This window comes from Ursus americanus, chromosome 3, assembly GCF_024610735.1.
Source record: "Ursus americanus isolate L20-20 chromosome 3, mUrsAme1.1.p, whole genome shotgun sequence".
NCBI classification, from domain to species: domain Eukaryota; kingdom Metazoa; phylum Chordata; class Mammalia; order Carnivora; family Ursidae; genus Ursus; species Ursus americanus.
This window is the reverse complement of record NC_142129.1, coordinates 17,169,448-17,313,626: the sequence shown is the minus strand read 5'-3', so window position 1 is coordinate 17,313,626 and position 144,179 is coordinate 17,169,448. Positions and strand designations below refer to the sequence as shown.

The window sequence follows — 144,179 nt, the reverse complement described above, 5'->3', positions numbered from 1 at the left end:
CGGTGAGAGGAGGGCTGTCCTGCTCGGCGTGGGGGCTCCGAGGCCTAGCGCAGCACCTGGCTTCCCGGACACGTGTTGTAAATAATGACCGAGTAAATCTGCAATACCGTCTTTCCGTCTGGGGGCCAGATCCGCTTGCTGGATGCCTGTGCCCGGGTGTGAGTGACTATGAGAACGCATAAGACAACAAGAATACCTGTTGTATTTCTGGAAACTATGTATTGCGTTCAGATGATTTTTCAGTCCCTCTGCGTTTCCATTAATGAGCTTTGGTTCTAAGGTAGAAGAATCTGGAAGTTGTTTGCATTTCAGGCCCTTAAATGAGGCACAGAAGGAGGTTCTTCTAGGGACAGAGAAAGGAAGGGGACTTTATGTGGCGTCTGGAGAGCAGGCCGATCTCAGACACCATCCTTCCAGGCCCTGTGGCTGTCCCGTTTGAAGAAGAGCTGGCAGACTGAGTGGCTTCTAGTGAATTCTGGAGACCCCGAGTTAAGCAGATGGGCAGCCGGCTGGGCTCCTCACAGAGGTAAACCAGTGGCTCCAGGTTGTGGGGAAGGTGTGAGGCCCACAGAAGTCTGTCGTGTGGCTCCCGCCCCCACCTGACTCACTATTAGTCCTCCTGTGTCAGACGTGAGTCACAGCCAATCTCCCCAACCTCCCAGAGTCCCAGCCCCAAGCAGCACTCGGTCATTAGCAGCTGCAGGCTCCTTACTGGCTCCGAGCATCCCAGGGTCACTGTTTTTAGGTCAGTCATGCCAAGGAGTATGCTAGCACATGGTCTGGGGTGGTTGCTGAAGGCTGATCTAAAGCTGATGTAAGCTTAAATTTGGGTCCTGTAAAATGAACCTTCCCTCTCATCCTTTAAAAAGAAAACAGGCAAATCACCTGTAGAGCATGGCTGTCCTCCTGCTAGATTGCAGGGATTGCCGGGGGTTTCGATGCCCATGCTGGTAAGTGATGGGCCCACTCTGTGTCTTTTTGTTTTGTTTTTACAACGTGGCTTTCTTTGTGCCAAAGCAGTGTCACACTGTACATTTTAGTAACAAGGAGCTGATGAAGCTTTGGAGCCACTGGCGGTGATGGGCGATGAGACAAAATGATTCGGGATGTTTCCTCACGGCAGGGCTGAATGGGGCACTTCCAGAGGGTCTCTGCTTCCTATGAATGTCTGAGGAATGGAGTCAGGCTGTGCTGTGCTCTGGGGGGGGGGGTGGATGGCAGAAGCAAGAGGGAGAAAGGGGAGCCTGTGTTCCCGAGGCCCTGCGAAGGGCCAGATGTGGTTTAGGGCAACTTATGAAGATGGGCCTCATTTAGTCCGTGATGGTCCCTGATCCTTTTGGGAGCCTTGACTCCATCTGCCCGGCAAGGGGAGCGGGAGGCAGAGTCTGGCCAGAAAATTGAGTTTGAAGACATTCGGAGCCCCGGTGAGTGGGGAAACAACATGTTCGTCTCCGAGGTGACTTAGGAAGTCCGAATTCAGCGTGGGGACTCGGGCCTGACCTGCCCCTGTGGCGTAAACTCTCCCTGGCTTTGGTCACGGACTTTGCAACCTGGTCGTAAGCGCCATCCTGGGTAAAGAGACGGCCTGGTTTCTCCGTGCCCAGAGCCAGGGTTCTCTAGCTTGGGAGGGTCAGAACCGCAGAGGCTGGCTCCCCCACCCTGATTTTCTGATTTCCTGGGGCTGGGGCGTGGGTGGGGGCTGAGAATTTGCATTTCTCACAAGCCGCCAGTTGGTGCTGATGCTGGTCCGGGGACCTCACGCTGAGGACCCCTGTTCTAGAGCACCTGAGAGAGGGCCAGCTCCATGCAGGTACCCCCGCTTTCTGAAAGTCTGTGTTACCCCATTTCGCTTCTACAAAAGACCTACTTTAGTACCTGGTCTCACCTCAAGAAATCTGAAGAAGATTTTCGCTTTTAGGGAAAAAAGCGAAAATAGCCTTTAGTGTTGGTTTTGCACTTGGCTTCATACGGGCAGTAGCACCTCAAGCCGTGACAATGGTGCCCCCAAGCCCCCTCCTCATGAACCACACGAAGCATCTCTCCCGTCAAGCTGCCAGCTTTGAACTGTCTGTGAGCATCTGTGGTTTATCTCGATTTATTTTGTGCATCTGTTAGCAAGATGTGCCCTAAGGTACTAGAAAAGCCTAAGAGAGGTGATTATTATTATTATTATTATTATTTTGGTTTGGGAATGCTTAAAATTTTTTCCATATAAATGAATGGTACTGGAGTTGCTTTTTTGTCCTATGCCATTTTGGCTAAGGGAAGGATTCCTAGGAATGCCCTCCTTTCGGATAGCGGGGAACACCTGCACTTGGAAAGGGCCAGGTTTTTCTGGGGAGGGTTGCTTCTTGCCAGAGCTGGACCATGGACTCCTCCAGGCCAACCGTCCTCTGTCCCTCCTTGCTGACCAGGCTGCCGAGGATAGGGACAACAGTGGATACTCTTCTTTCTCTGATGCTTTATAATTCAATCATCTCAGTACTTTGCCAAGCTTTTTAATCTCCCTCTTACTAAAATAAAAAGGAGGAGGATCCTGCGTCCTTGAAGACTGATGCCTTTTTAGCTTTGCTTTGCGGTGACGGGGGGGCTCTTGGCTGCCTACAAAATGAGTGTCTTGGGGGAGCCGGTGAACGGACAGTCGCTGTTCTCCTAGGTCAGGCCGAGACCCCGGAGTCCAGCAGCCCTGGACCTTCTGGTCATTACTGTTGTGATGCCAAATGTTTTAGAGCAGTACCCAGGGAGATGAGAATGAAGGTGGGTGAGAGACACGCAGGATCTTGGCAGGTGTTTGGTATATGGGGTAAGAGAGGCAGCGGAAAATCTCATTAGAGGAAGGGGGGGGCTTCTATTTTCACATCTGGGAGGAAACGGTCTTCCATAGCAACAAACTTTTTTCCAGGTCCTGGTTTTATAAATTGACCCTACTGGATGGAAGGATAAAGGGCATTGTCAAGGGCATGGGCTCAGCCCTTCCATGTCCCCTTTATAGAAAGGGCCTAAAGAGAATCTCTCCTTGGAAGGGAGAGGACCCTTTGAATGTTTAGCGCCTGGCCTGTGGCCAGCGCTCCGGAACTCGTGGCTGCTCCTCTCGTGGATTGATGGATCCAAACAGGCGTTTACCATTTGGGGCATCCGAGCGTTGTCGACGTGCCTGGGAGAACGGGGTCTTCCTCTTCTCTCTGAACGGGACCGAGGCAGACACAGGCAGGCAGCAGCGTCTGGCTATTAACTGGAACCTGAGCAGCCACACTGGGTGACAGAGACGCTAAGGGAGGCTTTTAGTCCAAAGTCCCTGCGTGAGGTGTTGGCTGCTAGGGAACACCGGGCCCTTGCCTCCACAGAATTCAGAAGCAGCAGGAATTCTTCCCTCCCTGTCTTGTCGCCGGCTGTGCACGATGCCTTTGGGGCCAGCTTTCCTGGCTGCTTTGCTGCTGGTTTAGTGGCAAGTGGGAGGAAGGACACTTGAGGCCACGATGGGCCATCTGCAGCCACCTGCACCATCTGCTTCTACGTCCTTCTCTCAGCACCCACCGAAGCACTGATGGGTCCTGAAGGTCGCAGAGGCTGTGGACATAGACCACTTTCTGCTCCTGGAATTCAGTGTCCTCAGGAGGCAAGAGGGCTCTGTCCAGGCTTCTGGGTGAAGCTGCATTTCCCTCTGGCCAGAGACAGCGTCGGTCTCTTACCTGCTCTGATTAAGGTGGGGAGCGGGCCGGTTGCCTCACCTTCACCCTCCCTGCTGTGCGAACACAGGCCAAGCCCCAAGGCCACTGCCACCCGGGTCTTAGGAGCACCAACGATGTGCCTGGGTGGGCTTGACACTTGGGGTTTGGCTTAGCTCATCACACAGGCTCGGCCAGTCGAACAGAAGCCTCCAGGACCAGACCTGGGGACTGAGACACGAGAGGCCCACTTTGAAGGGAAATCCACGAGGATGGATGGACAAGAGGCTTCAGAGCATAGAGCCGTGGGGCTGAGGAGGGGGCTTCCTGTCATTGGAATGCCCAGATGAAGCATTATTTCCGGGTGTGCCTGTGAGGGAGGGTGTGTCCAGATGAGATGAGCGTTTGAGTCCACGGACTCAGTAAATACCTCGTCCTCCTCAATATGGTGGGCGTCATCCAATCTACTGTGGGAAAACAGAAGGGGGAGTAAGGAGGAATTCACACCTTTTCTCCTGCTGCCTTGTGCTGGGACATCTCCTCTCCTCTTCTCTCCTGCCCTTAATTGGAATTTACACTATTGGCTCCCCTTGTTCTCAATCCTTTGGACTCCGTAACTTATACCACCATCTTTCTTGGGTTTCCAGCTTACATATGTCAGGCAGATCGTGGGACTTCTCAGCCTCCATAATTGTGAGCGTGTGTGTGTGTAGCTCCTATTGGTTCTAGTTCTTTGGAGAATCCTGACTAACACACTCAAGGTTGGCAAACCTCTACAAATTGGATTGGGAATTCCAGGTTCTGGGCTAAGTTTTAGGGGACTCAGAACACAGACTTCTTATAGAAGTATGAGAAGGCCGGGTTCTCCACGTTCTACTGGGCTCCACTTTGAGAATTGTCCAAGACAGTCTTACTTCTTTCCTTGATGGAGCCTTGGGGCACCCTGCCAGGATAATCAATAACTTACCTTGGGAAAAACAGGATTTTGCGCCAACCACTTTCTCCAATCTTAGGCGGCTTTATCTTACAACCCTGATATTGGCCATACATAGGATATATACTGAAAAAAAGCTAGTAAAGGGTAGAAAAATGAGCTCCCCTAGCCAATGAGTACTTTGTTTTTATTCATTTGATGCATTTATCCAACACCAACTCGTAAGTTCTTTGGAGAGATGGAAATAGCTTATATATCCCTTGGGCAGGAACACTATTTCAGGACATAAGACGCAGGACCAAGACGGACAAAACTTTGGTTTAGACTTAGCAGATCTGGGTCCACAGCAGTGCCTCACAGCTTACTAGCTGTGCAACCTCGGGTAAACCATGGAGATTCGCTGAGTGTCAGGTTCCTCGCTGATTCATTCATTAAATATGGTTTTGAGCCACTGCTATGTGCTAGACACTGATAGAAGCTAGAGCTAGATCTTTGAACGTGATCTGCACATACCCTGCCCTCAAAAAGTTATAAATCTACAAATATTTGTAAGCTAAGGTTATGGTGAAAGATGTTCAGGGGGCCGTGGAAGCACCTCGGAGAGGTTTAGCTCTAGTTACCTCTGGTTGACTGAGTATGCCTTGCTCTTTACCAGCTCAGAGCCATCTACGGTGTGGTTCCTGGGTCTGGAATATTTTTCAAACCCGGTCACTCTACTTGATTTCTATTTATCCTTCAGATCCTGTGAAGATTTCTGACCACAGCTCTGGTAGCTCTGGTCACAGTTTGTAGTTACATATAATACTTTGAGACGAGGGAATAACCGATGATAAGCCAAGCCTGTGGGATGAGTGTGGTCTGGTAAAGGAGAGCTGGGGCTGGGATGACGCTCCAGGAGGAGGAAACGCATGGTGGGAAGGGAGAGCATGGTTTTTCTGAGAAAGTAGAAGTAAGAATGAATGGAGACTTCTTGGCAGGGGGTATTAAGAAATTAACAGGTTGGGGGGGGTACCTAGGTGGCTCAGTCAGTTCAGCAGCTGATTCTTGATCTCCGCTCAGGTCTTGATCTCTTGGGATTGTGAGTTCAAGCCCTGTGTTGGGCTCCATCCTGGGTGTGGAGGTTACTTAAAAAAAAAAAAAAAAAAGAAAGAAAAAAAAAAAGAAAAAGAAATTAACAGGAACCAGATCGTAAAGCTCTGTAACGGAGTTGGAATTTATCTTGAGAACAGCGGAAAGCCATTGTAGGGGAGTAGCATTACCTGACGGGTCTCCGACTAGCACACAGCAAACAGGCTGGAGACGGTAGACGGAGGACCAGAGGGAGGGAGACCAGCTAAGAGACTCATTGTGATCTGGGCCCTCCTTAGGCTGCCCGACATGACTTTTCTCAGGTCTGCTTGGATCTCAGGAGAGTGGACACATGCCAGGTGCCCTGTGTTCACCTTACCTTTCAGGCAGACCTGAATTTCTGCCTGGGTGTTCTCTTTGGTTCAGTAAGTTATTCCAGTGGAGCCAAGTGTTCTGGGGAGGAAATCAGCCTGTATGAATGTATTTATGGAGCTTCTACCAGGTGCTCAGCATCGAGTGAAAATCCAGAAAACAGGCAGGTGGAGAAAATGTCTACGCTTCTAGGGACCTTATCTATCCGACCCTGCATTCAGTGGCCGCTTGAGAAAGGCAGAGAGTTGATAAAGGTTGGAGTTTGTACGGGGATTTACAGGCCTGCTGGCACTTCTTGTCTTGGTTGTCATCCTCTCCACCATTTCTCCACATGCATGGAAACCTGGGCTTTTTTCTTCCTGGGTGAGTGACAGGCATGTCTTGGCAAGGGCAGCTTGGACAGTCCTGACTTTATTTTACTCCGGAGGCTGCAGTTCCTACAGCGGCCACGGTGGGGCGCCTTTGGGACAATGCAGGCTGTCAGGCAGGCTGCCGCGGCCTCGAAGGACGCGATGGGCCGCGAGTCTCTGGCAGAGCCCGGGCCTCCTTTGGCCAGGCTGACTGTGGGGATGGGTCAGGCGTGCAGGGGCCAGGGCATCTGGTGGGCTGGTGAGCTGGCAGGTGCCAGGCGGCCCCATGAGTGGAGGGCTGGAGTTCCAGGCAGCCAGGGCAGTGGAGGTGGTGGTGTGGGAGGCACTAGGGAGACTCGTGGGAACAGTTATTTACAAAAGGATGTCCTTTGTCCTTCTCTTATTGAGGCCTTCCATTTCCAAGCTGTTTCTGAATAGATTCCTTAACTAGTCCTCCAAATGCATGCACCAGGGGGCATCTTCCTTCCTGTTCCTGAATCCTTAGAGATTTCCTAATTGTGGAAAATACAAGGAAAAGGAACCGAACTGGTGTCTTCAATTCACACATTTGGGGAAGAAAATGTTATTAAACCAATTAACTATAATCTATTTAATTAGACCTCCAATCCTTATGGGACCGGGCCACCTAGGAGTCTTATATGTTCCAAGTCCCCAAAGCCTGACATCCCCCTCCTTTCCTTCCCTGGCCTCCTACCCTGGGCACGGCAGTCCTTTCCCTTACCTCCCCCACCTCCTGCCCCAACAAACCTCTCCAGTCTCCAGGGACCAGCTGCATCTGTCCTGGCCTCACCTGCAGGAGTCATTCCAACCGGGTGCTCCCTGAATGGAGAGCTCTGTCCATTTCCAGTCTAGTTTGATGTGACTGAGTCCTAACCCCTCGTCTCCGATGGGGAGCAGTAACGATGGTGTTGGGCAATAGGCCGATGTTTCACTCGTGCCTTTGACTGGCGCAGATACAGATGGCCAGATGGGCCACATTTGTCATGTGTCTCGCCATTCCTATCTTCAATACCAGAAGAGCTGGCCAGCGCTCTTGTTGGAGAACCACGCTAACAAGGTCAAGGTCATGGAGTTTTTATCATGGCCAGTTCTAATTAGTTTCAATTAGAAGAAAACCCTCCATCTTGTGGACACAGATTTCCATGTAACATTACAAATGTTCCCCAGTCTCAGAAGAGTTGAGACTAGAGAGTGGGACAGCCTGGCTGGTGGAATCTATCTTGATTCCTAGAAAAACATCCCTGGAGAGGGCATTCTTTGGGGGATCATTTTCCATAGTCTGGATGCCATTGCACAGTAGAGCGCACATGCGTGCTGCTAGAAAGGAGGAGACAAAATATTTTGACAGTGTTTATTCTGATCTCCTGCTTTTCCTTTCCTTTTTTTTTTTTTTTTTTTCCCCTAGTCCAGGGATGGCAAGCTGGAGGCTAGGATGCCGAACCTGGTCTTCACGTGTGTTTTGTTTGACCAGCACATTTTTTAGACTTGCATTTGCAGGTCTTCGGGTGACATGTGTCTCTAGTTAGGCCATGACTCATGTAATGTTACCTTCCTGGCTCTCGTCGCTTGACTTTGTCAGTCCTGGGAGCTTTGTGTCAGGTGGGGGAATGTCTGCACCATGAAACCTGGTCATGGCTGATCCTCACGAGCCCTTTCAGGGCAATTTTGAGATCCTGGAAGCTTTGAGATACTGGTTATCAGCCCGAGAGTGATCTTCCCTGACATGGCAGGCTTCTGTGGGGTGGCCCAACCCCAGGGCACGGTAGAGCATGGTGTGCAGGGAGCCCCTGGGGCGGGCAAGGCAACCGTGGCCGTCTGTGAGGATGCTTTTAACCCTCTTCTGTTGATCAAACCCTTATCACTCGGCTCCGGTTATGCCAAATCTTCTTCCCTCTCAGAAGAGCGGGCAACCAAAATCGAGACTATAATCTGAACAGATGAACATGGAACTGCTCATCTAGGTGTCCTCTTCTGGGACTCGAGTGGTGGGACCGCAAGTAGCAGACAGAGGCCTCCTGCTCGAGGAGGTGGTGCCCAAGGGGCCGACACTGGGGAAGGTGCATGAAGGGCCAGGAGACCTGCATCTGTGAGACCAGAGCCCCTAAGCCAGAGGCCTGCATAGGTCACTCTTGTCCGTTCATTTTGTCTTTTTCTAGAATCTTCTGTGCGAGTAGGGAGATGCTACCTTAACTTCTCACAGGCCTCTGCGCCTCAATTTTCCTCAGGAAAAAAGGGGTGAGGGGAGGCTTAGCCAGGAAAGCAATGCCTCTCAAAATCTCCAAGTAAGCTGTGTTTACCTCTGTAACCTCTAGACTATTTTAATCTTATAAACGGTAATGAGGTATGTGGGGAACAATTCCGTTGTTGACTGAAGCAGTCGAGTGATAATTGCAGAGAAAGAAAGCGGAAGGCTCTTCCCACATACGGTATTTCTTGCTGTCGCTCCCTATGCTAATGTGGGCCCCTGTGCTGTGTCTTGTGAGTCAAGATGACAAAGCAGGAAAGGGAGCACAGCAGGGTCCTGGGGGAGGAGTTGGGGAGCCCCAGGCCCGGCCCCTCCCACCGAGGAAGGGAGCTAGGGTTGGACAGTCACAGGGTTGGCTGACTCCCCGGGGATGCCGGCAGGGTGGTAATGGGGGAAGAGGGTGGTTCTGCAAATAGCTCTCTGCCCACAAGATGGGGTGACAGTTCTGCAGGCAGCCTTCCGAAACGAAGCCACTATGGAAAGTTCCTTCTGGTGTCAGATCAAAATGTATTCTGCTGCGACAGAAGAAGGATGAAGAGAGACCAAATGGAACAAGGAGAAAATTATTTAACCTTTTTAGCTTAATGTGTCCATCTCTGTGGGGCCGCAGTTCATTAAAGATTCATTGTTCTTGAAATATCGACACACGTTTCTCTGTCATAACGTATAGCCCTTAGATGAGCTGCTCGTCACTGCCTGATGGAGGATTTATTAAATGTTTAAGGGAGGTAAGAGCCTGGGCATTGGGCTGGGAAGTCAGGGTGCCATTTGCAGCCTTGTTGGCTTGAGGGCAGCACCTAGCCCATCATAGCAGGATGCTTTCCATGTGATAGAACACACATGGAAAAGTTATAGATGACGGCTGGACAAGGCTACAAAGCAGGCAAGGATGTGAGGAAGGGGGGTTGGTGGGGGTCCACAGAGGAGAGGCTTCCAGAGCTGTGTGGGATGTGGGCTAAAGGTTTGGTTTGCTCACAGCAGGCTTATACAAGATGGGGCTCATGGAGATTTTCCATTAGAATCACCCAGTTTAGGCGATGAGTGGAGGGGCAGCCATCTCCAATTGTGGGCTAGGACTTTTCCTTTTTAACAATCTTCCAGGTATTCTTATGGCCCTGGAGTTGGAGAGCCCCTGAGCTGTGGGGTGCTTGGCGTGGTGCAGCGGGAGTGGCTGTCCGTGGGTGCGTGGACGACGAGCATGCCATCAGCCACCGAGGCAGCAGGGGCTGCTTGTGGCCTCTAGAAGCTCTGTCCAGTTAAAAAGCTCCCACGCCCTGACTGGGGTTACAGGGTCTGTTCCATTCTCCCTAGAAGAGAAGATGTTATGGGCAGGCCAGGTATCAGGGCCTCAGTGCTTAGGGGGGAAGCCAGGTATGTGGCAAGGATTGGGAGAAGCATATGACCTGGTGGGTGTGAGAGGGGGTCAGTCCTCCCTGGGGCGGGCACAAGGTTCCAGGTTCCAGCTTCTATGGGCCTGCGGCTCAGCATGTCTTTCCTGCCGTGGTCAGGACTGGCTCCCGACTGGGTGAGGCCAAGCCTGTGGGGGAAGGGTTCCAGCAGGTAGGACTGAGCGGTGGGGGTGGGGGTAGCCCGCTATCAGCAGGATGAGGTGACCTTGGAATTGAAGACCAGAGATTTTAAGGAAAAGCTTTGCAGTGGAGCACTTTTCAGGTTCCTGCACAAACCCATAGAAAATACAGGAAGAGCTGTAAATATTGGGACTAGAATAATATTGTTGCAGGATGGAATGTTCTTCCTTGGGCTTGCTTGAGTGGAAAAAGGAGTCCGTAAGCACAGACTCTCTGAGCAGGCCTGATGATACGCAGGAGAACCTTGACTCGGGAAGAGTTGTCAACAGGAACAGGGTCACATCAGACAAATGGGAGGCCCAGTGGGCTGCCTCTTCTGATCCTGGCAGGGAGGGCACCTCTCAGTTCTTAGTTCATTCCTCACCTGCGATCAGGACTGGCTTTAAAGTTTGTTTATTTTTAGTCATCTCTCCGCCCAATGTGAAGCTCGAACTCACGACCCTGAGATCAAGAGTCGCACGCTTTTCCCACTGAGCCAGCCAGGCTGGCTTTAAGGAAGAAAGCTCCATTTCAGAGCAGCTCATCTGGACCACTATCATTTTATATCAAAACCCAAGGCTTTTTCTTGTTTTCACTTCTTTTGGTTCAACTTTGCCCTTTGGCTAATCCCCCAGTGAAATTCCTACAGCAAGTCTGTCCGGCTGTAGAGTATTGGACTCTCAGGATTCTGGTGTCAGAGACACATCCCCTCTCATCTGAAAGGCAGGGCTCTGTTACCCTCAGCCTCTCGTTTGTCTTTTCAAGCAATTCCTGTGACTCAGAATAAAGGGTGGCTTTTCTGGGACAAAACAGAAGATGCCAGAGAAAAGTTCCCTTCTTTTGTATCGCTTGCAAAGCATCCCAGACCCTGCCCCGTGGGTTAATTGTCCCCAGCACAGCTTAGCCAAGGCAAACTGAGGCTCCAGCTCGCACCCCCTTGTATGTCAGCAGCAAGCCCTCCGTTCTCTGAAGCAGGAGCGCGGGGAACCAGCAAGACTTGGTTATTGGCTCCTTCTTGGGCTTAAAGTCTGACTCCTGGAAACCCAGTGTCTTGGGTGCTAAGTCTCTGAACTTGATTGTTAGTGGATTTTGGGGAAAACTTCCCCCCAACTCTCACTCTTGTGTAACCTGGAGATCTTGACCACCAGTGTCTTCTGCTTCTGGGACATTTGATGTGGGGGAGGTGGGGGAGGCCGGCAGGTCCCAGGAACCTGTAACTCCGGCTTTCTGCCTCTCCTGCTCCCATCCTGTTTCTCAAATCTGCAAGAGCCTCAGTTTCTCTTGAGTGCTGAGCAGAAAAAAAAAAAAAGTGTGCTGCTAGGTAGCAGTCCTTGGCACTATTTCTTTGAGCCCTCAGTTCAATCAGTTTGAAACAACCTAAGGGTCACACACACACACACACACACACACACGTGTGTCATTTTTCACAAGCAGGGAAGGAAGGCTGAGGAGGCAAGGGGGCTGGTTCTGAGGTTTGGGAGAAGGGGATAATACCTGGAGGGTAGGACCCCGCTGACCCAATGGCCGACTGGAAGAGCAGCGGGGCTCTGTGAAGGGCAAGGAAAACCCTGCCCATCAGATAGGAGCTTTTGGTTCCCAGGCACCCTGGGAAGACCCAGAAGATGATGATACCCGAATTCCTCCACCTAGCCTTCCTTCCAGCAAACCCCTTGAATTACCACGACCTTCGCGGTGTTCTTTACAATAAGATGAGCACCTCTCCCCTCTTAATCTTTTATTCTTCTGCAAGTAGTATCTGAATATAGTCTCACTGTATAAAGTTCAGAGAACACAAAAATCTATTGTCTTAGTTCAGACTCTCTAGAAAAATGAGCTAGAGGCCAAGCTCCCTGGGCTAATACTTGGGGGGTTGGGGCCAGAATCCCAGGGAAGTGAGATTTGAGGGAAACGGGGACAGGAGCCAGGAAGGAGGAAGGTAACACAAGGCAGGCGTCACTAAGTTGGTCAAGAAAATGAGGCAATTCAGATGGTTTTGGTCACGTGGGACACCATCAAGGAAACCGTTACATGCGAAGGGAACCTCATCCACTCTGGTCTGTTATTGGTTGAAGTTTACACCCAGATTATATCACCAGATTCCTCGGGCAGCTGCTGGGGACCCCAGAACTTCTGTGGGCTCAGCCAAACCCCATACTTTCTGCCTCGGCAGGAGCCAAAGGCTGACTCTTGTTTGTATGGGCAACTGAGCTACACCTTGTCCCATTTACCTCCCCTCCCCCAGAAGGAACTACTCTTAAGAGCTTGGTGTGCATTATTCCAGGTCCGTTCTATGCAGTTGTACACATATCTACGTGGGTTTTAAAAAACATGAACTAGATAATTTGGTAGGTATTGTTTTGCAATTCCCTTCTTTTCTCTTAATATACCTTGTGGATTTCCCATGTTTGTACCTTCTTTGAAATCCCTGTGTAGCATTATTTAGTACGGATGTCCTATAATTTATGGTCCTTTAGATTTTTCCAACTTTGACTCTTTAGAGTCAATATTGCAATGAACACGATTCCTTGTGTTTGTGCCGGACTTTCTCTATAATACCTTGAGGTTGTACTTTTGGGTCAAAGGAAGCATTTCCCCACATTTTATCCCATTTTATACTAAAAAACCCTGAGGGGAAAATGGTAGTGGAGAAGGGTCTTTGGATGGAAGGGGGAAATCCATCCACTATATAATATGCTAGCTGAGTTATAACGGTTTTCTGTGTTCTTCAGATGAGGAAACTAAAGTTACGTAGCTGCTTCGTAACCGAGTGGGGACTTCAATGCAAGTCTCTTGATCCAATACCACACGCTCTTTCCTCCATATTGGTGTTGCCTCAATGTCTTGCTCATTTGCTCATTAAATCGAGTTTATGGAGCTTCTGATTGGGCCTCTGTGCCAAAGTTTGACAGCTAGTTTTAAATGACCACCCACAAAAATCAAATAATTCTCACCTTGTCAGAATCCTTGGGTAATGATCTTATGACTTCATGGATTTAGATCCTAGAAGAATTTAAAAATTGAGGCCACTTAATTCAATTGGTTATAGCATGAAGCTAATGAGGCCAGGAGATCTTGAACTAGATCCTCAACAAACAGTTGTAAGGACAATTACATTCCATGGTGACAGACTATACCCTGAACTTTGGCTACTTGCTCCTCAAACATTTATCATTGGTCATGAAGAGGAGAAAGCGAGAGTGTGCACAACTCTGCAGGGTGGTTCTCAAAAGTATGGTCCATAGCCCAGCATCTCCAGAAAACATGTTGGAAATGGAAAAATCTCAGGTCCCACTGCAGTCTACTGGATCGGGAGCTCTGGGGGTGCGTGCAGGAAATCTGTGCTTTGACAAGTCCTTCAGTGGTTCCAGTGTATACTAAATCTTCAAAGTTTATCTCTATTACAAGAAGAAAACAAAAAGGAAGACTGAGCTAATGTTGGGTGAGGAGAAGCAGAAGCATGTCAGGGCATACCTTTTCCTTGACTATTTGTCCCCTAGGATCTTCGAACCTGGGTCACGGTCTCTCCTACAACGTGCATACCTCTGCCATGGGACCGAGTCACCAGAGGAATACAGCAGGTTAGGGTGTGTCTTGACAATAATCTCACCATCACGATGTCACTCTTTGGCTGCCTTAACCTCTGAGGACTCTGCTCTTGACCCTGGAAATTCTGTCTCCTTAAATATGAGTTAGAGCCCATGGTTGGCCGTCCATTTGCTGGTGTTGGCTACAGTCCATTGGTGTTATAGAATCTTGTCTGTTTCCTCTCCTGCTGGATCTGCTGGTATCTCTGACAGTTCTTTCTTTCTTTCTTTTTTTAATTTAAATTCAATCAGCCAACAAATCTCACTTCCCATAGTTTCAGATGTAGTGTTCAAAAATTGATCAGTTGTGTGTAACACCCAGTGCTCATCATATCATGTGCCCTCCGTAATGCCCATCACCCAATTACTCCATCCCCCCCACCTCGCCTCCGGCAACCCTCAGTTTGTTTCCGCTAATTAAGTGTCTCTCATGGTTTTTCTCCCTCCTTGATGACCTCCCATTCAGTTTTTCCTCCCTTCCCCTATGATCTCCTGTGCTGTGTCTTATATTCCACATGAGTGAAACCATATGATAATTGTCTTTCTCTGATTGACTTATTCACTCAGCATAATACCTTCCAGTTCCATTCATGTCGATGTAAATGGTAAGATTTCATCCTCTTTGATGGCTGAGTAATATTCCATCATATATCTATATCTATCTATCTATCTATCTATCTATCTATCTATCTATCTATCACATCTTCTTTATCCATTTATCTGTTGATGGACATCTCAGCTCTTTCCATAGTTTAGCTATTGTGGACAGCGGCCATTGCTGCTATGAACATTGGGGTGCAGGTGTCCCTTCGGATCACTACATTTTTGTATCTTTGGAATAAATGCGCAGTAGTGCAATTGCTGGGTCGTAGGTCAGTTCTATTCTCAACTTTTTGAGGAACCTCCATACTGTTTTCCAAAGTGGCTGTACCAACTTGCATTCCCACCAACAGTGTAAGAAGGTTCCCCTTTCTCCACATCCTCACCAACATCTGTCATTTCCTGAGTTGTTAATTTTAGCCATTCTGACTGGTGTGAGGTGGTGTCTCATTGTGGTTTTGATTTGTATTTCCCTGATGCCAAGGGATGTGGAGCATTTTTTCATGTGTCTGTTAGCCGTTTGCATGTTTTTTTTGGAGAAATATCTGTTCATGTCTTCTGCCCATTTCTTGACTGGATTATTTGTTTTTTGGGGAGTTGAATTTGATAAATTCTCTATATATCTTGGATATATCTGATATGTCATTTGCAAATATCTTCTCCCATTCTGTGGGTTGCCTTTTAGTTTTGTTGGCTGTTTCCTTTGCTGTGCAGAAGCTTTTTATCTTGAAGAAATCCCAATAGTTCATTTTTGCTTTTGTTTCCTTTGCCTCTGGAGACGTGTCTAGCAAGAAGTTGCTGCAGCTGAGGTTGAAGAGGTTGCCTGTGTTCTCCTCTAGGATTTTGATGGATTCCTGTCTCACATTGAGGTCTTTCACCCATTTGGAGTTTATCTTTGTGTATGGTGTACGAAAATGGTCCAGTTTCATTCTTCTGTATGTAGCTGTCCAATTTTCCCAGCACCATTTATTGAAGAGACTGTCTTTTTTTCTATTGGATATTCTTTCCTGCTTTGTTGAAGATTGTTGACCATAAAGTTGAGGGTCCATTTCTGGGTTCTCTATTCTGTTTCATTGATCTCTGTGTTTGTATTTGTACCAGTACCATGCTGTCTTGATGTTTACAGCTTTGTAATAGAGCTTGAAGTCTGGCATTGTGATGCCACCAGTTTTGGTTTTCTTTTTCAACATTTCTCTCACTATTCAGGGTCTTTTCTGGTTTCATATAAATTTTAGGATTATTTGTTCCAGCTCTGTGAGAAATGTTGATGGTATATTGATAGGGATTGCATTGAATGTGTAGATTGCTCTGGGTAGAATAGACATTTTAACAATATTTATTCCTGCAATCCACAAGCATGGACTGTTTTTCCATGTCTTCCTCAATTTCTTTCATAAGTGTTCTGTAGTTTTTAGAGTACAGATTGTTTAGGTTTATTCCTAGGTATCTTATGATTTTTGGTGCAGTTGTAAATGGCAGCAACTCCTTAATTTCTCTTTCTTCCGTCTCATTCTTAGTGTGTAGAAATGTAACTGATTTCTGTGCATTGATTTTATATCCTTCCACGTTGCTGAATTGCTGTATGTGTTCTAGCAATTTTGGGAAGGAGTCTTTTGGGTTTTCCACAAAGTATCATGTCATCTATGAAGAGTGAGACTTCGACTTCTGACAGTTATTTCTATATACAAAGGATGACATTTGCTTTTTAGTTTTACACCATGGACTATAAATCCCGACTCAGCAAACTGATACATTTAAACCAACTGTCATTGCTGCGATGTAAGAAAAACTGAATGTAAAAACGTATTTTGGCCAGCATTCCCTGCCAAGGAAAGTCCTCGTTCATCCCACAATTAACTGCATCTGTCTCCAGTAAACTGTGACCATCATCAAGCTCAGAAGACATGAGTGGAGATCTCACCCAGCTGACTTCAGGTGTTTATAGTGTGAGGAAGAAAAACTGATCTTAGAAACTTTTTTTTGCCTTTGATATGTCGTATGGATTGACTTTGTATCCCCCCGCCTCCAAATTCACATGTTAGGTCCTAAACCCTAGTACCATGTGGCTGTTTGCAGATACGGTTTTTATAGAAGCAGTGAAGTTACAATGAGGTCATTAGGGTTGGCCCTAGTGCGAGGACTACTGTCCTTATAAAGGGGAGAGATTTGGCCACAGACACATACTCAGGGAGAAAGCCATGTGAGCATGAAGGCAGGGATCAGGGCAACGCTGCCATAAGCCAGGGAACCCCAAAGATTGCCAGCAAACCATCAGGCTGGGGAGAGATTGTCCCTCACAGCCCAGAAGACACCAGTCCTGCACACCCCTTGCTCTCAGACTCATAGCCTCCAGAGCTGAGAGACTGTGAACCTTGACTGTTTGTGTCCTCCAGTTTCTGGTGCTCTTATAGCAGCCCCGGCCAACAAATACACACGTCTGTCATCTTCATTGCCTCTCATCGTCCTCATACCTCTCCAGTCTCCTCAGGTCGCATATGGGTTCCTGCGGACAGCTGGTCTCCCTGACTCCAGGGTCCCTCCTCTCTAGCCTGTTAGGCAAATCTGCAGGCAGAGCAAGTGTTGCTGAGTGGTTTTCATGTCTGCCAGCCCCCCATTTCTCACTATCTCAAGGATGCATTCCATGACCCTAACTTGCTCCCAAAAATGCCCCTGTCCCGACTCCCCACCAGACAAGACCTCCACTCTCTTTGGACAGACCTTCTCACTACCGCACGGACACGTCACTCAAGGCGTTCTCCAACTTTGCTGGGTATTAGAATCACTTGGGGATTTTTAAACTCTCCCCGGTGCACAGGCTGTCCTCCATAGGAGTTACAGAAGAGTCTCAGGCATGGGTTGCGTGCATCAGAATTGTTTAAAGCACCCAGCGAATCAGTGCAGAGCCAAACTTGGCAGTGACCTCATCTTCTGTGCTAGGCTCGTGCTTGTCAAACTTGAAATGCACGCAAGTCAGCGAGGCATCTGCGAGGCCCAAGGTTCTGCATTTCCAGTAAGCTCCCAGGTGGTGCTAATCATGCTGGTCCGGGCACCGCGCTGTGAAGAGCGAAGTACTACACAGCTTCTGTCGGAGTATTTAGACTCCCCTTGGCCCAGACGAGATTTAAGATGGTTTATGGGAAAAACATAGACAAAAATGAGAGTTACTTTTTTTAAAAATTCAATTTTTAAAAGAGATTTTATTTATTAGAGCATGCATGCTCACAGGTTGGGGAAGGAACAGAGGGAGAGGGAGAAGCAGACTCCTGGCTGAGCAGGGAGCCTGATGTGGGGCTTGATCCCAGGACTCTGGGGACACACCCTGAGCCAAAGGCAGACGCTTAACTGAGTGAGCCACCCAGACGCCCCGATGAGCAGTTACTTTTATCTCCCTCATCAGACATGCTTTCAAGGGGATTTGGAAACATCTGAAAGAAAGCAGCAGAGACATGCCAGGCAGCGACAACCGTGAGGCGGGAAAACTGGGGGTAAGGACAGTGCGGCATGTGGGGCCACTGTGAACGCGGCACTCCCACTCCCAGGAGTAGCCAACTCTGGGGCCTGGGCCACGAGGGCCCCTTTGGTCCTGTGAGGTCCTCAGGTGTGGGGTGCCTGAGAGAACGCTTGGGCTTGTAGGTGTAGGGCAATTTGGGCTTTAGGACCATTGCTGTGGTCTCTCGTTCTCTTGCGTTGTTTGGTCTGGGGCGTGCTTTGGGCGTGGGAAAAGTCTGTAATTCTAGAGGCAGTGGAGAGAAGATTCAACGCACACGGGCGACCTGGGCCGGTGCTGTGCTATCACATAACCCCTGGGGCCGTCATTAACGGGCACTTTTCATGTGGATGGCACCCCCCACCCCCAGCTGGCGTGGTCAAGGCATCACCTGTGGCCAGGACTTGTTACTTAGGCTCTTTGAGCTGTGGCTTCTTGATCTACACAACGTTGGGAATGTTACTTGCCTTCCAGGGCTGCAGTGGTGATGGAATGAGATCGGGCTCGGAAAGCCCGTAGCGCTGAATCGGAGGCACACGGCAGTGCTCGTTTAAATGGGCGTCACTAGTATACCATCCTCTTTGCAATCCCTGTTTCGCTTCTAGGTTTAGGGCAGGCCCAGATGCCTGTGAGCAGAACGGCTACTTAGGACTAGCTCTGGGGCTCTGGAGAGAGAAGCAGAGAGGGTTTGCAGGTTTCTGGCTCGGCCGGCAGGTGCAAGGGCACAATAGGAGTCGGGCATTTTGTGTAGCTGCTTGTTTGGTTTCCCTTCTGCTCAGGGCTGCGTGATGACTTCCACGGGCCTCTGAAACTGTTTGGCTTGGCATGGGCCTCCTTCTGCCTTAAAAAGTATTGAAATTGATATTTTATGATTGCATTGCTATAAAGGTGAATGCAATCCAGATTGGATTACACTCAGCTTTTAACTTCTAATTTTAAAAGAAATTAAAACATGTCCACGGGTCCCTGACTGATCAAGTATAGCTGGGGACAGGGGACAGGAGGGCCAGGAGCCCCAGCATAAGGTATCACTTTGCGTGCAAAGATCTTTCTTCCTTAACTAGGCCACAACTGCCTCTAGATTAGGGATTTCCCTTTTGTAATTTCCTCGTTGCGCGGAGCGCAGGGTTGAACGCCAGGGCCAGTTGGCTTATTTTAATACATTGCAACACGAATACATTTTATGGTTGGCAGTCCTTGGGAGACTCCCTCCCCAGCTTTGGGCACCTGTTTCTCTCTGGCTTCCACAGTCACTATCAGACTCACACAGGCCTCTCAATGCCTCTCTGTGGCACAGCCTTGAGAAATTGGGCACGATGGGCTCTTAACACCAAGAGAATCCCATGTCACTGAGCCCAGATGAGTGAAGTGATGTTGGGGTGCTTGGCTGTGTGTTCTCAAAGCTGCAGTTAGGGTCACATCACGTAGGTTCCTGCAGCTCCCTGCTGAGGGGGGCAAGCTTCCCCCCAGTGTGTTCCCGGTGAGCACCGGCTGTCACTAACCTGCAGATGGATTCCCTGCTCACTCCCCCAGGAGATGGCCTGGTGCGGACGTGGTCTGGGTGCTGTCACGTGCTGCCACCCTCCTACGCCTGCACAGTTGGGGAAAGCAGCACATGCCACAGGCAAGAACCAATGGTCCTTGATGGATCCCAGGGTCACTTGGTCCACTCTGACCATCATATTTAGGGTCAGGTAAGAGGAATGTGATGTGTCTTCAGCTGGCCTGATGGGGCAGCTGGGTAGCCTGACAGCTGTGGGTCCGTCTTCCTTTGGAGAGAGGCCCAGCCGAGAGTTCATTCCCACAGCACGTCAAGCTGAAGCCCAGGAGCCGACAGGAGAGTGACAGATCGCAGAGGCTGAACAGTGACACATCTGAGCAGATAGCACTTTGCTATTCCTTCTGCATGCTGTTTTTAATATGGGACTTCTTAATCTGCATTTTATTTATAACACATTGCTTTCTCATTAGTTCTTGATAATCGATTATGTTCTCTCTGAATTTCTTTTATACGATTTAATTCGAGAGCCACCAAAATGCTTGGTCGCTGTTACCAAGTGTTCAGTAACAGCAACACGTCAATCTTGGACTAGATTCTTAGCTGGAAGATGTGAATTCTAGTTACTAATTAACCCAGACCCTCACAGAAGTTGTTAGGATGTCTCTTGCGGTGCAGAACAGAGGGAGGGATATAAAAACTAGGATTAGGGTCCCGGAAGTAAGACAGATAGGACATAAAAACCCCACAGTTGATTTCAAAGAGGTGTTTTGAGCTGCATTTGAAGCAAAGATCATTTGGGGACTTGCAACCGAATAAAGAGTATTCGGGCCTATTTTCTAAGGAGGTTCAAAGTCTCATGGACCCAGACCAAAGACATAATGACTCAAGAACAGGGGGATGGAAATTGCCTGTTGATTTCACAAATATGGTCTGAATCCTGACACCGAGAGGTGGAGGCAAGAGTGTTTCTGACGTAGGAAGAAGCACCCCTGTAGCCCCAGAGGTGAAGGGAGAGCTTGGTTTAGGTGGTTGGGTGATGAACAGCCAGTTTACAAAGGCTCTTGAAAAGTAGGGGGAGGAATTGTGTCTTAGGCTGAGGGCAATGGGAAGACACTGAGCGTCTCAAGCAGCAAAGCAAGGAGCAGGGCGGGTGGTCCGGAGCCTGTTTGACGGCATTGCAGCAATCCAGAATAATTCCACTGAAGAAGTGGAGCTGCAAGGACACCCGGCTCAGCTGTGTCCAACGGTGGCGGTTGTTGAGGGCGTGGCCTGGGGGTGGTCGAAGGGCTGACTTTGGGTGGAAGGGCTGATGTCCCTGTGGGACGTCTCAGTGGCCACGTGCACGTGGGGTAGAGGTAGGAGCTGGGGAGTCGTGAGTACATAGATGGTAACTGATGAGGTGTGCAAAGGCATGCTGAGGTCACCTTGCTGGATGACAAGGAAGTGGGAGAGAAGGTGCCCCAGGATGGAACTCCCTGAGGGAGCAGTATTGGGGATGGGCCGAGGCAGAGGAGCTCTTGAAGGAAAGCAGACAGAAGAGTCCAAGAGACGAGGGTCAATGAGGGCAGCACAGGGTCACGGAAGCCAAGGGAAGCGATGACTTAGAGAACCGGTCATCAGGAATGTCCAATGTTGGAGAGAATTCATACACGAACTTTTAAAGTACCTACTGGATTTAGCAACAAAGACAGCTTTGGTGTCCACTTTTGGGAATTTATTATTTTTTTTCAGTCAACAAATATTCCCTGAACATCTTCTTACTCACACAAGGCCCTGCTCTTGGCCCGAGACTTGCAGTCCAGTAGGAGAGACAAACAACAGACAAATAAACCAACAGCTGGACGAGGCTTTTTCAGTGGTAAGAGCTATTAAAAAACAAAACAGAGGGACGTGACAGTGGGCATTTGGTGATGGGTGGGAGGTTATTCGGAATGGACGGACAGGAAGGGCCTTTCTGAGGAGGTGACATTTGACTGGAGTCCTGAATGAGAAGAAACATTTGCATAAAATCCAGAGGGCAGAAGGCCCTAAGTCAGGGATTCTCACTTGGGGGTTACCGCTCTCCAAAGGACACTTTTCAGTGTCTGGAGACATTTCTGGCTGTCACAAATCAGGAGGGATGGGAAGGGCTACAGTCATCTAGGGAGTAGAGGCCAGGAATGCTGGTAAACACCCTGCCATGCACAGGACAGTCCCCACAACAAAGAATTATCTGGTTCCAAATGTCACCAGTGCTGAGAGTAAGAAACCCTGCCTCAAATCAGGAACAAGCCTGGTCCATTTAAAGAGCAGAAAGTGATGGGGGCCAGTGCCTGACTCTTGTCAGTTAAGGGTCTGACTCTTGATCTCAGGTTTTGATCTCCGGATCATGAGTTCAAGCCCTGTGCTGGGCTCCACGCTGGGTGTGGAGCCCACTTTAAAAAAAGAAAAAGAAAAGAGCAGAAAGGTCAGTGTCTGGAGGTAGGTGGTGGGACCTGAGTCAGAGATGCAGCCTCGCAGGGGCAGATGACAGAGGCCTTCCAGGGCTTGGCAAGGGGTTTATATTTTACTTTCCAACGTAATGCGAAACCATTAGAGGGATGTAAGCAGGGAAGTGACTTGATCTGATTTATGTTCTAAAATGACTCTGTGGTTGCTGTACAGAGACTGGATTGCAATGGGCAGGAGTGAGAACAGGGGGGCTGTCACAGTCATCCAGGTGAGAAGGAGAACGGGGGATAGGTGGACAATGAGATAGAGCTGGTGGGATTTTTCTGATGGATTGGGTTTGAAGGTTGAGAGAAAGTGAGGAAACAGTCACTTGTAAGATTTTGGTTTGAGCAATAGGATGGGTGGAGGTGCAGTTCACTGCAAGACAAAGGCAGGGAGGGGCTTCTTTAGAGGAGATCTAAAGAGTTTGCAGTGCATACTAAGGAGACCGTTAGATGATGGATAACGGCTTAGCATCCATCATGTTTATCACACAGCTGTTTTAAATAATTGCAAGCACCCTAATTATCCAATTAAATAAGCTTAAATAAGTTACGGAACCAGTATAGAATAATATTACAGAATAAATCTATGAACATGGAAATATGATCAGAATGCAATAAGTGAAAAAATGATGTCAAAATATGAAGAATATGATACTACTGGATTCCGATTTCACTGTTTATACCAAAACATATACTCTATGAAGTAACCTCTTAAGTTTAGAAGTGAAATTCTAGAAATACTAGAAGAAAAACATGGGTGACTATTCTTGGAACTGTAGAGTAGCAAGACCTTGCGTAACATGATGTTAAAACCAGAAACCATGAGGAAAAAATGGATATATTCGACCGTAGGAAAAGTTACACTTCTTGTAGGGGGGAACCCACAGACAAAGGCAAAGAGGAGAATTGGGAAGAATTGTTTGCAATCAGCACGATAGAATTAATATCTCTATTAGCTGAAGAAATTTTATAAATTGCTAGAAAAGACAGCCCAGCTGAAAGATGGGCAAAGACAAGAACTCGCAATTCCTGGAAGAAGTAAGACAGCCAATCAAGGATGAGAAGTATATTCTCCCTGACTATGAAAAAGATGCTAATGGAAACAATGTGTTCCTTTATACCTATCAGATTGGCAAAAAGAAAGATCAATAATACCCATTTTTGAAGAAGGCAAAGTAGAGTAAACTGGTGCAATCTTTCTAGAGTATAATTTGGTACCATCGGAATTTGAATGTGCTTATTTTTGACCACGCAAGCTCACCTTTGCCTACTTAGCCTACGTGAATGATTAGACAACTGTTTGGAGATGAAGGTACAAGCTGTGCAGAGCTGCACTATCGGGGATAATAAATTCTTTGAAATAGATGTTTCTGAACAATAAATCGTGGGCCATAACCTGCAACAAAGCAATATGCAACTGTTAAAAGGCATGAAGTCAGTCTGTTTGTCTTTATTTGAAAAACCTTTCATGGCATTGTTAACTAAACTAAGTTGTAGACCAGTCTGCATGATCTCTCATTTTGTAAAAATAATAAAATGGGTGATGGTGGGGCACCTCGGTGCCTCAGTCAGTTGAGTGTCTGACTCTTGATTTCAGCTCAGGTTATGATCTCAGGGTTGTGACATCAAGCCCCACATGGGGCTCCATGCTCAGCGTAGAGTCTGCTTGAGAGTCTCTCTCTCCCTCTTCCTCTGCCTGCCCCCCACTCACTTTCATGTGTGTGTGTGCGCGCTCTCTTTCTCTAAAAAAAAGAAACAAAAAAAAAATGGGATTTACAGCTATATTTGTTTAGGAAAAGGTCTGAAAGTCTCACACAATATCCTTCAGTGTTGTCTTTTCGAGGGAATGAGATTTTTAGATGCAATTTTTAAATCTTGTTTATTTTTAACAGTGGTATGTGTATATAAATACATAAATGTTTGGTAGTATAAATTATATATTGGCATGTTGGCATGTTGGCAGAAGTGGACTTAACATGATTATAAGTGTAAAGGCTATTTCCAATGTCAGAATCGTCTGCCCGTGGGCGCCTTGGTGACTTAGTTGTTAAGTGTCTGCTTTCGGCTCAGGTCATGATCCCAGGGTCCTGGGATCGAGCCCCACATCAGGCTCCTCTGCTGGGAGCCTGCTTCTTCCTCTTCCACTTTCCCTGCTTGTGTTCCCTCTCTCTCTGGCTGTCTCTCTCTCTGTCAAATAAATAAAATCTTAAAAAAAAAAAAAAAGTATCATCTGCCCGTGAAGCACCTGGTGGGTTCAGTCAGTAGAGCATGCGACTCTTTATCTTGGGATCATGAGTTTGAGCCCCACATTGGGGGACAGAGTGTACTTAAAAAAATAAAATAGAAGTACAGCTTTAAAAAAAATCATCCACCCAGAATTTTCGCCATTGTGTTTTTCTATCTTAACATCACAATGGATATAACTGAAAAATAAATGAAACGATGTCTTACTATTGGATAAAGTGTTAAAAACACATCCTTTACTCCCACTGTTTTCTAACATGTAAATGGATGTAACAACTTGTCCCAGGGTCCTTGCTTTAATAAAAGCCAATGTCTTCATAAGTCTTTGGAAAACACAGAAGCAGCAGAAAGAATAAAACAGTTGTGATTTACATAAGATATGCAAAGATAAAACAGCAAAAGACTGAGTGAAGACAACCAGCTGTAGACTGCACTATTTTGCAAGCTCACTATGTAAAAAGACAGTTCTGGGTAAGGAATGTGCCTGTGTAAATTATTTGCATCTCCCAGAATCCTGTTTTTGTTTGTGAGGCTTCTATTCGGAACCTGCTAAATACTTACAAAAATACATATCAAATTTGTACATGTGCGTATATATGTATTTTAAGTAGTACACGTGTCTATATGTGCATTCAAGCTCATTTAAATCAGCATTGCTATAATGAAACACTTGAAACAACTCAGATGGGGTGTGTGTGTGTCTGTCTGTCTGTATCTACACGTTTTATATGCACAGAATAGTCTAGGATCTGCATCAACCCGCTGACAGTGGTTGACCTGGTGTGGATGGGTTTGTGGATTTTATTTACTTAAAAAAATTTTTGGTAAGATTTTGAGAGAAAGAGCACTCCTGCATGAGTGAGCACGAGCAGGGGAGGGGCAGAGAGAGACAGGGAGAAGCAGGCTCCCCGTGGAGCCCAATGTGGGGCCTGACTCGGGGCTCGATCCCAGGACCCTGAGGTCATGACCTGAGCTGAAGGCAGATGGTTAACTGACTGAGCCACCCAGGTGCCCCAGATTTTATTTTTTAATGCTCATTTTAGGTACTTAAAGTTTCTGATTTTTCTGTAATATGCATATTTGCTTTTACAATAAGAAAAAGGTATTTTGAGAAAATAAGAAAAAATAAAAAGATACCAATCGTGACCTTATCCAAGAGATGTTTCCAAGCAGTAATGAAAGGGCAGAAGCAGAACGGCTGTGGATGTGATGAAATAGAGGCAGGGGGAGCGCAACTTCCTGGAATAACCTCGGGGGAGGGGGAGGGAAAAGATGGGGCAAAGCTAGAAGTTGATGTAGAGTCAAGGGGAGGTTTGCACTTTCTCTCCTAAGGTGTCTGTCTGTATGTTGGAACATCAGCACATAGGCTGAGTTTTCCTGAAAGTCTTATTTTTGTCTTCCATTGTCCTTTTTTTTTTTTTTTAAGTGGGCTCCATGCCCACTGTGGAGCCCAACATGGGGCTTGAACTCGTGACCCTGAGATTGACACCGGAGTTGGTGGCTTAACCAACTGAACCACTGAGGCGCCCCTTCCACTGTCCCTTTAAATCTCTTTCAGGCACTGGTCATTTCCCTGGTTCCTCTTACATAGAAGAAGTTTCTGAATCATGTTAATTTAGAATGTCTGCTCCAAGCTAGTAGCCAACTGCTAATGAGGGAGTCAGGGCCAGAGCCAGGAGGACAAGAGGTGATGGCTTTGCCCTCTCTGGGTCAGCAGGTGTATCGTAGACACTGGGCATTTCCATGGGTTCCTTGAAATCTCACCTGGTGGGGCCTTCCAGTGGCAATGATTTTGCTGGCTTTGTCCACCTGGTTCACCCTCAAACCCCACCTACCCACCCCACTACTGCTCTGCCTCTTACTTCCAGGGCCCTCTTTTCCTGGCAGCCTTTTCCTGAGCTGGATTCTTCCGTTTGGTCTCCAGGAGTGAACTTACTCCTTAGATCTGGGCTTCTGCCTGTAGCCACAGGCTGGTCTGACTTTCTCGGGCATGAGCTAGGTCCCAGTGCCTCCAGCCCCCCAACTCCGGGGGACATACGTTAATTTCTCCAAGTGGCTTTAATAGAGCTCTCTCCCTGGGCTTGAGGAGAAGGCAGACATCCCTTCATCCTTCTCTCCTCGGGGGAGGACGCCCATAGCTTTCTCCTGGCTCTGCCCCACAATCCTTGCAATCCCCCCTCCTCTGACTTTCATCCTCCATGTGAGTGAGGGGATTTAAAAGTCAAAATACCGCTTCTTGGTTATCCCGCTTTGAGATTTCACATACGGTCTAGCGAAGCCTTTGCAATATAATCTTTATTCTAGCTCGGTGCTTCAGCCGCAACGTCTAATTTAACACGTCGTCATAGACAAATGGTGACGAGCCAGCGCTAAAACAGAGGGAGAAGCTGAAGATGCGGAGGGAGGCTGGTGGAGTTGGGGTCAGAAGCCTTGGTGGGCAAAGGGTCTAGGGGGAAAGGAGGGGACAGGAGGGACAGGAGAGGGCAGTTCTTAGATGAGAGGAGACAGGCAAGGAATTAATGGAGCTTCCGTTCAATGATTTCTAGCTTCTCCATGAAACAGGAGTCCAGAGTTTACTGAAGGACAGAGAAGAGGAAAAATCATGATTGAATTGGTCTGAATCATTTGTGTGATTCCCTCAGGACTTCTGAGGGAATTTCCAGTGTAGCTTAAAGTCATCATCCCTCCTGCCCTGGCTCCGGCTGCTGACAGGGCGGCTGAGCCCCTCTTGCCTATGGATAAGTGGAGGTTAATACTCCCCTGGCTGGCGCTGTTGGGAGAGGAGACATGAGAGGGTACATATACCAAAGAGAGTACGGATCACAGGATAAAGGAGCACCGGAAAAGCCCAAAGATAGCCAGCCTCTCTGGTTTAGAGAGGAAACTTTTTATCTTTGCAAATAGACTCAAAGTTCAGAATTGACTGTCCTGAGTCACAGAAGCCCCAACTATGCACTAGCCAGCACCCCGCTGAATCCTACAGAAAGAGCAAGATGATAGGAAACACCCGTCCTAATGCGGTCGGCAATTACTGACGGGTTTTGGGAACTGGTGGGAGGGAAGAATGAAGTTCTTTGGGCTTATTCAGACTCAGAATCCACAGGCTCAAATCCCCTGATAAAACTCTCTCGATTTTGTTTCAGAGGACTGTGTTGATGTCCAGGCTCGGCAATGAAACTTTCTGATGTCTCACCTTTCTCTCTGCTGAACGGTAAGGATGATCGGCACTTTAAGTCGGTATCATGTGTGATATGCAGAGCCACAGCTCCTTTCACTGTAGGAGGTACAATGATAAGAACCGAAACTAATATTTTGGTGGCAATTCAAGGGCGGGGAAGAGAGAAAAGAAATAGAAAATGAAGCGTAAGAAATTCTCTCAAAGCTCAGTGGCTACTGGTGGTCAAGGGGAATTATTGAGAAATTGACGAGCTGCACTTGTAAGCAGGCGCTCCTGCTTGGCATTTCCTAAAAACAAAACAAAACACCCAGGGACAAACTACTATGTCTACATGACAAGTTGGTCTTATTAATACTGGTTCTTAAAATGGTGCCTCAACTAAGGATGGTCACTTGAAATTGTCCCCAGTGCTTTTCACGAGGCTATGTTGGACTAGAGGGCCCCTGGGAAGCCATCTGGAATGTGTGGAAAACAAAAATTAATTTCTATTAAGAGAAACTTTGCTGTTTCTTTCGACCTCCCTGTCCTTAACTTGTCGCGTTGGAGACACAGGTGGGATGTGTCCTTGGCATATGGTGGCCCCGAATGTGTGTATGTGGTCTGCACACAATTTTCTCTTAACGGGATCAAAATCTTCAGTCTGAACAAAGTGAAATGTGTCCTCGGGATTTTTCAAAGCGTCACCACCCACAAGGGCAACACCTGACAGGTAGTGGAAATAAGGCAAGGACACAGATTTTCTCAGTAAGGCTCTAAGCTTTTGATTGCAATCCAGTGAAAATCTCCAGCGCTAATCGTTGCCTGGATTTTTCCAGCCGCGAAGCTTCTGACGTCTGCTGGCTTGAGAGTGAGGTACCCCATTTTAATGTGGCAAAACCTCTTAAATACTCACAAAGGCAACTGTTTATCTCAATCTTCACTTAAAACACCTGCTTACTGATACTTGATTATGTGTTTTGAGGCTTGTGATTGAGCGTCTAACACCTGGCTGATTAGGCTGATGTTTGATCATGTTTTGAAAGACAATTTTACTATTTAGCGTGCACGTCCGTACTGCAAAGCGTTACGTGGATTGGTTGTCCTAAAGCTCTTATTGTTGTTTTTAAAAAAATAACCATTACAGAATAATAGCTTGTTTTCATTGAAAGGGAAATGAACTTGACAGTTCTTCCTCGGTGATGCAGCATTGTTCGTTAAGACCGTGGGCTTCCAAGTGTGCTACAAGGAGAACCTATCTCGCACTCCTACCCTAGGCCCCCTGAATCAGAGTCTCCAGGGGTGGGGTCTGTGGATTGACATTTTGAACTAAGAAATACTACTTTGAGAGAAGGCCACTTTCCACTGGATCCTGAAGAACAATGGGTAGCTTTTCTAGGTAGAAACTTCCGGTTCCTGTCTGCGAAGGAGTCTGAATGGAGAGTCCAGAGGTTTCGGGTATTCTGTGGGAGAGCATGGAACATGAGTGAGTGCTCACATCGCGCCTGCTGGGCCGTGAGACCCTGTGCGTGGGGCTGAGAGGTCAGGGAGGTGCGCAGCCAAGGCCACGGTGGGGGCCTGCTTTCCCCCTCAAATGAGACAAGTGAGACCCTGGAAGGTGACTAAAGGTCATCCTGGACCAAAGGTCATGAAAGATTTGAAGCTATGGGTGCCTGGGTGGCTCAGTCTGTTAAGCGTCTGCCTTCAGCTCAGGTCACCATCAGGGTCCTGGGATTGGGCTGCAATGAGCTCCCTGCTCAGCGGAGAGTCTGCTTCTCTCTCTCCTGCTGCCCCTCCCTCTGCTCTCTCTCCCTCGTGCTCTCTCTCTCTCAAATAAAATCTTAAAAAAAAATTTAAAACTAGAACCTATGTTTTCCCAGGTCACCAAAGTGAGAACTCTTGGAGAGGCCAGTTCCCTCCAGGCCTCCTCTCCAGCCTCCCTACTGCACAGGGCCCGGGAAGCTGACCTGCTTGGGCTGCAGCCAATGGCTCCCTGCCCCCTAGCTGGACTCGGTCACTGGGAAGCACTGGTGGGAGACAGGGAGAAGGAGCCTGTTGGGGTGGACACCATGGTCGCCTCACCAGAGGGACCACAGAGGTGCAGGAGGGGAGCAGAGTGACCAATCACCCTAGTTTCCCAGGTGCTGCAGGTTTCCCAGGACATGGGACTTCCTGGGCTAGGACCGGGAGGGACCCCTTTAGAATGTGACCTTAAAAACTCAAGGGAGCTCAGGACAGTGGTTAAGACCCCCTGAAGTGTAGCTGCTATCGCTGTTTTAAAAATAGCCACACATTTTATTATTTATTTGATTAGCAAAATGAGAGGGTGGGGGATGGGTGAAATAGGTGAAGGGGATTAAGAGTACCCTTATCACGATGAGCCCCAAGTGGTATATAGAACTATTGAATCACTGTTGTACACCTGCAACTAATGCTATGTTAATTATATTGGAAGTAAAATTAAAAAAAATAATTTTAAAAAATGACATCATTCATGATATAAAATTAAAAGATATTGTAGAGTAAGTCTTTCCCTACTCTTGACCTCTCAGTTCTCTTCTTCAGAGGCAAACTGTGCCCAGTTTCTTTGTGTATCCTTCCAAAGATATTTTAGGCTCATTTAAATATATAAACACATTATTTAAAACATCCAAATGGTAGCATCCAGTGCTCCTCCCTTTTTTTTTTTCAGTTAATAGCATATTTCAGATCGTTCAACAGGTAATAAGCTGCCGTATTCTTTTTAGTGGTTGTATAGTATTCCCGTACCTGGCTTTGTTGTCATTTATCCATTTAGCAAGCCACCTGCTAAGAGACTTTGAGTTTGTTTCCAATTCAGGGTCATTGTTCATTCAACCAGTGTTGCAATGCACATCCTCGAGCATCCGGGTCAAAGAGAATGTGCACTTAAAACCCTGCGAGTCACCATCAAACAGGCTTCTGTAGAGGCTGTACGGGATTTATGCTTCTATCAGCAGGACAGAAAAGTGCCAGGGTCCCCCCAGCACCGCCAAAAGCACACCCTCCATTTCAGCTATGGTCAAGGCTTGGTTAAGCAAATCCTAATTTTTGTTGGTAAAGCAGATCCTCTCCCCTTTTACTTCCTAACTGGTCCCTTCCCGGGGATCTCGGGGATCTCGGCAAAACTCTCCTCTAGCCAGAGCCATTTCCTGCCGCCTTTGCTGCTTTTGCTGGGTCAGCTCGTTAGCTTTAATTGTCTTCAAAATCATCTCCAGCTGTGGCATTCTTCTGGACCTGCAGAGTTACGGGAAACGCTGTCAAAACCAAGGGTGTGTCTGCAGGGATAGAGCAAGGTCTGTGCAGCCAGTCGCCAAAACTGGCAACTGGAGAATAAATCAGCTTTTTTTCTTTTTGGTCTGAAAATAGGTTAAATCCACAAAGGCATTGAGGAGCTGGAGGCTTCATGCCAGGGCAGTCATACCAGATTTCAGACTCCACCCTTTGAACATCCAGAATTTCTTCCAAATGCGAAGGACATCTCTGTGGGCAGTTCGATTTCCTGATCCCCATATTCCCCTTCCCTACCTCCCATCTCTAAATATTTTGTATATGTGAAATAGACGTAGAAATAGATCTCTCCAGGTCTCCCCTCCAGCGAGGGGTGTATTGGAGTCGGCTTGGACCAGCCTTTGAAAGCCGGTTAGGTTTTTAGGAATTTAGTGAGCTGGTTGTTAAATACAGCCATTATTGAGAATTGCATAAATTTAAAAATCATATCTTTACTAAAAGCAAAGGTAATAAATATTCAAAACACATCACTGCCTAATTATTATAGTACTTTTTTTTATGCCTTTGAGCTGTTTACATCAGTCATATCTATATCGTGGAAATACTACGTAATGCGAGCTCCTGGCCATCTCTTCTCAACTCAGTGGTTCGAGACAGTGCATTGGTTGCTTGACATTGGCCATGATGGAAGTATTTACACCAAGGAAATTGGCAAATGCTATAAATCTCTGCTTGATTTATTATATTTTAGACTTAAAGTAAAGGAGAAAATATTAACAATGCAGGTTAGACTTAAAAATCTGTCATGACCAGAGCTGGAGAGAAGAGAGAAATTAGTTCAATGAACATAATTTGTACAAAAGTGAGTATTGGTGGATCTCATCTTATTTAATAACAATACATTTATTGGGAGGAGAGTTAGCAGAGTGATGTGCAACTCTATTTGTCAAATCATGGTGGAATTAGGACCATAGTTTGACCACGAATACAAGGGTTCAGCAAAAATGAGCTGTGGAGACTGCAGTAAGGACTATTATTTTATTATGATCTATACATCGTATATTGTAAATGCGTGTTGTATCAGCAAAATCTACTGTATCCTTATACATGCATTCGCCCATTTGTCCTTTTTTTTTTTTTTTTCCCTTTTGGAGAGGTTGTTGTTAAGTATTTACCTGTACACACCATCTCCAGCTTCAGAATTCTGTGATTATACTAGATTTTATGTTGTTATCTCGAAAGAAATCATGCCATTTTCCTCGGTCCACCTTCGTACGGAGGGGCTAAGAGATGGTGGAGACGCCATTTGCCTCCTTTCTTGAGGAGCAGAGCTGGGGCCTGGGGAGTCTGTACGTACCTGGATTTCACTGGGTCACCGATGACTAAGTCGAGCAGGCCTAGCGCTGAGGAGGCGGCTGGCTCGGAGCCAGGTCTTTTCTGCTGAACCTTCTTTCCGTGCAATGGCCAGAAGATTTTGGCATTTTCCTAACTCAGGAATTGGCAACCCTCCTGAATTCACAAGCCAAGTCCTCATTTATTCACTCTAAGGTAGCCAGTGCCAGGAATACATTCTAACTTCTAGAAGTTCTCTTAATCCGGGTTCTGGCCAAAGTCACTACAGAGAAGAATTCTTTTATTAAGATAAAACCCACTGAAATGTAAGATCAAAAATATGAAATTTCTTTAAACTTTTGACATGAACTAAATATTTGTGATTTTGTTCCTCATCTGAGGGAGGTTTTCATCTTGCCCCATGTGGCTTGAGCAGTGGGGCACATTCCTTGCACCAGTGCCCTCGGGTCATCGTTTCAGGGCCCCTGAGAAGCTGTGGGTTGCTGGGGGGTGTTTCTGAACGTGGGTCAGGGATTGGTGGGTGTTGGCCTGTGATATGTCTTTGACTTGGTGTATCACCCAGAGTTCATCAAGGCAAACAAGAGATAGTACTTCTGCTTACATGATATTAAGAGATTTATTGACCAGTGTTGACATAGGCCAAAGAACCTTTAGAGAAAGTTCTAGAACTAAGTTTGGAAGCAAGCATGAGCAAGAGATGAGGCATCAACAAGGACCACAACCCTAATCACATTGCAAACTACAACTGGGGAGAAGTTGCTATGAAGAAGCATCACCCAAGATCCTGCTTTCGCCATCCCTGAGCACCAGGCATGTCCACTTATGTCACCTCTGCTGCTGGCCCAGGGCACCGGACGTTCCTGCCCCTGGAAATGCCAAGCTGCTGTCGTGGCCGCTGCCACCCTGCTGGAAGGATGCTGTGCCTCTTCTGCGTGTTGTACCAAGACCTGACTCAAAGTCCAGGCTTTTGCCTTTGCTGAGCTGCAAGGGAGCCTGGGAAAAAGACTATTCGGCTTTTTTCAGGCTCTCTAGTGGGAAGAAGGCTCTGCTTTCTACAGAGAAGCACAGGGGGATGTTCTATAAACAAAGGGAGGATACTCATTACTGAGTAACCAAAAAAGAAAAATGTCCATGATACTTGGACACACGCTCCGCCGATGTGTGTGCTCTCACACGTCACCTGGGATGTGCCCAGGTGCATGGGAACTTTCTGGTCAGCTTTGGCTCCACAGGACCACTACTCGTTGTACCTCGTCTTCTCTAAGCGAGATGCCCTTGGACCTCCTTCTCTATTGCGGGCTTCGGGATGAGCCTGGAAGAGATGCTGCTTCGGTCTTGTTTCCGTTGCATGCTCTCTTGGCTGTCCTCAGGAGAGCACCCCAGGCAGGATTCTCTAGGGTACTCCGGGTCAGGATGCTTCTCCTGCCTCATGGCTCAGATCTCTCCCTACTCAGCCTGTAGTTGGTCTGTAGTCCCATGAAGCAAAAGGGTATAAGACACAAGGAGCTGGAGCCTTACTCATGCTTCCTGGGGTCCCCACTGCCCCAGCACGAGTCCTCTCAAAACTTTGGCCCGTGTTGCCTCGTGTATCACAAGGGCGCCTTCCCTTGTTTTGGTTTTCATTTTGAAAAGTGCTTGGTCATTGCTTTTGGTTAGATAACTATCAAAATAACATATTATATTTGTTCGGCCCTAGAGAGTTTTCAAACATTTCCACAATGAGGAACTCATTTTATTGTGTTGGCCTCCCTCTGAAAGAGCCCAGGCCATTTTATCCCCACCGTGGAGTGAAGCCACTGAGGCCCAAAGGGCCCGAGGTCACACAGCTGCTATGGGGCAGGGTTGGCCGTGGCCCTAGCTTCCCTTACCCCTCACTTGATGCTCCCCGGACTGTTGTGAAGCTTCCTGACACGTGTTGGTATGAAGAAGAATTCACCCAAGATCCAGCATCATCGCAGACAGCTGTGCCTCCGGTGGTGTCGGCAGACCTGTGTCTGAGCGCTGTCCAGGCCTCCAGGCCAGGCCGTGCGAGCCAGGCTCCCTCTAAGGAGGGGAGATGCTCTCACCCAGCATGGTCTTTGCCTGCAGCTCTTACTCCCTGCTGCTCAGGAATTTTTTGTGCTTGCTAGCCCTGGATCTCTCAGAGGCAAGGCCAAGGCAGCTGCTGAAGTGGTCGCAGTCCCCTAAGAGGAGGCCAACGGGTGGAATTCACAGCAAGCCCAGCTCTGAGGTTTGGAAGACAAGCGACTTCTGTTTCAGACGAATGGGAGTGTCAAGTTATTCCAGCCTGATGAGATTACAGCTCAGAGGATCACGAGGAATCAATTCCTCCAGAAGAGGAAAAAAACAGCTGGCACAGGAGCTCTGCAGGGCCTTCTGCTAAGGGTAATGTGGGGTCACAGGCTGAAAGTTTCCAGGTGATGACGGGGTTGGGGTGAGAGGGAACTGGCATGTGAACGAGCCCAAATTATAGTCAGCAATGAGCCCAGGGAGCATCAGGAAGGTCACAGACGAAAACATGACATTGATGATCCAGAGGCACCAGCTTCTGGGGCCCTTCTCTTCTCTAGACACAAGAGAGAGAGGTTAGTGTCTAAACGGAAATGCAGAGGTCTTAGGATGTCAAGGGAAAGCGATGGAAAGATATGGGGCCTAGGGAGAGGCAGGTGAGCAGAGGGAGGCACGTCCCTGGGTCACAAAATTTAATGAGGAGCCCCAGATCTCAGAAATCAAGGTCATGTTTCAAGGCAATATTTGCAAAAATCACAATTCAAAAATAATCCGTAGTGGACAGGATACCGACATTTTAAAGGAAGACTGGATTAGTCACGGTGCCATATGGAAGCCATAATGCAGCCTCAGGCAAAAGGAAAAAATCGGTAGTATTGATCCCATCTTTATTTAAAATGTTTGCATTTTGTTCATCATGAAGCTTTTTCCTTTTTTTTAACCCTTTTTTATTGTGGTGAAGTATGTATAACACAAAAGTTATCGTTTTAACCATTTTCAAGTGCACAGTTGAGGGGCATTAAGTGCGTTCACACTGTCAGGCATCCATCACCCCATCCATTTCCAGAAGTCCTTTCCTTTTCCCCAACTGGAAGTCCATCCCCATGAAACACTAACTCTCCATCCACCCCTCCCCCAGCCCCTGGCAACTGCATTCTACTGTGTGTTTCTATGAATATGACCGCTCTTGGCTTCTCCTGTAACTGGAATCATCCAGTATTTGTCTTTTTGCGACTGGCCTATTAGCAGAATGTCCTCAAGGTCCATCCGTGGTTGTTGGTTTGTTTGTTTGTTTTTGTTGTTTTTTAGAGAAAGAGAGCGTGTGGGTGGGGGCGGGAGAGGGGCAGAGGAAGAGGGAGAGAAAGAATCTTAAGCAGGCTCCATGCTGAGCACGGAGCCCGACTCAGGGCTCAATCTCACAACCCTGAGATCGTGACCTGAGCCAAAACTAAGAGTAGGATGCTTAACCGACTGAGTCACCCAGGCGCCCCCAGGTCCAATCATGTTGTAGCCTATGTCAGAAGTTCCTTGTGTTTAGAGGCTGAATAATAATCCATTGTAGGTATACAATGCATCTATCTTACTTATTCATCCATCCATCGAGTGATATTTGGGTTGTTTCTACTTCTTGGCTAGTGTGAATAAGGCTGTGATGGATATGCAGATACAAATAACTCTTCAAGTCTCTGTTTCAATTCTTTCTGGGTACATACCCAGAAGTGGAGTTGCTGGATCATGTGGTAATGCTGTATTTAATTTTTTGAGGAAGATTCCAACTGTTTTCTACAGCAGCTTTTGCATTAATTGTAATTTTTTAAGAATACTGCGTTTGAATACTATTTACCTTGAGTCCTGAACTTTTCAGGTCTTGTTCAACCTCATCCCAGCCCTGGAACACAATCACTGATGCCCAGTGCTTCATACATGGCACCAAATGGAGCCACAAAGCTCTTTGCCAGAACCATGGAAGGTCCCCTTAGCTGGCCTGTTATTTATGTTTCGCCCTTATTTGGGAATGTGATGCTTTGGGTTGTTGGGTTGTTTTCCAGTGTGAGGCCAGGTAACACAGACCTACCTGCTGCCTTGTGATGCTAGTGTGGGTCTGTGACTGAGCCGTCAGGGTTGGGGCGCCATCTGTGGCCTAGATAACTGCTCTGATGGGAGGCTCATGGTTCTGAGCAGAAAGTGTATCTGCTGGCACTCTCGATCCTAAATTTCATTAGCAGCACTTCCTTCTACATCGTCCCCTTGGTTTTCTGACTCTTCTGGTGAGTTTTTCTTTCATCAAAGGAGCCAACAAGATTTTGATCACTTTCTGCCACCTTTATGTTCCATTTTGTGTTTGTACTTGGTAAAAAGAAGAGCAGCGTCTGCTCCGGAATCCAGCATGGCCCGCATTCTGACACCACACCCTTGGGCAGTCGGAGCACATTCTGAAATTACAGAGACAAGCTCATCTGAGAAACAAATCAGGAAGTGCAGGTGCTCACTGATGCCCTCAGTGGTCACCCTCTGGGAGCAGAAGGTGCCTTCGAAGACTGACACATGTGGCAGACCCCAGACAGGTGCTCACCATTCACTTCCTGGGATTTCTCCCCAGCAGCGCAATTCACTCTTTGGCTTTTTAGGTTAAATATGGGGTTCCCGAGTAGTGATTTCCACCCCCATTTTGGAAGGTCTCTCTTCTCACCCTGAAGCTCTGTGCTCTGTGAAGGTTGGTGAATGGCCTCCTTTGTTCTTATGCTCGTCCTCAGGCATGGGAGCTGTGTACTCCTCCTCTCACACCCAGAGACTTTCTGTTCTTTTCTTACTTGGAGACTGGGTAGGGAATGGATATGGGAACATAGAATGATGTTATACCATCGACTTGAGGGTGGATGAGCCACTTAATATCTTTGTGCCTCAGTTTCCTCGATGGTTCAACATTCACATGTGACTTCTCGCTGCCTCCGTCTCTGTCAGGAAGAGCACCTTTGATATGAGGAGATGTTGATTAAATAGAAGGGTGTATGGCTGGCTGGCTGCGTGCATTAATTCCACAAATAATTATGGGAGTCCCACGAAAGCACGTGGTGCCGTTCTGGAAACACAAAAGGAATAGGAGATTGCCAAACAAACACCTGGAACAGGTGAAAGGATTTGATAGGGGTGTATGTTTAGCGCAGGGCCTGCTATAGCTCAACGAGTGGTAGACCTTGCTTCTGCGAGCACGGTGCTGGTCTCGGCAAGCAACGATGAGGCAGCTGTAACTCTCTCGTGCTATAGGCACGTGCGAGTTAGAAGCTAGCGTACTCCTCTGCCTCAGTTACCCCTCACGAAATCCTTCCACAGGTTAGGAAACGAAGGCTCAGGCAGTCCTATGCTTTCTTTCAGACAGGCAAATAGGAAAAGGAAAAAAAAAAGCCAAAATGCAAACCCAGGGCATGCCATGCCAAAGCCTGAGCTGTTTTGTCTTAAGGAGATGTTGGTCAGTGTTTGTCAAATGAATATCCATTTGTGGGATGCGCCTGAAAATGCCCAGACAGACAGTGCTGGAGACGCAAGGGGCGCTGAAAAGATTTTAAAAGAATACCTGCCTTTCCCCCCGCCACATGTACGTGTAAAGGAAAAAGAGAGGAAAGAGCAACCTAAGTCCATCCTCTGTGAATCAGTAGCAGAAAAAGATGCAGACTCCGTCAAAGACTCCGGATTTCGCAGAGCATGAAATTACCAGAAGATGATCTCAGAATTGACAGCTGAAAACCGTTTCCTTCTGTTGGGATGATTTGGCTCTACTGTCCTTGCATTCGCCCTATATCCTACAGGCTAATAACCTTCTCTGGTTTGTTCTCGAATCAGGGAACAGAGTTGGGTGAGTGACAGGGAAGCGGAAGTGGCAGACAGCTGGGAGGAAGAGGGAGCTGGTGGTCACTTTGCTTTCTTAGGAATATTTGATGAAAGCTTTGCACCCTCTGGCTGTCAGGTCTGTCCAGAGTTTCATAAAATATGCTAGCATAGTCTGAAGTGAGTTTTTCTTTCCCAAACAGAAAATTGCATTAAAAAAAAAATGCATGTAAGACCTAGTCATTGAGGCACATCAAGAAGTACAGAAGGTAGTGCCCGTCACTTGTTTCTCTGTCACCACATCATGTACACATGCACATACCCACACATATTCTATTACAAAAAGGGGACCCTACTGGTGATAGACACCTCTTGGGTACCTGCACAGTCATTTATCTTACTCTGGGAACATCCTAATAATCAGGGTTTCCATTATTTGGTCAACCAAAGCTGCTTGGCTTTGGTGTAGACATTGGATCCAATCTAGACTAATCTAGACCAACTCAAAACATGTTCTTCGGATTTTTTTTTTTCTACTGAGATCCCTGAAACTATGCTGGTTTTGGCCCTTTCCTCATTCTTAGTTGTTTTGTTCTTTAATCCCATGAAATTTTCCACCAGCATCTTTCCAGTGAAGCCATGCCTTTCTCTCCTTCCCTTTCTTTCTCCTTCTGTCTCTCCTGTTCTAGCCAGAATCAATTCCTCTTTACAACCTGAAGAAACCTAGTGAATACAGTAGTTACTGCTTACTAACCTTGTCTACTTAATGATATGTTTTGGGCATTTTCCCAGGTCAATAAATAGGGAGTCATAGATGCATGTGTAATAGCTGCATAATATTCCAGTGAATGGACATACCACAACTTATACAACTAAAGGGAAACCATTTTCTGCTGTCAATTTTGAATCTGGTGTCTGGGAATGAAAAGTTACTTTTTTATTTTTATTTTTATTTTTTTTGCTTTTGTGGAGAATCCTGCAGCAAACATTCTATATGTATCTGTCTTTGTTGTATTTCTTCTACTTCTTAAAATCTTATTCTGGCATTCTCTTTCTAGTTCCTTGAGTTGAATTTTTTTCTTTCAATCTTTTTCTTTGTTTTTAATTTTGAAGACTTTGTTTAAAGCTCTAAATTGCTAATGACGATCTAAACTGCACCCAGAAATTTAAATATGCATTAGTTTCATTGTAGTTCGGTTCAAAATATTTTGCAGTTTCATTGATGATTATCTCTTTAAGCATGATTTAAGAGTACATTTGAAGTTTCAAACATATGAGCCGTTGGTTGTTCAAACTTTATCATGGGCCTTAAAAGAAATCTCAGCACATTTAAGAATAGTGAGATCATACAGAATGTGCTTTCTAGTCTAGCGTAATTAAGCTAAAAATCAACACCACCACCAACAAAAGACTCAAAATCTTTTATATTTGGAAATTTAGAAATACTCTCGTAAATAACTTGCACATCAAAGAAAAAATCACAATAAAAATGTTAAAATATTTTGAACTGAATCATAATGAAAATATGACAGATGAAAACTTGTGGATGCAGTTTTGGCCTTGCTTAAAGGGAAACTTGCAGCACATAGTTACATGCACATATTTAAAAGGAAGGCTGAAACAATAAGCTAAGTATCCATTTCAAGAAGGTAAAAGCAGCAGTGGTGGCAAGAAATCAAATATAATTATTCAATAAAGACGCCCGTAGGGTAACCTTCAATGGAGATGTGTATCTCTTTTCTCTGTCTTCGTATCTAGAGTTTTATGATTTTTGGAGATGCTTCCATTTGGCCTCTCAGCCTCTTCGTCCAGGATTAAGTCTCGTGACGGTATTTTGGGGCTCCGACTCCATGGAAATGCTGGGAAGATACAGACCAGGAGCTCAACTCCTGACTAGGAGGCTCCTCCCAGGTCCACAGCCTGCTCATCGGCAGCTGTTTTCCATGAGGCAGGAACCGCTCCCCATCCCTGTTCCCCTGTCGCCTCCCAACGGCGGCCTCCAACAGCAATCTGAGGCTAATTCCCTTGTTAGGGACTGAATGTTGGTGCTCCTTTCCAAATTCCTATGTTGAAGTTTAACCCCCAGCATGGCTGTATTTGGAGATGGGGCCTCTAAGGAAATAGGTCAAATGAGGTGGTGAAGGTGGGGCCCTTAGAAGAAGGGATGGGGGAGAACTCCCTTCCTTCCTCCCTCCCTACCCCGTTCTGCGTGTGTGCATTCGTGCTTGCGTGGGAAGGAAGGGCCATGTGAGGACACGGTGAGAACGTGAGCACTCCTATGTCAGGAAGAGACTTCTCTCCAGAAACTGAACCCGTTGGGCCTTGATGTGGGATCTCTAGACTCCAGAACTGTAGGAAAATAAGTGTCTGTTGTTTAGGCCACCTGGTCTCTGGTATTGTGTTATGGAAGCCTGAGGAGACCAGCGCACCTTCCTTCAGGGTGACCCAACCTTTGTTGCCCCCGCTGCTCTGGGGCTCAGTAGCCTGGATCCCGTCTCCAGTCCTGATCCCTTTGCTTTGAAGCTGCTCCACAGGGATGTTTATTTTTTGAGTCCAACTACAACTTCTAGAATTTCTTTTTTTTTTTTTTAACGTATTTTATCTACTGTGGGGTGAGCTGGGGAGTGCATCAAATGTGTGCACACTCTTTAAGATCTTTTGTGATTTCTAGTAAGAATCACCAAGATACAGATGTGCTGTTTAATTTTTGCCCTAAAAATTAGAGATTCAATGGCCTTACTGAATTCCTTTTTTTTTTTTCTTGTGAGTACAGCGTTTGGAATCAACTGGCTACGACTCCATAGTTACTAATTATTCCAGGATCCACTATGAATCGGTATTTAGCAGATCATCGTGGGGGAGGCCGTCAGCCACTCCTTTGCCTTCCTTCATCCCCATCTACAGATCATGGCATCTCTCCAACCATAGCCCCCTCCAGCTCCTCGTGTTTCTCTTTCCACATTACCACCAACTCCCAGCGTGACCCTCCCAGGAAAAATGGCAAAGTTGCGTCTTTTTTATGGACCTAGACCTACATGAGATTCAGGTTGGGAAACGAAGCTACAGTGACGGCTTGTTTGTGAATGGGAATGTCTCTGTGTGAGTGTGGTTGACTTCACGTCACTGTTTTTGAAGTGAGAGTTGAGAGCACTGATGGTGTCCACACAAGGTAGAGTGGATGTGATACGTAACTGTGGGTCTCCTCCCTCTGCTCCCCTACTGGTGGCTTCTTTGCAAGAAGCGAACAGTTGCAGGCTCTACAGCCATTTGTGATTCTGCCTCATGGGCTGAAAGCAGAACTGGGGCCTCCTCTGAACTCCAACCTCTTTCTTTCTCAGTGTTCCAGGGTCCCATAGTTGTGTCTGTGGTCTCCAGCATGTAGCATTCAAGTTCGACCACCAAGAATCAAGTGGGACACGTGGTTTCTTATGCATTTCTCTTGAGTGCCCGGGGGCTGTGTAGGCAGGTGGAAATACGATGGACTCTGTGTGGCCCAGACCTTAGTCATCCACCCGTGAGCTGTGTGGCCTTGGGCAAGGTCTGCGAGCTTCACCCCTGTGAGTTCACCTGTGAAGTGGACATTGTAACGCGTACTCCCCAAGGCTGGCGTGGGTGTTAAGTGTGGGCGAAGCCCCCAACGTGTGTCTGGAGGTACTCACGAGATGTTTCTTTTCTTCCCTCCCTCCCTGATTCTGCAGGGACTGGCTGCCAGCTCTCTGCAGTCATTGCACCCCGCTGCACCCTGTGGCTAGGCGTTAGTGTAAAGCATGACTCCAGCCGTTTGGTGACGCGAAGTTCTTTTATTTCCATAATGCTCTGGCTGTGATACCACAGCTGTTACTTGCGTGGTTTGTCGGGTTTGTCCCATGACCCCCACCCCTGCCACAATCCCTTCCTTAGCTAAAGAGCCATGCGGTCATTTATGAATATATTGATTAGGAAAAAACTAGAGATCATTGTAAAGAGCCTTAAGGGGAAAGTGGGGTGGACTACAACGTGCCCGAGGAGGGCGAAGAACTTGAAATTGCTGAGCACAGCAGTGGAAACGATCCCTTCCCCATGTGAGAAGGCTGACTGACAGAATTTCTGTTCTTAGAGAAGTCACTGGGAGGAAAGGGGAAAGAGCAGGCTTGATGTTTTTGGCAATTCTAAACCCTGGAAAAACTATAAAACAGTTAGACTTGGTCTTTGACACAGTCCCACCTCCTCTCTCACCTCCCCTTCATTTGGCCACTGTGGCACCCCTCCCCCCACCCCAGGCCTGGCTTCCTCAGTTCTCATAAACTTACCTCTTCTTCCTCCAAATTGAGTGTTCTCTTGGTGCCTGACTGTCAGACTTCCCACAGAGGAAATAGATCTGAGGAATCAATTCATAACCTGTTTCTTTCTACTGTGTTCTTTGCAAACTTCCTGAGGTGTTTGCATTTTAGAAGAATTGCTTTCTAAGGGAATGATATATTTAGTTGGGCTATCGTATGTTAATTGTAAGAAAAAAATGGTATGATGTGACTGCCCCAAGAAGGCTGTGTTAATGTGAACACGAAATGAAGCATGAAGACGTATAAATTCCTATCTGACTCCATGGGCATCAGATTTCTCTTGGCGTTTTCACGTGTAGTTTTGGACTCGTAGCTTTAAGAAACATGTGGACATGATGGCGTACATTTGGATTAGTAAGGGGTAAAGAGCAGGTTCAGCGAGTCCTGGAGAACTATCCTCTGCTTTCATGAGGGACGTCTTCTAGGAAAGGGGTAGACTTGTTTAATATCATATTGCCAAGGGTGGAGCTAGGACCCCTGGGTGAAACATACATGGAGGCTTCGTTTTGTTTTGTTTTAAAGTAAGCTCTATGCCCAACATGGGCTTGAACTCATGACCTGAGATCAGGGGTCACAATCTTTACCAACTAAGCCAGCCGGGGGCCTTAAGATGGCTGTTCTTTGATTCAGACCTGCCCAAAGATGCAGTGGGCTGTCAAAAGGACAGCTGTCAAGGGGATTCCAGTCCAAATAATCAAGGCTATCCACAAGTGAAATCCCAGAGGGCAGCCTGTAGGTGGAGTAAATTTTGTGGTAGGGACAGATTCGTTCCCAGGGTTTTATATCATCTTCCCCAGACAAGTGAAGGCTGAGACTTGAAGATGGCTAGTGTTACCTAGGTGAGAGGAAAGAAGGGACCACGGGACCAAGGCTTTTCTTTCATGCATTCACATAACCACCCAGCTGCGGGAAATGGACATTTCGTTTATTTGCTGTCGTGGCAACTCTCTGCAGGCTCCTGACTGCTTATGAGTATGAATCATTTTTATTTTATGCTGTATACTGAGTTCCCAGCAAGATAAGGAGGCATCTTGCCAGATCTAGATACGCTGCTTAGATGATAGAATACATTTAAAATTTTTGAGATCAAGTTAATTTTACTTTTGACCCCAGCCAATCTCTTTCTTCCAAAGAAAACTAATCTGAAAGATTTATATAAGGCATTCAAGGTTCTTTGGATCTTATGCAAGCCTGACTCAATCTTACCCAGTTGAGTTTTTAGGTATAGTAGAGCTTTGAGAATTCGATTTTCTATGAACTAGCAAGTAATGAGAGAAAGCAGTGCTTGCTATACGTCAGAGACTCTCACACGGTCCAGAAACTTAGAGACCCAGTTTTATGGGCAGTAACTCATAAGCTCTGTATATCCAATTGTGTTCTTTTCCTATTTCTCTCTTATCAGAATCCTTTCTTTCAAGGATCAAAATTGGTATTTAATAAACCATTATTTACCAGAATGCAGTACAAAGCTTTTAAAAATGCTTAGGACTCAAACCGACAATACAACAGTCAATCACATAAAATCAAATATATGGATGCTAAGTTACAACTTAAAATCCCCTTTTGACTTGTCTGCTCTCCTTAAACCCTGCGAATAATACTGACTATTGAAAATTAAGTATCTTTTATGAGTAACAGAAATTCCTTTCTAATGAAAAATTTTTATGGTGGTTTACCAATGGGAATTGCAAATACATAAGATTAAAACAAGATTCATGAAACCAGTATCCATTAAAATAAAAACTCTAAGAAAACTAGGAATAGAAAGAAACTTCTTAAGCCTAACGCAAAACTATAATCAACAAAAAACCTATAGCTGACATCATACTTACTGGTGAAAGACTGAAGGCTTTCTCCTTAAGATAGGGAACCAGGCAAGAAAGTCGGCTGTCACCATTCCTATCAACAATGTACTGGAGGTTCTAATTGGTACAATAAAGCAAGGAAAAGAAATAAAAGGCACACAGATTAGATGGAGTAAAACTGTCTTTATACCCAGACAACATGATCTACATAGGAAACCCCAATCATCCAAAAAAAAAAAAAAAAAAAAAAAACAAAACCCAAAACAAAAGAAACTCCTGGAACTAATATCTTGTATTTGCAGGATACAAGACCAATGTATAAAGTAATGGTATTTCTATACACTAGCAGTTAGACATTGAAATGAAAAGTACCACTGACAATAGCCTCAAAAATGTGAAATATTTAGGAGGAAATTTGACAAAAGACATGAAAAACCTTTAGACTGAAAGCTATAAAACATAGCTGTGAAAAATTAAAGAACCCTTAAGTAAATGGAGAGAGATGTCATGTTCATAAATTAGAAGAACCAGTATGTGAAGACATCAGTTTTCCTGAAATTGATCTATAGATCAAAGCAAACCTAATTAAAATCCTAGTGGCACTATTTTTTTTCCCCGTAGAAACTGACAAGCCAATTCAAAACTTACAAGGAAATTCAAAGAACATAGACTAAGCCAAACAACTTTTACAAAGAAGGACAAAGTGGGAGGACTTACACTGCCTGACTTCAAGATTAAAAAGTATAGTCATAAAGGCAGTGGCGTAAAGACAGACCTATGCAGCACCATCAGAAGTCCAGAAATAGACCTCCACGTATGTCAACTCCTCCTCAATAAAGGTGCCCAGGCAATTCAATTGGGAAAGAATAATCTTTGCACCAAACAGTACTGGGAGAACTGAATGGGCAGAAGTAAAAACACAAAACCCAACCATCAAAAAACGCCTTAACCCTGGCCTCACATAACCTACAAAAAGTAACTTGACACGCATCAGAAACCCACACAGAAATATGGAACTATGAAGTTTCCAGCAGAAGACATATGAGAAGAACTTAGCAACCTTAAATTTGACAAAGATTCTAAAATAGGACACAAATTTAAAAACGAATTAACTGGACATAAGAAATATTTTTTAAAGGCATTGCTATGACAGCGAAAAAGCTAGGTCATATACAGGGAGATATTTACACACTTGCTGCTCTGTAGACATTTATTGAATCAATAATTTAAAATGTGGATCCAGCAGTCGCACTACTGGTATTTACCCAAAGAATACAAAAACACTAGTTTGAAGGGGTATATGCACCCCTACGTTTATAGCAGCATTATGTACAATAGCTAAAGTATGGAAGCAACCCAGGTGTCCATCAATTGACCAATGGATAAAGAAGGGATATACACGCACGCAATGGACTACTCAGCCATAAAAAAGAATGAAATCCTGCCATTTGTGATGACATGGATGGAGCCAGAGAGCTTAATGCTAAGTGAAGTAAGTCAGAGAAAGACAAATACCATATGATTTCACTCATGTGGAAATTAAGGAACAACAACAAAAAAGTGAGCAAAGCAGAAAAAAATAGGCAAACCAAGAAGCAGACTCTTAACTACAGAGAACAAGCTGATGGTCACCAGAGGGGAGGTAGGAGGGCAGATGGGGGAAACAGGTGATGGGGATAAAGGGGTGCACTTTCCGTGATGAGCACACAGTGATGTACAGAAGTGTTGAGTCACTGTATTGTACACCTGAAACTAATATAACACTGTATGTTAACTAACTGGAGCTAAAATAAAAACTTCAAAAAATAATTTAAATGGTGGTACAGAGTATTTTTAGTTATTTTTTATTACATTGTACAATGTACAAGTATATTTCTAACACTTTAATAGAATCAAAATTGCTGAAAAAATTATAAATACATGTAGTAATTTTTTTTTAATGTGGCAGTGCTTACTTGTTGGAAGAAGACCTTTTCCCCAAGTAAAGGAAGAAGCTACTTCCAATCTCTGTGAATTCCTCTCTTGCTTAAGGTCCCATTTTGTGAGTTTGGGAATAAGGCTCAAAACCCAGGCTGAGGCAAACATGTAACTGGGAAAATTTGTCTTTAACTTCTCCTCTTTTTTTTCCTGGTCTTTCTGCAGAACTTTATTGATCTAATGTGAGAGTCAGCAAGTGTTTTTTGTAAAGGTCCAGGTAGTAAACATTTTAGGCTTTCTAGGCAATGGGGTCCCTTTGGAAACGACTCCGCTGGCTGTTGTAGAGCCAAAGCAGCCATTGACGCCATGTAAACACGTGGGCATGGCTGCGTTCCAATAAAACTTTATATATAGGAACGAGCATTGGGCTGAACTTGGCTTTCTGGCGGTAGCTTGCAGATTCCTGCTGTAGGGTTGCATCTATTAGCCAGCATTCATTGAAGTTGAAGAAGCTACACTTCAGCCTTTAGATAATGGGACTGATAATAAAAGCCATCTGGATTTCTGGGTTTCTAAAGAAACTGCTTGAGACATGTTTTGAATCATACACGAAAGTACGCAGTCCAGAATGTTGGAAAGCTATGCCAGGACTGACCACACTGACGCTCGTAACGTATCCATGGCACCCCGGCGCTCACAACTCCTAGAGTGTTGTTTATTGGAGATGTGCATGGTAAGCACTGTTTCCGTGAGGTGTTAGAAGTAGAAGCTGGATCGTGTTTGGTGGCAGAGTAAGTGGGAGGGGATAACAAAGTGGGTGGCAGGTACAGCCCATGTGTCAGGCATCCCTAAGGTTCCCCATGTTCAGCGATATGTTAGAAGCATTCACAGACTTGGCGGATAATTATACTCTTTGCTAAGATTTATTACAGTAATGCAATGGGGTGTACGTCTAAGCATAAGGGAAAAAGACACAGGCAGAGTCTGGAGGAATCCACATTGCAGGCTTTCTTCTGCTTCTATCCCTCCCATGAGGGGTTGCAAAATGCTCACTCCTTTCCATGTGTGTGATGTTTCTGCCTAGGGAATTCTATTAGAGACTCAGGGCTCAAGGTTTTTCTTGGGGGCTGGTCATATAGGCACTGATTGCATAGCTAGTACCAAAATTCCAGGCTCCCAGAAGGAAAGCAGGTGTTTAGCATAAACCATATTGTTGGCACAAATAGTCCAGGCACTGCAAACCTCCCTTATCAGGGAACCTTCTGGTGGTTCCCAGATGCCAATCGTGCAAGCAGACCTTCCTAAGGGTAACAGTCTCAGACCTGGTATGTTAACTACCTCTTCTCTATACATACCCCCTACTCTGAGACATCTGAACAAGGGAAAAGGCATGATAGGGCAGGACATAAAGGCAAGGGTGATTTTGTGTCTTGTATGAATTTTGAGTCTTCAGGATACCACAGTATACATGCCCCCATGGGATGAGGGGATGTGTTGCGCTCTGCCTCCCATACATTATGAGTCATCTTGGTTCTTATTTACATCTGTTCATGCTGGTGCGAAACAACCTCCTCCCAGGCCTCCCTGCCTCCATTCCACTTGTGACAGTGTGTTATGCACAGGCTGCCAGTTCATGACATTGGCTCCCATTTTTTTTTTTAAACGCTGCTGCTTGTGTTAACAACAACAACAAAAAATCTAAACTGCCTATCTCCTATTTTATTGAGAAAGTTGAGGCCATTATATTCACTTAATCTCATGTACTTACCTTGCTCCACCTTTCGCTTCTTCTCTCTTGCCTCAGAGAATAAAGTAGCCCTCTTTCTGCTGAAGGCCAACACCACAACCTCTGTCCTGGATCCCATCTCCAGAGGCTTGCCCATCACCTCTCTCTCTCCCTGTATTCAACCTCCCCCTTCTTACCCTTAGCACACAAACACATTGCCTCTCCCATCATTAAAAAGTGTTCAACAGAACCTTCCTCTGACCTCCGTAGCTGCTGCTCTTTCTCCTTCCATTCTCAAACTACTTGAAAGACTTGTTTTTAATCCTCTCCCCACCTCCAGTTCCGTCTTCATTATACTGTGATTTGACTTCCACCTACACAGTTCTATGGAATGGAAGGCGCCTATGAACACCGAATTGCAAATCCAATGGGCACTTTCTAGTCATTATCTTCCCTGATCTGTCTGCTACATCTAACACCATGAATCACTTCTGAATCCTGGGAACTTCCCCTCGGCTTCCACGACACAGAAAAATGCCGTGGTCTCCTCCTCTCTGTCCCATGTGGGCTCCTCTTTCTTCACCCACCATCTGACTGGTGGTGTACCCCAAGATTTTGCTTGTTGTGTATTCATCGTCTTCTTCTGCATGTTCTCTCTGAGCACACTATCTGGATACCAGTAAGTCCTCAGTTTCTACCTTCAGTGCCGACGTCTGTCCCAAGTGCCAGAGCCATACATTCATCTCCATCTGGACGTTCCAGAAGAACCAGTTCATCACATCCGTAACTGAATTCATCATTTTCTACTTCTGGGGTGCTCTATCTAATTTAGTGACACTGCTACTCACGGAACATAGAAGTCTTCAAATCATCTTTGTTTCTTGTTTCATTCACATGTTCCATCTCTCTTCAACCACCAAGTCCTATTGATTCTACTTCCTGAATATTCCTTAAGCTATTATCTCTCCAACTCTTTTACTAATACCTTAGTTTAGGCTTCCTTGATTCTTGCCTAGATGACTCCAAAAGCTTCCTAACAGGTGTCCCTCACACCCATCTTACCTCCCACAAAACCATTCACTCAACACATACTCAGAGAGCACCTACCATATGCACTGTTCTGGGGGCTGGGGATATAATGGTAAGGAGAATAGTCATGTCCTCTGCTGTCACTAAGCTTATACTAGGGTAATGTGTGAGCATGTGTGTGGGTGTGTTTTAATCTGCATTAAATAATTCCAGATACCACTAAATGCTCCAAAGACAAGATAACAGGATAGAAGCTGACTGATGGAGTGGATTAAATTTGGATATTCAAAGTAGGCCTCTTTGAGCAGGTGACATTTGAGCAGAGAGCTGAATGATGAAGAAGAGCCTTTCAGGCGGGGAGAAGAGCACCTAGAAGGGCTCAGAGCAGGTTCATGGTCGGTGTGGCTGGAGGATATCAGCTGAAGGGAAGAATAGTCTGGGCAAGGTGGGATTGCATTAAGCCTTACAGGCCATGGAATGGGTTTGGGAATTTAGAGTTCGACAGGAGGCCATTGGAGGATTTTCGCTGGCAGGTGACCTGGTCGGGTGTACCTCCAAAGCAGATTGCTCTGGTTGCTGCATGGAAAATGGGTTGCAGGAGCACAGCTGGAAGTAGTTAGGAGGTGATTGCATTATTCCAGATGAGAAATGGTGATGTCTGGTCTAAGGGGGCAGTGGTGAAGATGGAAAGAAGCAGATGGAATTGGACTATCATCCGGACGCAGAATCCCTAGGACTTGAAAAGAATCAGGATGCCTTCTCCCACCTCCGTCAGTGGCTCCAGAGTGATTTTCTAAACACAGCTCAAGCCATGTTGCTTCCACTGTTCAAGAACCCTCCGGGGTTCCTCACTGGTTATCAGTTCTAAACAACTGTAGCCACAGATGCAGGGCCATCCCTGGTTGGTTTCTGTTTTTCTCTCTGGAAGGCTTCCCCAGCTGTTAGATGCCTCTTCGTTCTGCCCAGCATGTGGGCCTGTGGCGTCTCTACCACGGGGCTACAATGTGTTGACATCGCCTGTGTACGTGTCTGTAAGCTCCTAAGACGCGAAGGCTTTGTCTTGATCATTGTTTCCATTGTCTAGTGACATGCTAGCGGGAATCTGGGCCTTGGACCAGCAGCATGGGCATCACCTGGGAGCTTGTTTGAATCTCCATTTTAGCAAGTTTCCCTTGGGGACTCCCATGCACCTTACCATTTGAGAAGCTGGCTTGTGTCCCTAACCTTGCAGGCAGTAGACTCTCATTGACTCTTTTTTTTTTTTTTTAAAGATTTTATTTATTTATTCGACAGAGATAGAGAGAGCCAGCGAGAGAGGGAACACAAGCAGGGGGAGTGGGAGAGGAAGAAGCAGGCTCATAGCGGAGGAGCCTGATGTGGGGCTCGATCCCATAACGCCGGGATCACGCCCTGAGCCGAAGGCAGACGCTTAACCGCTGTGCCACCCAGGCGCCCCCCCTCTCATTGACTCTTGAACAGGACCAGCCACCGCATCCAGACTCCTCAGAGCGCAACAGTGATTTCCTGTTGTCGAAATAGACCAAAGTCACAAAGTCAGCTTCATGGAGGTGGGTTCAACCCTACTGGATGTGACAGACGCACTGAGAGTGTCGTGTCCCTACATGGCTGGTGACATCTGCTTAAAGCAATATAGGACCCGTGGATACATTTACTTCCAGCCTAGGAGCTAGACTATCAGCAATTTCAGACTGAAGTGACTCAAAAGTACTTTTCTTATAGAATACTCTGTAATTTTTTGTAAAGTCACCCATATAATCTAACACCTAACTTTTTTCCTTTGAATTGGTAATACCCTAATTAAGCGTCGAGCACAAACTCCTGAGTACCAAAGGCAGGTCCTCTGTCCGCGTATGAACGGCTAGCAGCCAGTGCACCAGTGCTAATTGGCTCATTAACACTTCACTGTCCTCCTTTGAGATGCTCTCAGTTATTTTTCAGCCTAAATAAACCCATAAGGTCAAACGTTCCCAGTTTTGCCTTGTCTTTTTATGAACTCACACGAGTTCAGGGACTGCGCCTCTTCTGCCCCAAACCACAGTGTGGGAATAAATGGCCCATTCAACTTCCCGGCTTCTCAGGTCCTCAGGCAGGAGTTCTGACGTGCTTCCCAGGTCCTGGCACTCTGGTCACTCTGTGTCCCGGGCATGGTGGTCCTCGCCAGAGCTGGAGGGTAGCTGTGCCAGCTCGGCTTGCAGTAAAGGAAGGGCCAGGGACCGTGTCTCCTCAGCTCCGCTAGGAACTCAGGGAATTCCGTGACGCCTGAACTTAGGGCTGTCTCTTTGGTACTAACTCTTCAGACTCCAGCAACCTTAAGTAACCCTCCAAGACACTGAATGTTTGCGTCGTGCCCAAATTCATAGGTTGAAATCCTCACTCCCACGGTGGTGGTATTGGAGGGTGGGCCCTTTGGAAGCTGATGACACCATGACGGGGAGCCCTCATGAAAGAGATTGGTACCCAGAGAGTTCTCTTGCTCCCTTTTTACCGTGTGAAGAGACGATGGGAGGGCAGCAGTCTGCAACCTGGGAGAGTCTTCACCAGAACCCAACTGGGCTGGCCCCCCGAATCTCAGATTTCTGACATCCAGAACTTCAGGACATAAATGGCTGTTGTTTATAAGCCACTCGGTCCATGCTACCTTGTGTCAGCGGCCCTACCGACTGTGACCATCGCCCAGAAGCGGATACTTTACCTGCTCGGAATCGCTCTCACCCCTTGCCTGAAATCTCAAGTAAAGCAAGAAGCTCTTTTCCATAGAACACCTGGGAAATGCTTGGCCCATCTGCTTCTCAGGTCAAGGAAGATCATGGTGAAGATCTCATGCTTCATTCTCAAGGTGGGAAGATTTGCCCCCAGAACGATGGGGTGAAAGCAAGTACTGTTTTGCTGTTATTGTAGCATCTGGGTGGGACGTTCCAAAGAACAGTGATGGGGACACAGGGATCTGCGTCTTGTCCTTTGTCTGAAACCCAGCAGTGTGACATTCTGGTCACTTGATCACAGTGTTTTCACCAGGTGACCTCTAGCATCCGTTCTCATCCCAACATTTTGGGACTCTCTGTCTCTCTCTTTCTTGGTCTCTTCTGGGGAGAATCAAAAAATTAAATAGCTCAAGTTCTGACCCTTTCTGAGTGTCTATAAAATCCCAGGGATTCAATGAGGAGCAATGGTGTGCTGGGCAATGTTTAACAACTGGCACTGATTCATAGTATTTGCCAACTTCTGCAGTATACATCATCTCACCAGGGCTGATTTCCAGCCTTCGAGCTGGGGTCCAGCTGCTCACAACATTCCTAAAAATGTGACAGGCAGCTCTCATGAGCTCCCATGAGCTGGCGCCACACCCTTGTGAATACGCCTCCTTGTCCCTTATTCTGAGAGAAGCAGGACTTACACGATCAGGGGCAGGGATGCTCACTCATTTTCTTGGCTCCCTGCCTGGCTATTGGGAAAAGTCAGTGTGGACATGAGACAATTGTAGAAGATTGGCAGTGAAATGTGTGGTCAAACACTGAGAATAGGAACGCTTCCTGTTTATCAGGATGTCGGACAACTCTCCCAGGGCCTTCTGCCAGAAAGCCATCATTCTCTTAGGCTCGTAGAAGGGTACACAATGACGCTCAGAAACTGGATTGCCAATAAGAATTGCTCCAAGTAGAGGGATGGAGTCTTTTGCCATGTGCCAGACGGAAGGAAGTTCGGGAGGGAGGTGGGCTTCTCGATGGTGATCGGTGGAGTCTCTGCGGTTGAGTCTTAGGCTCCTTAACTGAAGTCAGCCTTTAATTCTGGATCGGTATCTCTTTCCTACAGGTATGCAGTCATCTCTTGTCGCTATTTCTGAGGGCTAGTGCTCTCATTTTCCTGCCTTTGTTAAAAAAAAAATGTGTTCCTGGGATATGCTCCGAGGGGTCTCCTATTTCACTCTTGGTTAACTCTCATTGCAAGCACAATGGAAGGTCGTATGTTCCATTCCGTAGCAGCCAGTGAGTTATACTCAGAGCAGTCTTGTCCCCTGGCCATAGACTGTGTGCTGTTTAACTGCAAGAACTTGAAGTAGAAAGGGTGTCTTGTCCATAGTCTGCTTCCTCGAGGGAACATCCGTGTCAGGTGGGGTCCAGTCCTCAGTGAAGTTGAAGCACCAACAGACCCAGGTTTAGCAGAGCCATAATGTCAAGAGAGAGCTCTTTCAGATGACAAGCACTAACTGTTTTGGTGAAGATTGGGCAGGAAGTCTGGTATAATACATTGCCTGTAGTTCTTTGACCCTTTTGCAGAAGAGCATGGAGCAGCCATTAGGTTCATGGGCACTGGAAACTAAACAGGTGAATTATCGGTCTATATCAAGGAGTCAAGACACAGGAACACTTACCCAAATATAAGAAAACCTTGACATAACCCTCAACTGCCCCTCTCATACGTGAGTGTTATTGGGCTCAGGGGAGATACGGCAAGACTAGGTAAACTGGCTCAGTGAGTCCCATCCTGTTAATGGGCAGACATACACACCCCTCAAGGAGAAACTATCATTCTATCTTTTCTGGAGTATGGATGAAGACTCCAGGAATAATCTGTGTAGGACAGACAGCACAATAATGACTCTTTGCCCGAAAGATGGGAATGAAAATCAGGTAGTGTGGGAAGAAGCGTTTTAATGAGAAGGGGCATCTACAAAATGGTGCCTATGTTAGGATTATAATTATTGGAAATATTTATGATAAACTTTGGAAAGGGGTATAGAGAAATGACAATTAAGGTAGGCTGGCAGGGTTACGAGTGAATATTTTACAAATTTTCCTGATTTTTATAATGTTTAAATATATTTAAAAATTTTTAAATTATTCATTTGAGAGAGAGAAAATGAGTTGGGGGGGAGGGGCAGAGGCAGGAGAAGCAGACTCCCCACTGAGCAGGGAGCCTGATATGGGGCTAAATCTCAGGACCCCAAGATCACGACCTGAGCCGAAGGCAGATGCTTAACCGACCAAGCCACCCAGGTGTCCCGTGTTGTTTGAATATATTTAAATCTTTTGTGAAAACCATTTTCCATCTTCAAAGAGAACAAAAGGAGCTGGAATTTCCCTGGAGAAATTGAAATCAGATGTAAGGAAGAATTTCTTTGTGGGATGATTAGTCCCTGGGAGGTACTTAGAGCAGAGCTGAGAAACCACCTTCAAGAATGGATCCCTGTTTAACCATGTGGAGAGTGGTGGTGGCCCCTGGAGTCGTGGGACAAACTGGATTGCTTCTGGAGGCTTCTTCCACCTAGAGATGGTGGTCCTGAGACACAGCACTCACTGAGATGCAAATGTGACACAGTGAGTTGTTGGCAGAGCTGTGAATAGGCAGATTTATGAGGTAGGACAAGACCAATTTTGATGACTGCTTCAGATCTCCTCAGGGTGCATCGCCCCCATTCCCGTCACTGCCCTAGGTCCTACCAGCAGCCATAGCAGTTAGGAAGCAGATTAATTAACTTCCACCCAGCGGTCAGGCTAGCAGGAGAACTTTGCCGGGGCTCTTATCGTCATACACATCTTAACCCAAAGGAACACCTTCTGGCTGCAGAGAAGGACAATTAGGAGCAGCTTCCTAGGGTGGAGAAGGGTTTTCCTGCCACCATGTACCCCCCACCCTTCCTCGGGCCATTCTTCTGCTCCAAGTTCAGAGCTCTCCAATGGACACTCCTTTTTTTCCAGTTAGGAAGGTATTTCGTTGTTGTTGTTTTGGAACTTGGATGGTGCGGTGGGCATATCTGGTTAGAAAGACGTTACTTTCCCGAGATACAAAGTCCATCTAGAGATAAAGGGCTCTTCTCTTCCGTAAGGCACATTCGTGTCGCAGGAAGTTCGCACTGAGCTTCAGATACGGACAGGCTCTGTTTGCAGCTGGGCCTCACCACCTGCAAGCTCTCCGAGCCTTGTTGTCTCGTGTGCAAAGTGAGGATATCAGTCCCTATGTCACAGGTTATGGGGATGAAGTGCCCCGATAAGATGGCTGGCATATGATAGGCCCCCATTAAACATAAGTTGCATTTAAAATTTTAGGAGTCAACAGATTAAATACGTATCTGGTGCTCCCGCATGGCTTCCTGTACCCAATCATGACTCATGTCACTGTTGACCAACACACAGAAGGTGTCAAACAACAGACCTCACTCGCTCTGAAAAGCCGGACATGTTTTAGTGACTGGCACTCCTCACTGTGACATTTGGGTTTAGCCACAGATGTCACCCAAGATTATTTCAAGATAACTGGGGGCCTCTTCCCTCAGAGCCACTGTGAAATCCTGTGAATGTATCTGCTCCTGGCCTCAGTCAGTCTCCACTGGGGCCTTCTGTTGGCTCTCAGTGCGGGCACACCCTTGGGACGAGATGGCTGTTCTAGACTCCGGGGCCAGAGCTCACTGGCCCTTGCCTGCTGGTGGGTGAGGACTGGCAGCAGCAATGCTGCCCACCCAGCCCAGGGGCCCGGAGCCTGGAGGCCGGCGAGTAGGAAAGGCTCTGGTCCCGGGTTTGAAGCTCAGCTGGGTCTTCTCCTTGTTGGGCTGGGGGTGGAGGTGGGGGGAAGGTCAAAAGAGTCCATCAGAACAGAATACCCAAGGGCAGCCCCATGGGTTGACTACCCTGGCTTGATGTAAGACCCCAAAGATTCAGTTACGTCTTTCTGGAACAGTGGTGAAGAGCATAGGCTTTGCCACCAAATGGACTCCAGTTCAGTGCTTGGCCATTTTGTTGATAGGTGAACTTGATCAAGCTACTCAACCTTCCTCTCTCAACCTGGCGCCTCCTGTGTAAAAGGGCGTGATAAGAATAATATTTGCTTCACTGAGTGATCGGGGGATTGAGAGAAAGTCAAGCATGTGTATGGCACAGTGTGGCAAGCCCTCCACCAAGGGTTTTGGCTCCTGCCAGAACCAGAGACCAAGCTGTTGGTGTCTGTATCAGTAAATCCTTTCATCTTCCTCATCAAATTGTGGCCACCCTCTACTTCAATGTTTAATTGAAAATGTCCATCTTCTAGAAAGTGGGTGCTCCTCAAACCTTGTAGAAAGCATAGCTGTGGCGCCATGGGCAGGGTGCCCAGCCCTCCCCCGCCCCCATGATTCCGCATGCAAACACAAGCTCACGGTCACAGGGTGCGGGGAGCAGGAAAATCCACTCATTCAGCTAATGATTACAGAGGGCCTACTATGTGCTGGGCTCCATTCTACTTCTGGGGAGACAGTGGGGAAAACAGATAAAAATCTCCATCTTCCTGGAGGTAACCACATTCTCATGCGAATGCAGATAATAAACTAATGAAATAAGATTATAGCATGTTTAACAGTGGCAAATGCTAGGGAGAAAAGAAAGTGCGGAAGGGAACTAGGAAGAGTTGCGGGAGGGCATTGGGCATTGCAGATGGGGTGATGTACTGGTTTGCTCAGACTGTTATAATAAAGTAGTACCGCAGACCGGGTGGCTTAAATAGCAGAAGTTTATTTCCTCACAATTCAGGAGGCTAGAAGTCTGAGGTCAGGGCACGGGCAGAGGGGTTTCTTCTGAGGCCTCTCTCCTTGCTTGTAGATGGGGCCCTTTTCCCTGTGTCTTTTCATGGTCTTCCCTCTGTGCCAATCTCTTCCTCTTCTAGGGTCACCAGTCCTATTGGATTAGACCCTACCTGAATGACCTCATTTAAACTGAATTACCTCTTTAAAGACCCTACCCCAAATGCAGTCACATTCTGAGCTCCTAGGGGTTAGGACTTCAGCATATGAATTTGTTGGGGGAGCGTAGGGGCACAATTCAGCCCATAATAGGTGGCAAGGCAAAGCCTTACTGATGTGTCACTTTTGAATAAAGGCTTGAAGGAGGTGAAGGAGTCAGCACGTGACTACCTGGGGAAAGAGCTTTCCAGGCCAGGCAACAGTAGGTGCAAAGGCCCTGAGGTAGAAACATACCTGGTTTATTTCACAAAGAGTCAGGAAGCCAGTGTGGCTGGAGCCAAGTGAAAAGGAGGAGAAGGGAAGGAGAAGAAGCCATAGAGGTAATAGGGCAGATTGTATGGGTTTGCAGATCATGGTGAAGATTTTGTCTTCTCCTTCTAGAGGGATGGAAGCCACAGGAGTGATGTGGTCTGTCTTACAGGAGAACTCTGACCACTGCACTGAAATAGACTGGGGTTGGGGCAGAAGCAGAGGCCACTGCCATAACCACAGGGTCCAGGGTGAGAACAGTGTGGGTGGTAAGAAGTGGTCACACTCTGGACATATTTTGGAAGTAGAACTCACCAGATGGTGGAGGGAGTGTGAGAGCAGAAAAAATTCTCAAAGCTAACTGCAATGTTAGCAAATGGAACCAAGGGGTGGCCATTGAGATGGGAAGACCGGAGAGGAGACAGTTCTTTGGGGGAACACGAGGAGCTCAATTTGGGATATGTTGTGTTCGAGATGCCTATAAAAATTCTAAATGGAGGTAGCAAGTAGGCATGGGAATATGCAAGCCTGGATGTCAGGTGAGAAGTTCTGTATGCAGATAGGAGTTTGGGAGCCATCAGTGTACAGATTTTATTTGAACCATGAACCTGGACGATATGACAATGGAGAGAGGGTAAATGGAAAAAGTGAGATACTATCTAAGGAGGAACTCTAGGCTTCTCCAACATTTACAGAAAAAATCCATATGAAAGGGGGCTCTGAGAGTCACACTCCACAGGGGCCTGCAAGGTTTAATCTCTAGTGGAGGTTATGTTATCAGTCAGGCCAGGGGTACTGTTTTGGTTTCTTGTTGACTTCATATCACTGCAACTGCTAGAACTTCTGCTTGGTCTCTGCCTGCTCAGTCCTGCTCCTACTTGTCTCATGGCCGGAGTGGGTCACGGACGGCAGACCATGCAGGCCACACAGCTTGGAGTCTGAGACCTGGCCTGGCCAGAGAGCGTGCTGAGCACACTTGGCACACGGTGTTATGAAGCTGCCCATCTCAGTCGGGGACCAGCAAGTCTTTGCATCTCTGGAGACCAGCCTCAGTGGTTGTGTTAACACAGGAAAACCACAAATGTTGCCCAATGCCTGGAGAAGACTGTGAAGCTGCCATTCACACATAGCCCAGCCCTGCGGGGGTGGAGTGGGGGGCAGACCGCCTGCAGAGGCCCCTCTACTGTGAAGTGGCAAATTGAGATGATTTAAGTAAACTTGGAGATGCAGGTGGGGGGTTGGTTAAAGGAAGCCCTGCTTTGGGCTCACAGATGAAGCCTGCCCTTTTGCAGGAAGGCCCCCTTTGGTTTTTGAGCTTTGAAGAGCAGAGACAGACGGGTTTTAAAAACCAAAACAGGGTTAATGTTGTTGTCTGATCTTAGCCGTGGAGCCTGATGGGGTCTCAAGGCCCTTCGTGCTTTTCTCTAAGGAGACCTGGGCCAACTTGTCAGCTCTGAGACTTGCCAGTGAGTGGGACGTGGCCTCTGCATGTCCTTCAAGTGCAGTATTTCCAAGACGAGATGCTGATGGAATGGTCGGGGGCGTGGGGGGGTAGGAGGTGCACCCTTGTACATTATAGAAGGTTGACTCATGCAGAGAATTAGTCCTTTCAAATCTCTTTCGATCCTTTTGATGACGTCAAAAGACCTATCAGGCAGTGTAGGTCTTTAACGCCTCTCTTACCCTTGCTAATCTTCCTTCTCGCAGAGAAGGGCACCAGGCTGAGCCCTGGGAAGCCAAAGGGAGCCAGTCAGAACTTGAAATCAGTGCTTTGATTGTGTTTATTTCCACATTTACTTTTTAGGGATCACAAATGGGAGCTGGTTTGCCATAACAAATTCTATAAATTTTTAAGTAAAAAAAAAATGACTCCATTTAAGAAAAAAAATTAATAAAAAATAGTAGAAGTCGTTGTGGTTAAGGCAAAAGTCATGAAGATAGTACAGGAATTTTTGAAGTTTGGGGAAAATGCTGCCACAGTGAAATCTCATATCTGGGTATGTGGACTATAAGTGCACTTAATAGTAGAGATTTCTAGGTCAGAAATACTTTGTTCCTCAGCATTTTGAAGACATTTCTCCATTGTCTTCTAGCTTCCCAAGTGCTGGGAAGAAGTCAGAAGTCACCTGACTTTAGACCCTTTATATACAATTTTGTTTTTCTCTCTCTGGAAGCTTCTAGGGTCTTCTGGTAGTCCTCAGAGCTCCAAAGTTCATTGATGATATGTGTTGGCATGGGCCAGTTTTCATCCTGTGTGCTGGACACATGGTGGGCCTTTTCTTACGTGTATTAGCTCTGGGATATTTTCTTCTTTTTTTTTTTAAATTGAGATATAGTTGATATACCACACTGTGTAAGTTTAAGGTGTACAACATACCGATTTGGTACATTTATGTCGCAGTATGGGTGTCATGGTAGTGTTAGCGAACAACTCTGTGATGTCACATCGTAATCACTTCTGTTGGGAACAATTAAGATCTAATCTCTTAGCAAATTAGTGATTATAATACAGTTGTGTTGTCTAAAATCACTGTACTGTGTATTAGGTCTCCTGGACTTAATTATTTATTAGTTGCTGGTTTGTACCCTTAAACATCGCTCCCATTCTCTTACCCCTCAGTCCATGGTGACCACCATTTTACTCTCTGCTTTTATAATTTTTTTTAAAAAGATTCCTCCTATAAGTGATACCATGCATTATTTATCTTCCTCTAACTTACTTCACTTAGCGTAATGTCCTCAAGTTTCATCCATGTTGTTGCACATGGCAACGTTTCCCTTTGTCTCAAGGCCGAGTAGTGTTCCATTGTATGTCTAGACCACCTCTTCTTTAGCCAGTCATCCGTTGATGGACAATAGGTGGTTTCCTTATCTTGGCGGTTGTGAGTAGCACTGCAGTGGCCATGGGAGCCCATAGGTCTCTCGGTGCCGTTTTCATCTCCTTTGGAGATGGACCCAGCAGAGGGATTGCTGGACAGTACGGTAGTTCTAGTTTTGATTTTTTGAGGAGATTCCATGCTTTTCTCCATAGTGGCCGAACCAGTTTTCAGTCCCACCCACAGTGTACAAGGATTCGGGTCTAATAATAATTTCGTTATTTTCTATTACATTATTATTATTTTATCATTATTTTTGCTTTACAATTCTATAATTTTCTGTTTTCTCTCTCATCTTTAGAGCTTTCATTAGTTAAGACGCTAGCTGTCCTCTTAAGTTCCTCTATTCCTCCTCTTTGTCTTCGTTTCTGTTTCCTGAGTGATTTCCAATTTCCTCAAGTTTTTTTTTTTTTTTTTTTTTAAAGATTTTATTTATTTATTTGACAGAGAGAGACAGCCAGCGAGAGAGGGAACACAGCAGGGGGAGTGGGAGAGGAAGAAGCAGGCTCATAGCAGAGGAGCCTGATGTGGGACTCGATCCCGGCACACCAGGATCACGCCCTGAGCCGAAGGCAGACGCTTTAACGACTGCGCTACCCAGGCGCCCAATTTCCTCAAGTTTTGTTTTGATTTCCTCAACTCTTAACACATGTATTTATTGAGTTTTTTATTTCCGCTCTCAGACATTTGTTTACCAAGAACTTCTCTGTTCTCTGAAAGTTTTATTTTTAAAGCATACTCTTCTTATTTTCTAGATGCAGTATCTGCTTTTTATCTTTCTTAGAATACACATTATTTTGTTTTGCATTGTTTTCTTCTCTCTGTATCGTCTTTGTTTCCTCTAAGTTGAAAAACAATTTTTTTTTTCCTGTTCGTGTTCTGTCTTTCATCATCAATGCTTTCCACTAATGTCAGGGGATCCCTGGTTTGTCACTTTATGATGACAAGGAATTAAAGAAAGTGATGGGAAGAGAGAATACCCAAAAGAATCGAGGAGAGGGCCTCAGATACGTGTGCTGTCAGTGTTCACAGCCCCGTTATTCACAGTGGCCAAAAGGTGGAAAGGATCTCAGTATCTGTCAGCAGAGGCATGAATAAGCGAAATGGGGCCTATACACACAAGGGACTATTATCCAGCTATAAAAGGAGTGAAATTCCAAGACATGCTACCACATGATTGAATCTTGAAAGTATTATACTAAGTGAAATGAGCCAAACACAAAAGAACAAATATTGCATGACGCCATTTACCTGAAATACCTGGAGTAGGCCGGTTCATGGAGACAGAAAGCAGAGTGGAGGCTACCGGGGGCTGGAGGGAGATGGAGTGGGAGTTATTGCTTCATGGGTACAGACTTTCTGTCTGGGGTGATGAAGAGTTGTGGAAATAGACGGTGGTGTGTTTGCACAACGTTGTGAGTGTACTGAATGCCACTGAACTGTGAAATTACAAATGGCCAAGACGGCATATCTTCTGTGACACGTATTTCACCACAATAGGAAAAACAGGGATTGGCAGCCCTGAGCCCATTGGTAGGGCTTATGGACTGCGAGCGTCCCCGTAAGGAGTCTGGCTGGGCCAGATCCTGGGGGACCCCGGATTTCAGAATCCTGAGATCCCACAGTGAAGCCTCTCTGGAGGTCTTGCCCAAAGCATACAAAGTTGGCTGCCAGAGTGACAGTGAGTCAGGGAAGACGGCTGTGGGGAGAGAGTGTCAGTATTCAGGACAAGTTCCCACGGAATCCGCTCTTTTGATTAGGATGGCTAAAAGCTTCCGCCATGGGGCATCTGGGTGCTCGGTGGGTTGGGGGTACGAGTCTTGATCTCGGCTCAGGTCTTGACCTCAGGGTCATGGATTTGAGTCCCGCGTGGGGCTCTGGGCTGGGTGTGGAGCCTACTTAGAACAAACCAAACCAAAACAACAACAACAAAATTCAGCTGTGCCTGGTGTGTGCTGGGCCAGAGACCCTGCCTTACTGTCTCCGGAAAATGCAGAGAGGGGCCGTCATTGCACTGTGTGGAGGGAAGGCACCCTGAGGGCTAAGTGCTTCCTACACTCATTTCCAGCCAGTCCTCCTGTTTTCAGACCTTTCTCCATCTTTGCTTCCAGAGCTTCCTGGTTCCTAAAATATCTATATCTTTTGGGAGTCCTGAAGGAGAAAGATAGGCTGCTTCTCAGTTTTCCTCACTGAAGCTTAGGAATTAGATTCTGTGGATTTATATCTTTTTTTTTTAAGTCTGTTCTTTTAATGAGACTTAATTTCTTTAACCCATGATTTTATGATTTATGATTTTATGCTTTATGAGCATATTAGTTTAAAACAAATTTCAAGTATCTTTTTTTCTTTTTTTAAAGATTTTGTTTGTCAGAGAGAGCACAAGTGGGGGGGGGTGGCAGGCAGAGGGAGAAGCAGGCTCCCCACTGAGCAGGGAGCCGGATGCAGGGTTTGATCCCAGAACCCTGGGATCATGACCTGAGCCGAAGGTAGACACTTAACCGACTGAGCCACCCAGGTGTCCCTCAAGTATCTTTTCTATAACTGATTTCATAATTGCATTATGGCTAAAGATGCAGTCTTTCTATAGAAATTTTATTTTATTTTTATTTTATTTTTAAAAGATTTTATTCATTTATTTGAGAGAGAGAGCGAGCATGAACAGCGGGGGTGCAGAGGGTGAGGGAGAGAGAATCTCAGGCAGACTCGCTGCTGAGCAAGGAGGCCAACCCAGGGCTGGATCTCACGACCCTGAGATCATGACCTGAGCCAAAATCAAGAGTCGGTCGCTTAACCAACGGAGCCACCCAGGTGCCCCGGAGTCCTAGACATTTTGGAGAACTTATTTTTTAAAAAATGGAAGCATAATTAACGTACAGCATTATGTTAGTTTCAGGGGTACAGTATAATGTTGAGCAATTCTATACATTTCTTGGTGCTCGTGACGTTCAATGTACTCTTGATCCCCCTACTCTGTTGTGATCTGTTATCTATTCCACTCTCGTTGTGTTGACCCTTGTGTTATTGGCCCTTTGAAGCAGGCAAGATGGGATTATTACCCCCATACTATGGGCAGGTAATCAGGGGCCCAGAGAATTATAAAGATTTGCCCAAAGTCCCGCAGAACGGCTAGAACAGAATTGAGGAATGGGGAGGGAAGTGGAGCCCGCTGGTTCCGAGCGCAGACTCCAGTCCAGGGGCTTGGCTGTGTCTAGGCTCTGCCTCTTTACTGGCCCTCTGCAAACTTGTAATAGCGCCTACATACGAGGGCTGTTGTTGGGAGCTTTACGTACATGGCACACGGTAAACACTCAACGACCGCTGACCACTATTAGGAGTATTATTATTTCTATTTTTACTGTTTATCCAGGGCTCACGGTGCACAGAGGAGTCATTGGGTTAAAGAATAGAAACCTTTGCAACTACACCTCGGCCCAGGTTCTGGCCATCGTGCGTCGGAGAGATTATGGCCAGAAATACCACAATCTAAGTATAGAAAAGCTTTCTGGATGTAATCCTCAGAGGGCAGCCAAGTCAATCCAGCAAACCCTTTATTGCGAGCCTACTATGTGTTGGCACTCCATTCTTAGCCAAGAGTTATTTTCTATCTTCTGGGCTTATTGATGCCTTAAACAAGGTACTCAGAAAAAAAAAAAAAAAAGCCTTTGCAAAATGAGAACAAAAATGCTTAGAACCACAAAGCTGAAAGATGGCCAGGAAAGTGGGAGGTGGGTGAGGGGTTGGCCATCCACTTGACTGTGGATTGTCCTAAATAAAAGGAATTATCTGGGCTGTTCAGACTGTCAGGTGCTAATCCCTGCAATAATCAGCCTCGAAGCTCTCAGAGCCACGACTAGGTGGGAGGGAGAGTGGCCGGTGGTAGGTGTCCCCTGGGCTGTTTGTGTGGAAACACAAAGTCTTCTGTGGACACAAACAGCTGACAGTCTTAAAATAAAGGTGCGTGATCGGTCTCTGCGCGGGACTCCTGGAAGCAGGCCAACCCCCATCTCTGTTATTGCAGATTCTGTGCCCCACATCTGCCTCCATGAGACCGGCTTTTAAACATCTATCTTTCACTTTGAATCTTCCCATCTCCCTCTCCCTCTCTCTCTCTCCCTCTCTCTCTCTCTTCCTGGAGGGCGGTGGGGAAATGGTGCAGTTCTTCTCTTCTGCGCGGTCTCCCCACCCTTCCCCCACAAACAAGAGAAGACGTTCGAGGGTCTCGTTCTCTACCCCCACCACCCTGTGAGGAGTGTGATGTGAAGGGATGTTTAAAAAAAAAACTTTTTATTTTGAAATAATTTTAGAGGGAACTTGTAAGAACAGCACAGAGCGTTTCCGTACACCCTTTACCCGGCTGCCCTAATGTTAACATTTATATAACCATCGCACAATGATCAAAACCAAGAAATGAACGTTGATACAATAAGAGTAACTAACTGGAGACTTTATTCAGATTTAAGCCGTTTTCCCATTCGTGTCCTTTTTCTATCACAGGATTCGATCCCAGATCCCATGTTGCATGTAATTGTCATGTCTCCTAATATCCTTCAACCTATGACAGTTCCTTAGTGTGTCTTTGTCTTTCAGGACCTTGACACTTATGAAGAGTACTTAGAAGTGGTTTCATGGATGATTTGGGTTTGTCTAATGTATTTTCATGATTAGATTGTGGTTCTCAAGCGCTAGGAACTGAATTGTTCCCTCTACCAAATTCATATGTTGAAACCCGAAACCCCAATGTCACTGTACTTGGTGATAGGGCCTTTAAAGGGGTACTTAGGTTAGATGAGGTCCTAAGTGTGGGGTCCTGATCTAATACCAGGGTACATGATATCAGTAGTTCTTATTGCTGGTGCTTTTTTCTCTGTCATTGAGTTAAGGGATGTCTGAAGGGATTAACTGTAAGGTTACTGTGTTTCCGTTTACAATTAATACGTATCTTAGGGCAGGTGCTTTTAGAATACATAAATACTCTGCTTTTCCTCAAACTCTTGACCACTAATTTTAGCAGCCATTTGTGGATTATTTTTCCCACAGGACTTGTTACGGTGGAGTCCTAATGCTGACTTTATATTTCCTTCTTTCCTTCTATACTTATTAATTAAAAATTTTTTGTAAGGACGACCTATGCTTTGTTTCCAGTTCAATTATTTTTTGTTTGTTCAATTATTTGTTCAATTATTTTTAAATGTCAGAGTAGGCTCATGCGTGTTTACTTTATTCGTGGATTGCAATTAAATATTATTCTGTGTATTGGTCAACTTGTTCCAGCTTTGGTCACTGAGAACTCTTTGGTTGGTTTCTATGCTCCTTCAGGAAGCCCTCATCCTTTCTGAGTACCTTCCTACTTGCTGGCATCACAAGATCCCCCAGGGTCATCTAGTGTTTTTCTTGCCCAGACGTGGAATCAACTACTTCTTCAAGGAGCCCTGGTTCCTTTTGTTGGAGGACGGTATTTAGAAACCACAATTTGGGTGGTGGGTGTGCTTGTTGCTAGTGGGGTACCAATAATAATGGGACCCCATTTTTCTCTGTTCCCATTTGCCATAGTGCCTGGAGTTTTGAGACTTCTAGAAAAATGCATGATTGAAAAGAAGTCATCCTGCTATAATTCAGCTACCTTAGAGACAGTTGGGTCTGGAAGGTTGTTCAGTGCGCAGTTAAAATGCAAACATTTCTGGATTGTAAGATGGCATGATGATGTAACACGAGATGAAAGTAGGCTCCTGTGAAGGAGGCCCAGGAATAGCCGGTGGCTGAAGACAGCCATGACACCACTGACAGGGCGGGACGTTGAAGAGAAGGTGGGTGTTCCCCTACGGCTGTTACAGCTCACTCACACTCATCTCCAAGGCCAGATCTATTCTGCGTTTTTACATTGCCTAAACAGCGAGTGGGACGCCTTCACTCTGTTTTGGGAATGTATACAGTATTTTGAGTATTTGGGGTCAGAAAGTTGCTGAGAACTGGCAAAAATACCTTGGGAATAACCTCAATAACTTATTTCAAGACACCATAAGCCTAGATATCCACTTTCTAAATGTGTTCCCTTGCAAAATCCTGTCCCTCACTTGCCCTATTCATATAATTCTGATTCTTTAATTGATCTTGGCTCCTTTCTTCTCTCGATAGTGCATTCGATCAACTATAAACTCTTCTGATAAGCTACACTTCTTTCTTCTTCGTGTTAGCATGGTATAGTTTTCTCGATCCATTTATTTACTTTTAATCTATGTGTGTCTTTACGGTTAAAGACAACATATAGTTGGATATTGTTTTCTAATCTACTCTGATAATCTCTGCCCTTTAATCAATGCATTTGGACTGTTGACATTCAACGTGATTAGTGATACATCTGGATTAGCATCTAACATATTCATTACCGCTTTCTGTTTGTTGCCCCTGTTCTTTGTTACTGTTATTGCCTTGTACTCTTTTCTGCTTTATGTAGTTTTAAATGAGCATTTTATAGGACCCCACTTTCTCTCCTTTCTTAGCATATCAGTTATTCTTTTTTTGTTGTTGTTGAACTTTTTAGTGGTTGCCCTAGAGTTTCTAATATACATTTACAAGTGATCCAAGTCCACTTTCAAATAACACGATGCCAGTTCATGGGTAGTGCGAGCACCTCAGAATAACAAAATAACCCTACTTCCTCCTATCGTTGCTGCCATTCATTTCACTTATACATAAGCATAGATAAATATATATGACATATACATAAGTATATAAAGACATAAGCATATAAGATATACATAAGTTATATCATAATACACCTAATTGAATATATTGTTGCTATTAGTATGAACAAACTGTTATCCGTTGGATCAATTAAGAATAAAAAAATGCAAGTTATTATTTTGACTTCATTTTCTCCATCTTTAATGTTCTTTTCTTTATGTATGACCTACATTATTTTCCTTCTTAAAGAATTTCTTTCAACATTTCTTACAAGGCAGATCTACTGGCAACAAATTCCCTCAAATTTCTTTTAAGATTTTATTTATTTGAGAGAGAATGCGCAGTGGGGAGGGGCAGAGGGAGAACGAAAGAGCAAGAAAGAAGCAGACTCCCTACTGAGCAGGAAACCTGAAGGGGGGCTCGAACCCAGCACCCAGAGATCATGACCTAAGCCAAAAGCAGACCCTTAACTGACTGAGCCACCCAGGTGCCTCAACAAATTCCCTCAATTTTTGTCGGAGAGCCGTTTTATTTCTCCTTCAGTTTTGAAGGATAGTTTCTCAGGGTACAGAATTCTAGTTTGGTGGGTTTTTTCTCTCAACATTTTTAAATATCTCACTTCACTCTCTTCTTGCTTGCATGGTTTCCAAGAAGAAATCAGATGTAATTCTTTGTTCCTCTGTAGGTAAGGTGTTTCTTTTCCTCTGGCCTTTTTCCAAAATTTTTCTTTATGTTTGATTTTTTGTAATATAAAGATGATACACCCAGCTGGACTTTTTTGGGGGCATTTATCCCACATGTTGACCTCTGAGCTTCCTGGATCTGTGGTTTGGTATCTAATATTAATTTGGGAAGATAGTCATTGTTTCAAATATTCTCTTCCTTTCTCTTTTTCTTCTGATATCCATATTATGCATATATTATACCTTTTGCAGCTGTCCCATAGAAGTTGGATATTTTGCTTCCCCCCACCCCCAGTGTTTGTTCTCTTTTTTATGGTCTTTGAGGATTATACTGAAAAATCCTCTAGATCAGAGGTTCTTTCCTCAGCCACATCCAGTCTGCTAATGAACCCATCAAAGCCATTCTTCATTTCTGTTACGGTGGTTTTTAATCTAGCAATTTTTTTGTTCTTAGGATATTTGTCTCTGTTATATTGCCCATTGATTCCTGCGTGCTGTCTCCTTTATCCATTAGAGCCCTTAGCATATATTTTTTAAAAGATTTATTTATTTATTAGAGCGAGTGAGCATGCATGCACATGTGTGTGAGTGAGGGGGGCAGAGGGAGGGAGAGGGAGAGAGAGAGAGAGAGAGAGAGAGAGAGAGAGAGAGAAGCAGATTCCCCACTGAGCATGAAGCCTGACTTGGGGCTTGATCCTACGACCCTGAGATCATGACCTGAGCTGAACTCAAAAGTCGGATGCTTAACCGACTGAGCTACCCAGGTGCCCCTAGAGCCTTCAGCATATCAGTCATAGTTGTTTAAAATTCTCGATCTGATAATTCCAGCATCCCTGCCTTGTCTGGTTCTGATGTTTGCTCTATTTAAATTGTGGGGTTTTTTTTGCCTTTTGGTGTGCCTCGTAATTTTCTCTTGATAGCTGGACATAACGTATCAGGGAAGAGGGACTGCTGCGAACAGGTCTTTGGTAATGTGTTAGGTGTGAGGAAGGGGGGATGTCGGATAGTCCCAACCTTTGCGTGGGCTGTGAGCTTCACAAGTGTTTCTTAGTTTTTTCTCTTAGCTGGGACGAGATGGCTAGAGGCAGGTGGAGTTGGGTGTTTCCCTATCCCAGGTCGGTTAGGCTCTGAGATACCCCAGCAGGTTAGCCTCTGGTTAACTGGTTTCAGCCGAGCGCAGGCCTTATTGAGAACAGCACGTTCCGGTGTATTTAAAAATGCTTCCTCTCCCCGTACCCCTGCTGGAAGCTCAAGGAGTTTTTCTCAGATACTTACTGTAGGAATCTGGTTGAGCTCCTGGAGGTGGATCTCACAGTATTTGGGGGTTTCCCATGACTGGATTCCCCCTGGAGTTTTTAACTCCCAGATTTGTCCACACCGAGCCCCCAGCAGGGCGTCCATTACAGTTCGGGGTTCCCTGCCCAACATGGGTTCCCATGGAGGTTCCTGCTGTCTGGTAAGTCATGGCTCGTGTGTCGGCTCGTCTTTCTCTCCGGCCTCGGGCGGCAGCGGTTTGCCCCGTGTCCTCGCGTCTCTAACCAATCCAAGAAGAATTGCTGGTTTTTTCGTCTGTTCGGCTTTTTACTTGTTGCCGGGACAGAGTGGGGACTCCCGAGCTCCTTCCATGTGGAACTGGAAACTGAATGTCCCCTTCTTTCTTTGGCTTCTAACTACCTCCCGGGTTTGGACTACCCTCCTCTTCCCCCCCATTCCTGACCCTTTAAACCTCCAGTGGATGGCCAGGGGATTTGAATTATTAGGAGGGACAACGTCCAGGCCACAGGAATAACTATCAGGTTAATTCAAATGTTTTGGGAAATGTGGACAGAAGAGGTGAGGTGGGGGTGGAAAGGGGCAACGATGGGCAGAGTTGCAGTGACAGTAACCTTCCTCCGGCCCTGCCCCTGCCAGGGTCACCCTGTGGCCCCTGCAGGCTCTCTGGTCTGGCGTCTCGGGGATTGAATGGCTGACCTGCTGAGCAGACGCCTTCTCCACGGCCGAGGCCTGGGCTCTTTGAAAAGCCCGGTGCACTGCTCTGTGACCTGCAGACTTATGACAGCATTAGTCTGTCTCTGTCGGAAGGAGCCGGCACCTTGGATTATCAAACATCTCTATAAATAGGAGAGGACGGGAGCACTTGGCATTTGTAGTGGCAAATCACGTCTTGGAAAATTGTCAGGATTCTCAGCATTGACAAAATCCTGGGGAAAGGAGACCAGCCAGCTATCATTTATTTATGCTTCCAAAGGGCTCTGGAAACACAGGTAACAATGGGCTGGAAGAACAAGCCTTGTCATGTATTAATAAACAGTAAGTCTGATAATTGGGAGGAACGCTGCCCTCCCTGATGGGTCGTGGGGACTAATAAGGCTTCCTGGGGCTCCAGGCTGGGGCCCTTTTAATGACCTATTAGTGAGGTTACCAGAGAAAGAGAATGGCATTTCCTCCCTCTCCAGCCACTTTTGTCTGAAGAACTTCAAGGTATTTCATTAGCGAGTCCTTCAAAAGAAGGCGGACGCTGTTCTACTGGGATGAACCCGGAATAGAGCTACCTGCCGCTTGATCTTTAAAATGGATTAAAAATAATTACTGAAAGTCTATGAAGTGCCACTGCTAGGCACTGGGGACACAAAAAGGTAAAACGGGTCCCTGGCTTGTCGTGTAGGGCCTGCCCAATATTCCAGGCCAAGGGTAAAGCATGTGTCGAGATGACTACATCAGTCAATCTATCAGTCCTTCTAGGGTATTTGCGTGCTCAGGGGAGATTCAAAAGAAAGTCAGTCCTAGCCTGTTTCTCAAGGGGCTGTGGACTGATAGGGAAGGCAGAAATAAACACACCCGGTGCAGGGAAAGGGTATTTTAGTGGAAACAGGGGTAGCAAGACTTTGAAGATGGGGAGGTCGGTGTAGGTTGTAGTTCAGAGAAGTCATGAAGAAATGGTGGGAGGTACATTGGAAAAGGGAGGACGGGCTGGGTAGGAGCCTGGCCAAGGAGCAGAACTTGGAATGATGAGGGAACAGGAAGCCATGGAAGGTTTTTAGAAGGGAGGGAGGGTTGTGTTCGTTTCCTAGGCTAACAAAGTGCCATACACTGGGTCCCTTAATGGACATTTATTGTCCCAGGGGTCTGGAGATACAGGTCAGAAACCAAGGTATCTGCGGGGTCACACGCTCTCTGAGACTCTGAGTAGAACCCTCCTTGCCTCTTCGGAGCTTTAGGGAGCGGCCATCTGTCTTTGGCGCTCTGGGGCTTGGCGCTGCGTCACTCCGATCTCTGCCTCTGTCCTCACATTCGCTCTAGGACACCAGCTATATTACATTAAGGGCCCATTTTTACTCCAGTATGACCTCATCTGAACTGATTGCATCTGCAATCCTATTTCCAAAGACAGTCACATTCTGAGGTGCTGGGGGTTAGGACTTCAAGATACCTTTTTTTGGGACATGACTCCACCCGTAATAGGGGTCAGTAGTGTGAACGGAGGGTCCAGCTTGGCCATGGAGGGTTTTAATAGAAGAAAGGACAGCAGAAGGGGATGAAACTGTGTGTAATCCAGCAAGTTTAGGTTGCAAATCTCCATGATTAAACGAATGATGTGGCGTATGTTCAATTAATTGGTTTTAATACACTTTATATTTGGAAGGAAAGAAATGCGTTCTTTGTGGAGGTGGGTGGGCAGTAACATGGTGAGTTCAGTTTTGGATGCAGAAGGTAGTTGGAGAGAAGGACCCAGAGATCGAATGAGGTTTCAGGGAAGATGTGGATTTGGGAGTCATCCCACTGGGGGCTCCTGGCGCCCTTGACTTAACTCCCTGTACCCCTGACCTGGCTTTTGGTCTTGTTTTGAAGTAGAGCACCTGTGTTAGAAACTCCGCTGGTTGCATGCAACTCCTCTCCAATGCCATCGAGACTCCTGTGGTAACAAACGAACCGAGGCACCTTGGAATGATGGCGGGGTGGGCTTTTCGGGATGATTCTCAAATAGGAGATATACCTGCTTAAGGAGTCAGGGTGCAGGAGGATGATATCAAGTTGGGCTAAACCTCTTACTTCCACGGTATTCTTGTTCATGCCTCCGTATTCCTGGAAGCCTCACTGTTTTCAGGTCTCCTAAAACCTAGCACAACTGCTTTCTCAGAACCTTGTCTTTAAACATCTTGAATCATTTCATAACCCTTTTGTTATGTTATTTCTGCAAAATCGGTGTCGTATCTGTGCTCTCCATGCTTTTCTTCTTGCCTGATTACCCAGCGATGTTTTTGACTCCCTCGGTCATTGTGGCTTCAATCTGGCTCACCTGTGCTGCGGCGTTGGGCGAGGCCTGGGTGGTCTTAAGTGAATCTTATTAGACCGATTAAGCATTGGGGGGAGGAAGCAGAGGGAGCAATGAGGACCTTTTAATTCAATTTCCATCGGATGGATGTACTTATGGCCACAAGAGACTTGGTTATTGGTGTCAGAAGTGTTTCTGGACCCTGGGAAACAATTTCAGCTCAGCCAAGCATGAGCACAAGAAACCTGGACAAGTTCCTCAAGAGTACTGAAGGCTCAGAAGCACTGCCTCTCATTGAGAGCAGGCAGCAACATCACCCGATGTGAAAAAAGGAAGCGCTAGTCTGCAGTGGTCAGCTCGAGATCACCCTCACGCAGCCCATCGGCCTATATTCGGAACCCGCTTCGCCACCTTCCCCTTTGACATAATTAGCCCACAGGCTTATGAAAGCATCTATTTCTTCTTAGCAAAGGGAGGACAACTTCAAAGAGAGGGACGCCAAAAGTAGAGATGCCAGTTTTGAAAAGACTGTCAAGTTGATTCATGACATGACACAACTCTAACATAAGTCTTTCTTAACATATGTCAGGAAGCACAAGGCAATCTTTAACCCAAATAAATAACTGTGGTAGAGAAAAAAAATCCTTTCCCTTTGTTCAATGCTCCATAATTTAGCAAGCGTATTAAATCATGTATTTGACACTCAGGAGTGAATATCTCAAGAAGTGAAATTTAATCAAATGAAAGTTCTGGGCCAGAGGTTTTAGATTTAATCAGTAAGATGCCCTTTAAAGTCCTACCCTTTGCATATTCTGAAATGACGGAGTTTAAACTTTTAAAAGATAATTTACTGGGTCGCACATCCAAAACATTTATGTTGGGTCTGGTTATCCTCAGGGAAGGATTCCTCCCCCCCCCCCCCTGCACCATCAAACCACAGTGATACCTTTGGAGCAAACGGTTCATTTGCTTGTGGCAACTGGGTGCCTGGTGTCCAGGTTTCAAGTGGGGTTTTTACTCATTCTTACATTATGAAAAGAATTGCTAATAATGACCTGAAACAAGATTTAAACTCCTAGCTACTGAATGGAGAGGATCTATAGGGTCATGTCATGGTGCACTCAAGAAAAAAAGAGGGAGTAAGAAGATGAAAAGCAGTCCGGGGCTTCTCTGCTTAGTGTGAGGAGTAGATATTAGAAACGCATCGTCCTTGGGGTGACAAAGCCTAGGGACTGCGTTCCTATTTTGTAAAGCGAGCAAAGCGCTGGTCGTCGTCCCCCAGGAAGGGGAGGCATTATTAGCTCCCTGCAGGGAAAGCTGGGCTTCTGTCTCCTGTGCGGTCCCATTAGGATGATCTCGAGAGCTCTGGAGCAGAACCCCTCGGTGTGGGGGGCGCTGCTGGCTCTAGTTTAGTGACTGCTCCCATGCAGAGATGGCGTTGGAACATCGCCCCCGGCCGCCCTGCAGGCAGGGTCGTCGGCGGGGGCAGGCGAGTCCCCTGGAGGGCCTGCGCAGCCTCTTCTCTGGTCTCCACGCTGCTGGTACCCACCTCCGCCCCCTGGGTCTTAGCGTCACACAAGACCATAGCGGGAAAGTGGAAAAAGTCCTACCACGTGGAGATTTGCTGACCTGAGGCCAAAACACTTCATTCAAATGCACCGACACCGGGAGGGGCACAGACCTGAGCAAGACGCAGCTGCTTGCCCCCCACGCCCCCTGCCCGGGAGCAAGGAGGCCCCCTCCTGCTCCCCCGTGTGTGCTCTCAGCCAGCTTGCTTCTTTCCTTCCAGCACGCATCAGGACGTGTTGTGACTATTAGGAGTAGGCTTGGTGTTCTTGTTACTGTTGTTTTGTTTTTCTCCCCTCCGGGGCCGTAAGCCCCAGCTGGGCCGGAGTAGTGTTCGCTGCTGCGTCTGCAGGGCCCACGACGGTGCCGGGCACCTTTAAGCTGTAAGTATGTGTGGACCGAATGAATGAGCTCACACTTTGGAGAACTGTCCTCACTACCTCCCTTCATAAAATTCATTCTGAGCTGAAACGGCCCCGATTGCTGTGTAGAGGACGTTTTTGTCTCCTTTGTGAGTTACGTCCCACGTGACCGTGTCTCTCCTCCTTCCGACCTGCAACTTTCCCCTCCCTTCTTGTCTCTGCATCAGAGACGTTCTTTAGCTTCTAGAGTTCTCACAGGCGGTTTTTGGGCTCGAGGCTGGCATGGGTCTCAAGAGGGCTGCTTTGACAGGATTCCCCAGGTCTTGGGTGAGAGCATGCTTGCATGAAGTGAAAGTCTGAAGTGTGAGAGGCTCCTGCCCCGGGTGCAGGCATCAGCACCCCTGCCCCCCCACCTCCGGCCAGCGCCGAGGGCCCTCTTGGCCGTCATCTGGGGCAGGAAGCCAAGGACAGCTCACCCTGCAGTTCGCGTGGGAATCTCTGGGCAGGGTCTTAGCCCCTGTGGTTCCCCTTTGTTCTGTGTTGCCCTGTCTTTCCAGCCCCCCCGCCCCCTGTCACCACCCTGCCCGCCCCGCACCCCTTCCCCCACATACTACTTAAACCACAGCTTGCTTTTTTTTTTTTTTTTTTTTTTTTTGCCTTGCAGCCCCAAATTTGGCACAGGGATCTGGCTCATACCAGTAAATCCCCACTAGCCTTTGACTCCTCCGGGAGGCAGAAAGAAACCCCTGCAGGGATGGGAGACTGCTTTTCTGTCTGGGAAGACAGAAGGGGATAAGGATTCTGTAGAAACAGAGTTTATTATGTACAGCACCTAACCTTTCCTGAACAGAAAGGCGGAGATTTTTGTTTTTTAATCTATTTTCCTTCCCTTTAAGAGTTTGAAAGAAAAGGCAATCTTGTGTCCTTGATGGTATTTGGTATTTCCTGTGTGTGCGTGTGCATATGACCACTTTCCCTCCGGTATTCAGACGCATTTTCTCGTCTCTAGGTGATGCCACTGGTTCCAGCTAGGGTGTTGTGGCTGGTATCTATTCTGCGTTTAAAACAAAACAAAAAACCACCCAGAACCTAGTGGCTTAAAACCACCACTGTTTGTTGACAGTTTTGCAGTTTGGACTGGGTTTAGCTGGTGGTGTTTTGCTGGTCTCACCTGGTGTCACTCGGGAGCCTGGAAGCGGGCGCCCAAGATGGCCGCGGTTACATGTGTGGCGGTTAGCGGGCGCTGTCGGTTGGGATACATCTGTTCTCCATGTGGCCTCTCCTGAAGAGGAATCTTTCTCATGCTGAGATCCAAACCCCAATAAGGAAGTACCTGTCTAAGCTTCTGTTGGTTTCACATTTGTCCCACTCGGCCCCAGCAAGTCACATGGCCAAGCTCAGAGTCCGTGTAGAGAGGGGTTACACGAGGGCATCCGTACTGGGAGGCCAGAGTCACTGGGGATGGTTACTGTCACAGGCTCCCCACAGCTGTAAAGAGGCGCATTATTTATGGGCCTGACTTTTCATTCGCTTCAACGAACACATTACATTCTCTCATGACTTTGCTCATCACTCTGTAACTAGGTCCTGGCCAAACCTAGAGGGTATTTCTCAACCTAGGTCACCTAAACCTCTCACAGGAGTTGGCAGACCTTTTCAGTGAAGGACCATAGAGTAAATATTTTAGGCTTTGTCAGCCATATATGATATGCAAATGAACAGGCATGGCTGCGTTCCGATCAAACTTTATTTACAAAAACACGTGGTGGATTAGGTTTGGCCTGTGGACTGTAGGTTGCTGATTCTTGTTCTGTCTCCTGATCTTTTAGACTGCCAAACAAAATGTATGTTACACTCAAATATTGCCACTTCTCAAACCCGAAAATTAAATGTCACCTTTTTGAATTTGATTTCATCATGAGAAGTCATTGATCAATGAATGTTACATAATATTTTCCACCTGATTGTTGAAAATCCTAAATCCATAAAGTGTTTTCTAAGTATCTTTTTAAGAACTTGGTAAAAGCTGTGTTAATAGACTAAAATGTCATGAGTTGGTTCAGTGAAAGTTGGAGAGGCAAAATAATAAGGTATAGAATGCAAACTTTAGTCGGATTGCCTGAGTTGAAGCCCCGGCTCTACAACTCACTGGCTGTGTGACCATGGTCAAGTTACTTAACTTCTCTGAGCCAGTCTTCTCATCTGAAAGTAGGGATGATGACAGTCCTACTTCTCAGGGTTATTACGAAGATTAAACATAGTAGTCCACGAAAATACCTAGAATGGTGCCCAGATCATAGTAAATGCTCCGTTAACATGGTGAAACAAACATAAATATCCTGACACTCTAACTCCCTTAAATGGTAATTTTTTGATAAGCATAGGTATAGGACAGTTTCCAGGTTCATAGTGTTGTGGTATAGTTACAAAAACTTGTAATTTTAACTTTAAACTGTTAGATCTAAAACTCAGTCCCCGGATACAAAAATCAGTTGCATTTCTATACACTACCAACCCTCCAGAGACTATCAAAAGGAATACGATACTTAACCAAGGAAGTGACAGAGTTGTCAACTGAAAACTATAAAAAATTGACAGAAGAAATCACACAAATGGAAGGACATCTCATGTTCATGGACTGGAAGAATTGATATTGTTAAAAAGGGGACCATGTTTCCCAAAGTGATACATAGGCTCAATGCAATCCTTAACAAAACCCCAATGATCTTTTTGGAGAAATAGGAAAACACTCCTAAAATTGATTTGGAGCCACCATCGACCCTGGAGAGCCAAAACAGTTTTGAGTAAGAAAAACAAAGCTGGAGGTATCCCACCCCCTGATTGTAAGAGCCACAGCAAAGCTATAGCAATCAGCAATACGGTATTGGCAAAATAACATATAGACCAATGGAGCAGAATAGAGAGCCGGAAATAAACCCTCACATATACAGTCAATTAATATTTGACGACAGAGCCAAGAATACTCAATGGGAAAAAGTCTCTTTGTTAAAGGGTATTGGAAAAATTGGATATCCACAAGAAAAATAATGAAATTGGACCCTAACTAAAAAAATTGATTCCAAATGGATTAAAGACTTAAATGTAACCTTGAAACAATAAAACTTAGACAAAAACAGGGAAAAGCTTCTGGTATTGGACTAGACAAATGATTTTTTTGATATGACACCAAAAGCACAGGCAACATAAAAATAAACCAACTAAAAATCTTCTGCACAGCAAAGGAAGTTGTCAACAAAATGAAAAGGCAACCTATGGAATGGGAGAAAATATTTGCAGACCATTTATCTGATAAGGAGTTAATATCCAAAATATCTAATGAACTCCTATAACTCAACAGCAATCAAATCAAGTAAATGAATTTAAAAAACGAGACCTTTCTTTCCAAAAGACATTTCTTTCCAAGAAGACCTACAAATGGCCAACAGGGATATGAAAAGGTGCTCGATAGGACTAATCTTCGGGGAAGTGCAAATCTGAACCTCAATGAATTATTGCCTCCGATATGTTAGGTTGGCTATTATCAAAAAAACAACGGACAAGTGTCGGCAAGGAAGTAGAGAAAAGGGAGCTTTTGTTGTCCACATTGTTGGTGGGAACGTAAATTAGTACAGCCACTATGGAAAACCATGTGGAGGTTCTCAAAATACTAAAACTAGAATTAACATTTAATCGAGTCGTGGAGAGCAAGATGGAGTCACTCATGTCAAAGTGATTCATGTCAAGCAGTGATGGCGTAGCAGCTAAGACCGGTTATCGCCGAAACCTGCACGGGCTGAAGGCACCCGGAACTGGTATAAGCATCCAAGCCAAGAGAGCCTAGAAGAACCGAGAGCCGGTCATCATGAGAACCAGAAGAGGCCTGCGAAGGCCCAAGACTGATTAAACTCCTTTAAAAAGGGATGACTTTTGCAGCAAACATATTGTCAGACTGTCAGACTCTCGAAGCTGACTCTGCCGTGTCTAACTGCCCTAAAAAAGGCAGCTGCTACTTACGGCTCTGCCCAACAGATCTTGACCATAATAAAGAAAGATCCTCTGTTGTTTGGATGGAATTAGCAGTCAGCGCTGAGAGCTGACCTGGACTGGACCGAGTCCTCATCTCAACTGCCCACGCACAGACGGACTTTGAGTTTGCTGCTTTAACTTCTTAAGCCTCCCTGTATCTTTTCTGTTGTGTGACTTTGTATTGTACTTTGTGTGACGTGTATGAAGCCAAGTTGTAGGTCATGGAGTTTGGAATCCTGAACCTGTTTGGCACTTGTGGTTAACCTTGCTTTGTGATTGAATAAAGCTGACATTGTAAAAGGACGCCACTGACGTACGTCTTTATGGCGCGCTTGGGACACCGGCAATCGCATTTCTGGGTGTATCGCCAAAGGAATTGAAATCTAGATCCTAAAGAGATCGGATCTGCATTCCCATGTTCACTGCAGCCTTACAGGAGCCGACATAGGGAAACATCCTAAATGTCGATGCACAAACAGATAAAGGAAATGTGGTTAGAGACCTACGACGTCCTAGTATTCAGCCTTGGAAAAGGAAATTGTGCCGTTCGTGACAACATCGATAGACCTTGAGAGCATCACGCTAAGTGAACTAAGCCAGACAAAGGGCAAATACTGCATGGTCTCACTTGTATGTGGAATCTAAATTAGACTCCCAGAGGCAGAGAGCAGAATGGCAGGTGCCAAGGACTAGGGGGAGGGGGCAATGGAGACATGTTGGTAACATGCTACAACGCTTCGGTAATGTGAAGTAAGTTCTGGAGACTGTTGAGAAAGACCACGCCAGGGCCACACAGCCTCCTCCACAGATCAGGGCAGTGTTGTGCCAAGGGAGTAGGTATCAGCATTGGTTTTGGACCTCTGGGTGAGAACACGTATTTATTTTGAAGGAGCTTGGGCACTCAGATCAGAACTAAATTTTACTGTTCGTGAGCTACTGACTGGCTGTGACAAGCTCTTTAACATTTCTTAGTCTCCCTTTTAAATGATGATTGTGAATATTGGATAAGGTCATGTGGTAGAAAGTCCTCAGCACAATGCCTAGCTCCTAACTTGCATGCAATAAATGTGCTTAAAAAATGTCCTGGTCAAATTAGCATAGATCTGAGTACTTGGAAGCCAGCTGGAAGTATTCAGATCTGACTAGCAAATCCCATGCAGTGGCCACACAGTGACTCGGTAGCCAGCCCCAGGGGCTGTGCATGAACGCAGGATTAGAGGTCAGGCAGGGACCGACAGATATGCAATACATTGTCAGATTTGTTACTGAAAGCTTGGGAAAATATCGCTGCTTAAAAAAAAAAAAAAGATTCTCGTTTTCTGGTAGTATCCTCAAAACCAGCATCCAGGGAGCAGGAATTGTCTATGTGTTATTTTCCTTCGTGTATCAGGATGCTGTGACTGTGGATGTTGCCAGACGTGTGACCCATCATTCTACGCAAGCTGTGTAAAAAAGACTGTGCTCGCTGCGGGAGCTGCTGAATGCATCGAAGTTGCTAGGGTGGCCAGTCAGGCCTTTGTGTTTGCTGCTCTATTGATAGCTGTGCTTTGGTGTCTAGGCCACAATGGCTCAGTGACCTGCCTTTGACCCCATGGTCAGCATTCCTCAATGCGTCATCGTGACTGTGATATTTGTCTTTACTTCACTGACTGGCGCTTGTGGTCCCAGTAGTGCTTACGATGCTACGGGGCCCACATCTGGGTACAGTGACACTTAGGTGTAGCCCCGCGGTCCTAAGAGTGATCCTTTAGTCATGATTTACTGAAAACAAAGATTCTCTCCTATGTGACTGTGTAATGATTTGACATGAGTCATTCAGAACAAGTACAGCGAATGTCTACCAAGTGGCAGGTGCTGTAAAAGCTGATAAATTTTATTCTCAATCTCGGTTCATTATTTTTTCAATGAAATAAGAGCTTGGAAGAAAAATATCCTACGGCTGATGTGTGATGGTCAGGCTAGCATCTGGGAAGGACAGTTGACCCTAAAGAGAGCATGGTGAGGTGACAGGCAGGTGGCTGTTTCTGCCAGTGGCGTACCCACCGCAGGGAAGGATCCGTCCTCGCAGTGCTCACGCCGGCACAGGGCCGTGGGGTTGCGAAAGCAGGAGCTGGCCTCCCAGTGTGGCTGTCTCCGGCTGTAGGATTGACAGGCAGAGACCAGCAGGGACACGGCTAAGCCACTGCGGCAATCCCAGTGATCTGCAAAGTGCCAAGCACCAGATAAGGAGACTCATGACCTATCTTCCCAAATTCCTTGCACGCCTCCTCACCCCTCTGTGGGATTCAAGGAAAGGACTTGGGGATGGCTCACGCAATTGAGCCATGGGGACTCTAACCCTGGGCTCCTGTGGAAATTCTACCCACAGCAGTTGACAGGACATCCTGCAGGGAACAAACCCTAACAAGGGTCGTTCTCACTAGCATTGTATCTTTGGAGCCGTTGGGACGTCTTACCCTCACTTCTTTTGCCCAGAGCGTAACTTTGAGGCTCATCTTAAGATCTTCCTGGGTGTCCAGTTTTGCTGTGTCTCCCGTGGTAAAGGCTTCCATTTGCTTCAGCTCTAGGAAGCCACCCTCGATGACCTCCCATTTGCATGTTTTTAGACTCTTTCTGTCGCTATGGTCTCTCACAGTAGTCCTCAAACTCGAGTGTGCATCAGAATCCCGCGGAGGGTTTGTTAGGACGTAGACAGATGGGCTCAGCCCGTGCTGGGATTCAGTCAGCCTGGACTGGGCACCTTGATCAAGTCCTTAGAGGCGGTGGTGTGGCTAGGCCAGGGGCATTTTGAGAATCCTTGGTCTTGTAGAAGAAAGAAAATTTTGGAACAATCTGATCTACTGTGTTGCATCACGTCCTGTGATAGCTGGTGTCTAATCGCACAAGATTTTCACAGTAACTCTAAGTGCTTTTCGTCCAGATGCGTGCCTTCCATTGACTAATACTGGTCTGTTCTTCAGTGATTATAGATGTTCTATTCACTTTAACATATATTTAACTAGATGTAAACGCTGATGGGCCCCATTTCTTTGAAGATTTATTTATTTTAGAGTGCATGCGAGCAGGGGCAAGGGGCAGAGGGAGAGAATCTCAAGCCGACTCCCCACTGAGTGTGGAGCTTCATGCGGGGCTCGATCCCAGGACCCTGAGATCATGACCTGAGCTGAAATCAAGAGTCAGAGGCCTAACCAACAGCCATTCAGGTACCCCTGATGACACCCCAATTCTTAAAATGAAGTTTGGTCAAAAAAAATCTGTGAACACTCGCACCCACCCCTACATGCTACCCCACACTTACACCTCTGGTGGCCACATGAAGGTCCTGAAAGCTAGCTTTTGCTGTCTTACTGCACATATTGTTACTACTCGGAGGCCATTTCCAAAGAAGAATACACAGTAGTCTTAGGTTGTTGACAAGATTACAAGAGAATCAAGCTGAATATAATCTTGTTCACATTCTGAGGTTCCAAGTGATTTAATGTTAAAGCAGAACATTTGTTCTGAAAAGTACGCTCTAAAAGAGCGTTCATGGTCAAGTAAGTGGCAAACGTGAACCTCGGGACGTGCAGCCACCTCGGTGCGCACAGGAAGGACCTGAGCGGCTGACCATGATTCCGACCCTGATGTTCCGGGAGACGCTGGCCAGCCCTTGCGTTTAGAAAGCCAGGATCCCTGAACACGTGGAAGGGAACCAGTCTGTATGAGGAGACCCACACAAAAGCAAAACTTCCAGGTGAGGAGCAAATCTTTCCTGTCTTATTTTCTTTCCACTTCGTTTTTTCCAGAAGTGGGTAAGGAGGGGAAATCTGGATGAATCAGAAGTTGGAGTCGATCACAGGCTGGGTTGAGCTGTGAGAAGAGGGTTTGGAAAGGAAGGCCACAGGAGCTGAGGGAGGAAAAGCTGCCGACACGTTCCTTGTAGCACAATTCAAGTTTATTCCATTTGTTCTTGCAACACAAAACTGAAACACGGTATTATTTAGCATTCGATGTACATGAACTAGGATCATATGAGAAACCCAATTGTGTCAAAAGTATTACATGATGGAAAAAATGAACTCAAATATATCAAAATGCACAAAGCACTAGTCTTCCTCCATTACTGCTTAGAAAGATATGATTGTTTCTCCATTTACAAAATAGAATCAGGACATTTTAAATTCTTAAAATTTTGCATGCAAAACACTGCAATTGCTTATGTAGGAGGGCACTCTCACCAGCTTCTTCTAGACACAATCGAGTACACAATATTGCATGGAAGTAAAGAGCAGCTCAGTTGAAGTTTTAGGAAAAAAAACGTCGGTACATCTAGATCTCAGATCCATTATTGGAGGGAAAGAAATCAATGAGTAAAGGGCCTTCCTTGCAGCTCGCACATGCCGTACCCACCTACCTCTCCTTAGTGCCCCACCGGGTGCAGGAGGTGAGCCATGCAGAGAAGAGCTACCTGGGTACCCTCGGGTGCTGCACTGACCTCTAAGTCTACAGATACCAGTCTGAAGCTGCAAGGGGGGAATTTGCTAGTATACTAATGTAAACAGGTAATCCACCTGTTTTTACTTGATATAGTGCATACAAAATGACTGACTTAATACAAAAACTACAGAACATGCAAGATTTTTTCTGAGATGTTAAATATTCAGTGGAGAACAAAACTTACTTAACCTTTCACTAATGCATGTAGTACCAAAAAGCAGACAGGTTTTTAGCTTCCTTTACTCAAAAAATGAACATTAAGTGTTGTGAATTTCTCTGCCAAGTGGTTCAGAAATACATTATAAATAACCTAGTTAAAAAAAAGAGAAAGTGTAAACCATCTCGGCCAGTCTATTCTATGTTTGTTATTTTCTCAAGCAGTCGCCCCATAACTATGGGGCTTACAAGATGGCTGAGAAAGAAGAGGGAAGGCGAAGTAGCCTCTACTGCGATACAAAGAACAGCAGGATGAACTGTACAAAGGGTCACGTGGTTTCTACACCAGGGGACTGCAGAAGGCAGACAGGTTTAGGAATGACAGGACAGTGCACGCTCTGCAGCGACCAACCACAACACAACAGCTGGAAAGGTGGAAACTACAGAGGGTAAAATCCAAGCCTTTTCAATAGCATTCTGCCAAGAGGTGACAACGAAGATATCAAAACACCTTGTTGCTACCCATGTACAGACTGATCAAGTGCCCTCCATCTTCAATGAGGGTAGCTCTGTTTCCACTCAGTGATGTCATAAAGTACTGTTGGCTGACTTCGAATCCAACACTAATACGCTGCACTAAGACAGCAGAGTTAGCCGAATATATCAAAGTATTTAAACCACCATTTTGTTTTGATTGTTTTCTTGGATGCAGGAAAATTACAGGGTTAGGCTAGTTGTAAGCAAAAAGCCACAGGATTAAAAAAAAAAAAAAAGATTCATGGGGGAAAACACACACACACGCGTGCACACACACACCCTACCAAACCAATCAGCAACCGATTAATAAGATTTGTTATTAGCTGGCTACTAGTTTAACCCTGCTTTAGAATGCTACATTGCCTTAAAAAATCATAATTCTTTGTTATCCACAATCTGAATACAAGCCCCTAACCCAACCCCCCCTTTAAAAATTTGAGGTACATTCAATTATTGCATGATTTGGCTAAGGAAAAACTCTAGTATTTTTAGCAAGCTTTTATGGATGGCGAGTCAAAGGAGTCAATATTTTAGATGCAAGATAGCAAATTTAGGGTATATGTTTTAATTCGTTGAACTGCTCATGAAATAAACATTTGAACATGTGTCTAAATATTTCCTGCAGGTCAGAACACCCATTGTAGGGCACTACATTTTAAGAACAAAGAATACATTTTGAAGGGGTCACACTTCATGTGATGCATGGTTTAGAAAAGAAACAAAAATATGCTATGCAGGTGGGTTGGCAGATGTTCAGCAGAAGCCTAGCGACAAGTTGGGGAAACCTGGTAACGAGCATACTTTTGAAGGGACAGGGCTCAATTTGTCCAGATCGTAAATCTCACCCCAGTGATAGCTTTGGTGCAGTAAGTAATCAGCATCCAAGGTGGGTCTGAGAGAGGATTTCCAAAGAATGTTCCTCGATTCTCCAAACATAACCGAGGCCAATCCATTCAAAGAGCAAATGAAGAAAATCCATAGGTACTAAGACAACCGTTCTCTATAGGACACTAACAGGCTATGGCTATGATTCTATGTTTAAATCCCGTTTTACTACCAGCAGGAGTTTGAAAGTGTTTCAATGTTATATAAATGTCTGAATCTAGAGGAGAAAAAAATATGCACACTGGAATGATTTCTCCTTTAGGCTTCCAAAATTTAAGATTTTATAAATAAAACTAGTCAGTTGTATCTAAAGATACATGAAATCCATGTGAAAGGGGAGAGGAAATCCAAAGTTGAGTCATCCAGCAATTTAGGAGTGTGCCCCCTCACCCTAACTGAGCTCTCACGTAAAGCTGAAAGTCGCTGAGGGAAGATTTGGTCGCCGACCACGGGCAGCGCTCTTAACTATGCCAGGAGGCCCCCAGTAGAGTGCGTCTTAAGGCAGAAGGCTAGAGCTGATTGCTTATCTCAGCACCCGGAGTTAGGTCCCGGCAGCCGCCGCTGCTCGCACAGTTACGGCTACCACACTCGGAGAGCTGGCCTTGGTAGGGTCAGACCCTCGACACAATCTCAAGAATAAACTAGCTAGGGAGCTGAAAGGGTCAAATGGTACTGGTAGGTTTTGTCTTTGCTCTCCCTTGGGCATAAGCTGTATATTTTGTTGGAAATGGAAAAGAGGCGGACTTGATCAGGAATCCGAGTAAAAGCCTGATCACGGTGTTTTCCTCTCTTCCCAAACATTGTTTTTTTTCTGGTAGTCTGATTTGTTATGAATTTCTCTCTCCCCTCACCCCTCTTAAAGTATTTAGCTGAAGAAGCTGGCAGATAGAGAGTGACAGACAGACAGGCAGCAGTGTGAGGCCACAGGAGAGCCCTTCTTCCAGAGCTGTCAGCCCATCCGTCCATCACTGAAGAAGAGCTTTGATTGCCTGGTTGTCAGTGGCTTCAAAGGCAGTTAGTCCATCTGGACCTTTCACGGTCTTATCAGCACCCTGGAAAGAGAGGAAATAGCCATTAATACTGAACGAGTCCGCCGTGAACGCACAGACTCCATCACGTGCGCAGGCTAATGTGTAGGTCAGGAATCAATCCCTCTACTAACAGGGTCCCTTCTACTGAAAAACTCCAAACATCTGGCAAGGTTGTAGACTAAGTTGTAAAAATGCCAGATTCTGTTTCAGGCACTAGAAACTGTATGCTACAGACACAACTTGCCAATAATATAGACGAGGACCGCCTTTCATTTACACTATCGTGCATTCATCAAGCTTTAGAAAAGATTATCCCTACGTGTAATATAAAATGGGGAAAACCACTTTTGCTAAAGAAGAAAGTATCACTGTGACAAAATTATTTCTTTGCAATAGCTCGTGGAGAGTGCATAAATACTACACACAGATTTCTACAATTCAGGGCTTACAAACCATTTACTTGAGACAAGTTCCTAAAGACCGCTATAGAATACTGGTCATTCTACGTACAAAAACCGAGCAGTAAATGCTTGCCATGTGGGCTATAAAAGGAGGTTCTCTTCTGCATGCTAGGGAAACCCTCTCCAGCCTACTCCAAAGCTTTACCTGGAAAGTGTGATCCTGGAATATTTTACTTGCAACTTGGCATTTCAGTTTTGAGGATGTGTGCATCCAGCTTTGTGTCTGTTGTTTCTATCTGTCTTTACTAGAACGAGGTCCCAGGGGAGCATTGCCTCTGTATTACTTACTATTGTGTTCCCAGTACCTAGAAAAGTGCCTAGCGCCTGGGAGGTAAATTGCGCCCAAACCAGGTCTGAACCTTTTTAACTCCCAGAGACCCCAATATTCCACCACCTGAGGTTCTTCTCGCTAGTTCCAGCCCCAACCAGTGTTTAGCCATCAAACAGCCTCTGGTGTCCTGCCCTCCTTCCCTTGCCAAATCGCCACTGTTCCAAACAGCCTCTGGTGTCCTGCCCTCCTTCCCTTGCCAAATCGCCACTGTTCTGTTCTAAGGCCTGCAGAATTCTCTAAACTTGATATAAACGGTCCCTTAAACACCAACTCTAGTGAAACTCACCAGTCTCTTCTCCCATTAACCTCTCTCTGCTCTAATCATATGGAACTTCTCACCATGCCCACATACCATGTACCATGTCCTTATACACGCTGGGTTCTAGACAGAATGCCTTACCCCTTTGCTCCGGCAGATTCGTTCAATCCCTGAACAAATATTTAGTGACTGTGTAGACACTGTGTAAGGAGCTGGAGAATCAAAGAGAAACAAAATAGTCTGCCAGTCTGGCGAATGAACCAACACGACAGAGGTGGACGAGGAGCGCAGTGTTATGCACGCGGATGAGAGGTCTTTAACCAAAACAGGACGCGACAGGAGATGCACAGGAGAAAGGCTTCTGGAATGAGGCAGTGCTCGAGCGGACTGTTGATGAATTAGGTAAACCAAGAAGATGACATCCTAGGAAGTGTTACAGTATTACAAAGTCCTCTTCAATAGGATTATAAAAATCTCTATTTCCTCATTTTCTAATTGAATTTAACTGCTTCATGGAACTCACAGTCAAGTGGGAGAGAGTCTGTGAGTGAGAACTTCAGTGTGGTAAGTCCTCTACGGGCTGTGGGACAATAATTGGGATCACTGTATTCAAAACCATTTATTGGACCGCTGCTTTTATGACTAGCATTATAAACTATAATTCTGCACTAACAAAAAGTTAAATATTTTAGCGAACATCTCTTGCTTTTTAGCTGCCAGAATTCATTTCCCTCCTTTTGATAACAGCATCCTAACTTCATTTTGGGGATTCTTTTGTCCCCACTGTGTGGAGTCCTGGGACTACGTAACTGAAAGTGCCATGTATCCTCCTCACCAAGGGTCAAAGATTTATTTGAACCAGGCAGGCCTCTCTCACTTCTGGATTTTGAATTTTGATGAGAGAATAAAAGGGCAGTTCATTTATTCCTGTGGCATGACCCAGATGAGGGCTGAGGAGTTGCTGCCACCTCAAGTCCTGTGTCTGCCAGAGCTCCTCCCTCTTCTGAGCCCGGTGCTCCAACTGTCCTGTTGCTTCTATGACTAGTCCAGTATCTTCAAAACTTCCTTTTTCTACCTGTAAAAGTCAATTTCTGCCATTTGTAGCAACAACAAAAATCTAGCTGATTTACACAGGTCACTTTCCCCCCTAATTTTAATAGGCGCATTACAGAACTAAAAATATACCAAAAAATCCATAGAACTCATAATTCTATAGGTTGGATACTTTAACATTTTAGTGTTTGTCTACTCTTTTGTCCTAAATATGCATATATATGTATTTCTTTTAAAAATAAATGAGTATCCCTAGGAGAAACTAGAGTGACTATGTAACAGAGAACAGAAAAGATAAACCAGTATTACTACCAAGAGGGGCATTTCGTGAGATAAAAGGTTCAATATTCAAATCTCAAAAATGAAATTGAGAAAACAGTTCCATTTATAATAGCATTAAAAAGAATAAAATATGGAGAAATAAATCTAACAAAGTCAAACCAATTCTGAAAATGATGAGCCAGTATTATTGTGGATAAGAGTATTAAAATGATTTTTTAGTACCTAATGCAGTTACTAGCAAACTTAGTATATTTGACTTCACCCCTTCCTTGAGGAAAGCATTTTTAATCATGTTTTTAATTCTGGTGATTATTTTCATAGCTCTAAATAATACACTCGTTACTATCTGCATTATTAACTGTAGATATTATCTTCTTATTTCCTGCCACACGGATGAGGCTTTGGTCACCACCACCTTCTTCCCCAGACTGTCCCATATCTTATATTTAAAATACCAGTTTGTTTCTTTATAAATTTAAATGACTTATTTAAACCTATATTTCTTGTTCCATCAGTTCTGACAGTTATCTCATCCCTCTACTTTATAAGATACTTTCTCTGCCTTCCTGTCACTCCCTGTACTTCTTAACTTGCCAGCTTTTCTGTTCTGTCAAGATCAACTTTTATATTCTATTCTGTAAGAACAGTTTTGCTTCTTTTTTATCCCTTATAGTCACCAGAATGTGTATGACATCCCCAGGACTCTTTTTGTCTTTCAACTGTTAAGTGTGTATCTTTTTTTTTTTTTTTTTTTTTTTAAAGATTTTATTTATTTATGTGACAGAGAGACAGCCAGCGAGCGAGGGAACACAGCAGGCGAGTGAGAGAGGAAGAAGCAGGCTCCCAGCGGAGGAGCCCGATGTGGGACTCGATCCCGGAACGCCGGGATCACGCCCTGAGCCGAAGGCAGACGCTTTAACGACTGCGCTACCCAGGCGCCCCTAAGTGTGTATCTTTTGACCACCTTCACTCATTTTGTCCATTCCCCAACATCCCCCATTTCTGACAACCACCAATCTGTTCACTGTATCTTTGAGTTCAGTGTGTGTGTACTTAAAGGTTCTGCATATAAGCGACATTATGTAGTATTGGTCTCTCTCTCTCTGACTTATTTCACTTAGCATAATGCCCTGAAGATCCATCTATGTTGCTGCAAATGGCAGAATTTCTTTTTTTAATGCCTGAATAATATTCCGGTATGTATGTACACGTGGATGTATTATACACATTTTCTTTATCCATTTGTCAATGGACACTCAGGTTGTTTGCGTGTCTTGGCCATTGTCAGTAATGCTGCAATGAACATGGGGGCTACAGATACCTTCTCAAGATGGTGATCTCATTTCCTTCAGATAAATACCCAGAACTGGAGTTCCTGGGTCATATGGAAGTTCTGTTTTTAATTTTTTTTGAGGAAACGCCATACTGTTTTCCATGGCGGTCACACCAATTTAAATTCTCACCAACAGGGTTCCCTTAACATCCTCACCAACATCTGTTATGTCGAGTCTTTGATGACAGCCATTTTAACCGGTGAGAGGTGATATCTCATTGTGGTTTTGATGATTAGGGAAGCACCTTTACCCCGTACCTGCTGGCCATCCGTACACCGTCTCTGGAAAAATGTTCCGGTCCTCTACCCATATTTTAATCAGACTGTGTTTTTTTCTTCTACTGAGTTGTAGTTCTTTATATATTTTGGATATTAACCCCTTATATACTAGACTTGCAAATCTTTTCTCTCATTCCCTTGGTTGTCTTTTCATTTTAATTTCCTTTGCGTAACGGTACTGAAGGCTTTTTGTTTGATGTAGTCCCACATACTTATTTTTGCTTTTTTTGTCTTTGCTTTTGGTGTCAAATCCAAAAAAACACTGCCAACCCAGATGTTAAGGAGCTTAACCCCTATGTTTTCTTCTAGGAATATGATTTTCAGGTCTTATGTTCAAGTCTTTCATCCATATTTAGTTGATTTTTATGTAAGGTGTAAGAAAGTTGTCCAGTTTCATTCTTTTACATGTGGCTGTCCAGTTTTCCCAGCATCATTTACTGAAGAGACTCTCATTTTCCCACTGTATATTCTTGGCTCCTGTGTTGTAAATTAGTTGACCACAAACGTATGGGTTTATTTCTAGGTGCTCTATTCTGTCCCACTCATCTGTGTGTGTGTGTTTTTACACTAGCACATTACTGTTTTAATGACTATAAGGTTTGTAATTGGTTTTGAAATCATGAAGTGTGATGGCTCCAGCTTTGTTTTTCTTTCTCAAGACTACTTTGGCTGTTTGGAATCTTCTGTGGTTCCACACATAAAGTTAGGAATTGTTTCTTCTGTATCTCTGAAAATGCCATTGGAATTCTGATAGGGACTGCACTTAGTGGATTAGTTTGGGTATTATGTATGTTTTAACAATATAAATTATTCTATTATGTATGTTTTAACAATATAAATTATTCTCTCAAACAAACAGTCTAGTGCTAAGAGTATTAACGTTGGTAGGGTGGTTCTGTCCTATAAGGTCATTGAAGGATCGAGGTCCCTTTCCCCATGTTATTGTCCTCATTGTCCAGCTCAAGCTGGCTCACCTCTACATTTGCTTCCACCCTAATCTTTTCCTACAGACTTGTTCCTTTTTCAGTGTTCTCTATCATGGTAAAGGACATCACCATCTTCCAGGAAATGTGCAGACACCATGTAGTTTTTCTTGTTTACTTCCCACATAATCAGTCACCAAGTCTTTAGACCAGACTATTCTGGTCTGTCATTTCTCAGCTGTCCTTGCTACCATTACTTTCTTAGTTCAGGATTTTTACACAGAGATCCTAATTCAATATTTTCCTATCTTTTTTCACTTAAAAAAAATTTTATTTGAGAGAGAGAGTGTGCACACAAGCAGGGGGAGGGGCAAAGGGAGAAGCAGACTCCCTGCTGAGCTGGGAGCCTGATGCGGGGCTCATTCCCAGGATTCTGGGATCATGACCTGAGCCAAAAGCAGACGTTTGACTGAGCCACCCAGGTGCCCCTCTTTTTTCACTTCTTACACCGTTTCTATTCAGATTCCATGCATTTATTTGGGTGATGTTTGTTAAAATCCAAGTCTGATCATACTACCTACCTACCTACCAAAAAACCTTAATGGCATCCTAACAGAAGAGAATGAAGATAAATAATATGACAAACGAGGCATAATCTGCTCACTGTTTACCTGTCTAGTCATATTTCTTGCTAAATGCTTTCTACTGTATATTGTAGCTGTGAATTTTCTTTTTTTAATCTCACAGTAATGCATCACGGTCTCTTTGTTCCTGTGACTTTTCTAACATTGTTGCTTCTGTTTAGAATGGTCCCCCAATTCTCTATTAGATTCCTGGACACAAGTGTCCAAGATTCAGCTCAGGTGTCAATTGCTTTATGAATTACATTACAAGTGCTTTATGAATCGTGGTGCCTGAAGTTGTAATGACATCCTTATTTATGACATCATCCCCTTGACTTGACCTCTGCTTCCTTCAAATCCCTACTGTGTCACACATGAACTCCTGCCACAGCAATCGTAACACTTCAATGTACTGGTTTTATGTACTGTCTCCCTCTACTAGACTAGACTTTGCTTTCCTCCGCTTCAGAAGCTGAAAAGAAACTGAATCCCCAGACTCCCGCAGAGCTACAGAGGGCCGTCTGACACAAATCTGGCCTCTCCCCTGGAGGGCTTTCCTTCTTCAGTAAAGCCCAGGAGGACAGAGTCCTTGGCTCGTTCCTCTTGTTCCTACCCAAAACACAGACATGATGCCCGGAGGTTCAGCAGTCATCTGGTGCCCATAAGGCCTGGGGAAGATGGAGGAGAAGGGAGTGTGGGATGTGGATGACACAGCACGTGCGGCTGCCCAGCCTTGGACTGCACACCTCAGACATTTGTTATGGGTCACTTTCTTGTTTAAATCACTGTAGGAGGTTTATCTTACAGCTGAACTCTCTTTCTCTTAAGGCAGTTACCATAGTCTGTAATTATGTTAAAAGACCTGTCTCCCCCAAATCAGGCTGGGCTCCATGAGAGCAGGGGGTCTCGTTATATTCATCTCTGTACCTTTAACACCTACGATGATGCCTGGTATATAGCAGATGCTCAACAAAAATTTCTGTGTGGGTCACAGTGCAAATGAACATTAACCTCAGTAGATCACAAACATCCACATTAAAAGGAAAAACTAGCTTTTCTGCCATCTTGAACATATACATACCAAATCACTGTTAAAAATACTACAAAACATTTATTTTGAATTAATTCTATGCATTTTAGAACAGTCTTGAGAAACTGCTCATTACAAACTCCATTATGTCATGATTTGGGGCATCTGTTTAGTTCCACGGTAGTACGATAAAGTGTTCAGAACCCGGGAACTTTCAATTGTTTGAGTATACGTTTAAATATTGCCATTACCAGAGAACTTACACAATTCAATTTTGGAATCTACTAAAAACAGTAACATTAAAAAATTATTCAAGTACTTACATTTACACATGTTGTATGTTATTTACTGCTACAGGATTTGACAGCACATTTAATTTACATATTGATACAAGAGATAGAGTCAAGAATATTTCTAGGTACCCCAAAGAATCTAATGCAATACTCCACACCGTGTTATATTTCTTAAATTTTGAGGCAGTTTTGAGTTTTTAACCTAATACAGATATATCATCTCATTTTATCCTCAGAGCAGCCCTGTAAAGTAGGCACTTTTTTTTTTAATAAAGATTTTATTATTTATTTTTGAGAGGGGGAGAGAAAGAGAGAGAGGGAGAGTGTTAGCAGGAGAGGGGCAGAGAGAGAACAGACTTCCCACAGAGCAGGGAGCCCAATGCCGGACTCGATCCCAGGACCCTGGGATCATGACCTGAGCCAAAGGCAGATGCTGAACCCACTGAGCCACCCAGGCGTCCCTGTTCTCTCTTTTTATTAGAGATTTAACTTAAGTTCAGAGAGGTTAAGAAACTTGCCCAAAGTCAGTGAGCAAGTTAAACTAGAGCCTTTCGGCTCTCCATCTTGTGTTCCATGCTATCTTTAGTTAAAAATGACCTACGGCTTTTTTCCTAAAAACATTAGGATGAGGCCCAGATTCTAGAATTTATTAACTTTAGGTATTCTCAACATTTTTGTGCTTCCTACAGGAAAATGAAGAGCCTTATACAATTATGTATACAATGTGTCATCCGTTGAACACTTTCAAGCTAAACACATTGTTACAGATAACCAATTCCTGAGACTATTCAACAAATACAAAGCTCCTATTAAGTGCCAGACATAGTTTTGATAATGTTTTACTAGAACACAGTCATCTCTCTTTTTTTACCTACTGTTTATGGCTGCTTTTGTGCTACAGCTGTAGAGGTGAGCAGTTTAACAGAGACCATGGGACCTGCAAGGCCTAAAGTATTTATTTGGTCCTTTACAGAGAACGTTTGTCCATTCCTATTCTGGGACATTAAAGAGAACAAGAGGCTGGTTCTCTACATATTTTCACAACCTAGAGAGGACAAAGGAAAGGATCACGTATGGAACATAATTCAGTGTGGTCAGTACAGGCACACCTCGTTTTAACGTGCTTCGCTTAACTGCACTTCACAGATACTGTTTTTGTTCTGGTTTTTTTTTTTCTTTTTTTTAAACTAATGGAAGGTCTGTGGGAACCCTGGATCAAGCAAGTTTATCAGTGCCATTTTTCCAATAGCACTTGGCTCATTTCAGGTCTCATTTTGGTAATTCTTGCAATATTTCTAACTTTTTTCATTTTATATTTTGGTGACCCGTGATCAGTGATCTTTGATGTTCCCACTGTAATTGTTTTGGGGCGCCATGAATTGTGCCCATGTAGGATGGCGAACTTAATCGATACATGGCACGTGTGTTCTGACTGTTCCACTGACTGGCCACCTCCCTGTCTCTCTCCCTCGCCTCCAGCCTCCCTGTTCCGAGACACAGTATGAAGTTAGGTCAATTAACAATCCCACAGTAGCCTCTAAGTGTTCAAGTGAAAGGAGGAGTTAGTTGCATGCTCCTCATCTGAAATGTGGTGTGAGATGCTGAGGTGCCGTGGGGTGAATGACGAGGCACGGCCACACAGCAGCAGGCTACTGCTGACATCTGAGGAGGGTCATCTGAATCTGGACTGTGGTTGACCAAGGGGAACTGAAACTGTGAAAAGCGAAACTCTGGATGAGGGGGGACTACTGTGCTGGCTCTGTGCTGCAGAAGAGAAAACTCCCTAGGCTTACATGTTAAGGAACTGGCTCAAAACCACAAAGCTATTAAGAAGCAGAACAGAGAACTAAACTTGGGGGGGTTGGGCTGTGGCACCACAGTCCCCAGTATATGTCACTGACAAAACGATTTAATAACGACTCCAGACTAAAAGATCTAAATGAGTAAAAACGATGAGCTTACAATGGGCGTATCTGTGTATGAGATTTGGGAAACACTTCAACAGGGTAACCATTAGTTTCTTCATTATTGAGGTGGTAAAATTTGTGGCTGTATTAATTTTGGCAATGCAGTTCCTTCTTAAAGCAGTACAGAAAGGCACTGCTGAGTTCTTTGAGAGTCACCCGTCCTAAAACGTTTTTAAAACCAGACTTGCAGAACTTGGGGGTTCTGAGCAATCATAAAATCTGTGCTTGAGACTGTGTAAAACTGTCTAGGTTTTATTGGGGGTGGGGCAGGGAGTCATTATAAAGTGAAAACTGGCTCTACTTGCAAGCACGTACTTGTTTATGCTGAGAAGGGTGACTTCCCAATCTCTGCATCTGATCCATTGGATTCTCTGTTCAAGCAGCGAAGTCTGACCACAGACTCTGAGAATTTGACGATGCTGATATCTGAGAGGGGTATTCACTTTTTACCATTACCTGGCTGCTGGATTTTTCAAATGTAACACAAATATGTTTTTGCTAAAAACATCAATGTTATAAGATGGTCTTCTGAATTTTCTTAAACTGATGTTTAGTATTTTCTACTCTTTAGAGCAATTGTACACAACATTATAACATAGCCTCACTTCCTTTTTATAAGAGGAAGGCACCTCACTCATTTATCCTACTCAGACAGGAGCAGGCAACGGTAGAGTTGTCTGGAACAGCGAGGAGTCACTACCAATCAGCCGTCACCTATTTGTCACACAGTTACAGTAGATTTGCTAAGGAGGGAACTTCTTTGACAAAGACTGAAGCAAATAATGGAAAACAAAAAAGCCCAAGTTTCTTTGCATTTCTTCCTCTCAGAGACAGCTTAATGTGCTAAACACCACTAAAAACAAATGACCGTGTACAGTAACAACTGAGGTATGCTGTAGGTTTGTTAATCTAGGAAAATAGTAATTACCACGGTTTAAAGCTTGGATTAAATTTTCATTTTAATTTTCACAAGATTTTCATTCTCACATGCTAGGGTACAACTTTTTCTGTTTATTTAAAAGAATTCTTATTCTCACAGGCAGTTAAGTGGTCATTTTTAATAGCAGTATGTACTTCTATGGGGACAGAATCTGGACACACACCAGAGTAGATGACACAGCTTAACTGTCTACATTCTAAAGATGAATAGAACTAAACATTTAAATATTTTCCTTTCCCCACCCTGGTTTATTTAGAAGTGGTTTTCCTTAGGATTAGGAAACAAGGATCTTCTTAAAATTCAATTATCAATTATATAAATTATAAGGCATTACATAAGTTATAAGGAATTTTAGTATTAATAGAGATGTTGCTATATATGTCAGATAATACAGATCCTAACAATATTAGAGAAAATGTCTAACAACGATAGTGTATTAATGCTACCGGCAAACTTTCTCTCAGAGAACTGTATCTTCAACAGACAAACTAGATTTAAGATACCAAATTAGATGTATACCAAAATATATGTAGCTGCGAAAAAGAAACGAATTTTGGACTTATGAGAGTCCACTGGCTAATAATATAATTCAGGAGTATCATTTCATGATTAACTCTCTTCTAAATAATGTGTTCATGAAATGTCGCTATTATTCAGGCAGATGAGATTTTAGTAAGATCAGTTCACTAATAAACAATCAAATCACTGTCCTATAAGCTCCTGTTTGGCTGCATTAATTAATAAAACTTCTCAACAAATAAGCATTAGCACAGGTGAATAAAAGCATCCGGAATGATAGATACATTCTCAACTTGCATTACTTAGGAAAGATCATTTTCCTACTGAGGGCTAGAGTTTTAAAATGATGTGTGCTATAAATTCCAAACTATTCATGAGCTAGAACAGGAGTCTGCAAACTATCACCCAGATGCTTGTTTTTATAAGTAAAGTTTTACTGGAATGCAGCCATGCTTGTCATTTCTGTGAGTCTATGGCAGCTTTTTAAAATTATAGTTGACACACAATGTTTCATGAGTTTCAGGTACCCAACAGAGTGGCTGGACAACTCTATATGTTATGGTTTGCTCACCGCAAGCGTAGCTACCATCTGTCACCATCCAGCCCTATCACAATGCCACCGACTATACTCCTGTGCTGTACCTTTCATCCCCGTGACGTACACATTCCATCACTGGAAGCCTGTACTGGGTCCCACTCCCTGCACCCATTTTGCCCATCCTCCTACCCCCTCCTCTCTGACAACCATCGGTTCTCTGTAATTATGGGTCTGTTTATGCTTTTTGTTTTGCTTGTTACATCCCACATGTAAGCGGAGTCATATGTTGTCTTTCTCTGATTTCACTTAGCATTATTCCCTCTAGATATGTCCATGTTGTTGCAAATGGCAAGATTTCTTTCCTTTTTATGGCTGAGTAATTTTCCATTGTGTATATGCGTGTGTGTGTGTATCTCCTTTATCCATTCATCTATGGACACTAGACTGCTTCCACATCTTGGCTACTGTAAATAATGCTGCAATAAACACAGGAGTGCACATATCTTTCCTTGTTAGTGTTTTAGTCTTCTCTGGGTAAATACCCAGTAGTAGAATTATCGGACCATATGCTATTTCTGTTTTTAATTTTTCTAAGAAACCTCCATCCTGTTTCCTACAATGGCTGTACCGATTTACATTCCCACCAACAGTGCACAACAGGTTTTTTTTTTTTTTTCCTGTGTCCTTGACAACATTTGTTATTCCTTATCTTTTTGATACTAGCCATTCTGACTGGTATAAGGTATTATTATCTCATTGTGCCTTTGACTTACACTTCTCTAATGATTAGTGATGTTGAACATCGTTTCATGTGTCTGTTGGCATCCTATATGCGTTCTTTGGAAAAATGTCTATTTGATTATTTGGGTGTTTTGGGTGTTGAGTTGTAAGTTTATATATTTGGATATTAACTCCTTACTGAATATATCATTTGTAAATCTTCTCTCATTCGGTAGTTTGCCTTTTCATTTTGTTAATAGCGTCTTTCACTGTGCAAAGGCCTTTGTTTTGGTGTAGTTACCATAGTTTGTTTTTGTTTCCCTTGCCTTAGAAAAATGTTGCTAAGGCAATGTCAAAGAGATAACTATGTTTTTTGTTTTTGGGGTTTTTTTTGGAAATTTATTTCAGGTCTTTCAGGTCATTACTCCATTTTGAGTTTATTTTTTGCACTTGGTGTAAGAAAGTGGTCCAGTTTTCCTCTTTTGTTTGTAATTGTGCAGTTTTCTCAGCATTTTTATTGAAGAGACTTTCTTTTCCTCATTGTATATTCTTGCATCCTCAGTCATAGGTTTATTGGCCATATTAAGCATGAGTTTGTTTCTGGGCTCCATTCCGGTGTACTGAACAAATGTGTGTATTTCTGTGACAGTACCATACTGTTTCATTATAGCTTTGTAGTATGTATCTTGAAATCTGGGGTTGTGATGCCTCCGGCTTTGTTCCTTCTCAAGACTGCCTTGGCTATTCATGTTTTCTGTGATTCCATACAAATTTCAGTACTTGTTCTAGTTTGTCCGTGGCAGCGTTAGAGCTACAGTGACCACGTGGTCTGCAAAGCCATACATGACCCTCTAAGAAAATGGGTGCCAATCTCTGGATTATAGGATATTTTTGTTATCACCTTTTAAATATTCCTTTTATTCCCAAAATTTCCTGCTTGAGATTTTTTAGGGCAAAAAACCAATGAAACAAAAAACCTTATTCAATGAGAAAATTACAATTCAAACTGGTATCTACTTCAACAGTCTGTTTTGCTTTGATAAAAACAGGCTGACGTCGATTAGGCTCGGCCTTTTTATTGACCACTGTGCTGTCTGGTTGCCACTTCTCTAGCACAGAAGTCTCTTTCACACTCTTGCTTGGGCTTCTGCCTCTTCTGCTACTGCTACATTTCCCAGGATGCTTCTTGAGCCTGCATTTTAACCTGTCTCATCACCTGTGTCCTTGTCTCTTCACCCCAGTTTTACATACGTTTTTCATGTACTCCTTTTCATCTTATAAGTTATCATTTAACAATTCTATAGTAGCTATTTTTTTTAAACTTTAGTGTTTGTTTTGTATTTTATATATTCACTTGATTTATTCACATAGTAATTTCTTGATTATCACCCTTCTTACATCTCAGTTTTTCTCTTGGGTTTTAATTTGTTTCTTCCTGAAGTGCATCCAAATCTTCGCTTCTTTGTTACTCAGGGTACTGACCACTTCTGGGCTTGGAGCAGCCTTGGATCAGCTCCTACCTTTTCTAACAATACTCTCTTGCTCATTTCAAGAGATGGTTCCTTCTTCAACCCCATCCCTTCTGCTTTCTGTGTCTGAAGGGTTCACTCTAATTTCTTCTCCAACGAATCCCTTATGTTTCAAAGCAAATATTGATACATTAATTTTAAAAACCTCTTTTCTGTCATAGGAGGGCAAAAAGTGGATACCATGGCATGTGCTCATACCTCAATCTTGAAGTGGAAGTTCCACAGGTATTGATCTTTTTTTAATTATTACTAGCTCAGAAAAAAAAAAAAAAATCAGGCCAAATAACTTTTACCTACAGAAATATACATGTTCTATTTCTCATAACTGTCCCTGACTCTAATTCTGATAGGCAAGCAGTGGAAAGAACATGGACTTCTGAGTCATAATCCTGGAACAAATCTCAATTCCATTATATTTCGTGGATGTTAGGTAGATATTTAACCTCCCTGAGCCAAATGGTTTCCTTATCCGTAATATGGAGATGATTATACCTATGTATTTGGGTTGACAGAAATTAAAGATTATATAAACAAAGTGCTTAGTACATACTATGTTCTCCACAGATGTTAGTTGTTTCTTTTGCTATATGAACAATCAAGAATTAAATGTTAATTCCCACTTTTGTCATAAACCTCACCTTCCATTGGATTAGAGACAAAAACTTATCCAGTAAGTGGTCTGGTATATCACATAGCTTGATTCTGAATATTCTAGCAATCCTCTTTAATTTGTTTTTGTGGTTCTTCCTTTTACCCCTGAGTTTTTAACTTCATTTACTTTGGCTTTTTTCCTAATGATACACCAGCTGGATAAGACATTAAAAATATCAACTTGGTAAACTTTCAGTACTTTTAAAATGAATTCATAATAATCCATAAGGATTCAAACTTTTGATAAAAGGCAGAACCAGATTTCATAATACAAACATTGATTGTAACCAAAAAAATGCTCTGGAATAGCCTTATTTTAGCAACTAAGGATTTTCGAAAGAGCACAATCAATTTCCAAAACAATATTTGGCTAACAAAACTATAGGGTATCCATTAAAGAAGCTTATGCAATAATAAAAAAATCAAAGTAATTTTGAAAAAGCAGAACTAAATTTTACTACTCTGCTTTCATAAAGGTAAAAAAACCCTTTCATAACAGCTCTGCATGGGTACAATTGATCTGCCATTAACAGAGCCATCTCTGAATGTCACTTAGCTTCAAAAATCAAGGCTCAGACACAAAAAACAGTATTACAGTCACAAGTAAAAGAAAAAATAAAAGTCAATCAATAATGGTAGCAACAGTGTATATAATTAGAGACCCTTCTAAAAAAACATATTAGGGCCTAATGTACACGCAAATCAAGGCAGAAGATTCTTTAACAATGGAATCGTACAGTCATGTCTCAATGACCTGGAGCATCCTGCTCTGGAAATAAGGAATACCAACGATGGTCTGGGACTTCTCTAGCATAACAATAATCGTCCTATGAGGAAAGAGAGGCTTATCCGAAAGAAATACAGAGTTTGAGACAGGAGTATCTCATTTAATAAATCATCAGAGCCTAAGCTAAAAAGGATATCTTTTTATCTTTTGTAATTAGGTTTTTATTTTCAGAGATCTATCAGGGAAAGAGGGACAAAAGGGGAGGAAAAATCTTGTTTTATCTTTTATTCTGACTTATGAATTTATATTTTGGGCTGTAATTGACATAACCTTTGTATTAGTTTAAGGTGTATACAATGATTTGATTATCACAAAGTTTAGTTAACATCTATTGCCCCTCACCTAGTTTTTTTCTTGTGATTGAGAACTTTTAAGACTTACTCAGTAATTTTCAAATGCACAAGACAGTATTATTACTGTTTCTTTTACTATACACTTAGCATGGACTTAATTTAATTCCCCTGGCCTCAGCCTACCTGCTGAGGAACAAAGAGAAATGAGATCCTGGTAATGTGGCTTAAGCCCAGGGTCAGGCTGTGTGCCTCAACTGTTGTTATGTGAGTCAACAAGATCTTTTTACTGTTTAAGCCTACCTGAGCTGGGTTTAGTTACGTGCAGTATCAAGAGTTCTAACTAATAAAATATTGGAATTACATAAATCTTTAACAAACTGTAAATCAATACTGTAGCCTATGACAATCAGTTTTGAATATGGTAAGCAAAAATATTCTCCCAGGGATGATATGGGTGATCCCGTACTTTTCAAAGGTATTTTATTTTTTTTTGGAGGAGAAAAATAAATAGGTTTTTTTATTCTGAGCTTCCCCTAGCAAGGGAGTCAGCCATCAAACCTTGCATTTTGGCAGACTCAAAAGCAGGTGGGGCAGTGGAAAACAACTGACAAAGCAGTGATAAAAGGAAGACTTCCAGAAGCTGTCAGCTTAAAAAAAAGAAAACTTTTCATGGATGTGGGGGGAGGAGTAGGACAGAGGGACTAGAAATCTTTGTGAGTACATCCTACCACAGATTCTGGATCCACTGCAGTGACCAAGAATAATATTTTCATTTGTTTTGGCTTTGGGAGAACCACATTATTCATATCAGTATAATGTGTAGTATCTAAAAATTAGTTGATTCATACCCCCTCAAATAAAAACCCAAACTCAAACCAGTAACCACCACACACTTAAAGAAATTCAGAATGGTGTTTAACAAGCACCTATGGGGAAACAACCCCTAGTTTTAGAGAACCTGAATTAACTGCTTTCAGAACAGTTTAAAAAGAGTTTGAGACAAACATGCTTTAATTTTTTCTATGAAGCATAAAATCCTCTTTAGTCTTAGTTAAAATAAAAGCTATTTACTGAGCATTTATGTGTCAGGTACTGTGGGAAAATGCTTTATATACATTTACTCATTTCTGTATCTTCCTTTAGCAGATCTTATTTTAAAATCCCAATTGCTAATTTTTATTGTTGTTTCCATCACTGTGTGACTGCTTAAGCTAAGTATTTGGTTGGTCAGTTAAATTGTATGTGGTATCAGAGACAGAAAACTAGGGGCAATATTTATAGCATATAAACAGCATTTTCTAGAGTATGCCATGAAATGATAAGTTTGGGATTAATATTGGTGTCTTATAAAGATTTCTTGTCTTCCATCATTTGCAGGTTCCATCTAATACAGCTAGAATGGTTGCAACTGACTGGGTTGTTGAGACTGGAATTTGAACTCCATCTAAGAGTTAACACTAGAAAATTCCAAACTTACCAGGACTCCAAGCATATCAAGACACCAGATGACTTGGAGGTCCCTTATTTATAGCAAACAGCCCCTAATCATCTACTCAGTATGTACTACAGAAAATGAAGCTTACAAATTTCATACTAAGGCTACTCAAAGAGTGGTCTGTGAACCTGGTACCAGTCTGCAAACTGTTTGTTAGTAGTCCAGGACATTATCTACATCACTAAGTATAATGCTTAGTTCAGCTAACTTGTTTTTTCATAGCAAGATACTCTTGATGAAGAAGACGGGACTGATTTAGATTCTAGCCCAAGATCCTTACCCACCATGAACTGGTAACGGTTTGTGGACCAGCTATTTGGAATAACATTTGTTCTAGACCTCAGTCTCTGATGCCACACACAATTTAAATGACCAACCAAATACTTAGCTTCAACAGTCACATAGTAATGGAAAAAACAATAAAAATTAGCAATTGAGTACAAAAAATAATAGGATACCTAGGAATAAACCCAACCGAAGAGGTGAAAGACCTGTACTCTAAAAACCATAAAACACTGATGAAAGAAATTGAAGATGACACAAATGGAAAGACATTCCACGCTCATGCACTGGAAGAACAAATACTGTTAAAATGTCTGTACTACCCAAAGCAATCTACACATTTAATGCAATTCCTATCAAAGTACCAACAGCATGATTCACAGAGCTAGAACAAAGTCATAGGGATTTGGGTTTTGTTGCTAGACCAAAGAATCCTAAAATTTGTATGGAACCACAAAAGACCCCAAATAACCAAAGCAACACTGAAAAAAGAAAAAGCTGGAAGGATCTACAATTCCGGACTTCAAGCTCTATTACAAAGCCGTAGTAACCAAAGGAGTACGGTACTGGCCCAAAAACAGACACATAGATCAACAGAACAGAAAACCCAGAAATGAACCCACAATTATATGGTCAATTAATCTTCGACAAAGCAGGAAAGAATATCCAATAGGAAAAAGACCATGTCTTCAACAAATGGTGTTGGGAAAACTGGACAGCAACATAAACTGGACCACATTCTTATACCATACACAAAAATAAAATTCAAAATGGATGAAAAACCTAAATGTGAGACAGGAAACCATCAAATTCCTACAAGAGAACACAGGCAGTAATTTCTTTGACATCGTCATAGTAACTTTCTAGACATGTCTCCTGAGGCAAGGGAAACAAAAGCACAAATAAATTATTGGGACTACATTAAAAGGCTTCTGCACAGCAAAGGAAAACAAAACTAAAAGGCAGCCTATAAAAGGCAAATGACATATCTGATAAAGGATCAGTATCCAAAATATATAAAGGACTTATATAAAACCCCAAAATCGAATAATCTGACTAAAAATGGGAAGAAGACATGAGCTGACATTTTTTCCAAAGACGACATCCAGATGGCCAACGGACACATGGTGGATAATGTTAAACATCTTTTCATCAGGGAAATGCAACTCAAAATTACAATGAGATATCACCTCACACCTGTCAGAATGGCTAAAATCAACACAAATAACAGGTGTTGGTGAGGATGTGCAGAAAGGGGAACTCTCGCACACTGTTAGTGGGAATGCAGACTGGGGCAGCGACTCTGGAAAACCGTATGGAGGTTCCTCGAAAAGTTAAAAATACAACTACTCTATGATTCAGCAATTGCACTACTAGGTATTTATCCAAAAAATACAAAAATACTAATTCAAAGCAATACACACACCCCAATGTTTACAGCCGCATTATCTACAATAGCTGAATTATGCAAATAGCCCAAGTGTCCATCCAGTGACGATGAATGGATAAGATGGAATATTATTCAGCCATAAAAAGAATGAAATCTTGCCATCTGCAACAATATAGATGGAGTTAGAGAACATTACGCTAAGCAGAATGAGTCAGAGAAAGACAAATACCATATGACTTCACTCATCTGTGGAATTTAAGAAACAAATGAGCAAAGGGCGGGGGGAGAGGCAAACCAAGAAACAGGCTCAACTACAAAGAACCAACTGATGGGTTACCAGCCGGGAGGGAGGGGGTGGGGGGATGGGGGAAACAGGTGATGGGGATGAAGGAGGGCGCTTGTCGTGAGGAGCACCGGGTTTGTATGCAAGTGTTGAATCGCTATATTGTACACCTGAATCTAATATGACACTACATATCAACGAAGTGGAATTTTAAATAAAAACTTAAAAACCATTAGCAAGTGACCTCACCTTTGACAGAAGCAATTTCACACAGGAAACATGACCTTCATAGACAGCAGACAGAAGAGGGGTGATATGATGTTTATCTGGAGCCTATGAAACAATGAGATAAAAAAACCACTTTATTTTTCACTTCTTCCTTCTTTCTAGATTTAGAGAACTACTAATGTTTCCCTATTTGCCTTTTTATACAAAATCACTTCGCAGCTACAAGTTCCCTGCCGTTTAGAGAGCTGCCAAGGCCCAAGCCCATAAGCAGCGTCTCCTTGGGCACCAGCGCAGTGAAGTAGAGGGCGCAGCGCTTTGACTTCAGCTCAAACCTTGGCTCTGCCACTTACTGTACTGACTAGTTATTTAACCTCTTCGAGACCCAAGTCCTCACTATTGTAGGAATGCCAGTGAGGTCCAGGAAGGGAAGAGGTGGGTAGAATTGGCCACTGAAGAGGTAAAAGACCGCCACAATGGGGCCAGGTGACATGTGCACAGTGGATCTAATTGCTGTCATGGTTAAACATTTTTCCAAAACTCTGGAAAGCTACAAAAGGCAAGTGCCGGGAGATGACTGCTCCTGTCTGACCATCTGCCTATTGACCTTTGTCCAAAACTCCAATTTGGATTTATCCTCTGACTGCGGAGTCCTATCCTCCACGCATGACAGGCATTTGCTAACTCTAGATAGTTTTAAAAAGTCTGTTTGTGCTGCTTATTAAAAAAAAAAAAAAATCCCAATTATATATTTCTAAGTTACAGGAAATTTGATATATTTCAGACTATATTCTTATAAGTCTGTAGAAAATAATTACCCCAGGCATACAACAGGAATTTTTTCTAAAATGACAATGTTCTTGGGACATCTGGGTGGCTCATCCATTAACTGTCTGCCTTTAGCTCAGGTCATGATCCCGGGGTCCTGGGATCGAGTCCTGCATCAGGCTCCTTGCTCAGCAGGGAGCCTGCTTTTCCCTCTGCCTGACACTCCCCCTGCTTGTGCTCTCTCTCTCCGACAAATAAAATCTTACGAAAAAAAAAAAATAAAATGACAACATTTACATACATTAATATCTGCTCCTTTCAGAAGCAGAAATTCCAGGATTTCAAGCTGCCCACAGTCTGCTGCATAATGAAGAGGCTTCCTTCCACCTTCTAGTGTCCGGTTGACATCTTCTCCCTTATAAGAGAAGCCAAATGAAAATGATTTTTAGATAGATGGTAGACTGAAGATGGGTGGGACATGAGACACCTGGGATTTTTCCCTTCTTAGTTTCCTGAAACAATTACATTTCCTGCGAAGTGAAGTAAGTAACCAAGAAGTTGAAATCAAATTCTGCACAGTAGCACACACGCAGTATGAAGATAATTCAATCGTGACTAGTCAAACTGAAAACAAAAGACGATAATGCTGTCATGAAATATGTTACTGTGCTCTATTTCTAGGGAGTTCAGTCAGCATAATGTCAAGATGGGGCCACAGAAAACTGGTAAGTTCAAACACAGAGTTTAGGCCGATCACAGGACATGTATTGTAATTCAAGGAAAAGCATTATTTTGAAGGAAGCAGACATCATCATCAACTAAGAATCATTTCCTTCATTTAACATTTACTAAAGCCCTGCTATATGGCGGGCACTGTGCACGGAGAAGACAAAGGTGAACAAAATCAGACCTGGCTTCTGACTGCGTGGAGCTAACCATCTAGTGTGGGGAGGCAGATATTAATCAAATAATCACGTAATCAATGTCAAAATGTAACTGCTATGAAGGAAAGGAATTCAGTGCTATACAAATACTGAAGAACAGGACTTAATCTTGGTGGAGTGGGTCATGTGAGAAAATGAACTTAAGGCCTCAAAAAAGTTTTCATTCATTGAGAAGATCCCAACAATAATAAATACAACCAGCCTCTTTACTGGCCAGGCCTGGCACTGTGCTAGACACATACTCTCTGATCTTCAAACCAACCTACAAGGAGAAAATCTCCACTTAATAAACGAAAAGTCTGAAGCTAAAAGCGGTTAACTTTTAGTAACAAGAGAGATCTAAACTCATTGTCTTTCTAAACCACCATGTTGCCTCCAATTCAGCATTTGCCCCTTCTTAAGCAAAGTTCAGGTTGCAGAGTAGCAACAGGTCTGAAGGAATTTATTTTCTCTACTGTACGAGTCACTTATCTTGGTTTGGTCAACTCATCAAGCCAGATTCTGAATCAGGATGTTCAGAACCCTATCATTCCATGGCCATTACAAGCTGTTCTTTCAAAACACCCTCTATATGGATTTAGAAGAAAAGTGTTCAACATGCTTAAAGTCACCGGAGACGGGGCTGAAGCTCCAACTCTTCTACTTATTTGTGGGACCTGAGACTGGTTACTTTCCAAATCTGTTTCCTTATCCGTAAAATGGGAAGAAAAATGCTTAGACCCTACAAGGTTTTAGTGCATCATTAAAGCCACTCCATGCAAAGTATTTGACACAGGGTAAAATGTTTAATAAAGGTTAACTATTATTTCTGTGGCTCCCTGATGTTGGTTTATATAGCACTAAAAGACTATCCAAAATTGAGTTAAGGCATGTTTCTGCACAATGGTTGAAATTTAAAGGTATGATTTAATGTAATATACTGGCTATTCAGAAACAAGTAGTAAGGGCAACTTGGTGTGCCACCGTAGCCTTTATTCACAGCTGCTCAAGTGGGAGGCTTTGAGGCAAACGGAGATACTGCTTCAACAATTCTCAAATATAACTAGTTTTCCTTACGTTATTAATATCTCCTTTCCATTATTAACATTAACTAGAGAGCATTAACTGGATAGGTGTTTTCACTGAAAAGAAAGTATTGCTTGAGAGAAAGACAACTATCATATGATTTCTCTCATCTATGGAACATAAGAACTAGGAAGATCAGTAGGAGAAGAAAGGGATAAAGAAAGGGGGGGTAATCAGAAGGGGGAATGAAACATGAGAGACTATGGACTATGAGAAACAAACTGAGGGCTACAGAGGGGAGGGGGGTGGGGGAATGGGATAGACCGGTGATGGGAAGTAAGGAGGGCACATATTGCATGGTGCACTGGGTGTTATACACAACTAATGAATCATCGAGCCTTACATCGAAAACCGGGGATGTACTGTATGGTGACTAACATAATAAAAAATCATTAAAAAAAAAAAAAGTATTGCTTGTAGTAATGACTGTCAAAAATAATATATTTTCTTGAATCAAAATAAGTGGCATCTTCCTTCCCTGCTTAGTGTTAAGTATGGAAAATGCATATGAAATGGAGTTGTGAGTTTAAACTTTCTCCTTTATCCCTGCAGACACTGTTTTTACAGTTCTTTCTTTAGCAGACAAAAAATGACAGTATCAGAAAGGCTTCATATGACTGACAGGGAAGAAAGGATCCTCTTCTGCGGAGCCTTTGCAAAAGCTGTACTTACAGAGAAAGTTATAGTACAAAGACCTGTACTGGAAAAGTCGCAAGGCCTCAAAATAATGATTTTTGTACTTTCACCTAAAAAACTAGAGAGTATTACACACACACACACACACCCAACCTAGATAGTATTATGCTAAGTGAAATAAATTAGCTGGAGAAAGACAAATACCATATGATTTTACTCATGTGGAATTTAAGAAACAAGCAAAAAACAACAACAAACAAAAAACCTGACATAGGTTAAAAAAAAAAAAAAGAGAGAGAGAGGGGCAAACCAAGAAACAGACCCTTAACTACAGAGAACAAACTGATGGTTAACCAGAGTGGAGGTGGGTAGGGGGACGAGTGAAATAGGTGATGGGGATTAAGGACCACACTTGGGATGAGCCCTGGGTGATGTATGGAAGTGTTGAATCACTATACTGTACACATGAAACTAATATTACACTGTATGTTAACTGGAATTTAAATAAAAACTTAAAACTAGGGAGAAGAAAAAAGGTTTATGGAAATCCCTGTACCTTCTGCTCAATTTTGCTGTGAACCTAAGTATGCTCCAAAAAATAAAGTTTATTTTTAAAAAGTAAAATCAAATTCAAAGTAAGCCAGAAGCAAGAAAAGAAGAGCAGGAGCTAATGAAACAGAAAACAAAAAAGTAATAGAAATCAAAAGCTGATTCTCTGAGATCAGTACAATTGATAAATCTCTAACCAGAGTGGTCAGAAAACTAAAGAGTGCCAACACAAAGTGCTAATATCAGACTTTACTGATTACCTTCCCACAAAGAGACTCCCAGGCCCTAGGGGGCTACACTGGCAAATTTTACCAAACATTTAAGAAAAAGGGTGATACCAACTCTTCCAGAAGATAGGAGCATTTCCACTCATTTTATGAGGTCAGCATTACTCTTCAAAATGCGAACAAAGAGGATACAAAAGACACTACAACAAAAGAATGCTACAGGCTAATATCCTTCATGAACACAAGTTCTAAACAAAATGTTAGCAAACTGAACCCACAAATATATGAAAAGAATATAACCATGACCAAAAGTTTATCCCAGGAATACAAAGTTGGTTAAATATTTGAAAAGTCAGTCAACATAATTCACCATTTCGACAAATCAGAAAAGAAAAACCATATGATCATTTCAGTAGGTGAAAAAGCATCTGACAAAACCCTACATCCCTTCCTGATAAAAACTCAGCTAACTATAGAAAGAAGAAAATTTCCCTGGTCTAATTAGGGGCTTCCAAAAAAAAAAAAAAATTAACTACAACTATCATACTTCATTGGTGACATATTGAATGCTTTGCCCCTAAAAATCAGGAACAAGACGTCTCTGTTTTTATCGATTCTACTCAACACAGTACTGGAAGTTCTAACCAATGCAATTAGGCAAGAAAAAAAAGCATCCATTTTGGGGAAGAAAAAAAAAGTAAAAGTGTCTTTATTTATTTGCAGGTGACATGATCATCTATGTAGAAAATTCCATGGAATCTACCAAAAAGCTACTAGAACTAGTAAGTAACTTTAGCAGTGTTTCAGGACAAAACAATATATAAAATCAACTGCATTTTTGTATATTAGCAATGAGTAATTGCAAATCAGAAGTAAAATCAGTATTATTTACAAGAGCATCCAAAGATATGAAATACTTAGTGATAAATTAACAAAAATGTGAAATATACACCAAAAACTACTAAAAATTATTGAAATTAGAGAGGACCTTAAATGGAGAGATATACCACGTTTGTGGGTTGGAAGGCTTAGGACTGCAGAGATGTCAATTATCCCCAAACTGATGTGTAGATTCAACACAGTACCAGTCAAAACCACAGGAGGCTTTTTAAAGAAACTGACAAACTGATCCTACATTTCATCTGGAAATGCAAAGAATCCAGACTAGCCAAAACCACTTTAAAAAAGGGACAAGGTGGAAGACTAGTACTACCTGATTTCAAGAATTACTAGAAATGAAGTAATCAAGAAAGTACAGCATTGCCATAAAATTATAAAATATGCAAACTTTTGGGGCGCCTGGGTGGCTCAGTCGGTTAAGCATCTGCCTTTGGATCAGGTAGGTCATGATCCTGGAGTTCTGCTGCATTGGGCTCCCTGCTCAGAGGGGAGTCTGGCTTCTCCCTCTCCCTCTGCCCCTCCCCCCGCTCCTTCTCTCTCTCCCTCAAATAAATAAAATCTTTAAAAAACCCCCAAATATGCAAACTGTTATCACTATAGTGATAGAAAGCTGATCAGTGGTTGCCTGGGGGAAGGGGAGGAGAGGGACAACAGGAGGGCGGGATTACAAAAGAGCAGTGAGGGTAATGGATGTGTTCATTATCTTGACTGTGGTGATGATTTCCCAGGTATATACATGTCAAAACTTACCAAATTGTACACTTTAAATATCTGTAGTTTGTTGTATTTCAATTATACCTCAGTAAAAGATTTTCCTGAAATCAAACCTCTGTGGCTCTATTCTTACAAAATGGGCTGCTAACAAAGCAATATTTGAGATAGGATGAGAACAGGGGTGACTCATAATCTTTGTGGGAGCCTTAAAGAGCAAAAGCTAGTTGAGGTCAAGTTCCTTCACTGTTAGTGCTGAAGGAAAAACTGTGGCCTTACATCCTACACCTCAACTAACTGCACGGAACCAGAAGTTTTAAAGTGGGATGAGAGAGGATCAATGTGACCCTCGACCAGCTGGGTGGGCTTCAGAGATCAAAACAATCGTCCGAATTGCTGGAAAAAACATCCTTATCAATATCCTACCTTTCAGCACTATTTTGTCTACTCCATTCTTTACTCTGCAACTACAGGGAGCTTGCTAAACATAAACTGTGATCACATCATTCCCTTTTAAAAAGTCATCTGATGGCTATTCATTGCTCCCAGAGAATAATGTCTAAACAACATACTTTAGAAGATCTGGAGTGATCTATCTGGTGACTGCCCTTTCAACTTCAATTCTCACAGCATTTCTCCCCCAGTACCCCCATTTCCCCTCCCCACACCCCCCTCCTTTGTTTAGTTAACGCCCACTAATCCTTTAGAAGCAGGCTTTAATACAACTGCCTGGAGAGTCATCTCTAACCACCTCAGCACTGAGTGATGGGAGCTTCACAGGTGTGCTCAAAGCATTGCATTTCCCTGTGGTTAACACTCACCACATTGTACTCAAACTGCCTCTATCTGTATCCTCTATGAACACAGGTCAGGTACCATGGCTCTATTATTTACTTTTGCATCTCCAATGCCTAGTATAGTTTCCGACATACAGTAAATGTTGATATGATAAAGCTTCTAGATGAAGAAATGGTGAGGTTGCTCAAGTAATAGATTTGGAAGCAGGTCATACATGACACCTTCCATTTCAAGCACACATGGATAATACATTAGTTATCTAGTAACAGCAGCAGTAACTTGAGATCAATGGTGTGTTTACTGATGTGGGGGGGTTTCAATGATAATTTCACCAGGTTTTCAGAGGTCTTGATAGGTGTAACTGCAGTAGTGGTGATAAAATAGGGAAGGAAGATAGTGCTCTATCTAGTTCCTTTCTCCCTACCCTCTGCCCATACTCTAGGCATTAGTGACATCATCAGAGAGGAAGTTAGACACCTGTTCTGTAATCTTGATTCTAATTTAATGAAACATTATGAGCTACAAAGAAAAATCTAATCCTAATTTTGTCTCCCAGATTCTGGGACTAAAGAAAGATGTACTATCTCAAGGGGTCCCTTAGCATTACATGACAATCTTACCATGTTTTCCTTTTTCTCTTGCTTTTCCACTTTCCACAGAGACTATTTTAAATTTCTTTCACTTTTTATATACCTCAGACTTCTCTACCTTCTCTTTCCCTTTCATTCTCAGCAGATAACCTCACTGTACCCTCTACACAGAAGACTGTCTTCAGACAGCCACTCCCTCAGCAACTTCCCTCCCCCACACCTTCCCACCACTGACAACTCTCTCCTCTCCTCCTATCGGAAGCCAAACTCTCACCTCTGTTTTGGATATCATCCTTTCCTATTTTCTTAGAAAACTTAATCCTTTGTTTATCTCTTTTCTTGCCTGTTTTCAACCTCTACTGCTCTATGGGCTCCTTTTCATTAGTATATGCCACGCACAGCTCTTCCACTAAACAAGCAAAATACAACACAATAACCTCTCCTTAGGCCCATCCTTAGACCTTTCAGTTACTGTTCTCCCTCCTCCCTCTCATGGCTAAATTTTCCAAAAGCACTGTCTGTATTTGCTAGCTCCAATTTCTCACCTTCTGTTCTAATCTGACTTCCACCCTCAACACTAAACCATAACCATTTTTGCTGAGGTCAGTGACTTCCATGTTGCAAAATGCAAAGGTTATTTCGGTCCTCACCTTAACCTCACAGAAGTAACAAAGTGGATCATTTCTTCCTTTTTTAAACACACTCTCTTCTGGCTTCAGGGACACCACATTATTGACTACTGCTTCTCTGTTTCCTCTCCTGACTTATCCATGTCTACCAGGAGTTTTGTAACAAATTTTGGGGATCTATATATGTTTGGGGATCTATATATGATTTAATCATATATAATTTAAAGAGCTGGTAAGTTCGGTCATCCTTATACAGTCCTGTAATAATATCTATATCAAAATACTTTGACTATAAATTTTGAGTAACAAATGCTTCCTCAGGTATAAAGTTTACATATATTTTTGAAGACCTCACCATGCAGTAATGTGTTTATGAGAATGTTTTTCATCATGATATGTGTGTAAATAACCATGCAGGTCACAAATAATAACTGCACACAGCTTCTATTTACCAAATGCAGTTGAAGTAACACAGACTGACAAACCTAATTCGTCATCACATCACGGCTTGCCTGGCTTTCCCTTTCCCTTTCAACAAGAATTATTTATCCAGTTTTACTGGATTTTACTCTCTTTCTTTTATTGAAACATGAAGCCTGTTGGTTGTTAAAAATACACAAAATAGATTTTTATTCTATTACAATTATATTTTGCCATATTTTTCTTCTAAGTTGTTTTTAAACTATTCTTATTTTCTCCAAATATGGCATATTCCAGATACATAATATGGCAAACATAATAAACTCTGCAATATTTTCCAGTGAGTTTAAATTAAATACATTCTATCCGGAACCACTATAGTGACTATGAAATGCTTTAGAATAGGTTGACTCCTGGTGCCTCTCAAATAAGGGGGTTTAGATTATGGTGGGAAGAGAAAGTCCATGTGGTATTCTAAATCAAATGGAACCCAAGAAGAGTTCTAAGATTATTCCATATTCTAACATTTGCAGACTACCTTCTCTGATTCTTCCCTGGTCCTAATCAAAATTATTCATAGAATTAAAAGAAAAAAAAAAGGACGTGATAATGCATGACTAGTTTATATTAATAAGTCAGTGAGTTCTATGTTAAGGGGAGAACTGAATAAATTGTAAGCAATATCATTTATTCCAATGTTGAAGCATGACATTTTAGGGCTGGACAGTGGACAGGTTTTCCAAATTTTGAAAATTAAATGACATTACTAGCATTTGTGAAGGTCAGTCATCCTTCATTTCTCAAGTACCACTGTTCTGAATAACCAAGAGTTTCAGTTATACTGATAAATTCTTATCTGACTAGAAAATTATTGGTGAAATGGTCTAATTCTACATTTAATATCAATAAATCAACTAGTATTTACTAAGAAGCCATGTTCCTAGCATTGTGCTGGGCATGCTAATGGTACAAAAAAGAATTGTGGGTCTGTGTCTACCTTATGAATCAGACTACATCTTATACTTCTTTAATTTCTACCACAATGCCTACTATGGTACTTTAAAACTTCAAGAATAATTTGTGATTGCTAATTATGATAGTATGTTAAAATGCTGTACTGAGAAGTAACAGTATTCACTAAGGTGATTTAGAGAGTATGGGTGAACACAGCACATGTGTACGTAAGAGAATATGCCTGGAGAAATTAATTATTATGGTGGATGGATTTCTCATAGGAATTTCCTCCTGGAAATCCAGCAAGTGTTACCTTGGAAAGTACCTACCACACGATAGTTGTGAGGCTTCACTGAAATAATGTAAGGCGCCTGGCACACAGTGAGCACTCAATAATGCCAAATGCTTTTATTAATAGAGCCCTCAATGGTTCTCATCTGAATAGCTTTCTACTTAATTTCTCCACATTTAACAATTCAACAAATGTCAATCAAGTACCTCAGTGTTCCTAAAAAGTAAGACTGATCGGTCATGCTACTCCTTCACTCAAAAAATGCCAACTGCTCGCTCCCTCTTGCTGAATAAAAAATCCTCATCACAACACTCAACTCCTCTTCACTTCAACACCAACTTACCATTCTGGCCATTTTACCTCATACATACACCGCTCCCAACATATCAGTGTTTTCCCACTTCTAGGCAACTTCATGTTGTTGCTTTTGTCATGGTTACCCCACTTCCATTCATGTCCTGATCTGCTGAAATTGCACTTAGCCTTCGAGACCTATTTTCTCTTGTAAAACTTTTACCTGATATTCTTTTTCCCCCTTGATACTCTTGATATGTAATTCCCTCCTTTTAATCCTCACAGTTCTTAGTTTATGTCTCTGACTACACTTTACCTTTTTTCAATTAGGTATTTGTTATTTATGTACTTCAATAAAAACTCCATTAAAAAAAAGGAGAGTGCCTTACTTATACATACTGCCTACGATGTCTACGGGTGACTTGTGCCAAGAGTCCAATTTAATGAATTGGTGCAGTCATATATATAGCATCTTTGTCACACTATGGAACCCCCTACTTACCATAACAATGATCACTCCACAAAGAGGTAGTTTAAAAATATTATTCGTGTGTCTGAAAGTCACAGAGTCTCAGTATTTGAGAGGACTCTGAATGTCATCCAACCCAACCCCTCACTCTGTTTGAATCCTTGTTTGTGTATGCCCAGCCTACAAGTAAACCTCTCTAATGAAAGGCAACTCAAGATCTTACCAATCAGCTCATTCCCACTTTACAGTTCTGGTTCTACCCCTTGGGGACGCATGGAACAAGCAGTCTCGATTTTCATGTTAGATCACCAATTATGTTTAACAGCCACATCACATAACTAAAATGAAATCATCACATTATAACTAAAATGAAATCTCTTTACGTGATTTGCTATTACCCTGAACTTCAGTTACTCATTTTGAGTATACACATAGGGCCATTACATTAATTGCTATTAAATTTCAACTTATAATGGTCATTTTATTTTTCCAGGCTGTCAAGTTCTTGCTAGATTCTAACTGAAAGGAATTTGTTAGTTCTGATCCCCAACCTCCCTCTAGTTGTACCTCACCTACCTTCATTATGGTGACCTAAGACATTCATTAGAAAAAGAGAAAAGATGAAGAATGAGCCCCAGCAGTATTCAGGAAACTTCCTTCAGTTCACTACACAAAGAAATAGGTAGCGTATGTGGGTATTACCATTCAAACAGTCTTGAATCTAGTTCATTAAATTCTTATCCCACCATCCTTTACCATCATTCTCCCAAGCATAACATTAAAATATAAAAATTTCAATGAAATGATTGAGAGTTCCTTCATCTAACAGTAGTCTAGGAACTGCAAAAAAAGGGAAATTAGCACAGCAGGATTTATTTCTAATTGATTCCTTCATAAGTGTTAGACAATCCCACAGCCACCACAAATAATTTAAAAAGTAACACATTCATTAAATAACATTTGGAAAAGAGATCTTTCTTCTAGTGAGTCTTGCCATCTAAAACACAACCATTATTACCTTGCTTTCCTTCTGTTTAATTTTTTTCTGTGAAAGTAAATCACACTAATTATTTAACATTTAGGTATCTTGTCTTGCTACCATTCTTGAAAGCTACACGACAGTCTCTCGAGTAGATGTGCCATAGTTTACCTAAATATCCTAATTCTGGACATGTAGATTAATACCAAATACCCTGTACCATTAAAGTTCTTATTTTATAGAACATAACAATATCATACACTTCATCAGTTCCAAAGCACGCATTTTCCTGCATTTTAACATCTCTGAAATTGGGTCACAAAATAGAAGAAAAAAAGTTGGAGAACATAAAATGGCAAAATTCGCTGACAGTAAGACCTGCTCATATCATTCTCATGGAAAATGGGTAAGTGTGCCATCAATTCTAGTTCAGAATTATTTTAACGATGTAATAAAGATATTAAACAAATTAAAACCAGTAGGAACACATTAAATCCTAATGCTAATACTAAATGTTTGGAAGTTCTCACTTCTCTAAATTGTGTCCACAAACTAAACCGGAGAGCAAACTGTCCTCCAGTATAAGTGATATATTCTCTGGGACACATTCCTGATATACCTGCCTCAACTTCTGTGAAGACAAACAGAAAAAGACAACTCAAAAAAGCTCAGAATGGGGGTGCCTCGGTGGCTCAGTCGGTTAAGCATCTGACTCTTGATTTCAGTGCAGGTTATGATCTCAGGGTTGTGAGATCAAGCCCCACGTCAGGCTCCGCTCTGGGCATGGAGCCTGCTGAAGATTCTCTCTCTCTGCCCCTCTCCACCTTCCTGCAATTGTGCTCTCTCTCAAAAACAAACAAAACACAACTCAGAAAACCAAGCATACCGGCCAGCTACTTGTACCTTCATTACCTAGGGTGTTACCGAAGCCGCCCCTGTGATCTAGTTACATGTTACCACGCTATATTGCCACGGCAGCAAAGATACTACCCTCTCCATTCTACCCTTCTTTATCAACAAATTCTGACTTTATTAGGTTGGCAATGTGCCCAGCTAGCACACATTTCCCAGCAACTCTAGTACCTAGGAGTAGTCAGTAGGTGAGAACACAAGTTGAATGGTGCCTCAAGGACTTACTGGAAGATATACTTCTCCTCTTATTCCTGTTTGAATGTGAGAATGGTGGCTGAAACTCCAGTAGCCATTTTGCACCATGAGGTGACCCTGAAGACAGAAGCGATTCACAAAGGAGGGAGGAGCTTAGGTAACTTAGGACCATGGAGCCACCGCACCAGGTGTGGACTGCCTACTTCATGATTGAGGTTAAAAGAAAGAAAAATAAGCCGCTCTCTTGTTCAGTCATATATTCCCTTTGGTAAGAGGTTATTAAGGTAAAAAGTTTCTTCTCCCCCACTGTCTCTTCTTAGCTGCAGAATCAGTTCCTGTCAGAGGAAACAAAAGTGATCCACTATATCTCCTCCCACGAAGGATCAACCACTTCTTGTAGCGACAGAGTCACAGAGACAGCTAAGGCACATTCCTACCTGAAGTTAGAATTTTTTAAGTAGTGTTTTAGAATAGGCAATAGAGAATCTAAAACATATCCCATTAGGCCAATAAAGCTACCAGAAACTAGGATTCTTCTAGTACAAGGCAGACGATATGTGTAGTCAGGAGTGATCCTCACGTTTTACGAGTCTGCATACCCTCAGTCTGGACAGCTTTCCCCTTTAAAGGGTAAGTCACAGAAGAAAAACAATATGGGGTGTATGAAAACTGCAAGAAAAGTGTAACAAAGGAAAAGAAAAATCATACTGAAAATTCAAGAAACTTAATTTTAGAAAGCATTCAGAGTGATCAAGCTAGAATCCAAAAGACATGGTTTCTATGAAAAAAGTATCTTAAGATGAAAACAAGCAAACATGCAAAGCGAACAAACCGAGATCCAGGCTGATGGGAATAGGAAACTGGCTGAGAAAGTGAAATATGGCAGAAGAATTAAAACTGCAACCACGAGATTAAAATCCGCACCAAAGTCAGCAGAGCTGGGTAACACTACCAACTCCAAATTAAGAAAATTTAATTAAAGACTTGACAATAAGCTTTAGAAATTCTCCCAGAATACTGAGGTGATAAACAAAAATGATTAAAATGATATAATGACAGTAAAGCTAAAATCTATGAATACATGGTCAGAACAAGAGGAATCGAAGGTTATAAAAGTAAACTTTTGAGTTCAAAAAGACTACAACCTGCAGATCGTAAAAAGCTCATTGACAAAATTCAACAGAACCGCCCCCCCCCCGCGCCCCCCCCAGCCGCCGCCCATTAGTTTTGCAGTTTATTTTACAAGGATGAAAACAAAAACAAAAAAAAAAATAAAAAATGTGTTAACTCTAAAGAAAATTAAATTAGCCTGGTCTCTTTCTATAGCACTGAGTTCCAGAGGACAAGAGAAAGAAACTATCTATAGTAATGCTATCTGGAGAGGACCTGGGGATCGGGTATAAGCCTCTGAGGAGAGTTACTGACACTGACACTAATGGGAGATGTATGAGGTGTCTTTTAAATATGTTAGAGGTAGGCAGAAGGTCTCCAGAATCTCTGATCTGCAGCTGAGAGAGAATAAATTATGACTCATGCGTTCCACACCAAGCTCATCAACATTCATGTGTAAAGGCAAAGGCAGTCCTGGGTACCAGCGATTCAGAAAATATACCACTGACGCTCCCATGAGGGAAGGAGGAGGAGGTGAGCAGCACCTTGAAGACTTCTGGTGCAGTAAATTCTCTGACGTTTAGTCTCAGCATCCCAAAGTGTTTTTTGTTTATAATGGTTCTATCTATGGGTATTTACCAAAGCAGAAAACCTTTTAAATATTTAGTAATTCATTTAGAATTAACAAAAAGAAACACATTGCATGTTAACATAAATGAGATTTTAAAAAATAAAAAATAACTGTATTCCTCTTCCCCTCTCACCTAAAAGGTGAAGGGTGACACTGCATTACTTTTTTTTTTTTTTTTTGCCATTTTTTTAATGTCTGCCTTAATAGAGGACAGCTGACTTCTCATATCTGCTGCCACATTCAATTTGTTCTGACAGATCGTTTCGGCCAAAATATACGAAGAAAATTCGGCCTCCTGCAGATACGTAGTTGAATGAGTAAAAAATTTAACTTTTTTTAAAAAAAGATTTTATTTCTTTGAGGGAGAGAGCGAGAAAACGAGCAGAGAGAGGGACAAAGAGAGAGAGGGAGAAGCCGGCTCCCCGCTGAGCAAGGAGCCAGATGTGGGGCGCAACCCCAAGGACCCTGGGGTCATGACTTGCACCGAAAGAGCTGAAGGCAGAAGTTAACCATTTGAGCCACCCAGGCACCCAAAGTTTAACATGTTTGTAACAGCCTTTTCAGTTAATTATGGATTTTCTTTGACACTACACTAAAACTCAAGCGGTAGTTTGTTAAAGATTATTTACAATGTGGAATCTGTCACTGTATCAATGAACTTCATACTGTTACATTAAAACCCACCAGTCTATTTACACTCTGAATGGATCTTGTATACATATGCATGATTTTGTAAGGTCACGCATTGGTCATTTACAAAGTACTGGTTTACTGAGTTACAGAGATCTTCCAAATGTTGATGCACTTCTTTCTTCACTATCAAAACAATCACATTCACTGATAACACCTCCAATCTCATCAGTAAAACCGTTAAGTACTGGGAAGCTGTCAAACTCGAAATGGCAGATATAAATGTTCCAAAATTGGACTTTTCTCTTCAAGCTCTTTTCCTTGAACTGACAGGCTCACTAACTTCATTTTCAAGAAAATATCTGCCAAATATCCAAGACTGAATAACCAAATGGATAATTACAGGGTTTTGCTCCATCGAAAAGGCAGCTAGTTCAGGTCGCAGCTCCACTTTCCATTTCTCCACATAGAATATGAAAGAAGTGTACACCATATAACCAAGATCTAATGAAAGGGAATGTTTAGTGTTTCATCAAGGGCATTCTGAAGGGAAGCTGGCATATATCTAATTGTGCACGTGTGGGGGTAAAGTTCACAACGACTAGAAGCTGTACAGTTTGGTGCTGCTGCCCTGATTTACACAGTGGCTTTACTTACCTCTGCTTTTGCATCACCAGAAGTGTCGTCATAGTGAAGACAGCAAAGAAAGTCTAAATATTACTATGAAAATAGTTCTGACCTTATGGATGTCTTGAAGGGGTCCCTGGGGCCCCCAGAGATCTATGAGATCTACAGTACTTTGAGAACGGCTGCTTCAGTGAAATAGAAGAAATGAATTCAAAATTAGAACACAAGAATGGGGAGTTTTGGCGGCAAAGAATTAATGATGAAAAGCCAATTAAGCCTTTACTTAAGCAAATATGGTTAAAAACTAGATAACACAGATGTCAAAAAGAAGTCTTGAGAGAAAAGACACAGAATTTAACAAGCACATACAATCACACATTTATATAAAACAGAAAGTAGGTGAGGAAATAAAAATCCACTAGATTCTATCCGATTTGGGCCTTATTAAGTGACACAATCACGAATTGTGTCAATTAAATGCTGAACATGGGAGACTTAAATAAACGATGGCATATCCTCCATGAAATGCTATGCAGACTCATTTAAGATGAAAATAACATAGCTCTTGAATGCTTACCATGTGGCCAGGCACTGTTGCAAGTACTTTCCAGGTATTAATTAACTTAATTATCACAAAAGCTTTATAGGAAATTAGTGCTACTATTCCTGTACAAGGAAACTGAGGCACAATGAAGGTAACTTGCCCAAATTCTGTACTGCTGACAGGGAGAGGACCATGCTGCTGAGTGACGAAAGCAGGAACGATCCCACCTACTTCAAAACTTAGAAGAATATGTTCATCTATAATCATATAAAATTTCAAAGAATACATATATGATAAATTTATTAGTTGTCATCTTTAGAGACCAGGACTATGAGAATACTCTCCTTCATGAATTTCAATAACGCTGTATTTTTTGAAAATGAAAAATCCATTAAAAATTTAAAAATCCATTACTTTTATAATCAAAGCAACACACATATTTTTGTTTTGAAAAACTAAAACAAACTAAATCCTACTGCTTAGCAAAATTTAGACTCAAACACTTTTTCTGATGAAATTTAAGTTCTGGTAGAACTAAAAAATGAATACCTTTCAAGTAATGAAGAAAAGGAAGCAGAGAAAATAAATTCCTATGGCTTAAAAAAAAAAAAGGCAAAAGGAAAGTAAGTTTAAACAAAATAAATTCAAAGTCTAAAAAGAAAATTTAAACTGATCAGTTATGTCAACAAATGTGAATAGGTTTAAGTCACAAATTTAAAGATAAAGAATGAATCTTGGATTTTGTTAAATAACATTGGCAAAAAGAAAAGCAAACAAAAATCCAATGAGACACACACCTAAAAACAAAATAATGTGAGAAAATGTGAAAAATATAAACGAATGGGCAAAAATATATCAGGTACATATATCTAAAAAATTAATGAGTAATGTTAACAGATGACAAAGTTGAATTCAAGGCAAAGAAAAGTATATATGCAAAGATGCTCATTTTACATTTAAAAAAATGTGTATGTTAGTCATGAATCTACCACATACCAAGAAAACAACTGACAAAAATAGCACTGTAGTGAGAGACCATCATAATAATCTCAGTCTTTGGCAGGTAAGAATACAGCAGGCATGATTAATAATCAGTAAGATTGAATTAATATATATCAAACTCTGTACTTTATGGAAACTCCACCTTTAACTTCTACTGATTAACAAAACCTGATTGTAATAAACCAAAGAAAACCTTAATACATCCTGAAGTTGAAAACCTTATAGAACCTATTCTCTAACCCCACTGCAATAAAACTAAAAACTAATACAAAAGGCCTTAATATAAACACCGGGACAAAAAAAAAAAAAAAACACCCAAGGAGCAAACAGCAAAAATAACACACAAAACACACAAATTTACACACACACACACACACACACACACACACACACACAAACACACAATGAAACCAACAATGATGAAGCAAAGAAAAGCTCAATACTGGAAAATTACTATTTTGAAAATAAAGGTAAAAATATTAAATTATTATATTAAAGGTAAGAATAATATTACCTTTATGGATAGACCCAAAACTGTGGAAAACCACAGCTTCTGTGAGAGTGTTAATATAAAGTTACATGGCTTTTTAAAATCTGTCTTTTTATTTCACATTAGACTTTGAAAACATTTATTATTTTGCCTAAATCTTGCAACAAAAAAATTTTTTTAAGTATACTAATTCTAGTAACTTTCCATAGTAGCTAAAAGGTAATGGACAATTTTTACATTTAAAACTCCATTAAAAAATCTGTACAAAAACATCATTCAATCCATCTTGCTTCCAAAGAAAATTAACCTCAGAACATCTGACTTCAAATTCAAAGTTCTATTTTTCTAGTTTTGTAAAAATAAATAAAAGTTCATTTAAGAGCTTTCAATGCCTGAGAAAAAAACGCAGTATTTATAATATATGCACACACACACGCACAGAGTCCACTATTTCCTTTAGAATAATTATCCACACACCTGTTCAAAATATATCCTTATAAAAATGAGTATTCGGAATGAAAACAAGCACTTTTAGGACTAACTGCAGAAAACCTCCAAGCCTTATTTTAAAAAATAAGTCTTAATATTTTGAGTCAAACTCTAGGAGCCAAAGTAGGTGCTGAATTCATCTTTCATTTTAAGCAAAACCAGCAAATAATAACTGGCTTTGGTGGTACTGTGTAATAATTTGATTGTTTCCTCTTGGATAACAAATTACAAAAGAAATAATGAGCAATGTTCTCTATCAAAGGTAAAGAAGTCTTATAATGATTTTAAGAAATGACTTTTTTACATGACTAACTCAAAGTGGCCTGACATCTTTTTTTTTTTTTTTTTTTGATCTCCTTGTCTTTTGTATTACACCTTAGACACCAGTTAAAAGCACTGAAGAACACAGAACACCCCTAATGTACTGGGTGACAAGAGTTAAATCCCAAGACATATTATAGCTCTCCCTCACCCTGATTCAGGCCCCTTTCTGCCAGTTTGCTAATGCCAACATGAAGGTGAACTGGTTCACCTGGTTTCTGTCTCTGTTAACACTTTATTTCTTCTTCAGATTTTGGATGCTCTTCTTTTCCTGCCATTTAGACTCCAAATCTTGCCAGTGACTTTCAGCCCAAGCTGATACTCCTTAATCTGATCTTGATTTCATGTTCTGGATAGAGAATAACCACAAGCTCTTTCTATATAAACTCCTACCACCGCATGCACAGCTCTAGATCTTTTCTAAGACTTTCTAGCTTTAGAGAGCTTTTTCATTCACTACCCATTTATCTGGTCATTTATTCAACAAATACTGATAAGCTCCCACTAAGAGCTGGACATTATTCTACACGGTAGAAATGTACAGAAGTGAACAAAAAGACACAAGTTCATCGGGTCAACTAAAAGCTGTAATTCGCATAGCACGAGCTGGACTATGGTCACCGTGGTTCTAAAAGTTTCTCTTTTGACCACAAGTTTGTGCTAAGTCATAAAAAAAAAACTGAAACTCCATTTCTGTACCCCCTCAGTCTTCCAAAAAAAATACTCCCGTTCATGTAATGGAATGAGAGTGGTTTATGGAATCAAACAGATCCACAGACAAATCTTGGCTCTGCCATTTACTAGCCTGGTTAACCTGGGCACATTACTTACATTTCTTCAATTGTCATTTACCTTACCTGTAAAAACAATTTTTCATGGTGTCTTCTTTAAAACAAATGTTTATGAGAATTAAATGAGAAAATCTAGACAAAGCACTCAGCAAATAACCTAATATTACATGGTGGCTATTAGAATATCATTATGTTTATTTGTAACAGGACAAAGTATTAGGTCTTTGGTTTGCTTTACCTATATTCTAGGGATACTGTCATTTTAATCACTTACATGGTCCAGAGAGTAATTTCTCTTCTGGCGGGCTGCTAGGACTACTTCACTCTAAGTATAGCTTCTGGAAGTTTAAGGCAAACAAGGGACAAAAGGTTAGGTACGATGGTGAATAAAAAAAATCATTTCAAGGGGCTTTGTGATATGAAGTGTTCTCTTTCTACATCCCCAGTCTAAACAGGGAGTAGGTCACTTTACCCAGTCTATTTATTTTGTATTTCTATTTTTCTACATCTTCCTTTCACAAGATTTCCCCAGCTTATTTCAATATATGCCTTATCTACTCTCCTAAATGGTTTTAATATGGAGTAAAAACATATTTACAAATACATATATACTTCCAATAGTTTCAGATTTCCTGTCCTTAATGGCAAAATCTTTAAAAAGAAGATTTCATTTATTTGAGAGAGCAAGTGAGCAAGCACAAGTTGGGGAGGGGGGGGCAGAGGAAGAGGGAGAGGCAGACTTCCCGCTGAACAGGGAGCCCAATGTGGGGGCTCGATCCCAGGACCCCGGGATCATGTCCTGAGCTAAAGGCAGATGCTTAACTGACTGGGCCACCCAGGTGCCCCAATGGCAAAACCTTTTATATGCATCTCAAAAGTGTGGTCTGGGAGGGAGGTTTACTAGATCCAGTACTTCCTACAAGCCTCTACTACACAGTAGGTTCATTTGAATAATAAACATTCAGACTGGGATAGCATTCTTTATATTTCCAAACGAAATGGCCATTTGACTCTTGCAGAGAACTCTTTTTTAGGACTTTTTTTCAGGTGAAAATACACAAGTAATTTGCTTCCTTTGATCTCTAAGACACCTACATGTTGCTGCAACTGAGTTCTAAGTACATACTGTACTGTCACAAGAAACCAGTGTCCTCAAAAGCTATTTAACAAAGAGTAGACTAAATTAGCATACGTGTGACCATTTTGTAGCACAGCGTGTAAGTTAATACTGGACACCTGACTGACAGCAGAATGCAGTAAAACTATTACATTTAACAAATTCCATATAGTTGAGTCAATGTACCCAGTAATTCAGTTACAGCTAAGTATTACCTTTCCCCACTAAGAGTTCAGAATTTCCTTAAGATTGTGGTATTTAGTATTTTGATAGTGACAGAGCCTTTTGAGAACTGGATGAATGCTATGGCCTCTCCTTTCCTACAACTGTCCCTCTGTCCTCTCTCCCCTGCCCCTTGAGGTTACAAATCCTTGCCTTAGGATACAACTTTGCCAAAAAATTACATAATACTGCACTAGTGATATTACTGGATAAAAAGTACCAGAGTTATAAACTACATAGCAGTGGATTCAAATGTATAATTTACCACTGAGGAGCAAAGCAAACAAAAAAGGAGATAATATAGGTAGACAGCACGAGAGAAAGGTAGAAGGTCTGAGAAATACTTAATCAAATGGCTCTTAATTCTACATATTTTCTACAAAGTTATCAGGAAAGGTCTGCCACACCAAATGCATCAAACTTTCCATATTATAAATATGAACTCAAAGTAATGAACAGTAATAATACCCATAATAAGCAATTCATTTAATGAGCACCTACTTAATAAATAAATAATAATGCGTCCATGGAAAACATTTTCAATTGTTTTGAAGAATAGTTTATTACTAGTTAAAATCCTTACTAGGCTGATCCTGACCAAAGTAATCACCTTCTAAAATCTACCAGGATCAGTCATATCCCAGACATGTTCCCACCTGTGGGTTATTTTCACTGACAAAATTACTACAAATGGTAGCAATTTTAACATATTTCAGTGGTTGAAGATGCCTGAGAATCTGGCAAAAAAAATTTTTTTGGAAAAAAAAAACTGTTCACAGTAAAAAAACACATACGCCTTGTTTAAAGATGAGAACTATAAAATAAAATAAAAATTTCTGTGTTTTTAACATAGTTATGCAAATAACTATGTTTTTCTGTCTCCAGGATTCTTAGGACTACTCAAAGTTCCGGAAGTATATATTCAAATTATAGTTCATTTCTATTAATTTACTTACCAATAAATATCACACAGAACTAATGAAAATCAAAACATGAACGAGAAAAAATTTTAAGTGCAAACATAATGCATAACTTTATAAGTATTTTTAACTAACAAAAGTGTTAAGCATCTACCTTTTTTACTAACAAAAAAGTTTTTAAATGAAAGCCCATGAGAGTTAAGAGCTCAAATCTTATGGTATATTCCCTTATCTATATCCCACACAGAACTTTTAACGTTAAGTGTTTTTGCCCCCCAAGATGACTACTACTGTCACATGTATTAATTTTATATAGCTGATTTACTTATTAAAAGCTCACTTTATTTTTCTTCTTTGGAAGGTTTTAAAGCAATCAGCCACACTTAGAAATTTTCAGATGGAAAGAGTGAAGTATTTGAATTTTTACTGGTAGTATAAAATCAAAATTTTAACATAACAGAACGCATGCACTTATATGAAGAAAGACTACCAAAATTTTAAAAATCCATTCAAAACATTATGGTAGTGTCTCAATTTGGAAAACTTAATATGAGCAAAAATTAGCTTCATTTTCAAGAAACTAATTCATGGCTCCACAGCTGGAATTTATTCCTAAAACCTTATGCAGCCTGGGAAATATCTTGTGTCTGGATCCAATGGTTTACATTCCTAAAGTTTTTATCTGTAAATAAACCCATGACAGAAGGGACAGGGAAAAGGGAAGGGAAGGAGGGGGCGAGAGAGAAGACAGAAGAGAAAGAGTAATTCAGTTCCTACAATTTTAATTGTGATCTCTGCAGAAATCTATTGCGTGGGAAGGGGGTATATATATTTCCTTAAGATTGTTTTTCTGTCGCCACCACACGAGTGACGACTTGAATATATTATATGTTTAATTCCTGACAGAACTGCTGGTTTCACTGTTTTCCAGTACTATCACAGAAAAATCTAAAGGTAAGATGATTTAACTTCTTAAAATTAATGTTATTTTGCTATAAGCATACAGACAAAAAAAAAAATTTCAGAATCATTTTAGTCAGGATGTATTATGCTCCTCATTTACACTCACTGATTTTGAATAAAATGTGGGGACCCTCTAGTTGCAGTTTTGGGTGTTCTTTTCAGTTGTGAAAACCTGTATTTCTATTTATCATTTTGAACATTTATGTTTTTCCCTATCTTTTGCTGGTTCAATCTCAATGCTTTACATATCATAATAATCTTCAATTTTTTCCATCTATGTATTTCATTTGTAGTTCTGAAAAATTTCAGTGCAAATGATGGAAAAGAATACTCTTTTGGAATAAGTCAAATCAAATCTTGTCCTTCTGCTTACTAGCTGTAGGATTTCAGGCAAGTTACTTAATTTTCATTTCTCTACCTATAAAATGGAGATAAAGCCTACCTGGGTACACACAGAGTAAATTATATGCATATCTACATGCATATTAATTTATTCTGTAGGACCATACCTGACATAGAGTAAGTCCTCAAACAGAAGGCATTCTGTTCCCATTATGATTCTTTCATTTTGAATAGATGTTCTATAGCACTGATTCTCCTCTATAATGTAACCAAATATGACTTTCTCTTGGTCTCATAGCAGTCTATTATTTTTGTATGGTTGTATGATTCCTTAACATATTTGTATGTTTGCTAAGTTTTATTCATGTCATGTTCTAAATAAGAAAATGATTTGTTCAGAACCCATACAACTATCTTATTTATTGTTTGTCCTGTACACCCTTTTAGCTGAACCTACAAAAGAAAATGGATTCTCAGAAATATTCATTATTGTATTCCTATGCTTACTGAATACAGTGGCTGGTATTACAGGCACTCAAATGATATCTGTTGAATGAATTACGAACGAACCAATGAAAACTGTTAATAACTAGCCTTCTCTTTCACTTCCACAGTTTGGAAATCAAGCAAGGTCTTGGGACTGGCAATAGGGCTGGAGAGAGAAGAATTCTGGCAACATTTTTGGTGAAGGATGACCTTTGATCGCCAAAAAGATTTTGTAGAATTCACTTTCAGTTTAATGATCTAAATTAGTTCCTAATTTTCAGAATGCTAGGCCTCTTGCCTAAGGAACAAATTTACTAGAGACTCTGCTTTTCTTTCTTTTTTAAGATTTTATTTATTTACTTGACACACACACACATACACACACAGAGAAAGAGAGCAAGAGAGCGGGAACAGCAGAGGGAGAAGCAGGCCCCTCGTTGAGCAGGGAGCCCAATGTGGTGCTCAATCCCAGGACCCTGGGATCATGACCTGAGCGGAAGGCAGACGCTTAATCAACTGAACCACCCAGGCGCCCCAAGACTCTGCTTTTCTTTTAGAGAATTTCATTCAGCCTCTTTCTTTCTCATCCCCTTATCTACACATAGCTTTACCAGGTCTTGTTCTTCCTTCAATTTATCTTTAAACCAGAAAAATTTCTGAATCATATTTTTCGAAACGTTGAGCCCCAAAATAAGTCTTACATTTGACCATACATGTTTCACTATTTTAGATCTCAAAATCGCAAGGAGAAAGAAATAAAATTCAGTTTATTAGACAAGTCAGTTTTTGTTAACTTCAGCATTATATAGGGATGAGCAAACTCTGACCCCTGGGGCAAATCCGGCTTGCTTTTTTTTTTTTTTTTTTTTGGTAAATAAAGTTTTTGTAAATAAAATTTTATTGGAACACAGACATGCTTATTTGCTTATATATCACCTATGGCTGCTTTTGCATAATTGCAGAGATGAACAGCTATGATAGGGATGGTATGGCTCACAAAGCATAGAAAGCCCTGGCCTCTCTCAGACTACTCTTAGGGAATGGATCTACATAAAAACAAGAACACAAATAGCAAACATTCACTATGCAGTTACAATGTGTTGGGTACTGCTTTGCTGAATTTTATATTCACTCTTTTTAAAATTAGATAAAACATCTGAATTGGTTATTATCACAACCCCTCTTTACAGATGAGAAAGCTGAGGTTGATGAAATTAAATAACTTGGTTAAGATTAATAAGTAGTAGGGTTGGGATCAAACCCAGGTCTGCTGTAATCCAAAGTGAAGTATAATTACTTTTCCAAAGAGGGCTTTAAAACAACAAATAATAAAGGTGTTCTCCAAGGACTTAGTTTGCAGCTAGAGAGCTCTCAATTTTACTGGTTTGATGGTCCCTGTGCTTTTATATTGTTTTACGTGGTATTAAGTATGGATTTTAATATTTGTTCATTAATGCCAATGAAAAAGAAATGATTCATTCTTATTCTTCACAAGAAAACAAGCATAAAAACCACCTTTACTTTTATTGACACTGTATGGTTTTAAAAATTCTCTGTTGAACTTCTAAAGTGATGGCCATGAGAGGTTGCAAGTGAAAGCTGGTATTACATCCATACAACTGTTGTCACTAGTAGTGTATTCCACAACAATTGTTAATACGCTGGACAGAGTGTGAAAACGCTGGACAGAGTTTACTGAGTTTAAAAGACTGAAAACTTAGCTATTTTCAAGAGAGGAAATATGAAGCAACATCATTTATACTAAGAACATCTGTTACAAAGAGGAATATAGTAAAAGAGCTTTGGAAACAACAAAGGAAGGGTCAGTTCCTAGAATACCAATTCAACCCAAACTTAACTAAACAATATAGCAGATAAAAGACAACGTGATAGATGCCAGGAAATACAAAGATAATTTCTATCTTCAAAAAGCTCACAGCACAAGAAGAGAGAATAGGCAAGTGAAAATTAATATGGGGCTCTTAATTACAAGCAGCAGAAACCAATTCATAATGAGGAACAGAAATGGAATGCGTTAAACAGATATTAAAAGTATCTTTCAGAATTACTGGGAAGGTTGAAGAACCAAGCTCAGTAAATGTGCAGGCATGAAGGAGGCTTCAAAACAAGAAATAAAACCAAAATCTGTCACAAGAAGCACCTGGAGGCAGAAGATGCCACAACGGGTAAACCACTACTTCTCTTTTTGGAATCTGTGTATTTTATTGCTGCTGCTATGTCCTTTACAGCGCCTGCGTCTTTGTATCAGCTCCAGGAAAAAAGCATCCAATTAGGGTTATGAATTTTGGGCCCACTTCCTAAGTGCAGGCAGGAAAAAGCAATTTATTTGTCCTTTTTGGCTTCTGTTGTGGTAGGCCTTGCATTTCACCAAGATTCATAACTATATAAGAGGGAACTCCTCAAACACAGGAAGGGCCTTCAAATTCTGGGAAGCCCCACCCCCAAAAGATAAAAGCCCCGCTACAAACACTGTATCTTAAATCAAGATCTGAACTATTGCGGGGAGGTAATCTCTTGAGTTCTCAAGTTTGAGAGGTACTTTTCAAATACCTAAATGGTAACAACAGGCACTTTTGTTGTTTTTTTTTAACCAGTTATTAAGACAAAACTCTTCTGGACATTCAAAACTTAAAGACAAGAGCAAGACTTCCACAGAAAAACATTCGAGTTTCTTAAACCACTGTTTTTCTAATTCAAGCCCAGGGATTTGTGAATCAAATTGGGAGCCCATAGCTCTCCAGTTAAAGAAACTGCACTACAGCATAAACACAGTAAACAAGCTCTGTGTTAGATACCATGTTGGCATAAATGAGGAGATTACCGCACAAACAGGGAATGCTATGCAGAACTTTAAAAATAGGCAGAAATTTACTACGCAGATAGGGCGGGGCAAAAAAGAATATTCTAACAGAGGTAATAACTAGTATAAAGTACAAAGTACTTTATTATAAAATACCATAGTTTGGTGGGGGGGAAAAACCCCACCTATTCTGGTTCCAGAAAACTGCATTAAAGTCCTAATCCTAATAGCAGTATGATCTGGGTCAAGCCCTTTAACAACTAATTTTTCCTCATCTACAAACTAAGGGAGGTGGACTAGGTGATACTTAAGTAGTTATGCTTCTAAACAAATTTATGATTATTTTTATGAGTAAAAGTGGCTAACATTTCTTAGTGAACTGCATGCCAGGAAAAATGGTACACAGTTGACATATATCAAGTAGGTATTATTAATAGCTTCATTTTCCCCCAATTGAGCAAAACCAGGTTCTGAGCGGGGAACTAACTCACTCAACGCGATCCGGTTAGTTAAGAGAGCCAGAGCTTAGTTAAGAGAGCCAGAGTGAGAGGGTTTAATTCCAAAGCCATTAACACTATGGCTAACCCAACAATGAAATTCCAAATTCCAAATTCCAAGGAGACTGTTATGGCTTCTATTATACTATGGGTAAAATGTTTATTATCTACAACCCCCTTTCTTTGATAACTAAATTTTTCAGAAGGTCAAGAATTTAGACCTGAGTATCAAAATGTTCATTATTTTATAGTCAATTAGAAATCTTTCCAAAATACATCCTACACGTCTCTTTTTGAATAAGAGAAAGGCAGACTAAATTCAAACTTTCTTGAAGCTCAAGGTTACATTCATGCATATTAATTATTGTATGGGCCTCTAGAACTTTAAGGTTACATGACTCTTTGCCCTTTCATTTTCTAGGGTCAGTTTATGTTTGTTTCTTCTTTCACTGCTTTCAAAGATCACAGCTCCTCTCTCTCTACCCTTAGTAGTGTTCTGTGGAAAAAAAAAAACAAAAAAAACCCAAACAACAAAAAAACAAGCTTCCAAGCTATCAGAACTATTAATATAGTAAAGATACAGCTGCAAAAAAAATTAATTTGTCTTACTTCTCATTACACGGTGGCCTTTGTTATAGTACCTAAACTAACTCTTAAAATTATCAATTCAGCTGGGATTTGATTACCTAAACACAACTTCACTGTTTCAAAAAATTTGATATAGAATATTCCCACACTGCATTATATCCTCTGATCCTAAGATACTTCATAAAGAATTAAAAGCTAAAGCATTATGTTCTTCAGATTACATGATGCCAACATGCTAGAAAAAATGTATAATGCTTTACTATGGAGACATAGTGTTAAATGTGAGGTGGTTCAAAAAAATGCTCATATCTTCCCTGGGACAACAGAAAAAAAAAAAAAAGACAAAATCTTAAAGGAACTCTCCTGCAAAACTTCTAAAGAGCATGTAAGAGAAAAATGGCTCTATTCCATGCCAAAATATATTATGAAGCTACGGTAATTAAAAGAATTTAGTATGGATGGAAACAGAGCAAGAAGTCCAAACACATAATAGAATCCTGATTATGACGAAGATAATAGTTCAGATTAGTAAGGAAAGAGGAACTACACAATAAATGGTATGGAAACAAACTTAAAAAAACAAACACTTCAAAGTAAATAACAGAAGGACTAAATGCCTAAAATATCAAAGAAAAAAAAGGAAAAAAGTTTAGAAGACCAAATTTATCTATAATCTTACAGAGAAGAAAGAGGTCTCTGTAAACAGGCGACGATATCCAAGTCACAAGAGGGGGGAAAAGTGATATATTTACCACATAAAATGTAAAGACTATTACAGAACAACAAAAAAATAGATGAAGTCAAGAGACAAAATGGAAAAAAATCTACAAAAAATATGACAAAAAACAAACTTCCTTAATTTATAAAGGGCTCATGCAAATCAATGAAAACCAGACCAACTACCTACTAGAAATATGAACAAAAGATATGAACAAGAAATTTGGGGAAAAAACACGAATGTTAATAAAGTTCTGATGTTTGATTTTCTCATTAAAAAATGCAATTTGAAGCAACGTATCATTTTTCACCTATTCAAATGGCAAAAACTAAAGAGTGTGATGATCCCCAGTGCTGCTGATATTGTGAGGGAGTAATCAGTCTAATGTGCTTACTGATGTGTGCCTAAGTTCATAAAACTTTATCAGGAGGGTAATACAGATAAAACCTCAAAAGCTGTCAAGGTATATATACAAAGGTAATCATGATAGCACTGTTTATTTTTTTTTAAGATTTTATTTATTTGACAGAGAGAGAGACAGCCAGCGAGAGAGGGAACACAAGCAGGGGGATGGGAGAGGAAGAAGCAGGTTCCCGGCAGAGGAGCCTGATGTGGGGCTCGATCCCAGGACTCTGGGATCACGCCCTGAGCCGAAGGCAGACGCTTAACGACTGAGCCACCCAGGCACCCCAGCACTGTTTAAATACAAAAATAAGCTGGAAAAAAATATTTATCATAGAACACTAGTTAAATGAATTATGGTATAGCCGTAAAAGAGAATACTATGCCCCACAGAAAAAGGGGGGGAAATGAATAAATTTCACTGTGGAACCCAAGATAAATTATTAAGGAATTTAAAAAGGCAAAGTGTAGAATTATGTACAGAATTGCTTTTAAGTGGGGAAATAGATGAGTAAGTGAATTTCCAGTGTTTCTCTGAAATTACGTGAAACTGTTAAGAATAGTTCACTTTGTTCACAGAGACCAGGGAAGGGAGCCATAGCCGCTGCGTTTTTTTAATCTGTTCCTGAATTAATTTCACTTTTTAAAGCTAACAGGAATTATCTAGATAGAATTATGGGGCAATTTTTGTCTTTTTTATGCCTTTCTGTCTTAAAAATACCTAACAACCTATATTTTAAAGAAACCACCTGGGCAGGGGGAATGGGCAATGGGACACTTAGTTTCAATTTATTTTATTCAATGCAGTGTTATCTTTTAAATAGTAAAAGCTTATGTTATTTTTATAATCAAATCAGCTTTAATATATTACACTTTTAACTGTCTGCACCAGTGTAAGGATAATGTTTACAATTTCAAACCAAATACTATATATAGCCTATAGACATCAGAGTGAACACTAGCCTTCCAATATAAAAAAGATCTTTTACATTCAAAAAAAGACTAACAGACTAACATACAGAAAAGTGTATCTATACCAAACTTTCTATATCTTCTGAGGGCGCCTATATTTATTTATACAAGCTGAGATATCTGCTTTCTGACTGGGTCACCAGCCCTGATGCAGAAAGGGCAGAATACAGTGACAAATCTTTATAAGAAAGAAACTGGTAATTTAAAAACGGAATGGAAAAAAGGGAAACTGCCTAAAATGAATAAATGCAAGACAGATTAAATTAGGACTGCTTTTAAATTGCCTATTTTATTAGGAAAGTGAAAAGTGATCCCACTAAGTCTTGCAATTGCTGAAGATTAGAGTTGATACTTTTCTCAGGTTCAAGAGATCTATCCTTTCAAAAGGTGCACAATTGTGGCTTTTCAAACCTATCAGAGTGTCAAAGGCAGATGTAATTAGAATGGGGGCTGGAGAGGGAAAGGAAACCACAGAGAAAGGGAAGTTAGAGACCTGATGTATAGTATTTCACAGCAAGTGAAACAGAGCACATGTAAAGAAGAGAGTACATACATCAGACCTGCTGGAGATTATAAGGGACTATTTATCAGTACAACTCACAAATGTTCACCAGAGAAGTGGATCCTCAAAATCTACCACAAAGTTCACCTCTAAGTAGTCTCAATGGATAATTACCATCCTGCTGTGATTACTTTTAAGACTTGCATACTCAATAAAACAGTACTGCCTGAATTACATAGCATTCTTGAGAAATGAAGGTCCATGGTATGTTGAAGTATAGAGAAAGGAGGTGTGAAGTCAGACATTTCAAATCTCAGCTTCACTGCTCAAGAGCTTCATGGCCGTAGGCAAGCTATTTAATCTTTGCTTTAGTCTCTTAACCTCTAAAATGGGAGTTTAACAACGTTAACTATGCTCATAGGTTGATATAAGTAAATGAAATTATATTTACACATGGCATCACAGTGCTCAAATAAAATTTTAAGAACATACTTTTTGGGGAAAAAAAAGTGCTATTTAATTGAAACCACTCTGAATAGAAATCTCAACACTTCAGTTTACTTTTGTTTCTTAAGGCAAACAGACACAATTTAACTTTTTCTGCACTGCATAGGGTCAACATTAGGAATATCAGTTATCAGGGGCACCTGGCTGGCTCGGTCGGTAGAGCATGCAACTCTGAATCAGGGTTGTGGGTTCGAGCCCTATGCTGGGTGTAGAGATTACTTAAAAAAAAAAAAGAAAAGAAAAAAGACTGTGTGACTATAAATACAAAAGTTTCCACAAGCAATTAATTAATCAGTCTCTTTATAGAATACCTTGAGCAAAGAGAGCCTCTCTGAGGAGATTTAAAGTTTATAAGAGATGTTGTCTCTATGCTATTTCCATATTGTTACAGTTAAAAATTTTAAAAATTATAGCCATTTTTCTATGGCTTTATTCATAATCAGAGATAATCTGTTGTGCCTCCTTCTTGCAAGCCCCTTTCTTTTTCTTAAGGTGCTGATGCTAAGCTACTCTGACCTAAGACACCACATAACCATTTCAAGGCAGACTGATAACAGTGACAAAAATATAGGCTGCAGATTCAGACAGCTCTATGCTTAAATCCCAGTTGTGCTACTTACTTGGTGACTTTGTTAAGTTGCTTAACTTCTCTAAGTTTCAATTTCCTCATCCTTAAAATGGGAATACCATTAGCTATATTGAAATGCTAGGGTAAAAAGCAAAGGAAAACTTAGGTAAAGCTCTTACAGAGTGTCTTCTAGTACCTGGCAATATAAATCGCTCTGTCAACGGTAATCATTATTATATAGCTAATAAAGTATATTGAAACTGTAGCTAAGTCAAGAATAAAAGGAATTTCTTGGAACATATGCTTTTAATGTGTGAAATTCCTTGGCACCATACTGGAGATACAAAGATGAAAAAGAAAACAGTATCTAAGCTCCAGAGCCTCAGAGCCTAATTAAAGACAGACATGTAAACAAAGTCACAGCAATTTGATAAGTGAAACTGTAAAAGAAGCAGTGCACCATCTGAAGTCAAATGTTTTTTTCTGGAAGAAGTGGTATTTAAGCTCAGAGGATAAGTAGGAGCTCACCAGGTTGGGGTTCAGGGATTGAGGTGATTCGGTCCAGGAGGATAAAAAGAGCACATGTAAAGATACACAAGAAACAGCCTGGCACAGCCTGGAGCAGAGCATTTGTAGAGAGGAGAATTTAGAAAGGCAGGCATGGGCCAGATCATAACGGCCTAGTCTTCCAAACCAAGGAGTATAGTTGGTCCTTTTTAAAATTAATAATGGGGAAAAAATTAATAATGGGGAATCACAAAATATTTTAAAAGCAGTGAAGGAGGTTGGCTGAAAGAGATAACACGCTCAGAATTCACAACACAGAGAGATCTCCCCGAGTAAGACGTGCAAGCTGACCAGGAAAGAGAGGAATACTACAGTCAAGGAAAATACAGTTCAGGCGTGAAAGACGAAGCAATTAATCGAAAGCAGTGGTGATAAGAACGGAAAGAGAAGGAAGAGGGCAGTCTTGTCAACACTCTGAAAATCCCCAATTTCTCATTTGAGCAAATAGTTGGGTCATGAGGTCATTGGTCAAAATGGAGACAACAAAAATGAAAAGTTGCTGAGAAGACAGTGTGGGCTCAATTGGATTTTAGGTGAACAAAGCTGCCCATTAGGCAGACTGGAACCCAGGTGTAACTCCAACAGAAGAAACGAACATAAAGGTAGAAATGGAAGATGAGGCAAAGGTAAGGTCACCCAGAAGTACACAGACTGAAGATGGGGCTACGAGTATCGACTGCGGCTGCTCATGAAGATCTCACTCTCCGGCTTTCACTTGTTTTCCAATTGGACAAACTGAATTTTATGTGAGATGTTACTTCTAGTTTTCATACTTCTTTAAAAGCATGAACATTTTCCCATACAAGCCTGCTGAATGTAGATGCTTAAGTTTCCTGAACACTGTGTCCAACTTCTTCACTATCGGGCCAGGCCTAGCGGAATGCTTGGGACCTGAAAGGTGCCCAATAAAAATGAATGCACTAACCAAGTGCGGTCTTTAGGTCAGTCAAGAAGCCAAACTGTCTCAGATACTGTTTTAATGTTACAGATGAACATTTAATATGGACTAACTTTAATTTTTCTTTATATGCTGCTTTTTCTACATAGAAACATACACTTTTCAATGATTTGGAGACTCTGAACTTATTTTTCAGAGTTAAGAATGCACCTAAAACCAGTAATTTATGCCTGTCCTTATTTCAGATTTCTGTATAGAAGTCAAAAGCAGGTAGAAAAGTAAGATTTTTTTTTTTTAAGATTTTATTTATTTGACAGAGAGAAAGCACAAGCGGGGGAGTGGGAGAGGGAGAAGCAGGCTCTGGGAGCCTGATGCAGGGCTCAATCTCAGGATCCTGAGATTATGACCTGAGCCAAAGGCAGACACTTAACCAACTGAGCCACCCAGGTGCCCCAGATTATTGATTTTTTAAACTATTAGTTTTAAAAAGGGAAAATACTAAAAACCTTCACCTACAGGTCCATTCTTATATATTAACAATGTGAGAGATCTTCAGAGGAGTACTGAGGAGAACAAAGACTCACTGCTTAGAAGGAAAATTAGATGAGTCCAAATGTTCCTTTATGTACTTTGTTTACATACTTTTACTTAAAGCACATTACATAAACTCAGTATCATAATGAGCGTTCATATATTGGTGGATGAAAAAGATGAGTCAATGAGTAAGCAGGGAAGATGGCTGCTGAGCCCAAGAAACTATGTCAGAAGCACTTGAGAGTGTGAATAGCACTATAAGGGAACTCAGTAAACACTAGAGCGCTGGTTTTTGGTGGTTTGGGGTTTTTTGGGGTATTTCTCACTAACAAAACTAAAGATATTTTAAGAGACTCCGGTTACTCATTAAACTAAGAAAAAAGCTCATTGTTCATAGGATTACATTACAGTCAAACTTTTAGGATAAACCAGTTCTTAATACTTCCTTTTGCTTTTCTTTGAACATCTAGCCTCCCTCTCATGCATATCTCTTTTGATGAGAACAGGCAGTAGGGTAGTAACGGGGAAAGAAAAAATCAAACTTAACATAATGACCTGATTTTAAAACTTTGAAAAAAAAATTGGGGAATGTCCTACTAGAATCTTGATATTATATGCTTTCACAATTACATTTTATATTGGGAGAGACTGCAACGAGCAGTTACAGAGCCTAAGCTTTGGAGTCAGGAGTTCAGTTCTGGCTTATTTGTTACCTCTATAACTTTGTATTTCTGTCTTCAGTACCCTGCATCTCAGTACTCCTATCTGTAAAATGGGCCTAATAAGAGGACTTCACAAGACTCACAAGGACGATATAAAATAATGTACCAGGAAGACACCACATAAATGGTGTTCTTTTTGTAGCTGTAAGCTCCATTAGTACTTCCCAACTGTTCATACTTCAGGTATATCAAATAACCTAGTTTCTGCCATAAAGGAAAAACAAAAGCCCACTCACTTCCAGAGTACTCCAGTGTCCCACCACTGGAAGTGTACCATGGATTGAATTGTTCCAGTTAATTTCTTCCTTTCAATCTTACATCGAAACCTCAGATAAGTCAGGTTTCAGACTGCCACTAACTGAGAAGGCAGCGAATAGTGTCCTACAGATCCATTGCAAATAACAACAAAACACATATTCTGCACGCAGAAAGTCTAAATTGTAATGGTATTAAAGGGTAAAACGTAGCAGTGGCTTGCCTTGCACAATCCTGCAAGTTTTAAGAAACTCCGCTTCTGCTTAGTTGCTTCCTAACACAGATCTCCAAAGCAAAAACAGCATACCAGTGGTCACATCCTTTGAAGAACTAAAATCTAGCTCCAGTTCTCACACTTTTAGAAGGTGAGCAAGATGCCCTCCATGGTTATGTCATAAGGTTATACTTTTGGGAAGATTTCTTTTTCCATTACCATCATATTATAATCACATGTCAGTTCTCTCATAATTACAAAAGGCAGTTTCAGGGTCCATAGGCAGGTCAGCTTGGAATTTTGAGCTTACCATTCCACCACAATGCAGATTCAACTTTGTATTTTGAGTTTAGGTTTGAGATTAGCTTTCTTCATCATGATTTTACCCCTCAGCATACGGTGACTAAACTGCATACTATTTATTACACGTGTGAGTATTTCAGATGGGATTAAGGATAAACACGGAGTAACTAAAGTTAGCATGCTTGTTTGAAAACCACTCTGATATCTTAAACACCGCCAGGTGCTGACCGACAACCTTACCACTTGAAGCAAAGACGTGTTTGTTGTAGTGTGGGAGAGGAAAAAGGCCACACCCAAAGTTAAGACTTCACAGTGAAGTGATACCGAGTTTCAAAATTTCAACCATTGCTATTTTCGGTACTCTTTTTCACGGTCAATGACTACTGTAAATTCTCAACAGGCTCAAAGTTCAAGAAAACGTTCCTCTGGTTCTAATCACTTAGGTTACTTCATTCAGCAACCGGCGGGTCCAAGATGGAGAATTACCCCATTCAAAGAAAGATTTAGGTAACTCCGGCATAGAAGAGGGCCAAACTCAAATGACCAGTGCTCAGAAGTGACTCTGAAAGAGGGTTACCACTCCTCCCCTCCCCCAGGGGGCAGGCAGACAAGAAGAGCCTGACTGTATCACACCAACCAGTTACCTGACACAGAACGCGACCGTGTTATCTGGACCCTTCCTTCAGTTTAGACGCTCCGACTCCCTTCTCTCCTCGGTGCCACCCCCATCCAGGCCGTCTCCACCGCCCCCCCCCCGCCACCCCCGCCAGCCCAGCTCCCATCAGCTTCCTCAGCCTCATCTGCATCCCACCTCCGTGCTCTCGCGCACTCCACTCGTCGCCGCTTACCTTGGCCACATAGTCTTTCACCTCATCCAAGTCTCCGTTTTTCAGGGCCCACATGAACTCCTTGTCGCACATCACTGCAGCGGGGCGGGCCGCTCGGCCGGGCAGAAGACGAGGAGGCGGTGGTAGCAGCAAGCGGATACCGCGGGGCGAGAGGGAGACAGGGCCGCGCGGAGCTGAAGAGGGAAAGAGAAGGCGGGGAAGGCTGCCAGGCGGGCGAGGCAGTTGGCCGCGGTGACCGTTGGGGCGGGAGAAAGAAAGTTCTTTTGCGGCCACCGGGCCCAGCAGAGCAGGTTCCGCCTGGCCGAAGAGAAGCAGGAGCGTTTACACTTCCGGTTCACTCCCAGCTAGGATCCTCCCCCAACTTCCTCTTCCTCTTCCCCTGGGCGGAACGCCCCGCTCGGGACCCCGCCCCGACGGCCAGCGGCGGAGCCCTCCATGTGCGCAGGCGCAGTGGTTAGGCAGGCTGGCGAAAGGGGTCCGGGGGGAGTGGGCGGGAATGAGAGTCCAGTAAAGCGAGTCCGCGGGCGACAAGGGCCAGTTAGGCTATTTCAGATGGAAACAGGATGTTTTTGCACACCACACACGTGGGAAAACGTTTTCTTTAAAACACAGCCTTGGAGGGCATCTTGCCCACCTTCTGAAAGTGTCCAGTAGGAATGTTTGATTTGAATTCCTTCGTTTCTCTTTTCGTTCCCTTCTTTCCTCTTTCTTCTACCTTTTTCCCTCTTTCCCTCCCTCTTCCCTCCCTTTTTTGTTCCTTCCCTTTCTTCTTCCACTATCAAGCATCCCTTGGGCTTCTACTCCATGCTAGACTCTCTTGGACTGAGGATATAGTAAAAAAGATGGAATAAAACAATGCCTGCCGTCAAGGACCTCTTCAATACTTAGGATAACCATGCGAATTCAGTGTAATAACTATGCATAATGTTTTGTTTGGAGGGAAAAACTGAAGTGTGTAGTGGGGGAAAATTTGTACTCATCTCCCGGACTAGCAAATTAGGTCCAGGACTAGGAATTCAGCTTGATGCCATAGGGTAGAGCAAACCCAACTGTCCCGTACAATTTGTGTGTGTGTATGTGTGTGTGTGTATGTGTTCAATTTTCTGTTTGTTCCTTTGTTTTTAATGGGTTGAAGCTTCGCGGCCATTCTCGTGAAGCCGGTTCTACTCTTCCCACAGTTTCGGTGTTAAATACCTTGCGGCACAGCCCCCAGGTGAATTGTGCCCCAACCCTAATGACCCAGACATGCACACATGAACATAGATCCAATAAAAACTTATTGGAACTATTACATATGTATAAAAGTCTATTACTTGTGACCCACTAAATAAATAAGCCAAACTACTAAATACGCTTACCATATAGTATAGAGGTTCAGATCATAGCCTCTGGAAACAGATTGCTTAGTGTTGAATACAGGACCTAACCCTTACTAATTTTGTAAGGCAGAAGTTATTTAACCCTTCTGTGTTCAGTTTGCCACATATGCTAAATGTGAACAGTAGTGTTCAATAAATGTATTTTTTTGCTATGATTTAGAAATAGTAAATGGAGATAGGTTTCAAATAAAAAGAAAAATCAAATATTTAACAGCCACCTTGATTGATGTTCTGTTAATTTGACTTTCTGACAAAAACACAGATCCATCTACCTAATGGTGATACATTTCTGGAAACAAATCTCAAGGAGTAATTTGTAAGGCAAATCCTAGAGTTCCTATGTCTTCTTGATCTTCCACTCCCACCTGTGTGATCTTTGAGTTACATCATGATGACAGCTCTTGTGTTATATTTATATCTCTAGCTCAGACTTCTACTATGATCCATTCTTATATTTAACTTCTTGGCCATTCAAATGTTTCAAACTTAACATTGGCTTTGGTCTCCTCTAAATTCTAAACTTAGTTGTCCCCATAGACTTCTCCTTGTCTATGAATGACATCACCAACCACATGTCACTAGAATCAGAAACATGTGACAAAAATTCTCTCCTTGACCAGACTGTAGCCAGGATTCTCTGAGCCCTATTCTCAACTAGGCCTCAGCCTTGACTTATAAAAACTTGAACAAATGCTAATGTAGTTCCTAACAGATCGAGGCTACATCCTAAGATGACCCCAGACCCCTTAAAGTGCCTGCCTGAGAAAACTCAAGGCTGCCAATTTTTTTTTTCTTTTCGTTTCAGCTAATACCTGAGGTTAGGGCCTCTGTCTCCCAGTCTCTGTTGGAAGGTAGAATCCTAACTTCAGTGATTGCCAGCTAGCATACACAGCCGGCCTACTTGCATTTACTCTGTTGAGCCCCCACTTGCCTCCCCTTTACTCCTTCATTCTTCCTTTAAAATACCCATTAATCTCCGTACATATCAAAGTTGAGTTCATTTCACATTGGATTCTTTTCCCTATAGTAATAGTTTGTCAAAAGTTCAAACGTAACAGAAGTAAAATGAATGAATCACCAGAAGTAGTAATTAGTCAAAGTTTGTTGTGCACATACCAAAAAGACAGTTTGCAAACCAGGAGCACTCAAACCAAAACATGTAATGAGGCTCAGGGGTATATTGCTATAAAGCAGCTTATGTAGTGGGAAAGCAGTGACTGGTTATAGTATTAGAATTCTCCTAAATAATAGGGCACTGCTCAAATCAACCTTTGGGAACAATTTAAGCTTGGCTTGTGATTTTCAGAGGTGTAAGTAAGAAATGACCCAGGTCAAGTTAGTCTTGCAAAATAAGGTAAATTGTTCTTTGTTTGTATGACTAAACTGGTATTGTCTGCTCAGGGAATTTTCAAGGCTGGTCGCTGTTTTTGATTGTAACAAGTTATTACTAATAAAAATCTGTCCTTACCACTTACCAATTTAAGTAGTGTCTGGCTTTATCTTTGACAATGGAAGTCATAAATAACTCCTATCATTCCTGATCTTTCTCTTTTATTCAATCCAACAGTAAGGCCTTCAAAATACATCTTAAATTGTTCACCACTTACCATCTTCACTACTGATTACCTTCCGTGACCCTTCCCAGTCCCATCATCTCTGTCGGCACTGCTACAGTACCCTCCCAGCTGGTCTCCCATTTTCACTCTCTTTTCCCTGTAATTCCTCACATAGCTGGAGTTACCTTTTTCAAACATAGATCCAACAGGCACTTTTTGCCCTAAGACCTTCCAGTGGCTTCCCATGGCAATTAGATTAAAATCCTAATTATTTCTATGGCCTTCGGGGTCTTCTGTGATCTGACTCTGATGTCTCCCAACTTACAACACTCCCCTCCGACCCCCATTGATTCTTGAGTTCCCCCAAAACTTGTCTTCTGTCAGTTTTAGGAAAAACCAAGCTCATTCTACCCGAGGGCTGATGTGCTTGTTTCCTGTCTGGAAAGTTCTTTTAATTCTTGCTCACTCCTGAACTTCAAGGTCTCAATGCAGATGTTACATCATCAGAGAGACCTCCCAGACCATCCACTTTAAATAAGTCCCTCAATTACTTCTACCAGATCGCCTAGTTTTTCCCCCTTTTACCTCACTTATCACAGATTTTTCATTATTATTTTTGTTTGTTTACTTACTTTGCTAGGTATTCATGGTGCTCAACAAATATTTCCTTGTCTACCATCCTGAGCGCAAGAGAGAATTGCTCTTCCTGGCTTCCTCGTGGTTGAGTAATGTCATGTAACTAATTTTGGCCTATTAGTTATGAGCAGAAGTAATATGAGTCATTTCCAGGCTTGCCAATGCAAGACCCTTCAGAGCTCTTGATTCCCTCTGCTACAGCCACCAGCAACATTCAAGACAGTGGCTATCACCAGCCTGAGTTCCTGAGTGACTCTATTGAGCAGAGCTCCCCCACCATCCCACAATGGATATGCGGTAAAAAATAATTAAACTTTTCAGCCACTGAGAATTTGGTGTTTATTACTGCAGCAACACTGAGCCAATCTTGACTGATACAGAAATTATTGTCAGAAGGGAGCTGTTACTAGAACAAAAATCTCAAATAGATGGCATTGGCTTATGGGCTAAATAGTACATAACAAAGGAAGTGATATTAGAAACCGTAAGGATGATGATTCATGTTCACAGGAGTGAAACATTTGGCAAAACAATCTCCCCTCGTAGCATAGTGAAGCCTGGAAGGCAGATAATGTATCCTGTACATTTGTAGCCCTAGTAGAAGAGGCTAGAAAATGGAAAGCTGGTAGCACATGTTGTTAACTACTTTTGGGGGGGCATATTTTTATTTCTTTTTCCCCGCTCTACTGAGATATAATTGACATATAACACTGTGTAAGTTTAAAATATATAATGTGATGATACGATATATGCATATGTTGCAAAATGATTACTTCAGTGAGGATGGTAAACACATCCATCACGTGTGTGTGTGTGCGTGTGTGTGTGTGTGTGTGTGTGTGTGTGTGTGTGTGTGTGGTGAGAACTTTTAAGATCTACTCTCTTAGCAACTTTCAGGTATACAATACAGTATTAACTATAGTCACCATGCTATACATTAGATCCTCAGAACTTATTCATTTTATAACTGGAATTCTACACCCTTTGGCCACTGACATCCATTTCTCCCACCCCCTAGCCTCTGGCAACAACCCATCTACTCTCTTTTCTGGTTTGGTGTTTCAGATCCCACATATACAATCAAGATCATAGAGTATTTGTCTTCCTCTGTCTGACTTATTTCAGTTAACATATTATCCTAAAAATTCATCCATGTTGTCACAAATGGCTGGATTTTTGTCCTTTTAATGGCTGAATAATATTCCACTGTGGGTATGTACCACATTTTCTTTAGCTATTCCTCTGTCAGTGGACACTTAGCTGTTTTCCATCTCTTGGCTATTGTATGCTGCAGTGAACATGGGGGTGCAGAAGTCAGTTTGGGATAGTGATTTTGTTTCCTTTGGACATATATCCAGAATTGGAATTGCTGAATCATAGGGTTGTTCTATTTTTAATTTTTTGAGGAACCTCCATACTGTTTTCCAAGTGGCTGCACCCATTTACATTCCCACCAACAGTACACAAAGGCTCTCTTTTCTTCACATCCTTGCCAACACTTATTATCTCTTGTCTCTTTCATAATATTCTATTCTAACAGGTGTGAGGAGATGTCTCACTGTGGTTTTGACTAGCATTTCCCTGATGATTACTGATGCTGGGTACCTTTTCCTGTAACTGTTGGCCATTTGCATATTTTCTTTGCAAAAATGCTTATTCAAGTCTTTTGCCCATTTTTAAATTGGATACTTTGTTATTTTGCTATGGAGTTGTATAAATTCCATATATTTTTTGGATATTAACCCCTTATCAGATATATAATTTGCAAATATTTTCTCTAATTCTATAGATTATCTTTTCATTTTGTTGATTGTTTCTTTTTCTGTGCAGAATCATTTTAGTTTCATATATTCCCACTTGTTAATTTTTACTTTTGTTCCCTGTGTTTTGGGTATCATATCCAAAAACTCATCGCCAAGACAAATGTCATGAAGCAATTTCCTACATTTTCTTCTAGGAGTTTTACGGTTTCAAGTCTTATATTTAAGTCTTTAATCCATTCGAAGTTAATTTTTAAGTGGTGTAAGATATTGGTCTAATTTCATTGTTTTGCATGTGGCTGTCCAGTTTTCCCAGCAGCATTTATTGAAAACGCTATATTTTCCCCACCGAGTCTTCTTGGCTCCCTTTTCAAATGTTAGTTGACCGTACATGTGTGGGTTGATTTCTGGGCTCTCTATTGTGTTCCATTGGTCTATGTGTCTGTTTTTATGCTAGTATGATTTGTTTTGATTACTATGGCTTTGTAATGTGTTTTGAAATCATGAAGTGTGACGCCTCCAGCTTTGTTCTTCTTTCCCAGGATTGCTTTGACTATTTGAGGTCTTTTGTCATTCCATACTAATTTTAGGATTTTTTTTCTATTTCTGTAAAAAATGCTGTTGGAATTTTCCTAGGGGTTGCATTAAATCTACAGATTGCTCTGGGTAGTATAGACATTTTGACAATATTGATTTTTCTAATCCATGAACATGGGACATCATTGCCTTTATTTGTATCCTCTTCAATTTCTTTCACCAATGTCATACAGTTTTCAATGTATAGATCTTTTACCTTCTTGGTTAAATTTATTCCTAAGTATTATATTATTTTTGATGTTATTGTGAATGGGGATTATTTTATTTCTTTTTCACATAGTTCATTGTTAAATGTACAGAAATGCAACTGATTTTTATATGTTGATTTTGTATCCTGCAACGTTACTGAATTCATTGATCAGTTTTAACAGTTTTTTGGTAAGTTTTTAAGGTTTTCTATATGTAAGATCATGTCATATGCAAACAATTTTACTTCTTCCTTTCAAATTTGGATGCCTTTTATTTATTTTTTCTTGTCTGACTGTTTCGGTTAGGACTTCCAGTACTATGTAGAATGAGTGGTAAGAGTGGACATCCTTGTTTTGTTCCTGATCTTAAAGGAAAAGTTTTCAATCCTTCATCCTTGACTATAATGTTAGCTGTGGGCTTGTCATATACAGCTTTTATTGTGTTGAGGTACATTCTTTCAATACCCAGTTGTTGAGAGTTTTGTCATGAAAGGATGTTGAATTTCGTCAAATGCTTCACCTTCATCTGCATCTATTGATATGATCATGATTTTTGTCTTTCCTTCTCTTAATGTGATGTTCCCTGTTTATTGATGTATGTTGAGCCATCCTTGTATCCC

The 144,179-nt window shown here is 42.6% G+C and overlaps 1 protein-coding gene and 1 long non-coding RNA gene across 2 annotated transcripts; one reads left to right on the top strand and one right to left on the bottom strand.

Moving 5' to 3' along the window:
- Window positions 1-27,254: 27,254 nt before the first annotated feature.
- Window positions 27,255-102,279, top strand: LOC123788913 (uncharacterized). Its single transcript, XR_006778605.2, has 3 exons — window positions 27,255-27,324; window positions 97,266-97,329; window positions 100,213-102,279. It is a non-coding gene; the product is annotated as an uncharacterized LOC123788913 (long non-coding RNA).
- Window positions 80,856-137,789, bottom strand: MTPN (myotrophin). The gene is made up of 4 exons (XM_045792577.2): window positions 137,444-137,789; window positions 103,580-103,693; window positions 102,535-102,618; window positions 80,856-84,045 (listed from the first exon to the last, which is right to left on the bottom strand). The coding sequence occupies exons 1-4, from the start codon at window positions 137,513-137,515 to the stop codon at window positions 83,959-83,961; spliced, it is 357 nt and encodes a 118-aa protein (XP_045648533.1). The 5' UTR covers window positions 137,516-137,789; the 3' UTR covers window positions 80,856-83,958.
- Between the last annotated feature and the right edge of the window lie 6,390 nt (window positions 137,790-144,179).

Excerpts from the sequence above, each read along its gene's own strand:
- MTPN (XM_045792577.2), bottom strand. The coding sequence starts at position 137,515 with ATGTGCGACAAGGAGTTCATGTGGGCCCTGAAAAACGGAGACTTGGAT. Across the intron at positions 102,619-103,579 it reads TGAAAGGAGCAGATATTAAT|GCTCCAGATAAACATCATAT; the intron begins GTATGTAAATGT and ends ATTGTTTCATAG. Across the intron at positions 84,046-102,534 it reads TGAAATTGCTTCTGTCAAAG|GGTGCTGATAAGACCGTGAA; the intron begins GTGAGGTCACTT and ends CTCTCTTTCCAG.